The sequence below is a fragment of the Tachyglossus aculeatus genome, chromosome 2 (assembly GCF_015852505.1).
Source record: "Tachyglossus aculeatus isolate mTacAcu1 chromosome 2, mTacAcu1.pri, whole genome shotgun sequence".
NCBI classification, from domain to species: domain Eukaryota; kingdom Metazoa; phylum Chordata; class Mammalia; order Monotremata; family Tachyglossidae; genus Tachyglossus; species Tachyglossus aculeatus.
Window position 1 is genome coordinate 133250855 of NC_052067.1, and position 121674 is coordinate 133372528.

General features: G+C 48.0%; 2 protein-coding genes, 1 long non-coding RNA gene and 1 other non-coding gene across 5 annotated transcripts; all 4 read left to right on the top strand.

The window, feature by feature from the left end:
• Nucleotides 1-37364: 37364 nt before the first annotated feature.
• LOC119940735 lies at nt 37365-45868 on the top strand. Its single transcript, XR_005455036.1, has 3 exons — nt 37365-37425; nt 44706-44809; nt 45811-45868. It is a non-coding gene; the product is annotated as an uncharacterized LOC119940735 (long non-coding RNA).
• Nucleotides 45869-45911: 43 nt separating this feature from the next.
• LOC119920462 (interferon-induced very large GTPase 1-like) lies at nt 45912-74869 on the top strand. The gene is made up of 10 exons (XM_038740865.1): nt 45912-46054; nt 50021-50270; nt 57082-57119; nt 60708-60839; nt 62122-62238; nt 62716-62748; nt 63431-63451; nt 64879-64899; nt 65942-66007; nt 68848-74869. The coding sequence occupies exons 1-10, from the start codon at nt 46039-46041 to the stop codon at nt 74781-74783; spliced, it is 6630 nt and encodes a 2209-aa protein (XP_038596793.1). The 5' UTR covers nt 45912-46038; the 3' UTR covers nt 74784-74869.
• Nucleotides 74870-91770: 16901 nt separating this feature from the next.
• On the top strand, nt 91771-99361 carry MRPL17 (mitochondrial ribosomal protein L17). 2 transcript variants are annotated; one of them, XM_038769863.1, is made up of 3 exons: nt 91771-91980; nt 95865-95933; nt 98840-99361. In XM_038769863.1, the coding sequence occupies exons 1-3, from the start codon at nt 91807-91809 to the stop codon at nt 99107-99109; spliced, it is 513 nt and encodes a 170-aa protein (XP_038625791.1). In that variant the 5' UTR covers nt 91771-91806; the 3' UTR covers nt 99110-99361. The 2 variants fall into 2 exon arrangements, with proteins under 2 accessions (XP_038625791.1, XP_038625799.1); XM_038769871.1 differs by having other exon boundaries at nt 91780-91914.
• Nucleotides 94605-94737, top strand: LOC119924696. Its single transcript, XR_005449392.1, has one exon. It is a non-coding gene; the product is annotated as a small nucleolar RNA SNORA13 (small nucleolar RNA).
• Nucleotides 99362-121674: the final 22313 nt, after the last annotated feature.

Here is a 121674-nt window from a genome sequence, read left to right on the forward strand (position 1 = left end):
TATTATTATTATTATTCTCTGGGCCTCCATTCCCTCATCTGTAAAATGGGGATTTATTTATTGAGCGCTTACTGTGTGCAAAGCACTGTACTAAGCTCTTGGGAAGTACAATTTGGCAACATATAGAGACGATCCCTACCCAACAGCGGGCTCACAGTGTAGAAGGGGGAGACAGACAACAAAACAACAAATTAATAAAATAAAATAAATAGAATAGTAAATATGTACAAGTAAAATAAATAGAGTTATAAATAGGTACAAACATATATACAGGTGCTGTGGGGAGGGATCCTGTCTTGCCTTCCACTACCCATGCAGAACAGACTGTGACTTTCTAGACTGTGAGCCCGTTGTTGGGTAGGGACCATCTCTCTATGTTGCCAACTTGTTCTTCCTGAGCACTTAGTACAGTGCTCTGCACACAGTAAGCACTCAATAAATATGATTGAATGAATGAACTATTACAGAAAAGATACAACCCGGTGTCAGTTTGGGCAGGTATGACAGAAGGAGGGAGTTGAAGAGGAAGTCATAGGGTTTAGTGAGACTAGTGGATTTGATCAGTTGAGGAAAACCAAGTATGGAGGAAGGGAAGAAACTAAAGCTGATTACTTAGGTTCTCCCTCCTGCATCTCTGAAGATACTGGCAACTGCTCCTTGTAAGACAAAGTTGGGGGTGAGGTTCTGAACTGCAGCTACTATATCTTGGGGTAAACCCATAATAATAATACTAATAATAAAAATAACGGCATTTGTTAAGTGCTTACTATGTGCAAAGCACTGTTCTAAGCGCTGAGGGGATAGAAGGTGATCAGGTTGTCCCACATGGGACTCATGGTCTTAACCCATGATCAGAGCACCGGGACAGACCAGAAGCAAGATTTGAGAGGCTGCTGTAAACCCCATGATGATGACAGACCAGAGGTTCCTGATGTTCTGTTGGGCTTTAAAGGGAGAATCAAGGCTGTGAAAGACCCCCGATGGGTCAGAGGTGGATGTTCTCAGACTTCAGCAGCAAGTGTCCAGTCTTCCAAGTAGCAGCACCAAGGGCAGAAGTCCAGGACCAGCAGGAATTGCTCCTCAGACCTAGAATCCCAATAAGCTGTCCCTCAGGAAAGGAGAGCTAGTAGAAATGAGGGTCCTTTTTGCCTTCCCTGACACCCCAGCCCTGTATTTACCTAAGTCTCCTCTAGCTTCTGAGGTGGCTTTTAATCAAGCAATCAATTGAATTTATTTAGCACTTACTGGGTGCCGAGCACTGTACTAAGCACTTGGAAGAGTACAATGAAACGATAGATCAGAGTTTTTAGACACGTTCCCTGCTCACAATGAGCTTATGGTCTACAGGGAGAGACAGACATAAATAAATAAATTACAAATATGTACATAACTGCTGTGGTGCTGAGGGTGGAATTAATAAAGGGAGCAAATCCACATACATGGTTGATGCAGAAGGGAGTGGGAGAAGAGGAAATGGGGGCTTAGTCAGGGAAGAACTCTTGGAGGAGATGTGTTTTTAATAAGGCTTTGAAGGTGGAGAGACTAATTGTCTGTCAGATATGAGGAGGGACGGCATTCCAGGCCAGATGCAGGACACGGGCAAGAGGTGGGCGGTGAGATTGATGAGATTGAGTTACGGTGAGTAGCTTGGCATTAGAGGAGAAACGGACTCAGGCTAGGTTGTAGTAGTAAAGCAGTGAGGTAAGGAAAGAGGAGACAAGATGATTGAGTTCATTAAGGAGTTGGTAAGGAGCTGCTGTTTGATGAGGAGGTGGATGGGCAGCTACTGGAGAGGTTATTCAGGAGTGGTGAAACATGGACCAAACATCTTGCAGAAAAATGATCCGGGCAATATTCATTCATTCATTCAATCAATCCTATTTATTGAGTGCTTACTGTGTGCAGAGCACTGTACTAAGCGCTTGGGAAGTACAAGTTGGCAACATATAGAGACGGTCCCTACCCAACAGCAGTCTCACAGTCTAGAAGGGGGAGACAGACAACAAAACAAGACATATTAACAAAATAAAATAAATAGAATAAATATGTACAAGTAAAATAAATAAATAGAGTAATAAATACGTACAAACATATATACGTATATGCAGGTGCTGTGGGGAGGGGAAGGAGGTAAGGCGGGGGGATGGAGAAGGGGAGGACGGGGAGAGGAAGGAGGGGGCTCAGTCTGGGAAAGCCTCCTGGAGGAGGTGAGCTCTCAGTAGGGCTTTGAAGGGAATATGGTGAAGTACAAACTGGACTGAGGAAGGAAGAGATGAGGTCAGAAAAAACAGATCTTAGATGGGGGTACTAATTCTCCCTGCCCAACTCTGGGCATATCTATGCATATGCTTGTTCTACTCCCTTCCTAAACCTGCAGCTCACCCTGACTACCAGGGTCACCCTCTGTTTCCTTCATTAAAAGTAAAAACATCTGCCATCTTCCAGGCTCAGCCCTCTACTATCTTCCGTGGACTTACAGAAATCAAGTCCAGTGCCCCTGCAGGAAACCCAGCCGATTCCTTCTGTAACCCCAAATGCAGATAATCCCACCCTGCTGTGTTAAAATGTAATAGACCTGATATATTCTCGTACCTGCTACCCTATATAGTTCCAATATTTTAAAATTGTTTCCCTTTTCTAGTCTGAATTTTCCATCTTCTTTTCTCAGGGTGTCACTTACCCTCATTTACTGATTCCAGCTGGGTTAACTGAAACCAGTTTGGGGACAGTAAGCGCTCAATAAATATGATTGAATGAATGAACAAGGACAAGGTTTCATACAGCAGTGGCAGTACGGATCCTTAATACCGCATTAGTGTACAGTGCTCTGATCTCTGGGGCTCTTTGCCCAATATCAGGCATATGTTGGGTGGTTCCTTTATCTATTTTACTACCATACTTTCCTCTTTCTCTTCTCTCTCTCTCTCTCTCTTTCTCTCTGTTTCTATCTCTCTCGCTCTCTCTCACACACACACATACAAACACATCAGACAAGGTGTCAGGTCATTTTTTTCCTTAAGATTATCTGTGAACAATTTTGCTCTTCTGTGACTACTCCAAAAGCAGCGTGAGAAACAGTATGGCCTAGTGGAAAGAGCTCCAACCAGGAAAAGAGAGGGCCTGGATCGTAAACCTGCTTCTACCACTTGCCCGCTGTGTGATCTTGTGAAGGCCATTTAACTTCTCTGGGGATTCAACTCTTGTTCTCCTTCCCCTTTAGAGCGTGAGTCCCATTATGGGAAAGGAACTTTGCCCACCATGATTATCTTGAATCTACCCCAGTGCACAATACAGTGCTTGACACATAATAAGCACTTGAGAATTGCCTCAGCCACTATTATTATCTGCTCTATGGTGAGCTGAAATGGGGAAACTGTAAACAGGAGGTGTCAAAGAACTGTTTTCAAACTCAGCAAGGTGAAACCTCAGAGGATGTGGCTGAGGCCCAGAGAGCTGGGGTTGGAGTTTACAGACAGGGCAGCTTAGTGCACCACAATCAGAAATGGGGAGTTTCTAGACCAAAGCTTTACCTGAAGACTGTGATCCTAAGAGGCAGAAATGAAAATAGCATCAGGCACCGTGTTTGCACACACAAGATGAGGAAGGGGGATCTCCATCCTACATCAATCGTATTGCACAAACACATACACTCTGAGAGAAAATGTCCCCAACTGTCACCTCATTTCTGTCCTAGAAGATGGCTTCCCACAATTTTCAGTCAGAAGAGTAATAATACCCAAAGTGAATCAAAAGCTATTTCCTTGAAATTTTCCGAATTCTGATCAGGTAACTATCCAGGCTAGAAATAGCTCATCCAATCAGTCAAAGGTAAAATGACCTGGAGGAAGAAGACATCCTCTAAGATAAAAAGGAGACTTGGTGACTAAGAAAATGGAGAGCTCAAACACCAAGGCTGTCAGGGGAAAACCTTCACAATTACCCTGGTAGAGTAAAGGAGCCTGCTTGCTGGTTTTTCTAGAGAGATGAAAATTTATTTCCTCCTCTAAATATTAAAGTTGCAAATCAGGCAACGATTGGTGGGAACCATCTAGCTGCTCCTGATCCCCTTGGTTGGTGACTTTGGTAAACAAAGTCTGAACTTTGGCTGAACCCACCCATTGACATCTATCTGGAGTTTGGAGTTCTGAATTCCCCTTTACAGATGAGGTCTGGAAACTTCTTGACATATCCTGACATAACAAACACAACCCGGAGGGAGATACGAGTACCCTTGTCCCTATACACAGTAGGCAATGTGGCCAAATGGTTAGAGCACACAAGGCTTAGTGGAAAGAGCACGGGCTTGGGATTCAGAGGACGTGGGTTCTAATACCGGCTCTGCCATTTCTTTTGCCGTATGATCTTGGGCAAGTCACTTAACTTCTCTGTGGTTCAGTTACCTCATTTGTAAAATGGGGATTAAGACTATAAGCCCCATGTGGGACAACCTGATTACCTTCTATCTACCCTAGAGTTTAGAACAGTGCTTGGCACATAGTAAGCGTTTAAGAAACACCATAATTATTATTATTCTAATCCCAGTTAAGATGCTGACCTTCTGTGAGGCCTTGTGCAAATCACTTAATCCTATTGGACTTCAGTTTCTTCATGGTTAAAATGGAGATGACATTCATTCATTCAATCATATTTATTGAGTGCTTACTGTGTGCAGAGCACTGTACTAAGCACTTGGGAAGTACAAATCAGCAACATATAGAGACTGCCCCTACCCAACAAAGGGACATATCTTCTGTACTGTAAGCTCACTGTGGGTAGAGACTGTATCTGTTTATTGTTGTATTTTACTCTCCTAAGTGCTTAGAACAGTGCACTGAACACAATAAGCACTCAATAAATACAGTTCACAGTCTGATACCTTCTCTTCCTACCTTTTAGAATATATCTCATGTGGCACGATATCTGTATTCATTCATTCATTCATTCAGTCGTATTTATTGAGCTCTTACTGTGTGCAGAGCACTGTATTAAGCGCTTGGGAAGTACAAGTCGGCAACATATAGAGACGGTCCCTACCCAACAACGGGCTCACAGTCTAGAAGGGGGAGACAGACAGCAAAACAAAACATGTGGACCAGGTGTCAAAATCGTCAGAATAAATAGAATTAAAGCTATATGCACATCATTAACAAAATAAATAGTAAATATGTACAAGTAATAAATAGAGTAATAAATCTGTACAAATATATATATGCAGGTGCTGTGGGGAGGGGAAGGAGGTAGGGCTCGGGGGATGGGGAGGGGAAATGTATTATTCCAGTATTATATGCAGTAGTTTCACTCTCCAAGTCTAGAATAACTGAAAAGACCGATGCACACCAAATTAAACTGGGTGGGGCGAGAGGATTGCAACTTCAAAGACAGACCAATCATCATCATCATCAATCGTATTTATTGAGAGCTTACTGTGTGCAAAGCACTGTACTAAGCGCTTGAGAAGTACAAGTTGGCAACATATAGAGACAGTCCCTACCCAATACCTATATTTCTCAACAGAGATTTACTGAAATCATTTTATAGTATCTTCTCCTGCCTTTGGGATCTTTCCAACCAGATGACTCTTTAAGCTTAATATGGACAAACCTGAAAGTCCCCTGTCCCGTATGGGGTTCACAGTCTAAGTGGTGGAGAGAACAGGTATTGGAACCCCATTCTGCAGCTGAGGAAACTGAGGCACACGGAAGTGAAGCGACTCGCCCAAAGTCACATGGGAGGCAAATGGCAGAGCCAGGAGTAGAACCCAGGTCCTAGGACTCCCAGGCCCAAACTTGGTCCATTTGTTAAGCGCTTACTATATGCAAAGCTCTGTTCTGATACAAGGTGATCAGGTTGTCCCACGTGGGGCTCACAGTCTTCATCCCCATTTTACAGATGAGGGAACTGAGGCTCCGAGAAGTTAAGTGACTTGCCCAAGGTCACACAGCAGATGTGTGGTGGAGCCGCGATTCGAACCCCATGGGTTTGGAGTCTTTTTTAGACTGTGAGCCCAATGTTTTTATCATCATCATCATCAATCGTATTTATTGAGCGCTTACTATGTGCAGAGCACTGTACTAAGCACTTGGGAACTACAAATTGGCAACATATAGAGACAGTCCCTACCCAACAGTGGGCTCACAGTCTAAAAGGGGGGAGACAGAGAACAAACCAAACATACTAACAAAATAAAATAAATAGAATAGATATGTACAAATAAAATAAATAAATAAATAGAGTAATAAATATGTACAAACATATATACAGGTGCTGTGGGGAAGGGAAGGAGGTAGGATGGGGGGATGGAGAGAGGGACCAGGGGGAGAGGAAGGAAGGGACTCAGTCTGGGAAGGCCTCCTGGAGGAGGTGAGCTCTCAGCAGGGCCTTGAGCCCTCAGCAGGGCCTTGACTGTGAGCCCAATGTTGGGCAGGGACTGTCCGTATATGTTGCCAATTTGTACTTCCCAAGCGCTTAGTACAGTGCTCTGCACATAGTAAGCGCTCAATAAATATGATTGATTGATTGATTTCCACCGAGCCACGCTGCTTCAGTATGAAATCATCTTTCTGTTAGCCCTAGGTTGGCATCTTCTGTGGCAAGAGGGGCCCTTTCTGTAATCCCTGAGCTGACACCCTCTCTAGCAGGAGGGGCCCATTTCTGGAAGCCCTGGGCTAGCACTATTTCTGGCAAAAAGGGCCCTGATCTGTAGTCCCTGGGCTGGCACCTTCTCTGGTAGGGGTGGCCCGCTCTACTCCCTTAAAGGATTCTTCTCCACACCTGACTTGAGCTCTGAGAACTGATTAGTGCCCGTGTCCACCCTGGATAAAGATAGAAGCAGCGTGGCTCAGCGGAAAGAGCCAGGGCTTTGGAAGTCAGAGGTCATGGGTTCAAATCCCGGCTCCGCCAACTGTCGGCTGTGTGACTTTGGGCAAGTCACTTCATCATCATCATCATCAATCGTATTTATTGAGCGCTTACTGTGTGCAGAGCACTGTCCTAATTGGCAACATATAGAGACAGTCCCTGCCCAACAGTGGGCTCACTTCACTTCTCTGGGCCTCAGTTACCTCCTCTGGAAAATGGGGTTTAAAGACTGTGAGTCCCCCGTAGGACAACCTGATCACCTTGTAACCTCCCCAGCGCTTAGAACAGTGCTTTGTACATAGTAAGCGCTTAAAAATGCCATCATAATTATTATTATAAACCCATGAGACTGGGAGAGTATATTAAATGGTAATGGGACATTTTAGGACACATACCACAAATTTCCAGACAACAGCACAGCACAAGCAGCATGACAGGCTTGGGAGCCAGGGGACCTGAATTCTAATGCCCACTCTGCCACTTTTTTCTGGCATTTATTAAGAGCTTACTATGTGCCAGGCACTGTAGTAAGCGCTAGGGCAGATACAAGTTAATCAGGTCAGACAAAGTCCTTGTCCTACAGTCTCAAGCCCCACGTTACAGATGAAGAAACTGAAGCACAAAGAGGTTAAGTGACTTGCCCAAGATGACACGACAGACAAGTGGCAGAGCTAAACTAGAACTCAAGTACTTCGACTCCCAGGCCCGTGATCTATCTACTTGCCTGCTGTGGGATCTGGGGGAAGTCACTTTACTCTGGGCCTCAGTTTCCCCATCTGTAAAATGGAGATTAAATATCTATTCTCCCTCCCCCTTAAACTGTGTCTAACATGAGTATCTACCTCAGTGGTTGGTACAGTGCTTGGCACATGGCAATTTAGCAAGTATCATCATTATTATTGTACTTTCCAAGCATTTAATACAGTGCTCTGCACACAATAAGCGCTCAATAAATACAATTGAATGAATGAGTGGTTATCATCATCATCATCATCATCACACTTCTGTGTACATTTGTACATATTTATTATTCTATTTATTGGAAAGAGCACAGGCTTGGGAGTCAGGGGTCATGGCTTCAAATCCCTGCTCCACCAATTATCAGCTCTGTGACTTTGGGCAAGTCACTTCACTTCTCTGGGCCTCAGTTACCTCAACTGTAAAATGGGGATGAAGACTGTGAGCCCCCCATAGGACAACCTGATCACCTTGTAACCTCCCCAGCTCTTAGAACAGTGCTTTGTGCATAGTAAGCACTTAAAAATGCCATCATTATTATTATTATTATTATCATCACAATCAAGCAGTGCAGTTACAGGCTCAGAAGAGCCAGTACCATCTCCCAGTCACCTTCCCCTTTAGCTCTGTCCAGGCCCAACTTGTACTTCCCAAGCGCTTAGTACAGTGCTCTGCACACAGTAAGCGCTCAATAAATACGATTGAATGAAGGAATGGATGAATAAAGGTCAGCTGGGGACTTCTGACCCTTCTGGTTGTGCCAGTTTCTGGCTTTGGTGGTGGCAAGTGCCCTCCTGGGGCCGGAGCTGGTCCTGTGCCAGTCTTGACTCTGCAGTGGCACCAGTTGTTCCCCAAGTTTCTAGGGATCAATCAGACTTACAGTTGGGCCAGGATTTCACTGGATTGGGCTACTGTCCCTTTTCCAGGGGTCTCACAGAGCCATAGGCCAGCCTGGTCCAACCTGGTTCCACCTCAGTATAGGGCCCTTCTTTTTTATGGTGTTTGTTAAGCACTTACTATGTTCCAGGTGCTGTACTAAGCGCTGCGGTCGATAATAATAATAACGATAGCATTTGTTAAGCGCTTACTATGTGGAAAGTAGGGCTCTGAAGGGAGCTAGCTAGGGAGCTAGAGCTAGCTTGGCAGACGTGTGGAATTCATTTATCATTTCAAATATATCAAGATGACCTCTGTATTTTTTTAATGGTATTAATTAAGCACTTACTATGTGCAAAGCACTGTTCTAAGCGCTGGGGAGGTTACAAGGTGATCAGGTTGTCCCACAGGGGGCTCACAGTCTTAATCCCCATTTTACAGATGAGATAACTGAGGCCCAGAGAAGTGAAGTGACTTGCCCAAAGTCACACAGCTGACAAGTAGCGGAGCTGGGATTTGAACCCATGACCTCTAACTCCAAAGCCCGGGCTCTTTTCACTGATTTGTTTTTACCTTTTATTAATTTAGCGAAATTTAAGGTAGTAGCATTTCAGAAATAACAATTAAATCACCACCCCTCCAGTTGTTCCTAGGCTGGGAGAACAATTGCATTTTGTTTACAGACTCCATTTTGTAATTTAATAATAATCATGGCATTTATTAAGCACTTACTATGTGCAAAGTACTGTTCTAAGCGCTGGGGAGGATACAAGGTGATCAGGTTGTCCCACGGGGGACTCACAGTCTTCATCCCCATTTTACAGATGAGGGAACTGAGGCACAGAGAAGTTAAGCGACTTGCCCAAAGTCACACAGCTGACAAGTGGTGGAGCCAGGATTAGAACCCATGACCTCTGACTCCCAAGCCCGAGCTTGTTTCACTGAGCCACACTGCTTCTTGTTAGACACAGTCCATGTCCCAACTGGGGCTAACAGTCTTAATTCCCATTTTACAAATGAGGTAACTGAGGCATAGAGAAGTTAAGCGACTTGCCCAAGGTCCCACAGCAGACTAGTAGTAGAACCAGGATTAGAACCTAGGTCCTTCTGACTTCCAGGCTTGTGTTCTATCCATTAGACCACACTGCTCCTCCCCCAGAGTATCACATGCGTGGCTCAGTGGAAAGAGCCCGGGCTTTGGAGTCAGAGGTCATGGGTTCAAATCCCAGCTCCGCCAACTGTCAGCTGTGTGACTTTGGGCAAGTCACTTCACTTCTCTGGGCCTCAGTTCCCTCATCTGTAAAATGGGGATTAAAACTGTGAGCCCCTGGTGGGACAACCCGATCACCTTGTAACCTCCCCAGTGCTTAGAACAGTGCTTTGCACATAGTAAGTGCTTAACAAATACCATCATTATTATTATTATTATTATTAACCTAAGTCCTCCTAAAATCACTTCCCCTTCAAAACTCCTTCCCCAACTAACCCCTCATTTCCTCTACTCCTTCCCACTTCTGCATCACCTAGGCACTTGGTTTTATAGCCTTTAACCACCATCAATATTATTATTATTAACCTAAGTCCTCCTAAAATCACTTCTCTTCCAAGAGTCCTTCCTCAACTAACCCCTCATTTCCTCTACTCCTTCCCACTTCTGCATCACCTAGGCACTTGGCTTTATACCCTTTAACCACCATCATCATTATTATTATTAACCCAAGTCCTAAAATCACTTCTCCTCCAAGAGTCCTTCCCCAACTAACCTCTCATTTCCTTTACTCCTTCCCACTTCTGCATCACCTAGACACTTGGTTTTATATTCTTTAACCACTTGATATTGTCCCCAACTTCACCCTCACAGCACTTATGTACTTATCTGTAATGTATTTTAATGCCTTCTTCCCCCTCTGGACCATAAGCTTTTTGTGGGCAGGGGGCATGTCCAGCAATTTTGTTGTACTGTTCTCTCTTAATCAATCAATCGTATTTATTGAGTGCTTACCATGTGCAGAGCACTGTACTAAGCGCTTGGGAAGTACAAATTGGCAACATATAGAGACAGTCCCTACCCAACAGTGGGCTCACAGTCTAAAAGATTCTCCTAAGTGCCTATTACAGTTATCTGCCTACAATAAGTGTTCAGTAAATACTCGGGCTTTCTTTGAACCAGAGCTCAGGAAGTTTGTAGTTCCCACCCTGTGCTTCTGGGGCCAACCTGGGTGAAGGGGTACAGGAATGTTCTGCCACATCCATCTTACTGATTGAAACGTCTGGCCGGGCTGAGCCGGGGTGGCCCGTTGGGCTAGGCATTGACTCTCATTCATTCAGTTGTATTTATTGAGCGCTTACTGTGTGCAGAGCACTGTACTTGGAAAGTACAATTCTGCAATAAAGAGAGACAATCCCTGCCTACATGGGGCTCACGGTCTAGGGCGAGGAGATGGACATCAATACAAGAAAACAGACATCAATATTAATAAATAGAATTATAGATATATACATAAGTTCTGTGGGGCAGGGAGGAAGGGAAGAGTAAAGGGAGTGAGTCAGAGTGACATGGAGGGGAGGGGGCACTGAGGAAAAGGGGGCTTAGTCTGGGAAGGTCTCTTGGAAGAGGTGTGCCTTCAGTAGGGCTTTGAAGGAGTGAAGATTGTTTGGCGGATTTGAGGGGGGGAGGACATTCCAGGCCAGAGGTAGGACGTGGGCCAGAGGTCAGCGGCGAGACAGGTGAGATCGAGGCACAGTGAGAAAGTTGGCACTAGAGAAGCAGATTGTGCGGGCTGGGATGTAGGAGAGAAGGGAAGTGAGGTAAGAAGGGGCAAGGTGATGGGGAGCTTAGAAGCCAACAGTGTGGCATTTTAGTTTGCTATGGGGGTTGATAGGCAACCATTGGATATTTGTGAGGAGTGGGGGGTGAGTGTTTCTGAAGAAAGGTAATTCGGGCAGCAGAGTAAAGTATGGACTGAAATGGGGAGAGGCTGGAGGTTAGGAGGTCAGAAAGGAGGCTGATGCAATCAATCAATCAATCAATCGTATTTATTAAGCGCTTACTGTGTGCAGAGCACTGTACTAAGTGCTTGGGAAGTACAAGTTGGCAACATATAGAGACAGTCCCTACCCAACAGTGGGCTCACAGTCTAGAAGCAGTAATACAGTCGGGATAGGATGAGTGATTGTACTAACATGCGATTGTACTATCATGCGAGCGGTTTGGATGGAGAGGAAAGGGCTGATCTTGACGATAATAATAATAATAATAATGGCATTTGTTAAGCGCTTACTATGTGCAAAGCACTGTTCTAAGCACTGGGGAGGTTACAAGGTGATCAGGTTGTCCCATGGGGGGCTCCCAGTCTTAATCCCCATTTTACAGATGAGGTAACTGAGGCACAGAGAAGTTAAGTGACTTGCCCAAAGTCACACAACTGACAATTGGCAGAGCCAGGATTTGAACCCATGACCTCTGACTCCAAAGCCCGGGCTCTTTCCACTGAGCAACACTGCTTCTCTACATTGTTCTCTATGTTGTGAAGGTGAGCAGAAAGGGATGGTTCACAGTGTCAAAAGCAGCTGAGAGGTCGAGGAGGATTAGGATGGAGTAGGAGCCGTTGGATTTGGCAAGAAGGTGGTCGTTGTTGAATTTTGAGAGGGCGGTTTCAGCGGAGTGACGGGGGCAGAAGCCAGATTGGAGGGGGTCCAGGAGAGAGTTGGAGGAGAGAAAGTCAAGGCAGCGAGTGTAGATGACTCGCTCAAGGAGTTTGGAGAGGAAGGGTAGGAGGAAGATGGGGTGATAGCTGGAGGGGACTATGGGGTCAAGGGAGGGTTTTTATAGAATGGAGGAGATAAAAATAATAATAATAATGGCATTTGTTAAGCGCTTACTATGTGCAAAGCACTGTTCTAAGCGCTGGGGAGATACAATGGGATCAAGTTGTCCCACGTGGGGCTCACAGTCTTAATCCTCATTTCACAGATGAGGTAACTGAGGCTCAGAGAAGTTAAGTGACTTGCCCAAGGTCACACAGCAGACATGTGGCGGAGCTGGGATTCGATCCCATGACCTCCGACTCCAAAGCCCGTGCTCTTTCCACTGAGCCATGTGGGCATGTTTGAAGGCAGTGGGGAAGACGTCTTTGGAGAGTGAGCGGTTGAAGTTGGTAGTTAAGGAGGGAAGGAGGGAAGGGGCGAGAGTTGGCAGAGCTGAATTAGAACCCCTGCCCTCTGACTCCCAAGCCCGTGCTCTTTCCCATAGGCCAAGTTGTGTTCCCTGCCTACGAGGAGCTTACAGTCAAGAGGAGAAGACAGGCGTTAAGGGTGGGCTTTGATCCCATCAACCCAATGGCCTCTCCCTACCATCACCATCCCACCCCTACCATTCATTCAGTTGTATTTATTGAACACTTACCGTATGCAGAGCACTGTACTAAGCGCTTGGGAAGTACAAGTTGGCAACATATAGAGACAGTCCCTACCCAACAGTGGGCTCACAGTCTCCTGAACATTGGCACGGCTGAGAGAAGGGTGATGATTGTGTGAGAAGCAGCATGGCTTAGTAGATACAGCAAAGCCCCAGGAGGCAGAGGACTTGGGTTCTAGTCCTGCCTCCCCAGCTTCTCTGCTGTGTAACCTTGGGCAAATCACTACACTTCTCTGTGCCTCAGCTACCTCATCTTTAAAATGGAGATTAAGACAAATGAGCCCTATTTTGGCCCTGGACTGTGTCTAATCTGTTCTGCTTGTATCTATCCCAGGGCATAGGACAGTTCTTAGTATTTTAAAAAAAGGAAAAAACCTCGTGAACTATTTATTGTTCCATAATGTTGATGCGGAGGATGCGTACATGTGTTCGGCCACAAGAGGGCAGCCCGGCTCCACACATTCTGCTCCTCGGCTGCTATTTCTACTATTCATTCAATCGTATTTAATCAATCAATCAATCAATCAATAAATCAATCAATCGTATTTATTGAGCGCTTACTATGTGCAGAGCACTGTACTAAGCGCTTGGGAAGTACAAATTGGCATCACATAGAGACAGTCCCTACCCAACAGTGGGCTCACAGTCTAAAAGGGGGAGACAGAGAACAGAACCAAACATGCCAACAAAATAAAATAAGTAGGATAGAAATGTACAAGTAAAATAAATAAATGAATAAATAAATAGAGTAATAAATATGTACAACCATGTACAACCCAACAGTGGGCTCACAGTCTAGAAGGGGGAGACAGACAACAAAACAAAACATGTGGACAGAGTGGTATTTGTTCATTTATTCATTCATTAAATTTAAGTATTAAATTTAATACTGTCCTTGGGAGAGGACAGTACAACAATAAACAGACACATTCTAGACTGTGAGCCCATTGTTGGGTAGGGACCGTCTCTATATGTTGCCAACTTATACTTCCCAAGCGCTTAGTACAGTGCTCTGCACACAGTAAGCGCTCAATAAATACGATTGAATGAACCACATGTTTTGTTTGGTTGTCTGTCTCCCCCTTCTAGACTGTGAGCCCGTTGTTGGGTAGCGACCGTCTCTATATGTTGCCAATTTATACTTCCCAAGCGCTTAGTACAGTGCTCTGCACACAGTAAGTGCTCAATAAATACGATTGAATGAACCACATGTTTTGGTTTGTTGTCTGTCTCCCCCTTCTAGACTGTGAGCCCGTTGTTGTGTAGGTACTGTCTCTATATTTTACTGACTTGTACTTCCCAAGCGCTTAGTACAGTGCTCTGCACACAGTAAGTGCTCAATAAATACGACTGAATGAATTAAGCCCACTGTTGGGTAGGGACTGTCTCTATGTGTTGCCAATTTGTACTTCCCAAGCGCTTAGTACAGTGCTCTGCACATAGTAAGCGCTCAATAAATACGATTGATTGATTGATTGATTGATTAATGAATGAATTCCCTGCCCTGAAAGAGCTTACAGTCTAGATTTGTTAATAGTCTACTACGTGCCAAGCACTGTTCTAAACACTAGGGTAGATGAAAGGTAATCATTCATTCATTCATTCAATGAATGAATGAATTCCCTGCCCTGAAAGAGCTTACAGTCTAGATCTGTTAATAGTTTACTATGTGCCAAGCACTGTTCTAAACACTAGGGTAGATGAAAGGTAATCATCCATTCATCCATTCAATCGTATTTATTGAGCACTTACTGTGTGCAGAGCACTGTACTAAGGGCTTGGGAAGTACAAGTTGGCAACATACAGAGACGGTCCCTACCCAACAGCGGGCTAACAGTCTAGAAGGGGGAGACAGACAAAACAAAACATATTAACAAAATAAAATAAATAGAATAAATATGTACAAGTAAAATAAATAAATAAATAAATAAATAGAGTAATTAATATGTACAAATTGGATTTTGTACCATATGGGGCTCCCAGTCTTATCCCCATTTTATAGCTGAGGTAACTGAGGTACAGAGAAGTAAAGTGTATTGTCTAAATTCTCACAAGAGATAAGTGACAGAGCTGGGATTAGAACCCACTGCCTCTGACTCCCAAGCTAATATTCTTGCCCCTAGGCCACAGTGCTTCTCCAGGTAAGCTACTAGTTCCCGAAAGAGGCCCCCGTGGGACAACCTGTTCACCTTGTAACCTCCCCAGCGCTTCTAACAGTGCTTTGCATATAGTAAGCACTTAATAAGTGCCATTATTATTATTATTATTACCCTTGTACTACTGCCCTTACTTACCCCTTCACACTGCCCACAGGGGTAACTCCCTTCTTCCCCAGAGCTCACACTGTGACTGGGAGAGGAGTCATCTGATAGGCAACGTAATGATAATCATTTTTGATAAGCACTGACTACATGTAGAGCTCTGTATTAAGCGCTGGGGTAGATACAGGTTTAAGGATGTTAGATATCATGAAGCTCAATTATAAAGATTTTTGGACTACAGTATTCAAAAACAAATTGATCATCTGAGGACAAATCACCAGGTATTTAGATAATTAAGCCCTACACTCCCAAGCCCATTTTGGATGAAACATTGACATTCACCTGTCTACATGTTTTGTCACCTGTCTACATGTTTTGTTTTATTGTCTGTCTCCCCCTTCTTGACTGTGAGCCTGTCGTTGGGTAGGGACTGTTTCTCTATGTTACCGACTTGTACTTCCCAAGTGCTTAGTACAGTGCTCTGCACACAGTAAGCGCTCAATAAATATGATTGAATGAATAAATGAATACAGTGTATTCAGATCAGACACAGTTCCTAACCCATATAAGACTCACAGCTTAGTACAGTGCTCTGCACACAGTAAGCGCTCAATAAATCTGATTGAATGAATGAATGAATACAGTGTATTCAGATCAGACACAGTTCCTAACCCATATAAGACTCACAGCTTAGTACAGTGCTCTGCACACAGTAAGCGCTCAATAAATATGATTGAATAAATGAATGAATACAGTGTATTCAGATCAGACACAGTTCCTAACCCATATAAGACTCACAGCTTAGTACAGTGCTCTGCACACAGTAAGCGCTCAATAAATATGATTGAATGAATGAATGAATACAGTGTATTCAGATCAGACACAGGTCCTAACCCATATAAGACTACAGTGCTCTGCACACAGTAAGCGCTCAATAAATATGATTGAATGAATGAATGAATACAGTGTATTTATATCAGACACAGTTCCTAACCCACATAAGACTCACAGTCTAATAATAATAATGGTATTTGGTAAGTATTTACTATGTGCTAAGCACTTACTATGTGCTAAGCACTGTTCCAAGTGCTGGGGCAGATACAAGGTAATCAGGTTGTCCCACGTGGGGCTCACAGTCTTAATCCCCATTTTACAGATGAGGTATCTGAGGTACCGGGACATTGAAGTGATTTGCCCCAAGTCACACAGCTGATAAGTGGCAGAGGGGATTAGAACCCACAATCTCTGACTCCCAAGCCTGTGCCATTTCCACAAAGCCACACGGCTTCTCAACCACGCTTCTAAGTAGAAAGGAGAACAGATGAGAAACTAAAGCACAGAGAAGTTAAGCGGTTTACCAAAGTTCACACAGCAGGCACGTGGTAGAACCAGGATTAGAACCCAGATCCTCTAACTCCCAGGCCCATGGTCTTTCCACTAGGTCACGCTGCTTCTCAAGAGAGGGGTGGGCTCAAGTTGGAGTGAGCACAATGGCTGTGACCTGCACCTGACCTCTGACACTATGAGGAGTGATCTCCCTAAAAATCTCCCCTGCCCCTCTTCAACTCCCCCATCTTTCCCAGCAGTATCTCTAGAGGACCTCCTGCCTCCTCTCAAAATCCCCCCTCTCTCCTCCTGTGCATCCTACCCTATTCCTTCACACTTTATTAAAACACTTGTCCTCTCTCTTCTTCCCTCCCTAACTGCTATCTTCAATTTTTTCACTCTCCATTGGCTTCTTCCCCACTGGTTGCAAACATGTCTGTGTCTCCCTTAACCTTAAAAAAAGAAACACTCCCTTGACCTCATGGCTCCCTATAATTACCACCCCATATCCCCTCCTGCCATTCCTCTCCAAACTCCTTAAGCAAGTTACAGTGCTCTGCACACAGTAAGCACTAAATAGAACAGTGCTTGGCCCATAGTAAGCGTTTAACAAATACCATCATTATCATTATAAATATGATTGAATGAATGAATACACCCATTGTCTCGGATTCCTGTCTTCCAATTCTCTCCCTGACCTTCTCTAATCTGGTTTCCATCCCCTTCATTCCACAGAAACTGCCCTCTCAAAGGTCACCAGTGATCTCCTTCTTACCAAATCTAATGGCTTCTACTTCATCCTAATCCTCCTTGACCTCTCAGCTGCCTTTGACAATGTTCCCCCTTCTCCTGGAAACATTATCCAACCTTGGCTTCACTGACACTGTCCTCTCCTGGTTCTCCTCATCTCTCTGGCCACTCATTTTCAGTCTCCTTGGTGGGCTCCTCCCAACTGTGGGGTCTCTAAAGGTTCAGTTCTGGGTCTCCTTCTATTCTCCACCTGCACCCACTCCCTTGGAGAACACATCCGTTCCCACGGCTTCTTCTATGTGGATGATACCCAAATCTACGTTTCCAGCCCTGAACTCTCTCCCTGTCTGTGGTCTTACATTTCCTCCTGCCTTTAAGACATCTCTACGTCGATGTTCTTCCATCACCTCAAACTTAAAATGTCCAAAACAGAACTTCTTAACTTCCCACTCAAACCCAGTCCTCCCCCTGCCTTTCCCATCCCTGTAGATGGCACCACCATCCTTCCTATCTCACAAGCCTGTAACCTAAGTGTTATCCTTGACTCCACTCTCTCATTCAACCCACCTATTCAATCCACCACTAAATCCTATCGGTTCCACCTTCACAACATCAATAAAACCTTTCCTTTCCTCTCTATCTAAACTGCTACCATTTTAATACAATCACTCACCCTATCCCACCTAGAATCCTGCATCAGCCTCCTTGCTGACCTCCCAGCCTCCTGTCTCTTCCCGCTCCAGTCCATATTTCTCTCTTCTGCCCAGATCATTTTTCTACAAAAACATTCGGGCCACGCTTCCCCACTCCTGAAGAACCTCCAGTGGTTGCCCATCCACATTTGCATCAAGCAAAAACTCCTCACCATTGACTTTAAAACACTGAATCACCCTGCCCCTCCAAACTCACCTCACTACTCTTCTACTACAACCCAGCCCTCATACTTTGCTCCTCTAACGGTAACCTTCTCATAATAATGCTAATAATTTTGGCATCTGTTAAGTACTTACTATGTGCCAGGCATTGTTCTAAGCACTGGGGTAGATACAAGATAATTGGGTTGCCCGCAGTCCCTGTCCCACACGGGGCTCACAGTCTTGATCCCTATTTTACAGATGAGGGAATTGAACCACAGAGAAGTGAAGTGTGTTGCCCAAGTGGCAGACAAGTGGCGGAGTCAGGATTAGAACCCATGACCTTCTGGCTCCCAGGCCTGTGCTCTATTCCCTAGTCCATGCTGCTTCTCACAGTGCCTTGATCTTACCTCTTTCACCACCTACCCCTAGCCCACATCCTGCTTCTGAGCTGAAACATCTTCCCTCCTCAAATCCGACAGACAATGACTCTCCCCCACTTCAAAGCCTTATTGAAGGCCCATCTCCTCCTAGAGGCCTTCCCTGAATAAGCCCCCCTTTCCTCTTCTCCCTCTCCCTTCTGTGTCACCCTGATTTGCTCCCTTTATTCATCTCCCTTCCCAGCCCCATAGCACTTTTGTACATATCTGTAATTTCTTTATTAATATTAATGTCTGTCTTCCCTTCTAGATTGCAAGCTCTCCCCCTTCTAGACTGTGAGCCGGCTGTTGGTTAGGGACCGTCTCTATATGTTGCCAACTTGTACTTCCCAAGTGCTTAGTACAGTGCTCTGCACACAGTAAGCACTAAATAAATACAATTGAATGAATGAATGAAAGCTCAGTGTGGGCAGGGAATATTCATTCATTCATTCATTCATATTTTTTGAGTGCTTACTGTGTGCAGAGCACTGTACTACGTGCTTGGGAAGTACAAATGGGCGTCATATAGAGATGGTCCCTACCCAACAACGAGCTCACAGTCTAGAAGGGGGAGTCAGACAAGTAGACAGGTGTCAATACCAACAGAATAAATAGAATTATAGCTATATACACATCATTAATAAAATAGAGTAATAAATATGTACAAATATTTATTACAAATATATATATATATTACAAATATAAATATGTACAAATAAGGGAGAAGGGCAGAGGGAGGGGGCGATGGGGAGGGGAGGAGGAGGAGGAGGAGAGGGGAAAGGGGGGCTCAGTCTGGGAAGGCCTCCTGGAGGAGGTGAGGTCTCAGTAGGGCTTTGAAGGGAGATAGAGAGCTAGTTTGGTGGATGAGTGGAGGGAGGGCATTCCAGGCCAGGGGGAGGATGTGAGCCTGGTGTCAATGGTGGGACAGGCAAGAATGAAACCCAGTAAGGAGGTCAGCGGTGGCAGAGGAGCAGAGGGTGCGGGCTGGGCTGGAGAAGGAGAGAAGGGAGGGGAGGTAGAAGGGGGTGAGGTGATGGAGAGCTTTGAAGCCGAGAGTGAGGAGTTTTTGCTTGATTCAAAAGTTGAGAGGCAACCACTGGAGATTTTTGAGGAGGCGAGTGACATGCCCATATGTCTGTTTATTGTTGTATTATACTCTCCCAAGTCCTTAGTACAGTGCTTTGCACACAGTAGTGCTCAATAAATGCACTGAATGAATGAATGAAGAATTGGAGGAGAGGAACTTGAAACAGCGAGTGTAGACAACTCGCTCAGAGAGCTTGAAGAGGAAAGGTAGGAGGGAGATGGGGCAATAACTGGAGGGAGCTATGGAGTCAAAGGAGGGTTTTTCATGATAGGGGAGATATAGGCATGTTTGAAAGCAGTGGAGAAGAAGCTATTGGAGAGCAAGCAGTTAGGGAGAGAAGAGAGGGGCTGAGCGTTTTGATAAGGTGTGAAGGAATGGGGTCAGATGCACAGGTGGAGGGAGTGGATTTTGGGAGAATGCAGATCTCCTCTAGAGATACTGCTGGGAAAGATGGGAGAGTTGAAGAAGGAGAAGGAAGGGGGAGGTACTGGGGAGAGGCAGGGGAGATTTTAGGGAGATCATGCCTGATAGTGTCAATTTTCTCAATAAAGTAGGTGGCCAGGTCACTAGGGGCAAGGGATGAGGGAGACAGGGGAATAGGGAGTTAAACGTCAGGAACAACTGGAGAGGGCAGTGGGCATGGGTGTCAATAAGGAGGGAGAAATAATTTTGCCAGGCAGAGGAGGGGGCAGAGTTATCGAACACAAGGATAAACTTGAAGCGGACAAAGTTGGCCTGACATCTAGACCTTGAAAAACGTCTAGCATTGATTGCGGCTAAATTAGCATTCCTGACCCTCTTTAGACATCATTCTGGTTGCAGTGGGTGGACCCAAATCAGGCCCTTTCAGAAATAACTCCCCCAGTTGTCGAAGGCTTCTCTCCACCCTGTCTTGGTGAGACTGGATTTTCTTTTCACAGTGATTAGGTCTGGGCCCAGGTTTTAGATATTATAATAATAATAATAATGATGGCATTTATTAAGTGCTTACTATGTGCAAAGCACTGTTCTAAGCGCCGGGGAGGTTACAAGGTGATCAGGTTGTCCCACAGGGGGCTCACAGTCTTAATCCCCATTTTACAGATGAGGGAACTGAGGCACAGAGAAGTTAAGTGACCTGCCCAAAGTCACACAGCTGACAAGTGGCAGAGCAGGATTTGAACCCATGACCTCTGACTCCAAAACCTAGGCTCTTTCTACTGAGCCACGCTGCTTTTCTGACACAGTCTTCTCAGTCACAGTCTTCACAGTCTGACACATACAGACACAGTCTTCGGCTTCCCTGGACAATTTTTCTGTGGAGTCAAACTAAACAGGCTCCTCTTCTTCTCCCGCTGATCTGGGGCTGTGCTTGAGGGGAAATGTAGAGGATTTTTGCTCCTTCTTCATCCATCAGAGGCCAATTGAAGGATTTTCTCCATGTTCACTTGTTCCCATTTCGGAGAGAACAATTGTTTTATTGCCATATTGTACCCTCCCAAACACTCAGTGCAGTTTTCTTTTAAGGTTTCTGTTAATCAATCAATCAATCAATGGAATTTATTGAGCACTTACTTTGTACAGAGCACTGTTCTAAGCACTTGGGAGAATATAATACAAGAGAAGTAGCAGACACCTTCCCTGCCCCTGTTGAGCTTACAATCAATCAGTCAATCAGCTGTATTTATTGAGCGCTTACTGAGCACTGTACTAAGCACTTGGGAAGTACAAGTTGGCAACATATAGAGACGGTTCCTACCCAACAGTGGGCTCACAGTCTAGAAGTCGGGGGGCGGTGGGAAGACTGACATTAATATGAATGAATAAGTAATTTGTAACAAATAATTTAAAGATACATAATAACAATAATGATAATGGCATTTAAGTGCTTACTATGTGCAAAGCACTGTCTACACAAGCTGTCTCAAGTTCCTCTCCTCCAATTCCGCATTCATTCATTCAATTGCATTTATTGAGCACTTACTCTGTGCAAATCATTGTACTAAGCACTTGGGAGAGTAAAATACAACAATAAACAGACATATGGGCCTGTCACTGGGGAGGATACAAGGTGATCAGGTTGTCCCACGTGGGGCTCACAGTCTTAATCCCCATTTTACAGATGAGATACATGCATAAATGCTGTGGGGTTGGGAGTGGGGCAAATAGCAAATGTCCAAAGGTAACAAATCCAAGTGCATAGTTGACCCAAAAGCGAGAGCGAGCTGGGGAAAAGAGGACTTAATCAGGGAAGGCCCCATGAAGAGGATGAGACAATTCAGTCAATCGTATTTATTGAGTGCTTACTTTGTGCAGAGCAATATACCAATTTTTGAGAGAGTATAATGTAGCAATATAACAGATACGTTCCCTGCCCACAACATGCTTTGAAGATGGAAAGAGTGGTGATCTGGCATATGTGGAGGAGGAGGGATTTCCAGGCTAGAGGGAGACCGCGGGAAAGGGGTCAGCGGTAAGATAGATGAGATGTGTAGGCTAGCCTGTCTGAAGGAGCTTACTAGTAAGAGCTGTACTATGTGCCAGGCACTGTTCTAAGCGCTGGGATAGATACAAGGTCATCAGGTTGGACACAGTCCACATCCCACATGGGGCTCACGGTCTTAATCCCCATCTACAGATGAGGTAACTAAAGCACAGAGAAGAGAAGTGACTTGCTCAAAGTCACACAGCAGACAAGTGGATGGAGGAGCCGGGATTAGAAACCAGGTCCTCCTGATTCCCAGGCCCCTGCTCTATCCATGAGGCCACCCCGCTCTCAGAGTACGGTGCTCTGTACACAGTAAGCGCTCAGTAAATATGACTGACTGATTGGAGACAGGGCCCACCCCTAGGTCTCCTCTACTGGGGTGAAACCTGGCATTCATTCATTCAATCATATTTATTGAGCGCTTACTGTGTGCAGAGCACTGTACTAAGCGCTTGGGAAGTACAAGTTGGCAACATATAGAGACGGTCCCTACCAACAGTGGGCTCACAGTCTAGAAGAAATGGCATGAAAGAAAACCCTCCCGCTTTGAGGCCCACTTCGTGCCCACAAGTGGGTCTCTCGGAGAATGCGGCCCGACCACCGGGAGAACATCCCCCCGACTCCCTGGCTGCATTCTAGCCAAAGCGCACGTGGAAAACCAGGGCTCTGGCAGGGCTGAGTGTCCTGGGGTGGATCCACAGAGACATGTGGCCAGTTGAGCTTGGAAAGCTGTTTTCAAATATTTTCCATTTCAGCTCACTCAAATTCCTTCACACATTTTGAAAGCTCCCACCCAGCACGGAAACCCCCTCCCCACCTCCCCCTCATCCCCACCCCCACCACGGCATTCAGCCTGCCAAAGCAGCTCCCCCGGCCCCTCCTTGAAGCAGCCAGGGTAGGGAAGATTCACAGCCATGTAAGGGCTTCCAAGGCCAGGATTGCCCTGCATTGGGGAAGAGGCTGGGGTCAGTGGATCAGAGGCAGCAGAGGGGAAGACGCGGAAGTGTGGAACAGGAGAGGAGGCCCAAAGGCCGTCAGGGAGCCCCTCCCCTGTCCTCTAGGAGAGAACCCAGGAGTCCTATTGCTTCTGGGTACGTTTCCCCTCAAACGGGTCCCCACGGTCAAGTGGGCTGAAGTCGTCAGAGCAGCCTGCCAGGACTCTGGCTTGGTTCAGATTACTCAGATCGCTTCGATCTGAGCCCTGGGGCGGAAGAGGCAGGGAGCACTAAGGGGGAAAAGAGGAAGAAGGGGAGGAAAAAGAGGAGGAAGAGAAGGGGGAAGGGGAGAGGCTTTCCAACTGCAAGATCAGCAAAGGGAATCCATAACTAGAGAGGGGGGCGCGGGGCGGGGGGGGGGGGGAGGATGGCCAGCTGTTCCTCATCTCCACTGATGATGAACACGAGGAAATGGACTAAAACAACTGCAACAGGAGGGATTTAGGTTAGACATGGAAAGAATGTCTGGGCAGGCCCTGACAGCAAAAATTACAAAGATTTGGAATGAGTGACCAGGGGTGGCTTTGGAATCCTAGCAGGCTTTTCAAGTATGTTTCGCTGTTTCCACTTTCAGCTTAAAAGCCCATTTCTGAAGTCCTGTGTATTCCCTCCTAGCTTCCTCCCTCGCCACTCTTCATACTTGCCTGTAATAGCATCTGTAATAGCATCTCCGGTTCCTTGTGTTTACGCATGTGCCATTTGGGTTCTTATGCGTTCATAGGGTTCTGTGTTTATTTGGTCAGTTGTGTGCCTGTGTCCGCCTCATCCCTCCTGCATGGGGATCGGAAATGCAACACAGATCTCAAATCAAAAAAATGGAGAGGAGTTGCCCTGCCCAGAGTGTGGGCCTGAGTCTGTTCCCAGTCGATCATCCACTGGACAGCAGGCAGCGTGAAGCAGCGTGGCTCAGAGGAAAGAGCACAGGCTTTGGAGTCAGAGGTCATGGGTTCAAATCATGGATCCACCAACTGTCAACTGTGTGACTTTGGGCAAGTCACTTCACTTCTCTGCTACCTCATCTGTAAAATGGGGATTAAAACTGTGAGCCCCCGTGGGTCAACCTGATCACCTTGTAACCTGGGGACAGTGCTTAGAACAGTGCTTTGCACATAGTAAGCTCATAACAAATACCATTAGTGGTGGTAGTAGTAGTAGTAGTAGTAGTGGTAGTAGTAGTGGTAGTAGTGAAGGACCATTTCCTGTTAAGCAAGGCACAGGGGGAGCTGGAGAACTCCAAGGACTCGATTTGGGTTTCTATTTTTATTTGAATGAAAACTCAAAACAGACCAAAAAACCCAAAAAACTCTTCTTCACCCAGGGGCTCGTTAGAGCTTCCCAGAGGAAGTCAAGTAGCTGGAAAGGTTCTGGAAAGGTTTGGATAGAACTGTGGACAGGTGTTCTGTCCCCTCAGTGGGCCGGACTGCCCCGTAGAAGAGGAAAACCAACACTTGGTCTTCAATAGAGAAGCAGTGTGGCCTAGTGGAAAGAGATGTCCCTGGGAGTCGGAGGACCTGGGTTCTAATTCCAGCTCCTCCACTTTCCCACCGTGTCCCTTCATCATTATCATCAATCGCATTTATTGAGCACTTACTGTGTGCAGAGCACTGTACTAAGCGCTTGGGAAGTACAAGTTGGCAACACACAGAGACAGTCCCTACGCAACAGTGGGCTCACAGTCTAAAAGGGGGAGACAGAGAACTAAACCAAACATACTAACAAAATAAAACAAATAGAATACATATGTACAAGTAAAATAGAGTGATAAATATGTACAAACATATATACATATATACAGGTGGTGTGGGGAAGGGAAGAAGGTAAGATGGGGGGATGGAGGGGGGACGAGGGGGAGAGGAAGGAAGGGGCTCAGGCTGGGAAGGCCTCCTGGAGGAGGTGAGCTCTCAGTAGGGCCTTGGCTCTCAGTAGGCCCTTAACTTCTCTGTGCCTAACAGCTACCTCATCTGTAAAATGGGGATATAAGATTGTGAGCCCTATATGGGACAGGGTCTGTGTCCAATCTGATTTTCTTATATTTACCCTAGCCCTTAATATAGTGCCTGGCACAATAAGCCCTTAACAAATACCATTTTTTAAAAAAACAGAGCTCAGGAATGAGTGTCAGGATGCCTGGGTTCGAATCCTACCTCTGACACCTGCTTGCTCTGTGGTTTTGGGCAAGTTACTTCACTTTTTGTGCCCCAGTTTCTTCATCTTTAAAATGGGGCTGAAATTCCTGTTTTCCCTCCTTCTTATTCATTCAGTCATATTTATTGAGCACTTACTGTGTGGAGAGCACTGTACTAAGTGCTTGATTGTGAGCCCCGGGGGGGCAGTGTCCAATCTGCTTATGTAGTATCTATCCTAGATCTTAGCACAGTGCTTGGCACGTAGTGAGTGCTTGGCACTTAAGAAGAAGCATGGCATAGTGAATAGAGCATGAGCCTGGGAATCAGAAGGCCCGCCTCATGTCTGCTGTGTGACCTTGGGCAAATCACTTCACTTCTCTGTGCCTCAGTAACCTCATCTGTAAAATGGGGATTGAGACTGTGAGCCCAAAGTGGGACAGTGACTCTGTCCAACCCAACTTGCTTGTATCATCCACCCCAGAGCCTAGTAAAGTGCTTGGAACATAGTAAGCACTTAACAAATGCTATTATTATTATTAGCAAATACCACAAATATTATTATTGTTATTATTATCATCATTACTATTATTGTTACTGTTATTGCTATTCTAGACCATAGGCCTCTCTCCGGACTGTAAGCTTGTTGTGGGCAGGGAATGTGTTGTACTATAATCTTCCAGTAAGAGCCCGGGCTTGGGAGTCAGAGGTCACGGGTTCTAATCCCAGCTCCGCCATTTGTCAGCTGGGTGACTTTGGGCAAGTCACTTAACTTCTCTGGGCCTCAGTTGCCTCATCTGGAAAATGGGGATTAAGACTGTGAGACCCATGTGGGACAACGTCATAACCTTGTATCTATCCCAGTGCTTAGAACAGCGCATGGCACATAGTAAGCGCTTAACAAATACCATCGTTATCATCACGATGCGGGGATTAGAATCTGGGTCCTCTGACTGAGACATGTGCTCTTCCCGATCTCCGTTGTAATGAAAGCAGTGGAATTCCATTCTATTCTATTTATTTTATTTTGTTAATATGTTTGGTTTTGTTCTCTGTCTCCCCCTTCTAGACTGTGAGCCCACTGTTGGGTAGGGACTGTCTCTATATGTTGCCAACTTGGACTTCCCAAGCGCTTAGTACAGTGCTCTGCACACAGTAAGCACTCAATAAATACGATTGATTGATTGATTGATCATTGTTATTATTACTCCAAGAGCATATCAGTACAGTGCTCTGCTCAGAGAAAGCACTTATCACTGATTGATTATTGTTGTTATCACATTTTCTGGTACCCTGCTGAGACAAAGTCATTTATCATTTATTTCTTTGTTTACTCATTTGGATTGGAGTGTGTTTAAAGAAAGGCTTTGATGCCCTGAACTTAGGGTTTGTTCTTTTTGCCACTTTCCCCCACCTCGGAACCCAGGACCAAAGCTGCAGTCATGGCTTTTAGACTGTGAGCCCACTGTTGGGTAGGGACTGTCTCTATATGTTGCAAACTTGTACCAAGCGCTTAGTACAGTGCTCTGCACACAGTAAGCACTCAATAAATACGATTGATGATGATGATGGCAATCTGACCACCCAGCCTCCTGGCTGACTGAAACCCACCAGAGTGTGGGACATCAGTGGCATGACATAGTAGATAGAGCATGGGCCTGGGAATCAGAAGGTCATGAGTTCTAATCCCAGCTCCACCATTTGTTGGCTGTGTGGCCTTGGGCAAGTCACTTCACTTCTCGGAGGCCTCAGTTACCCCATCTATAAAATGGGGATTGAGACTGTAAGCCCCATGTGGGATAGGGATTGTATCCAACTTGATTTGCTGGTATTCATTCATTCATTCATTCAGTCGTATATATTGAGCACTTACAGTATGCAGAGCACTGTACTAAGCGCTGGGAAGTACAAGTTTAGAGCAGTGCTTTGCACATAGCAAGCACTTAACAAATGTCATTATTATTATTATTATTACAAGTTGGCGACATATAGAGACAGTCCCTACCCGACAACGGGCTCACAGTCAAGAAGGGGGAGGCAGACAACAAAACAAAACACGTGGACAGGGGTCAAGTCGTCAGAATAAATACAATTAAAGCTAAATGCACATCATTAACAAAATAAATGGAATAGTCAATATGTACAAGTAAAATAAATAGAGTGATAAATCTGTACAAACATATACACACAGGTGCTGTGGGGAGGGGAAGGAGGTAGGGTGGGGGGATGGGAGGAGGAGAGGAAAAAGGGGGCTCAGCCTGGGAAGGCCTCTTGGAGGAGGTGAGCTCTCAGTAGGGCTTTGAAGGGAGGAATAGATGGATGTGGATGTGTGGAATTCATTTATCATTTCAAATATATCAAGATGACCTCTGTACTTGATTTGCTTTTACCTTTTACTAATTTAGCGAAATTGAAGGTAGTAGCATTTCAGAAATAATGATTAAATCATCACCCCTCCAGTTGTTCCTAGGTTGGAAGAACAATAGCAAGTTCACTCCCAATTCATTCCTAATTACCACCATTGTAGTTTCTAGGGGGAGGTGCCTTAGATTGAGGAAGGCAGTCATTCACTGAGAGGGAGGCAACCCTTTGGGGTGGCGCTTAGTACAGTGCTTGGCACAGAGTAAAGTGTTTAACAAATGTCATCCTCATCATCAAGGGTTTTGAAGCAGGGAAGCAGCATGGCTCAGTGGAAAGAGCCCGGGCTTTGGAGTCAGAGGTCATGGGTTCCAATCCCTACTCCGCCACTTGTCAGCTGTGTGACTTTGGGCAAGTCACTTAACTTCTCTGGGACTCAGTGACCTCATCTGTAAAATGGGGATTGAGACTGTGAGCCCCCCGAGGGACAACCTGATCACCTTGTAAACACCCCAGTGCTTAGAACAGTGCTTTGCACATAGTAAGTGCTTAATAAATGCCATTATTATTATTATTATTATTATTATTATTATTATTATTATTATTTTGAGACCTTCTGCTCACTGAACTCCCAGCTTCACTGTCCCAGCAGGCTCCATTAGGGCCCAGTAGGGATGGTGACCCTCAGGGGATGGGGATGGGAAGCCAGACATGCCCTCCTCCTGCATGCAAGCAACCACCTGCCACCCCGGCAAGATCTCCTCTGTGAAGGAACGGGGAGAGTAGATCAACTGACTGGCAACTGTGTGTAGAACATCGGAGTAGAACACCATTCATTCATTCAATCGTATTTATTGAGCGCTTACTGTGTGCAGAGCACTGTACTAAGCGCTTGGGAAGTACAAGTCGGCAACATCTAGAGACGGTCCCTACCCAACAAGGGGCTCACAGTTTAGAAGGGGGAGACAGACAACTAAACAAAACATGGAGACAGGTGTCAAAATCGTCAGAGCAAATAGAATTAAAGCTATATGCACATTATTAACAAAATAAATAGTAAATATGGACAAGTAAAATAAATAGAGCAATAAATCTGTACAAATACATATACAAGTGCTGTGGGGAGGGGAAGGAGGTAGGGCGGGGGGATGGGGAGGAGGAGAGGACAAGGCGGGTCAGTCTGGGAAGGCCTCCTGGAGGAGGTGAGCTCTCAATAGGGCTTAGAAGGGAGGAAGAGAGCTAGCTTGGCCGATGTGTGGAGGGAGAGTTTTCCAGGCCAGGGGAAGGACGTGGGCCGGGGGTTGACGGCGGGACAGGCGAGAACGAGGTACAGTGGCAGCATGGCCTATGGAAAGAGCCTGAGAGTCAGAGGACCTGAGCTCTATTCCCGTCTCCACCACCTGTCTGCTGTGCGACCTTGGGCAAGTCACTTAACTTCTTTGGGCCTCAGTTACCTTATCTGTAAAATGGGGATTCTTTAAGCTGTGAGCCGAATGTGGGACAGGGACCTTATCTAACCTGATTAGCTTGGATCTATCCCGGTGCTTAGGACAGTGCCTGGCACATAGTAAATGCATAACCAATCCTACCAAGCTACAAGGAAAGAGAGGAGAAAAAAGACTATATCTGGAATATATTTATTCATATTAACGTCGTTCTCCCACTTTAGTTCGTAAGTTCTTTGTGGGCAGGATATGTATCTGTTATATTGTTATAATGTATTCTCCCAAGAGCTTAGTACACGCTTTGCACACAGTAAGCACTCAATAAATACGACTGACTGATCGACAGATAGACTTTCAAGGGTACAGAAAAAGAGGTTAAGAGTCAGTCAGGGAGACGGACAGTATTCTGCCCACAGTAAACGCTCTGTAAATGCCACTGATGGATTAGCTTGCAAATAGGCAGAGCTGGTGCTAAGTGATGCGAGGGCACCCTGGTTGTTTAGTGCCCCAGGTTGAAGGTTGCTTGTATCTGATCAATCAATCAATCAATCAATCAATCGTATTTATTAAGCGCTTACTATGTGCAGAGCACTATACTAAGCGCTTGGGAAGTACAAATTGGCAACACATAGAGACAGTCCCTACCCAACAGTGGGCTCACAGTCTAAAAGGCGGAGACAGAGAACAGAACCAAACATACCAACAAAATAAAATAAATAGGATAGAAATGTACAAGTAAAATAAATAAATAAATAAGTAAATAAATAGAGTAATAAATATGTACAACCATATATACATATATACAGGTGCTGTGGGGAAGGGAAGGAGGTAAGATGGGGGGATGGAGAGGGGGACGAGGGGGAGAGGAAGGAAGGGGCTCAGTCTGGGAAGGCCTCCTGGAGGAGGTGAGCTCTCAGCAGGGCCTTGAAGGGAGGAAGAGAGCTAGCTTGGCGGATGGGCAGAGGGAGGGCATTCCAGGCCCGGGGGATGACGTGGGCCGGGGGTCGATGGCGGGATAGGCGAGAGCGAGGTACGGTGAGGAGATTAGCGGCAGAGGAGCGGAGGGGAGGCCACCGACCCCCGGCCCACGTCCTCCCACTGGCCTGGAATGCCCTCCCTCCACACATCCACCAAGCTAGCTCTCTTCCTCCCTTCAAAGCCCTACTGAGAGCTCACCTCCTCCAAGAGGCCTTTCCAGACTGAACCCTCTTTTTCCTCTCCTCCTCCCCCTCTCCCCCACCCTACCACCTTCCCCTCCCCACAGCACCTGTATATTCATTAGTTCAATTCAATCGCATTTATTGAGCACTTACTGTGTGCAGAGCACTGTACTAAGCATTTGGGAAGTACAAGTTGGCAACATATAGAGACGGTCCCTACCCAACAGTGGGCTCACAGTCTATGTGTTTGTACAGATTTATTATTCTATTTATTTTACTTGTACATATTTACTATTCTATTTATTTTGTCAATGATGTGCACTTAGCTTTAATTCTATTTGTTCTGACGACTTGACACCTGTCCACATGTTTTGTTTTGTTGTCTGTCTCCCCCTTCTAGACTGTGAGTCCATTGTTCAGTAGGGACCGTCTCTATATGTTGCCGACTTGTACTTCCCAAGCGCTTAGTACAGTGTTCTGCACACAGTAAGTGCTCAATAAATATGATTGAATGAACGAATGAGTCCACACTCAGGCGTGAGGAGGGAAAGGGGTTGGCGGCAAGGCCTGTGATGACATCAGCTCTGCAGCCACGGGGAGAGTTGTGGGAATGCCTTTCACCTCAGGGGAGACAGGTCACAGTGATTATAGGGAGGAGAAAGGGTCATGAGCTTTTTTTGTGTATGCCCAGGAAATTAAGTGTTCCCCTGTCCCCCCTTCCCTTCCTCCCACACCAGTGACCCAGCCAGTCACTGAAAAAAAGGCCCTTCAGCTCTCTGCCCCTCTCCTTCCCCCTCTGGTAACGATAATATTTGTGGCATTTGTTTAAGACTTACCCTGTGCCAAGCACTGAATTAAGCACCGGGCTAGATACAAGATAATCAGGCTGGACACAGTCCCTGTCCCACATGGGGCTAAAGTTGAAGAAGAAGGGAGAACAGGTATTGAATCCTCATTTTACAGATGAAGAAACTGAAGTACAGAGAACTGAAGTGTCTAGCCCAGGAGCACCCAGCAGACATGTGACAGCAGTGTGTGCAGTGTGGCTCAGTGGAAAGAGCACAGGCTTTGGAGTCAGAGGTCGTGGGTTCAAATCCCGGCTCCGTCAACTGTCAGCTGTGTGACCTTGGTTAAGTCACTTCACTTCTCTGTGCCTCAGTTCCTTCATCTGGAAAATGGGGATTAAGACTGTGAGCCCCCTGTGGGACAACCTGATCACCTTGTATCCTCCCCAGTGCTTTGCACATAGTAAGTGCTTAACAAATGCCATTATTATTATTATTATTATTATTATGTGGCAGTGCTGGGGTTCGAACCCAGGTCCTCTAACCCCCAGATCTGTGTTCTTTCCACTAGGCCACGCTGCTTCTCTGGTTATTTGCGCTTCCTGCATTAGGGTCTCAGAGCTGGGCCCAGAGGCTCTTGACACCCCGCTGACTAGTTAGGTGTATATTCCCAGTGAGTCACCTCTGCATCATGTCTGAAACAGCCCAGGATGCTTCCTGTACCCAGGCGGGTTTCTGTTTCACCTCAGCTCCAGGAATTGCCTCTTGTCTTTCTCCACCCTTGTCTGCACTTCACCCTGCTTCCTGGACCATTTTTCTAAAAAATACTACTACGCACATCTTTCCGTGCCTCAGAAGCCTCCGATGGCTGTCCATCCACCTCCGTGTCAGACAGAAACTCCTCACCATCAGGTTTAAGGGACTCAATCAGCTCTCTCCATTCCACCTGTTCTCGTTCCTCTCCCTCTAAAACCCAGCTCCCACATTTGCTCCTCTAATGCCAAACTACTCACTGGGCCTTGATCTCACATCTCTCGACATCAATCCCTTGCCCCCACACTCCCTTCTGCCGGGATTTCCCTCTCCCTTCACATCTGCCAGATCAATCAATCAATCAATCATATTAATTAGGTGCTTACTATGTGCTGTACTAAGTACTTGGAAGAGTACAATGTAACAGAGTTGGTAGACCTGTTCCCTGCCCACAGTGAGCTTAAAGTCTAGAGGGGGAGACAGACATTAATATAAATATAATAATAGTTATTATTTGGTATCTTTTAACCGCGTACTACGTGCCCGGTGCTGCACTAAGCACTGGAGTGGATAATAATAGACTGTGAGCCCATTGTTGGGTAGGGACTGAATACGTTGCCAACTTTTACTTCCCAAGTGCTTAGTGCAGTGCTCTGCACACAGTAAACACTCAATAAATACGATTGAATGAATGAATGAAGAATAATAATAATGGCATTTGTTAAGCGCTTACTATGTGCAAAGCACTATTCTAAGCACTGGGATACAAGATGATCAGGTTGTCCCACGTGGGGCTCACAGTCTTCATCCCCATTTTACAGATGAGGTAACTGAAGCTCCGAGAAGTTAAGTGACTTGCCCAAGGTCACACAGGAGACGGGTGGCGGAGCCGGCATTCGAACCCATAACCTCTTACTCCAATGCCCCATGCTCTTTCCACTGAGCCACGTTGCTTAGATACAAGCAAATCGGGTTGGACACAATCCCGGTCCCATCCAGGGCTCACAGTCTCAATCCCCATTTCACAGATGAGGTAATAATAATAATAATAATAATAATAATGGCATTTATTAAGTGCTTACTATGTGCAAAGCACTGTTCTAAGCACTGGGGAGGTTACAAGGTGATCAGATTGTCCCATGGGGGGCTCACAGTCTTAACCCCTATTTTCCAGATGAGGTAACTGAGGCACAGAGAAGTTAAGTGACTTACCCAAAGTCACACAGCTGACAACTGCCGGCGCCGGGATTTGAACCCATGACCTCTGACTCCAAAGCCCGTGCTCTTTCCACTGAGCCACGCTGCTTCTCTTGAGTCACGCTGCTTCTCTAACTGAGGTAACAAGTGGCGGAGCTGGAATCAGAACCCAAGACCTGACTCCTAGGCCTCTCTCTGCTCTATCCGCTACGTGATACTGCTTCTCAATAAATTATGGATCTATACGTAAGTGCAGTGGGGCTGAGGGACCACTGCTCTCCCCACTTTCAAAGCCTTGCTAAAATCACATCTCCTCCAGAAACTCTTTACTGACTTAACAACTCAGCTCCTCCAACCAACCCCATTCTTCCTCATCCCTGTGTCTCCCAGTGGAAAGAGCAGAGGCCTGGGAATTAGGGAACCTGGGTTCTAAATCCTGGCTCTGCCATCTGCCAGGTGTGATATCTTAGACTAGTCATCTAACTTCTCAGTGCCTCAGTTTTCTCACCTGAAAAATCAGGATTAAATACCTGTTTTCTCTCCCACTAGACTGTCAGCCAATGAGGGACGGGGACTCTGACCAACCTGATTATCTTGTATCTAACCCACTGCTTAGTAATAATGATGGCATTTATTAAGCACTCACTATGTGCAAAACACTATTCTAAGCGCTGGGAAGGTTACAAGGTGATCAGGTTGTCCCAAAGTGGGCTCACAGTCTTAATCCCCATTTGACAGATGAGGGAACTGAGGCACAGAGAAGTTAAGTAACTTGCCCATAGTCACACAGCTGACAATTGGCGGAGCCGGAATTTGAACCCATGACCTCTGACTCCAAAACCCATGCTCTTTCCACTGAGCCATGCTGCTTCTCTAATAATAATGGCATTTATTAAGCACTTGCTATGTGTGAAGCACTGTTCTAAGCGCTGGGGAGGTTACAAAGTGATCAGGTTGTCCCAAAGTGGGCTCTCAGTCTTAATCCCCATTTTACAGATGAGGGAACTGAGGCACAGAGAAGTTCAGTAACTTGCCCAAAGTCACACAGCTGACAATTGGCGGAGCTGGGATTTGAACCCATGACCTCTGACTCCAAAGCCCAGGCTCTTTCCACTGAGCCATGCTGCTTCTCTAATAATAATGGCATTTATTAAGCACTTGCTACGTGCGAAGCACTGTTCTAAGCGCTGGGGAGGTTACAAGGTGATCAGGTTGTCCCACGGGGGGCTCACAGTCTTAATCCTCATTTGACAGATGAGGTCACCGAGGCACAGAGAAGTTAAGTGACTTGCCCAAAGTCACACAGCTGGGATTTGAACCCTGGACCTCTGACCCCCAAGCCTGTGCTCTTTCCACAGAGCCACGCTACCTGGCACATAGTACGCACTTAACGAATACTATTTTTTTAAAAGTTCATACCCCCTAAGCACCCCACCTCACCACAGCATTTGTGCACATATCATCACACTCTTTGCTTCTGTTTCCTGAAATTCATTTTAAGTTCTGTGTCCCCTGCTAGATTGTGAGCTCCTTGTGGGCAGAAATCCTAACTACCAACTCTATTGTAGAGAAACACCGTTGCCCAGTGGAAAGAGCACTAGAAGTCAGAGGATCTGGATTCTAATACCAGCTCTGCCACATTTTTTTTATGGCATTTATTAAGCGCTTACTATGTGCAAAGCACTGTTCTAAGCGCTGGGGAGGTTACAAGGTGATCAGGTTGTCCCACGGGGGGCTCACAGTCTTCATCCCCATTTTACAGATGAGGTAACTGAGGCCTAGAGAAGTGAAGAGACTTGCCCAGAGTGCCACATGTCTGCCGTGTGATCTTAGGCAAGTCACTTAAATTTTCTGTGCCTCAGTTATCTCGTGTGTAAAATGGGGATGAAATCCTCCTCCCTCCAACTTAGATTGTGAGCCTCATGTGGGACAGGGGTTGGGCCCAACCTGATTTACCTGTATCTACCCCACACTTAGTATAGTGCTTGACACATAGTAAATGCTTAACAGTACTATATCATAATTATTACTTTTCCAAGACTTTGTAAACATTCGATATTGATTGTGCCATCTCTAGGGAGTACGATACTCTTCCTCAAACCTCCCTTCCCGCCATCCAAGGATATGAGTCATTGATTCCAGAAGGCAATATTGACAAATGTCTACCGAAAACTGAACGTGACCCCGACTTTACAGAACCACAGGCCCTGGAAAACCAACTCAGAGGCAGGACACAGGGGAAGCCACAGAAACCGAGAAGCGGTCATCATGTTTGTGCAAGAGAGGTAAGGCCCAAAGACTCTCTGAGGCCAGGAAGCATCTCCAGGGCTGCCAGGATCTCAGACGTTTTCGGTGATCCCTGGCAATCGGAGCGCTGTGCTTCCCCCACCTCCCACCATCGCGGTTGGGGAGGTTTCATCAAATGGGGGAAGTTGTAAAAGTGGCAGTGATTGGCAGACTTTTCTGTCTCTGCAAGCCTGGGTTATTCTTCCCAGAGAGATCTACCAGATCCCAGAAGACACTCCCCTTCAAACATGAGGAGACTCTACAATTTTGGGCACTGAAAATTTGCTCACCCTGCTCCAGGGAATCACACTTACCTGCATTAAGAAGCCTTCTGCTGCTGTCCACCACTCTCCCTTCCCCCTCCAAGCCACTGCTAGGAGAAGGCTTCGGGAAGACAGGGGCTGAGGCCCAAATCGTCCTCATTCTAGGGGGCCAGGAGAGTCACCCACTCTTAAACTGTGAACGCTTTAAGGGCCGGGGACCTTGTCTCATTCTCATCCACATATTCTTTCCCAGAATTTAGCACAGTGCTGTGCACACAGTCAGTACTTAATAAATATTTTTGCTACTGCTACGACTACTACTATCCACCTCTGAACCCAGCCTGACTTCTGACCCAACCCTGCCAGCTCCACTTTTTGATTGGTTTCCGTGCCAGGAGCTGGGCCTGGGAGCTAAACTCAGCAAGCCACATACAGCCCGACAGACCACAGTTGCTACTTGCTCCTTCACAGCTCAGCCAAAGGTCACTTCCTCCAGAAAGTTTTCTTTGATTCATCACACTCGCTATCCAATCTGACAGAACAAGAAGGAGCACGGCCTAGTGAATATAGCAAGGGCCTGGGAATCAGAAGGATCTGGATTCTAACCCTGGCTCTGCCACTTGTCTGCTGTGTGACCTTAGGAGAGTCACTTCACTTCTCTGAGCCTCATCTGTAAAGTGGAGATCAAGACTGTGAGCCCTGTGTGGGATATGGACTGTGTCCAACCTCTTCATTATGGGCAAGGAGCGTGTCTGCTAATTCTGTTGTACTAATAATAATAATAATAATGGTACTTGTTAAGCATTTACTATGTGCAAAACACTGTTCTAAGAGCTGGGGAGGTTACAAGGTGATCAGATTGTCCCACGGGGGGCTCACAGTTTTAATCCCCATTTTACAGATGAGGTAACTGAGACACAGAGAAGTTAAGTAATTTGCCCAAAGTCACACAGCTGACAGTTGGCGGAGCCAGGATTCTCCCAAGTGCTTAGTAAAGTGCTCAGCAAAAATCAGTGCTCAATAAATACAACTGATTGATTGACTGATCTACCCCAGCACATAGTACAGTGCCGGATATAGTACCTGTCCACATGTTTTGTCTTGTTGTCTGTCTCCCCTTTCTAGACTGTGAGCCCATTGTTGGGAAGGGACGGTCTCTTTATTTTGCCGACTTGTACTTCCCAAGCGCCTAGTACAGTGCTCTGCACACAGTAAGCGCTCAATAAATGCGATTGAATGAATGAATGAATAGTAAGTGCTTAATAAATACCTTTAAAAAAAAACTATCCACTAACACCCTTTCCCCTACAACTCCCTCCTGTTTTTACTGCACCAGCGTGAACACATTTATGATGATCCCAGCGGAAAGAGGTTTAAAGTGCAGCTCGAGAGATTTCAGTGGAACAGGAAGAGGCAGGTGAAAAAACCCTTATGTTGTGGAGGGCAGGTGGGGTCCCTCCCGGAAGAGCCTTAAGAAAGGAACAGGTGCCCATCTGACTCGAGTGGTTACGTCTTCACCTTTGTGGAAGCAGAGGGCTGGATTAGGTGACCTCTTGACTCCGGGATTCTTTGACGGTCCACAGGATTGACAGACTGTGAGCTCCCTGGAGTCTTCTCTACCCTAGCTCCCCGCTCCTCTTCCTCCTCTCCAACCCCTGACCACCGCCTCGCTGGCTCCCTAGCTCAGTGCAGGCCCAGCACTGGCCCACTGTTTTCTCCCTCCCTTTGCCATTTCCTTCCCCTTTGTCGGTTTCGATTTCAACTGCAGACACAAAGGGCTCAGTGTCCATCTGCAACAGCTTTGGGGCTGGGGAGGGAGGTCTGCGATGATAGGGCCCTGAATTGTGCCTACGGACCTGGAATAAAATCCCAAGTCCACTACCTTCTCCTTGAAGCCACTCGGTGGCCCCGATCTCTCCGGCGTGGCCTGGGAAGGGATTCCCAGCTCTGGACCCCGAGTTGTCCCTGGAGAAAGAGAGGGACAACATGGCGAACCCCAGGAGGGTGAGTGCCCCTCCCTGACTCGCTCTCCAGTTCAGTGGAGGGAGGATCGACTAGGGGCTGGCCAACTTCCATCCCAGGGTGGGGTAGGGGTGGGAGGGGAAATGAAAGAGGGGTGAGGAGGGGGTCTCCAGATTGATTGATTGATTGATTTCAATGCCAGGCACCACCCAGGGTGAGAAGGAAGGAAGCAATGTAGCTCAGTGGAAAGAGCACTGGCTTTGGAGTCAGTGGTCATGGGTTCAAATCCCAGCTCCACCAATTGTCAGCTGTGTGACTTTGACAAGTGACTTAACATCTCTGGGCCTCAGTTACCTCATCTGGAAAATGGGGATTGACAGTGAGCCCCCCTTGGGACAACCTGATCACCTTGTAGCCTCCCCGGCGCTTAGAACGGTGCTCTGCACATAGTAAGCGCTTAACAAATGCCATCATTATTATTATTATTATTCTGGGGGTCAATGAATTTGTAAGAGCAGGGCAGCCACAACCCTGGCTCCCGGCCCCAGCCCTTACTCTCTCATCAGTCTTCACTGCAATGTCTCCTGCGGCAAAAAGTTTCCAGATCTCTCCATGGTTGGCATGGCAGGGAGCTCAGGGCTGATGTCCTAGAGGTTTCTGATCCCCAGAAAACGGATCTTGATGCCCCAGAATCAACTTCCCATCCCAGACCCAAGACTGATTGGAGAAGAAATCTCATCGGGGGTGAGGGGGCTCCCCTTCAAGACTCTCTTTCTAGTCCACGTGCAGTTGGGGGTGTGCAACGCTGAGAAGGAGTCAATCAATTGCACTTATCGAGTGCTTACTGTGTGCATTGTACTAAGCACTTGGGAGAATACAACACGACAATATAACAGGCACAATTCCTACCTACAGTGAAAGAACTCATCTCCCGGAGGCTGGAGGGTCCCCGGAGCCATGAGTGGGGTGGGGCAGTGGGTCCGGGGTGATCCAGGCCTGGGAGTGTCCCTTGCCCAAATGTACCCCACAACTGAGCTGCCCCTTGTTGGCAGCTTCCCCAAGCCCCCCCCAATGGAGAGGTCCCAGGCCTAGAGCCCATCTGTGTCCTAATGTCCCAGGGGTCAGCCGGGACCCTAAAGCACGGACCCTCCCTGAGTGATACCTGGGGGACTGACAGGCTGGAAGCAACAGACAGAGCTGGCGGCGGGCCGGGGTAAATGCTGAATTTACTAAATTCACTGGGCTGGTCGGGGAGGGGAGGAGTGCGACCGGAGGAAGGAAGCGGCCTGCCTGCGTCTTACATTACTGGCACATAGGACATAGGGCAGGAAGGGAGAGAGGGGTCAGGGAGGGGGCAGGGGCACAGGAGGGGAGACAGGAAGGTCAGGGGAGAAGATAATAATAATTCGGTATTTGTTAAGCACTTACTACGTGCCAAGCACCGTTCTAAGCGCTGGGGTAATCAGGTTGTCCCACGTGGGGCTCACAGTCTTAATCCCTTCAAGGCCCTACTGAGAGCTCACTTCCTCCAGGAGGCCTTCCCAGACTGAACCCCCTCCTTCCTCTCCCCCTCGTCCCCCTCTCCATCCTCCCTGCCTTACTTCCTTCCCTTCCCCGCAGCACCTGTATATATGTATATATGTTTGTACGTATTTATTACCCTATTTATTCATTTTACTTGCACATATTCTACTTATTTTATTTTGTTAATAAGTTTTGTTTTGTTCTCTGTCTCCGCCTTCTAGATTGTGAGCCCACTGTTGGGTAGGGACCGTCTCTATATGTTGCCAACTTGTACTTCCCAAGTGCTCAGTACAGTGCTCCGCACACAGTAAGCGCTCAATAAATACGATTGAATGAATGAATGAAAATCCCCATCTTACAGATGAGGTAACTGAGGCCCAGAGAAGTGAAGCGACCTGCCCAAGGTCAGACAGCACAAGTGGCAGAGCCGGGATTAGAACCCACATCCTCTGACTCTCAAACCCGGGCTCTTTCCACTAAGCCACACGTGGAATGTAGGCTGAGACTTTCTAGACTGTGAGCCCACTGTTGGGTAGGGACCGTCTCTATATGTTGCCAACTTGTGCTTCCCAAGCGCTTAGTACAGTGCTCTGCATACAGTAAGCGCTCAATAAATATGATTGATTGATATGTAGATAAGGGTTACGGAGCTGAGGGAAGGGTGAATATCAAGTACTTAAGGGATGCAATAAATATGATTGAATGAATGAATGAATGAATGTGAATTCAACTGCATAGGCAACACAGAAGGGAGGGCAAAGAAGGTAAATGAAGGTTTAGTCAGGGAAGGCCTCTTGGAGGAGATATGATTGTAGGGGGACTTTGAAGATGGGGAGAGCCCGTGTATCCCCCATCTATCCTAAAATCACCCTCCCTTGACCCCATGGAGCCTTCCGGTTATCGACCCATCCCCGACTCACCAGTCCTTTCCAAACTCAAGCAAGCTGTTGAAACCCACTGCCTCCGCTGCCTCTCCTCCATTTCTCTACCTGACCTACCTCAATCTGGTTTCCGCCCCTCCGCTCCAGTGAAACGGCCCTCTCTAAGTTCACCAGTCATCTCCTTCTTGCCAAATCCAGTGGCTTCTATGCCATCCTAAACCTCCTCAACCTCTCAGCCGCCTTCGGCACTGCGGACCATTCCCTCCTCCTGGAAACACTAACTAACCTTGGCTTTGCAGACACTCCTGGTTTTCCTCCTATCTCTCTGGTCATTCCTTCTCAGAGTCTTTCACCAACTCTTCTTCTACTTCCCACCCCCCAACTTTGGAGGTTCTTCTAGACTCAATTTTGGGACCCCTCCTCTTCTCCATCTATACCCACTACCTTGGAGAATTAATTTGCTCCCATGGCTTCAACTACTATCTATATGGATGATTCCCAAATCTACCTGTCCAGCCCCTAACCTCTCTCTTTCTGTGCAATCTCAGATTTCCTCCTACCTTCAGGACATCTCTACTTGGATGTCCTGCCAATGCCTCAAACTCAACATGTCCAAAACAGAACCCTCATCTTCTCAACCAAACCCCGTCCTTCCCGAGACTTTCCCATCATTGTAGACAATGCCCCCATTTTCTCCGTCTCACGAACCTATAACGCCGCCCTTATCGTTTCATTCATTTCTCTCATTCGACCGACACGTTCAGTCCGTCACCAGATCCAGGCAGTTTTCCCTTCACCACATCTCTAGACTCTTCCCCTTCCTCTCTATCCAAGCTGCTGCCATGATGGTCAAAGCAGTTATCATATCCCACTTTGGCTACTGCATCAGCCTCCTCGCTAGCCTCCAGGCCTCCAGCCTCTCCCTGTTTCAGTCCATCGTGCTTCACTCTGCTATCCAGGTCATATTTCTAAAAATCTGTTTTGTGTATGTCTCCACACTCCTCAGAAGCCTCCAGGGGTTGCCCACCCATTTCCAACATCAAACAGAATCTCCTTACCTCAGCTTTAAGGTACTCAATCAGGTCTCCCGCTCCCACCTTCCCTCGCAGATTTTCTACTATAAGCCAGCCCATACACTTCGATCCTCTGACGCCAACCTACTCACTGTACTTTGATCTCACATGTCTTGCCTCCGACTCCTTGCTCACACTCTCCCTCCTGCCTGGAATAACTCCCCCTCGCTCCAGAGCTTAGAACAGTGCTTGGCACATAGTAAAGCGCTTAACAAACACCATCATTATTATATCCGACAGACCACCACTCTCCTGTCTTTGAGACCCTACTAAAATCATATCTCTTTCAAGAGGCCTCATCTGCCTAACCACTCATCTCCACACCCTCTCCTCCTCCGCATCACCTACACATGTCCCCTATCTGTAAGCGCTCAGTACAGTGCTCTGCACACAGTAAGCGCTCAATAAATACAATTGAATGAATTGAATGAATCTGTAATTTATTCTAATGTCTGTCTCCCCAACTAGATTGAAAGCTCACTGAGAGCAAGGATCATGTTTACCAACTCTACTGCATCGTATTCTCCCGAGTGCTTAATGCAGTGCTCAATAAGTGCTCAATAAATACCACTGACTGACAGATGGGGATGGGAATGGGGCTGTGCAGAGAAAGAGAAGGAGCAAGTGCAGGACAGTAGAGGGGGAATAAGGAAGGAGTGGGGAAAGGGGCCTCTAGAGACAGGGGAAAGGACCCGTGTAGGATCAGGACATGAGCTGGGACAAGAACCAGAGGAGAGGGGGAAGAGGGAGAAGAGGAGGGAGAGGGAGAAGATGGGGGAAGGGGAGAGAGAGGGAGAAGATAGGGACCAGTGGGGGAAGAAGAGAGAGGGGGAGAAGATAAGGAGTAGGGAGGAGGGGAAAGAGAGGAGGGGGAGAAGAGGGGAGAAATGGGGAGGAGTGGGGAAAGAGAGGGAAGAGAGGAGGGTGAGGAGGGTGAGAAGAGGGGAAATGGGGAGGGGAGATAATAATAATAACAATAATAATAATAATAATGACAGCAATTGTTAAGTGCAAAGCACTGTTCTAAGCACTGGGGAGGATACAAGTCCTAGGTTCTAACTGCTAGCAACATGGCTCAGTGGAAAGAGCATGGGCTTTGAAGTCAGTGGTCACAGGTTCAAATTCCGGCTCCGTCACTTGTCAACTGTGTGACCTTGGGGAAGTCACTTCACTTCTTTGGCCCTCAGCTACCTCATCTGTAAAATGGGGATTGACTGTGAGCCCCATGTGGGACAACCTCATCACCTTGTAACGTCCCCAGAGCTTAGAACAGTGCTTTGTACATAGTAAGTACTTAATAAATGCCATCATTATTATTTCTAGACTGTGAGCCCGTTGTTGGGTAGGGACTGTCTCTATATGTTGCCGTTTTGTACTTCCCAAGCTCTGCACACAGTAAGTGCTCAATAAATACGATCGAATGAGTGAATACAAGGTGATGAGGTGGTCCCATGTGGGGCTGCCAGTCTTCATCCCCATTTTGCAGATGAGGGAACTGAGGCCCAGAGAAGTGAAGGGCCTTGCCCAAAGTCAGACAGCTGACAAGGGGCGGAGCCAGGATTTGACACCCTGACCTTCGAGTCCCAAGCCCGGGCTCTTTCCACCGAGACACGCTGCTTCTCTCGGGGCTTCTCTCTCTTCTCCCTCTGCCCATCAGCCAAGCTAGCTCTCTTCCTCCCTTCAAGGCCCTGCTGAGAGCTCACCTCCTCCAGGAGGCCTTCCCAGACTGAGCCCCTTCCTTCCTCTCCCCCTCGTCCCCCTCTCCATCCCTCCCGCCTCACCTCCTTCCCTTCCCCACAGCACCTGTATATATGTATATATGTTTGGACATATTTATTACTCTATTTATTTATTTATCTTACTTGTACATATCTATTCTCTTTATTTTATTTTGTTGGTATGTTTGGTTTTGTTCTCTGTCTCCCCCTTTCAGACTGTGAGCCCACTGTTGGGTAGGGACTGTCTCTCGATGTTGCCAATTTGTACTTCCCAAGCGCTTAGTACAGTGCTCTGCACGCAGTAAGCGCTCAATAAATATGATTGATTGATTGATTGATGAGTGGGGAGAGGGAAGAGGGGATTGGGAGGAGGGAGAGGGGGCGCCGGGCGGAGAGAGGACGAGGGCAGGGGCAGAGGGGGCAGCGATGGCATCACGAGGAGGGGAGGGGCGGGGCCGGCCGAGGAGGAGGAGGAAGAGGAGGAGGAGGAGGAGGAGGAAGAGCAGGAGGAAGAGCAGGAGGAGGAGGAGGAGGAGGAGGAGGAGGAGCCCGCTTTCCCGGCCCGGGGCCCACGGCCACCGGACCGGTAAGGCCCGCACCGCCAGGGGGCGCCAGCCGCGGGGGGCCGGACACCTCCCTCCCTCTCTCTCTGTCTCTCTCTCTCTGTGTGGGTCTGTCAGGGTCTTTGTGTGTGTCCAGCTGTGTGAGTTTTGTGTGTCTGTGGCAGTGTGTCCGTCTGTGTGTGTCTGTGCCTGGGTGTGTCTGTGTCTGGGTGTGTGTGTATGCCTATCTGTGTGTGTCTCTGTGTGTCTGTGTCTGTGTGTGTGTGTCTGTGTCTGTCTGTGGCTGTGTGTGTGTATCTGTGTCTGTCTGTGTCTATGTGTCTGTGTCTGTGGGGGTCTGTGTCTGGGGTCTGTGTCTGTGGGGGTCTGTCTGTGTGTCTGTGGGGGTCTGTCTGTGTGTCTGTGTCTGTGGGGCTCTGTCTGCGTCTGTGTGTCTGTGTCTGTGGGGGTCTGTCTGTGTGTCTGTGGGGGTCTGTGTCTCTGTGTGTGTGTGTGTGTGTGTCTATCTGTGTCTGCGTCTATGTGCCTGTGTCTGTGGGGGTCTGTCTGTGTCTGGGGGGGTCTGTGTCTGTGGGGTCTGTGTCTGTGTCTGTGGGGGTCTGTCTGGTGTGTCTGTGGCTGTGGGGGTCTGTCTGGTGTGTCTGTGGCTGTGGGGGTCTGTCTGTGTGTCTGCCTGTGTCTGTGTGGCTGTGGCTGTGGGGGTCTGTCTGTGTGTCTGTCTGTGGCTGTGGGGGTCTGTCTGTGTGTCTGTCTGTGCCTGTGGGGGTCTGTCTGTGTGTCTGTCTGTGTCTGTGTCTCTCTCGCGGGCAGGAGAGGTGGGAGGAGACAACGGCACTCCATTGTGTGTGTGTCTGGGGCGAGGAAGGAGAGGTGGGAGGACCCCCATTGTGTGTCTGTGTGTGTGTCTGTGTGTGTGTGTACGTAAGTAAGTGTCTCTCCCTCTCTCTGGGGGGGGAGGAGAGGCGGGAGGAAACGACTGTAAGTGTCTCTCCCTCTCTCTGGGGGGACAGGCAGGAGGACACGACGGTAGTCCAGTGTGGGGTGGGTGGTGGGAGGAGGAGAGGTGGGGCATGACGACCCTCCATTGTGTGTCTGTGTGTATGTATGTATGTGACTCGTTCTCTCTGGGGGGAGGAGAGGTGGGAGGACACGACAGCACTCCAGTGTGTGTGTGTTTCTCAGCGGGGAGGAGAGGTGGGAGGACCCGGAGACACTTCAGCCTGGACCTTCCTGGAAAGGGCTGAGAGGGAGATGAAACATCCCGCATTGTGCCACTTCCTGTTAAATCCTTGCTTCCTCCCACCCCTTTTACTTACAAATTCACTCATTCATTCCATCGCATTTACTGAGCGCTTACTGTGGGCAGAGCACTGTTCTAAGAGCCTAGGAGAGGACACTAGAACAATATCACAGACACATTCCCTGCCCACACCAGGCTTACAGTCTAGATCCTTTTTGTCTGCCCATCCCCATTAGGCCGGAAGCTCTTGGAGGGCAGCGACCGTGTGTCTGGTTTCTGTGACACTCTCCCAAGCCCTCATTTCAGTGCTTCGCACTCCATAGGTGGTGTCCAGTAAATGCCACCGATGATGATGCTGATGATGATGAAGGCAAGGGACGGTGTAGAAAGGACAGGGGAGCTCCATGCTGCACTGATGTTTCCACTGGTAAATATTCATCCGCCCAGGCCGCCCTCCTCAAAAACTGATCCCACAGGCAATCGCCCCAAATCAAATGTTACGGAACCATAAAGCCCCCTCCCCACCCTTGACCCTGATCTGGGCTCGCCTCATTCCCCGGGAATCGGGGCCACAGCGGGGGCTTTCCTGTGGTCTCTCAGCTCCCCTCCGCACCCTCCCTTTCAGGGTTATTCGAACCCTCAGACTTCTGTTCCGAATAACAACCCCATTCACCTTAGTTCCTCCCTCCCCACAAATTCCCCCTGCAATAATAATAATGATGGCATTTGTTAAGCGCTTACTATGTGCAAAGCACTGTTCTAAGCGCTGGGAGGGATACAAGGTGAGGTCCCACGTGGGGCTCACAGTCCTCATCCCCTTTTTACAGAAGAGGGAACTGAGGCACAGAGAAGTGAAGTGACTTGCCCAAAGTCACACAGCTGACAAGTGGCGGAGGCGGGATTCGAACCCATGACCTCTGACTCCAAAGCCCGTGCTCTTTCCACTGAGCCACACTGCTTTGACAACCCTCAGACTCTTCGCGCTCAGCTCAGCCCACCTACCCGCTGAGCCCCTCACCACCATCACTTGACCAGTACCGGGACTGGGGAAGAGACGAAGAGAAGCAGTGTGGCCTAGCGGACAAAGCACGGGCCTGAGAATCAAAAGGACCTGAGTTCTAGTCCTGGCTCTGCCGCTTGTCTGCTGTATGATCTTGGGCAAGTCACTTCACTTCTCTGTGCCTCAGTCACCTCATCTGTAAAATGGGGATTAAGACTGTGAGCCTCGAGTGGGACAGGAACTAAGTCCGTCCTGATTAGTTTGTATCTACCCCAGCTGCACATAGTAAGCGCTTAACAAATACCACAAAAAAAAATCGATAGGCTGCACGGGGCACTTCTTCGTGCCGAGCATCCTACTAACCACAATCCACCCTCTCTTTTTCCGCTTTATCGTGTAACAAGTCCCATCTCTGTTTCCATTTCCAGGACCCGGGCTCCTTTACCCGCCATCATCAGGAACACACAGAGCTTCTTCTTCAATGAGTCCAAAGTGGCAGCTCGGTCTGGTCCCCGAGAGGTCAGAGTCCCGACCACCGGCCTCTCGGGGAAGCACCGAACCGGCCGCGTTGAGCCGATGAGGTCCAGGGATGAATTTCACGGTGCTGCGGCCCACAGACCGGCTCGGTTCTGCAGCTGACGGTTTATCTTGGTCCAATGGCCGCCCAGCGGGGTAAGTCCCAGGGACCGTGACATAAGCCTCCCGTGGCAGACCATAGGAAAGATGAGAGGAAATCGCAAAAGATGAGACTTGTCTTGGAGTCAAGGGGACGGTGAAGAGGCTTAAAAGCCCTCTTGACCAAGGGATGTTGAATTCACGCGTGTTCTTTTCAAAAGTTTGACTCTACCCCAAGGAATCCCCACCCCGAATTATTTACTCCTAAACAGGCTGAGAATTTTATTAGGTGACTCGGCTCCAAAATGCATCTCGTGTTTCCAGTCTCACCTTTGTCCCCTGAAAAAGGAACATATTTACTGTTTTCTAAGTAGTAAATGGTGCAATTGTGTCTTGGAGCACCTTGCAGGACAGGGTGGGTGGGGAGGAATTCAGGAGGGTGGGGATCAGCTCTTTGCGGGCAGGGACCGTGCCTTCCAACTCTGTTGTACTGTCCTCTCCCAACTGCTTAGTTGAGTGCCTTGCTCAGAGTAAACGCTCAATAAATGCAATTGATTGATTGAAATCCCATGTAGCATGGTACTGGCCAGCCTTCCAGGCCGTAAAATGTCTTCCCGAAAATTGGAGTCTGCTTGAACTAAGTGGGAGATGCCCCCGTCCTGAAATAACTCCCCTCTGGCCAGGCTCTGGGGTCTATAGTGATCTCTGCTTCCCCCCTTCTCCAGAGCAGCCCAGCCTTCTGGTTCCACACCACTGCCAACTATTTTTTTTCATGGTATGTGTTAAGTGCTTACTATGTTCCAGACACTGTGCTAAGCACTGGGTAGATATCAGCCTATCAAGTTGGAGCCCGTCCATGTCCCACATGGGGCTCACATTCTCAATCCCCATGTTACAGATGAGGTTACGGAGGCACAGAGAAGTGCCCGAGGTCACACAGCAGACAAGTGGCAGAACCGGGATTAGAAGCCTGGTCCTTCCGAATCCCGAGGCCAGGCTCTATCCACTAATCCAAGCCAAGAACCAGGTTCTCATCCGTGACCCTCCGCCCTCCCAGAGCTCTGGGGCCCAGCAAGGAAGGCAACAACGACACGAAATCCAGGCTGAAATTGGAACTGGCTCAGGAGGTGGAGGCTGGAGTGGAACACGACAATAGTAATAATGATGGCATTTAGGAAGGACTTATTTTAGGACTTAGGAAGCACTGGAGTAGTCACAAAATAATCAGATCAGACAGTGTCCATGTCCCACATGGGGCTTGCAGTCTGCGAGAGGAAGAATGAGTATTTTATCCTCATTTTATAAATCAATGAATCAATCAGTGATATTTATTGAGTGCATACTGTGTGCAGAGAACTGTACTAAGATTGGGTGAGTATAGTACAACAGAGCTGGTTGACACGTTCCCTGCCCACAACAAGCTTACAGTCTAGAGGGAGAGGCAGACGTTTATATACGTGAATAATTTATATTATAGAACTTACAGATATGTACAGAAGTGCTGCGGGGAGGGTATAAAATGTCCAAAGTCCACACAGATCGAAGTACATTTCAAGATGCAAGTTTCCAGGAGAAGGGGATGGTCAGTAGTGTGGAAGCCAGCTGAGGGGTTAAAGGAGGATTAGGCTGGATTAGAGGCAGTCAAATGTCAGCTGTGTGACCTTGGGCAAGCCACTTAACTTCTCTGTGCCTCAGTTCCTTCATCTGTAAAATGGGGATTAAGACTGTGAGCCCCAAGTGGGACAACCTGATCACCTTGTAGCCCCCCCACACCCCAGCGCTTAGAAAAGTGCTTTGCACATAGTAAGCGCTTAACAAATACCACCATTATTATTATTATTATTATTATTATTATTATTATTATTATCATTAGGCAAACGATCCTTGGTGACTTTAGACAGAGCAGTTTCCATGGAGAGGAGGGGGGCAGAAACCAGATTGGAGACGGTCAAGGAGGGAATTGGAAGAGAGTAAAGGAAGGCAGCGAGTGGAGGCAACTCTTTCAAGGAGGAAGATGGAGCGATAACTGGAGAGAGCGGTGGAGTAAAGAGAGGGTTTTTTTTTTAGGATTGGGATGAGGAAACCGAGACCCCCGAGAGATTAATCATCATAATTTTTATTAGGAAACTGAGGCCCAGATGAAGTGAGTTGCCCAAAGTCAAACAGTGGGCCGAGTGGCAGAACTGGGGCTAGAAGCCAGGTCTCATGATCTTTCCTTTAATCTACACTGCTTCAAGCAGCAGACAGCCCTGTCTTGGGAAAAAGAGTTGGTTTATAGAGAAGCAGGGTGGCGTAGTGGAAAGAGCCTGGGCTCGGGAGTCAGAGGTCATGGGTTCAAATCCCGGCTCCGCCACTTGTCAGCTGTGTGACTTTGGGCGAGTCACTTAACTTCTCTGGGCCTCAGTTACCTCATCTGTAAAATGGGGATGTAGACCGTGAGCCCCATGTGGGACAACCTGATCACCTTGCATCCCCCCAGCGCTTAGAACAGTGCTTGGCACATAGTAAGCACTTAACAAATACCAACATTTAGAAGCAGCGTGGCTCAGTGAAAAGAGCCCGGGCTTGGGAGTCAGAGGTCATGGGTTCTAATCCCGCCTCCACCACTCGTCAGCTGTGTGACTTTGGGCGAGTCACTTAACTTCTCTGGGCCTCAGTTCCCTCATCTGTAAAATGGGGGTGAAGACCGTGAGCCCCATGTGGGACAACCTGATCACCTTGTAGCCCCCCAGCGCTTAGAACAGTGCTTGGCACATAGTAAGCGCTTAACAAATGCCATCATGATTATTATTTATACAGACCAAATATTAATTTTTGATTGGAAAAAGAGAGGTTAACTTGCCCACTACGATATTTTTTAGAAAACATTTTCAAAGTACACCATGACCTCGATGTCCTTCATTTTCCAGGTTCTGTCCCCTCTAACAGGGTTCTGGGCTGCTGAGGTCCAGCACATCTGATCAAACACATGTCAACCACGGGAATAATAAATAATAATATTTATTATTCTATTTATTTTATTAATGATGTGTATCTATCTATAATTCTATTTATTTATAATTGAGGCTATTGAGGCCTGTCTACTACTTTTGTTTGGTTTTGTTGTCTGTCTCCTCCCTTTTAGACTGTGAGCCCGTTAATGGGTAGGGACTGTCTCTGTTGCCGAATTGTATCTTCCAAGTGCTTAGTACAGTGCTCTGCACACAGTAAGCGCTCAATAAATACGATTGAATGGATGAATGAAGGTTAAAGCGAACCAAGACGAGGAGCTCAAGGAATCAGATCTGGGGTAGGCGGGGATTGGGAAGGGGAGAGGAGAGGGGAGAGAAATTAAGGACTTGGAGTTTGAATTTTTTTATGGTAATCGTTAAGCACTTGTTATGTGTCAAACACTGATCTAAGCACTGGGGTAGATACAAGTTAATTAGGTCAGACACCGTCCCCGTCCCACATGGGGCTCACAGTCTCAGTAGGTGGGAGAGCAGGTATTTAATCCCCATTTTACAGTTGAGAAAAGTGAGGCACAGAGAAGTTAAGTGATTTGCCCTAGGTCACTCAGCAAACAGTTAAGGACTTAACTGTCTCCCCCTTCTAGACTGTGAGCCCGTTGTTGGGTAGGGACCGTCTCTATATGTTGCCAACTTGTACTTCCCAAGCGCTTAGTACAGTGCTCTGCTCACAATAAACACTCAATAAATACGACGGAATGAAAGAATGAATGAAAGTAGGTGAATGGCCGCTGTAACCAGTAGCAAGGGAAGAGAAGAATGTCCTGGAGGAGGAAGGAGATGTGGGACCAAGGAGAGGAGTAGACAAGCCCCCTGCAGAGGACTGAAGGTCGGGGTAGAGGGGGAACACATCTTCCCTTAATGTCTCTGCCATTTTCCTGGGCCTTGAGAGAGTAGATGCGGGCGCAGTGACCTTCTGCTTTCCCTGCCAGGGCACCGGCATCACCAGGCTGAGGCTTATCTGAAGGAAGCTGTGTTTCAACCCCATCTCCCTCTCCCCTTTACCTTCCCTCAGAAGTGCACTTTGTGGACCGGCACCGGAACAGTCTGATTGACCGGGTGACAGGGGTGGACAGCTTGCTGGACAGCTTGCACGACCAAGTGCTGAACGAGGAGCAGTATCAGCACGTGAGGGCAGGGAACACCAACCCTGAGAAGATGAGGAGGCTGTTCAGCTTCAGCCCGTCCTGGGACCAAGACTGCAGAGACCAGCTGCACCGGGCCCTGAGGAAGACGCATCCCCACCTGGTGAAAGAACTGGAGAGGTACTGGGGCAGGGTGAAGCGGGATGAAAGGACACTGGGTTGGTGGGGTGTCCCCCAAGAAACAGCCGAGGCTCTTCTCTCACCTTCTGCCTGTCCTGGGGTTCTGGGATAACATATCCCAAGAAGTGGCAGGAATTTCCTGGACCAATACCGTCCTCTGGCTCCCATAACTCTCCTCACAGGACTGAGCCTAGTTTATTGGCTTTCTGATCAACCTGCAGAGATCTGTGCTCAGTGCTTTAGGCAGGGGCAGAGGAAGGAGAAGGCCCTGCCCTCAAGGGGCTGTCTGTCTGAGAGAGGGAACAGGGAAACAGGACCCACACGGACACACAGACACACTACCCTCCACGCCCCCATCTCCCACCCCGTACTGGGTACTGGGAAGCAGGTCAGAGGGAGGAGAAGACACAGTCCCTGTCCCCCCAAAATCTGCTAATCAGGTGGGGGAGCCATCACGGAGGGTCTTACAGACGTATCCCGCCTCCGCCAATTGTCAGCTGTGTGACTTGGGGCAAGTCGCTTCACTTCTCTGTACCTCAGTGACCTCGTCTGTAAAATGGGGATTAAGACTGTGAGCCCCCCCGTGGGACAACCTGATCACCTTGTGCTTAAAACAGTACTTTGCACATAGTAAGTGCTTAATAAATGCCATTATTGTTATTACTGTATCTGGAGGCAGAAAGCATCAGTGATGGAGGCAGAACCGGATTATCTGAGGGAAAGCCAGTGAAGATGGCAGGGTGGCAGACTCAGGTTGGGGGAACCAGGAAAGAGGAGGAAAAAGAGGAGGAGGAGGAGGAGAAAGAGGAGAAGGAGGAGGAGGAGCGGGAGGAGGAGGAAGAGTTCCTGCCTGAGACAACTTAGACCACAAGTCACATGGAGCAGAGTGGAAAACAGCTCTGAGGCCTCGGCAGCTGCACACCACAGTAGTGTTCTATGAGAGAAGGGCTACAACTCCTACATCGGCCTTTCTGGCTGTCCCTGTGGTATCTACTGAGTGCCTACTGAATATGAGCCCTGGTCTTGGGCAGCTCACTTCATTTCTATGGGCCTCAGTTACCTCATCTGCAAAATGGGAATTAGTGGAAAGACCATGGCCTTGAGAGTCAGAGGTCGAGGGTTCTAATCCGGCTCCGCCACTTATCACCTGTGTGACCTTGGACAAGCCACTTAACTTCTCTGTGCCTCAGTTTCCTCATCTGTAAAATGGGGATTAAGATTGGGAGCCCCACTTGGGGCAACCTGATTACCTTGTATCTACCCCAGTGCTTAGAATAGTGCTTGGCACACAGAAAGAGCTTAACAAATACCATCATTATTCATTCAATCATATTTATTGAGCGCTTACTGTTTGCAGAGCACTGTACTAAGCACTTGGGAAGTACAAGTCGGCAACATATAGAGACGGTCCCTACCCAACAGTGGGCTCACAGTCTAGAAGAGGGAGACAGACAACAAAACAAAACATGTAGGCAGGTGTCAAAGTCATCAGAACAAATAGAATTAAAGCTATATGCACATCATTAACAAAATAAATAGAATAGTAAAAATGTTCAAGTAAAATAGAGTAATAAATCTGTACAAATATATATACAAGTGCTGTGGGGAGGAGAAGGAGGTAGGGCGGGGGGATGGGGAGGAGGAGAGGAAAAAGGGAGCTCAGTCTGGGAAGGCCTCTTGGAGGAGGTGAGCTCTCAGTAGGGCTTTGAAGGGAGGAAGAGAGCTAGCTTGGCAAATGTGTGAAGGGAGGGCATTCCAGGCCAGGGGGAGGATGTGGGCCGGGGGTAGACGGCGGGACAGGCGAGAACAAGACACAGTGAGGAGGTTAGTGGCAGAAGTGTAGAGGGTGCAGGTTGGGCTGGAGAAGGAAAGAAGGGAGGTGAGGTGGGAGGGGGCGAGGTGATGGACAGCCTTGAAGCCAAGAGTGAGGACTTTTTGCTTGATGCGTAGGCTGACAGGCAGCCACTGGAGATTTTTGAGGAGGGGAGTAACATGCCCAGAGCGTTTCTGCACAAAGATAATAATAATAATGGCGTTTATTAATTATTGCATTAATAATGCAATAATTGCTTTGTATGTGCAAAGCACTGTTCTAAGTGCTGGAGAGGTTACAAGGTGATCAGGTTGTCCCACCTGGAGCTCATAGTCTTAATCCCCATTTTTCAGATGAGGTAACTGAGGCACAGAGAAGTTAAGTGACTTGCCCAAAGTCACACAGCTAACAAGTGGTGGATCCGGGATTTGAACCCATGATCTCTGACTCCAAAGCCCATGCTCTTTCCACTGAGCCATGCTGCTTATCTGGGCAGCAGAGTGAAGTATAGACTGAAGTGGGGAGAGACAGGAGGATGGGAGATCAGAGAGGAGGCTGATGCAGTAATCCAGTTGTTATAGGATGAGAGATTGAACCAGCAAGGTAGTGGTTTGGATGGAGAGGAAAGGGTGGATCTTGGCTATGTTGTGGAGGTTTTGGTGACAGATTGGATGTGTGGGCTGAATGAGAGAGCGGAGTCAAGGATGACACCAAGATTGCGGGCTTGTGAGATGGGAAGGATGGTAGTGTTGTATCATTATTATTATTATTATTATACGACAGAAGCCATCCACACATTCCCTGCCTTCAAGGAGTTCACAATCTAATTCATTCATTTATTCAATTGTATTTATTTGGTGCTTACTGTGTGCAGAGCACTGTACTAAGCACTTGGGAGAGTACAATACAACAATAAACAGATTGTTTATTCCCCATCCACAACAAGCTTACAGTCTAGAAGGAGGGAGACAGACACCAATACAAGTAAATAAATTACAGATATGTACATAAGTGCTGTGGGGCTAGGAGGGGAGAAGAACAAAGGGAGCAAGTCAGGGCAATGCAGAAGGGAGTAGGAGAAGAGGAAAAGTGGGGCTTAGTCTAGTAAGACCTCTTGGAGGAGTTGTGCCCTCAATAAGGCTTTGAAGGGGAGAGAGTAATTGTCTGTCGGATTTGAGGAGGGAGGGCATTCCAGGCCAGAGCAGGAGGTGTGAAAGGGGTCGGTGGCGAGATAGGCGAGATCGAGACACAGTGAAGTTAGCATTAGAGGAGTGAAGAGTGCGGGCTGGTGTGTAGTACAAGAGTAGCGAGATGAGTTTGGAGGGGGCAAGATGGTAGAGTGCTCTCAAGCCAAGGTTGAGGAGTTTTTGTCTGATGCAGAAATGGATGGGTAACCACTGGAGTTTTTTGAGGAGTGGGGTGACATGTCCTGAATATTTTTAAAGAAAAATGATCCGGGCAGCAGAGTGAAGTATGGACTGGAAAGGGGAGAGACAGGAGGCTGGGGGGTCAGCAAGGAGGTTGATGTAGTAATCCAGGCAGGATAGGATGAGTGATTGTATTAACGTAGCAGTTTGGAGAGGAAAGGGCAGATTTTAGCGATGCTGTGAAGGTGGGACCGGCAGGATCTAGCGATGGATTGGATATGTGGATTGAATGAGAGAGAGGAGTCAAGGATCATCATCATCATCATCAATCGTATTTATTGAGCGCTTACTGTGTGCAGAGCACTGTACTAAGCGCTTGGGAAGTACAAGTTGGCAACATATAGAGACAGTCCCTACCCAATAGTGAGCTCACAGTCTAAAAGATCATGCCAAGGTTAGGGACTTGTGAGACAGGAAGGATGGTGGTGCCATCTACAGTGATGGGAAAGGCAGGGGTTTGGGTGGGAGGGATAGGGTTGGAGTGGGAATTGGGCAGATGGGCAGACAAAAATATGTATCAGTCGTGGAAACAGGAGGGAGATAGGGGATATGACAGTAAGTAGTACAGTTATATCAGGATGAAATAGCTGAATTAATAATTGAATAGAAAAATGAAAATACAAAGAGGAATAGAGTTCTGTATAGAAGTGCTGAGGATAGTCAGTCAATCAACGGCATTTATTGAGTGCTTACTATGTGCAGAGCTCTGTACTAAATGCTTGGGGGTGTACAATACAATCGAGTTGGTAGACACGTTTCCCTCCCTCAATGAGCTTACAGTGCTGAGAGTGAGTGTTGCCCGGACCAATCCATCAATCAATCATATTTATTGAATGCTTACTGGGTACAGAGCACTGCACTAAGCAGTTTGGGAGAATACAATAATAGAGTTGGTAGACATATTCCCTCCTCACAATGAGTTTACGGTCTATAGCGGGAGATAGACATTAATATAAATAAATAAATTGCAGATAGTTACATAAGCGCTGTGGGGCTGAAGGAAAAGTGAATAAAGGGAGTAAATCCAAGTGCAAGGGTGATGCAGAAGGGAATGAGAGAAGAAATGAGGACACAGTCAGGGAAGGCCTCTTGGAGGAGATGTGTCTTCAATAACGCTTTGAAAGTGGAGAGAATAATGGTCTGTTGGTCATGAAGAGGGAGGGCATTCCAGGAGAGGGGCAGGAGGTCAGCAGTGAGATAGACAAGATCGCGGTTCAGTGAGCAGATTGGGCAAAGTGTGTGGGCTTGGTTGTAGTAAGATAGCACTGAGGGTAACGTAAGGTAGGCTGGATGGGACTAGATTATTGTGAACTAATCTGAGAAAGCTTCCTTGAGAAGATGGGATTTTAGGAGCACTCTGAAGATGGAGAGGGCTGAGGTAGTGCTGATTTGTTTGGGTGAGGGAGTTCCACGCCAGGGAAACAGTGCCTGTGCAGGAATGGAGTTGAGAGAAAGATACAGTTAGACAGTGAGCTTCGTAGAAGTGAAGAGAACAGGCTAGGGAGGAACAGGTGATGACAGCCCATTTGTAAAATGGGGAGACCTGGTCGGGAGTCTTGAAGCTAATGATCTGGAGTTTTTGCTTGATGCCGAGGGAGACGGGGCAGGATTGAAAATTTTCAGGGAGTGGAGAGATGTGTGCTGGGGAACACTCCAGGAAGATGGTCGGGGCAGCTGCTAGTAACACAGACTACAAGGAACAGAGGCCGGAGGCAGGGAGACCAGTGAGGAGGCTACTGTCGTAGGTCTAGGACAAAGTGACAACTGGGAACTGGTAATCTGGGAAATGTTGCCCTTGGCAGTGGGAGAAATCTGGGATGGGAAGCGAGCTGACGCCTCAAGATTGGTACATGTCAAAATGGGGGCTGGGAGAGGATGGGTTGAAGGGAGAGGGAGAGGATGGGTTGAAGGGAGGGGAAGAGGGAGGAAGGGAAAGAGGGAAAATGGCCAGCAGGGATGTGATACCTCCAGGAAAAGCCATCTCTTGCCTGGCCTCTGTCCAGTGACCAGAACTGACCCCTTTCCTCATCTCTGATTGAGTAATTGACCCCTTCTGTCAGCCACACCCTCACCCCAAACAGATCATTCCCAGCAGCGTCTTCAAATGAGGGAGAGAGATCAGCGCTTAGAACAATGCTTGGCTCATAGTAAGCGCTTAACAAATACCATCATTATTATTATTATTATCAGTCAATGGTATTATCAGTCAATAATGGTATTATCAGTCAATTATTATCAGTCATTTATCAGTCAATGGTATTTATTGAGTGTGTACTGTGTGCAGAGCTCTAAGCGCTTGGGAGAGTATGGTACTGCAGAGGTGAATAAGTGATAGGCACACAATTAGTTTACAGTCTAGAGAGGGAGACAGATGTTAATAAAAATAAATAATTTAGAGATCTGTACACACAGGCTGTAGAGCTGAGGGCGGGGTGAATACCAAGTGCCCAAAGGGCACAGATCTAAGTACATAGAAGGGAGAGGGAGCAGGGGGAGAAAAGACTTAGTTGGAGAAGGCCTCTCAGAAGAGCTGCTGCGACCTTAATAAGGCTTTGAAAATGTGTGGCTCAGGGGAAAGAGCCTGGGCTTGGGAGTCAGAGGTCATGGGTTCAAATCCCGGCTCCACCACTTGTCAGCTGAGTGACTTTGGGCAAGTCACTTAACTTCTCTGTGCCTGTTACCTCATCTGTAAAATGGGGATTAAGATTGTGAGCCCCACATGGGACAACCTGATCACCTTGTATCCTCCCCAGCGCTTAGAACAGTGCTTTGCACGTAGTAATCGCTTAACAAATAACAAAAACAAAGCAAAACAAAAAATCCAAATGTGATACTGGTGACTCTAACTTTTACCTGTGGGGGGATGTGAGCAAAGAGACCAAGGTGGGACACACCATTTACACGCTAAAATGGCCCATTCCTGTGCCCCCATCTCCTTTCTAGCCCACTGTCCTCTTTCCCCAGGGCTCAGCCCTGGGTGACAAGTCCACCTCCATCCACCCCATACTTGGTGGCCGATGTCATCTTCCTCTTCATCTGCCTCTGAGGGCTCCCAGCTGGATTCCCTTCCCATCACCCTGCCACACTCCCACCTCTACCTCAACCACCAGCTGTTCCCAAACCTCCCAGCTGTCTGTCCCTTCCTACTCCCGGCCAGGCCGCCCCCACAACGATATGACCCCACAAGCCTCTCCCAGGCATGGCCAGGCAAACAATTGTCTCTCAAATTCCAAACAGTTTCCTTCTCTCTCTCTTTTTTTTTAACGACATATATACTTACATTTCGGAGGAGGATGCTCTATTCGTCTCCTTCCCCTTTCCCAGGGCTATTCTAAGCTGCCGGCACCGAGCTGCTGCCAATTGGACATCAAGCTTGAGGGTGGCTTTCCAGCGCTGAGGTGAAATAGGAAGTGACTTTGGAGCCAAAGTGACATCCTGAGGATGTTGTAAACCACAAATACTCCCTTTACTGCCCCAGGCTCTCCTTCAGCCTCAAAGCCTCAATTAAGGCCCCTCTTTGTCTGGCAAATGAATGTTTTTCACCAACACCTTGGTGTGTTCCATCCCACAGCCTGAAAAACACAAGTGAGAGAGAGACCCCAGTGAGGGGTAAGTAGAGGGAGCAGGTCTCTCAGTCTGGACCCCCTTACCTTTCTGCTCTCACCCTCCTTCCCCCTTCCTGTCCTTCCTCCTCCTCCCACCCTTTCTGCCTCTTCCTCCTTTTCCTTATCCAAGGCAATTCAGGCCTGCCTCCCACCCTCCCATTCCCCATCCTCCCAGCAAATTCCTGCCATCACTTTGTCTGTTTGTCTTAAGGGAAGGATTTGTCTGTTTGTCTGTCCTGTCTCCCCTAACGGACTGTGAGTGCACTGAGGCTACAGACCACCTGGCCGCTAGACTATAAGCTGCTTGAGGACAGGAATTATGTCTACCACTCTAATGTAGTCTCCCAAGTAGAAAGTCCTCAATAAATACCAAGGGTCTACTCCTGGATGGTTGATTGACAGACTCCTCTCATCCCTAGCTGATTCCCCACATCCCTGATTGACTCCCCCGGCTTTTCTTTGGCAACCTGAGAAGGGAAGAAGGTGTGGCATCTCCCCACAAGAGTGCGGGCTTGGGAGCCAGAGGTCGTGGGTTCTAATCCCGGGTCCTCCGCTTGTCAGCTGTGTGACTTTGGGCAAGTCACTTCACTTTTCTGTGCCTCAGTTACCTCATCTGTAAAATGGGGATTAAGACTGTGAGCCCCACGTGGGACAACCTGATTACCTTGTATCTACCCCAGAGCTTAGAACAGTGCTTGGCACACAGAAAGAGCTTAACAAATACCGTAATTATTATTATTATTATTCTGCTCCCCATGCAGTCTGGGATAGAACATTTTTTGTTTTGAGGTCTGCCTCCCCCCTGCTAGACTGTGAGCCCGCTGTGGGCAGGGATTGTCTCTCTTTGTTGCTGAACTGTACTTTCCAAAAGCTTAGTACAGTGCTCTGGACACGTTAAGCGCTCGATGGATACAATTGAATGAATGAATGAGCATAAACAAGGTCTCTCTCACTTCCCTGGTCAGTTGAGAGCAGGGGGCAAGGTGGAAATTTCTGGGAAGTCTGGTTGGGACCCAGAGCCAGTTACCTAAGGACCCTCTGGCCACAAACTATCACCTTACTTTTATGGTATTATGGTATTTGTTAAGTGCTTACTGTGTGTTAAGCTCTGTTCTAAGTGTAAGGGGAGATACAAGTTAATCAGATCCTTGTTCTATGTGGGGCTCACAGTCTAAATAGGAGAGAGAATAGGTATTTCATCCCCATTTTACAGATAAATTAAGTGACTTGCCCAAGGTCACGCTACAAAGCCAATGTTAGAGGAAGGATCAGAACCCAGGTCCTCTGACTCTCAGGCCAATGCTCTTTCCACTAGGCCATGCCGCTTCTCTTACCTGGGGAGATTTTCCTAGTGAAAATCCATGTCATCTCTGGCTATGTGTTCCCTGAAGTTACAATCCAAGAGGGATCCACCTCGCTGACCACTCCTTCTCAGTCTCCTTTGATGGCTGTCATCCTCCCCTCATATTTTAACTGTGGATGCTTCAAAAGTTCAATTCTAGGTCCTAGTCTTTTTCTACACTGCCTCTTTTGGGGGATTCATTCACTAACAAACTTTCAGCTTTCACTTCTTTGACAGTGATTCCCAAGTATACCTCTCCCATCTTGTCCTCCTTCCTGCATTACAGTCTCATATCTTTTCCTGCCTTCGGGACATCTCCACACGGGTGACTTGCTGGCACCTTAAACTCAGTATCACAAAAAATGAACTCTGCTTCCTTCCTTAGCCAATTCCTCCTCCTGACTTTCCCATCCCAGTCAACACCACCATGGTACTGCCTGTCCCAATAAATAATAAAAAGCTCACAACAGTAATGATCTATTTGATCCCACTCTGATTTTCACCCTCCTTATTCAGTCCTTGGTGAAATCCTGGTTTCTCCTCCACAATATGTCCCAGATCCTCCCCTTTTCTCTACACCCTCATAATCCCCACCCTGATTCAAGCTCTCATCGCCTCCCAGCTGGTTTATTGCAGCAGCCCCCTTATCGACCCTTGCCCCCAGCCTCTTTCCACTTCCTGTCTAGCCGTCACCCAGCTGCTTGAATAATCTTCCTAAAACACAGTTCAGAACACATCACTCCGCTTTCCAGAAACCTCAGACACCAACCCATTTCCCACCCCTTCAAACCAAAACTCTGTATCACTGGATTTAAGGATCTCCCCCAACTCACTTTCTTCGGTTTCCATTCTCTTTCCAACCTTCACTTTTCTCAAGCCAAATCCTAACTAGATCTCCCTCGAGACTCTCCCATCTCCGACCCATTGCATATCCCTTCTCCTGAAGAGAACCCACTCCCCCTTCAACTCGCCAAACCACATCCCTCCCCATCTTCAAAGACTAAAAACCTGCCTGACCAGGAGAGATTCCTTGACTTACCTTCCCCTTTCCTGGTCATCCATTCCATCAAATACTCTCAGGGCTTTTGTATAATTGTTGGTTTGTTCCATTTGTTTCTTTCCTTATTTATTCCTGGCCTACTTTGTGTATTACCAGTTGTGTTAATGCTTTTACTCTCATTGCTATTGTACGTTTGCAATTTGTATCTGCTCGTCTTCCCCACTAGATTCATTCAATCATATTTATTGAGCACTTACTGTGTGCAACGTACATTAAGTTGTAACCTCCTTGAGGCAGGGACCTTGACTTTATACTTTGGTTCCATCTTTCCTAAGTGTCTTTTGCCAGCCCCTTCCCTGCTTTATTCTTAGGTTTGGAGCCCCCTTGATAGCCAGGGACCATATCTATATCTCATCCACGTACTTCTTTCCCACTATTTAGTACAGTGCTTTGCACAAAGCACACATTTAGTAAAAGCTATTACTACTGCTACCACTATTGTGTTTTTTTACTTCTATTTTATGTTCCTGAGTATGTAGTACAATACTTTGCCCATATAAGAGGCTCAACACAGCAATCAGTCATATTTATTGAGCACTTATTGTGTTCAGAGTACCGTGAGAGTACAATACAAGAGAGTTCGTAGAGACACTCCCTACCCATAACACGCTTACAGTCCAGAGGGGGAGAAAGACACTAATATAAATAAACTACAAATATGTCCATAAGTGCAAATCCAAGTGCAACACATCTGATGATGAAATTAGTTCCTCATAATGACAAGGAAAATTGGTCCAGGATATGGAAGGATGAGGGACCAGCAGAGCCGAGAGACTCACAGATGGCAGAAAATCCCCCACCTGCGGCCCAAGAGCAAATGCTGCCTGGTCACAACCAGAGACAGCAGCTCTGCTGCAGACAGGAGAGAGACAGTAAATTGGCTGGCAAGAGAATAAACAAACAGCCAGTGAGCCGGCAAGTCAATGAGCCAGTGAGGCAGTACGCCACTGCCTAAGCTTCACAGGGTAGAAACTGCTCAGGCCTAAACTGACCCTCCGTGGGTCTGTCCAACTGTGGTGTGCCTGTGCGTCAACCCAACTGTCTGACAGTATGTCCCTGTCTTCTGATTCCCCCACCCCACCCCGCCCATCCACCTAGGCTGGAAAAATTCCCCAAACAACAGGAAAGAGGCAGTAGCTCCCAATCCTCGGCTAACCCGGCTCCCTAACCCTCCCTGCTCCTGCTCCCAGGTCTCAGGAAGGCAGTCTGGATCCCCCAAGACCTCAGCTCAAGATGGAATCTCCCCCTGCTCAGCTGCGTCCTCGCCCTCCCCCTCCCCTTCCTCCTGCTCCCCCGCCTCCAGTTGCTCTCCAGGGGCTCAGGTAAGTAGTTGGACAGTAGAGGTGGGGGGATTGGACAGTTTTCGGGACACGCTACAAGAACCATCTCTCAGCTGTAGATACACACAAATGTATGCAAGACACGCCAATGTACATTTATACATATAAACATACATATATGTACACCCATTTTGTACCTACGCAGACTTCCACTGCCAATCACAACTTTCCCAACCACAGGTTGAATATCGATGTCGAATTTTCTTTATACCATTTTGGCTACCACGGAACTCAGTTGTGAGTAGCTGTAGTTTTCTTTGGTTGAGGCTGTGGATGATATTGCGCACGCTTCAGGTCAGCTGTATTGCATATCTCATTATGTTTCTTCAGCATTGTATCAGTAGCCATTAGCATCTACAGGGAACTTAACTATATATATCTGTTTAAGGTTCACTATTACCATAAGTTATTATTGGCAACATTGAACTGTAAGCAGTTACAGTTGGTTCCCTGTGTAATGCTCATACCCTTTTGATAGAGTGAGAGAAGCACAAAACAGATCCTGGGGATGGAGGTCATGATATTTATTCATATATCTATTTCCCTTTTGATTCAATAGTCTGGGTGTTTGTTTGATCTTTTCTGTCCACCTGGTTCCATCTAATAGTTCCTAGAGGCGATGCCAACTCCTGTACCCCAGGTCAGCGCCCTGTTATGACCACCAGCAGATCAGGGGAAAAAATCAGGAGATACAAGCTGGTGATGGAAAGGGAGAAAAGTTTTGGGTCCTCTGCAGCCCCAATGCTTATTCCAGGGATTTGGGTGTGGGCCGGAACTCAGCATAGAGCAGGCTGGTTCTACAATCGGGGCCAAAAACAGTGATTCAGTGGAAACAGAGCTCCCAACATGAGTCCAGATCCTGGATCAGGATCCAGGAGAACTCAGCAATAAAGGCAGACGCAAGCAAGTAGCCCTGGAGTCCCCCGGATATAATAATAATAACAACGATGGCATTTATTAAGTGCTTACTATGTGCAAAGCACTGTTCTAGGTTACAAGGTAATCAGGTTGTCCCACGGAGGGCTCGCAGTCTTAATCCCCATTTTACAGATGAGGTAACTGAGGCCCAGAGAAGTTAAGTGACTTGCCCAAAGTCACACAGCTGACAATTAGGGGAGCCAGGATTTGAACCCATGACCTCTGACTCCAAAGCCCGGGCTCTTTCCACTGAGCCACGCTGCAGCTGTAGGGTTCGGGGCTGGAGGCACGGGCTGGCCGAGGGTGGGGCATCCCTGGTTCCTGACTCGCAGGGTTGATGTTTCAGATGCATTTCCCCAGAGACTGTCTCCCCGGTTGGCAGTTCCTCCCATGATCCTGTCTCTCCTGGGGATGCTTCTGGCTAAGGGGATCTATTTCATGTGGGAGCAGCACCTAGCAAAAGGTAACGCCCACCCAGTGGGACCTGGGGCTGGGAGAGGGAGGGCTGCTAGTGCACAGAGGGACTTGGGAAGGGTGGACAGAGAGTAGCCGTGAGTCAAGGAGGTGGAAGAGGAAGGGAAAGTGAGACAGAGACACGGGACAGACCTAAATGAGGAGAGCTGATATTGGAAGAGTCATGCAGGGGCCAGTCCCTCGGCCTAGGGGATGAGGGAAAAGGAAAAACATTGATGTGTGGTTTCTCCCTGGCATCCCTCCGTAACTTTCCCCAGTCCCACAGACCGGAGCCAGTCCAGCCCCGGTTAACTCATCCCGGGGTGATTGTGGTCCGGAGGGGAAGGAGGGAGGGTGGCCCCGGGCCGAATGTGGCTGAGATGGGGACCGCTGCTTGTGACCTGTAAGAGACTTCACTGGGTTCCCTGGAGGAGCGGCCAGCTGGTCAGTCAGAGTCTTTAGGTGGATGTTTGTCCTTTTCTTCCAGAGAGCCTTGCTCTGCAGCTTCATGAAGAGAAAGGTAAATTTCTGGTTCCGATGGAGCCAAGGAAAAGCACCCACTTTGAGCCCCTCGAGGGACAGAGCTCCCAGTCTAATTTCCATCAGTTTACTCTTTCCCAGTGCTTAGTGCAGTCCTCTGCACACAGTAAGCACTTAATAAATACTATTTCAACTACCTCAACTACTACTACATCTGCTATCTCGCCCCTCAGGCCCTTCAGTGTCCCTGGGCAACCTCCCATCCCCAAACCCCCTGCCTCAGGCAGAGTTCACTTATACACCCTCTCTTCCTCCTCCACTCCTCTTCTGCCCCACAGTGTCGATCTCCAGCACAAACCCTCAGGAAGGGTGCATCAGTAAGGCCAGGCTACGGAGAAGGGAGGAATGGGGGTGGAGATGGCCAAGGTCTCCCTTCAGGGTCCTGATCCCTTCAGGAAGCCCCAGTCTCCCAGCCCCCGACCCCCGCCATCCCCCAGGACAAGGCCTAAACTGGAGATAGAGCAGAGACTGAGCTGGGATACCACGGAGCAGAGAAGCATGGTAGGGGTGGCTGGGCTAGACTGGATACCGGGCGGGGAGGAGATAGGGAGCTCCAGCTGGGGAAGAGGTCACGCTAGAGGAAACATTTCCCACCCTCCATCCCACACTCCTTCCCTTCCTCTCTCCCTCCCTCATATCTGTCTCATTTCTATTGTGTTTAGATGGACTCCAGAGAGAGCTCGGTAAGTCCATTCACCTCTCACTGCCCCAGCGGACCTGAAACAAATCATGCCTTTGATCCCCCCATCTCGAAAAGGAGCCAAGAAGCAGATGGGGGGAACCCAGGCTTGCCCTGCCCCTAAAAATACCCCACCTCAACTCTGTCCCCAGGGGAGGCCCTGCAGGCCCAGAGCAGCAGCGAATCCTTTGGGGAGAAGACATGCTCCCCTGTATTGCTCCCTCTCCCACAAACCAGTTTCCGAGCCCGGAAGCGAAGGATTTGGAATCCCAGACCCAAGGAGGTGGAGGGGATTTGGGTCTGCAGTCCCATCCTTCAGTGCTTGGGGGTGAGGAGAGGGGGCAGCGATCATCAGGAGGGTAAATGGGGTCCATCTGGCTGATAGCACGAGGTGGGGTGCAGGACAGAAGAGTTCCCCACTCAGTTTTCCCTCCCTCACCTCACTCATTCATTCAGTCATATTTATTGAATGCTTACCATGTGCAGAGCACTGTACTAAGCGCTTGGGAAGTACAAGTCGGCAATATATAGGGATGGTCCCTACACAACAACGGGCTCACAGTCACTCCTTATCTCTGTTTCAGGGAAACTCCAGGCGGAGCACAGTGAGTGTTTCCTCAGCAGTTCCCAGCTCCCTGGGGTCTGGGGAAGGCTACCTGGGATCCTTTTCCAACCAGGGGACAAAGAGGACCACATAGGGGAGGGGGAGCAGCTTCTTCCTGCTCACATCCTTCCCAGCTTCCCACTCTCACCCCTTCCCAGACCAGAGAAAGTGACTCCACTCCCCCAGTCCCTCTGAGGCCAAGCCAAGCTGTGCAGCCAACAGGCAACCCCTCACCTTTTTCCTTTTCTCCCTCTAGAGACTCTGATGAACCAGCTCGCAAGGGAGAAAGGTACAGAGGCAACTGGCTCTAACCCTTCCCTGGGTTGGCTATGGGAGAAGGGAGGGGCCGCGGAAAAGATGGGGCCGGAGACAGGAACCCCGAGCGGGGTTTGAGGGAAGGGGGAAAGAGGGGTGACTGGGACAGGGGTCAGTCTGATCTGCTGCCTCCATTCTCTGCCTCCTCTGCAGAGATTGTTCATTGGGCCTTTGCTGTCGCTGGCCTCCAGGAGAGCAGAGAGGACTCTGAGCCTGGTGCTTAGGAAGCTCCTATTGGGACCCCTGGCTGGGGGTGGAAAGTGGGGAAGTGTTCTTGGAGGCTGCCTGAAGGGTAGTCCCTGCTCGGCCCAAGGGGCCAAATCTGCCCTGGCCCTTGGTACCATCCAGAACCAGGGCCTGGTGGAGAACTGACCCCAGAGAGTGGTGGCCCCTCCTGCTAATGATGGTGGTGTGTCATCCTTCCCACCCCCACCCATGCCCCAGCGAAATCCCCCTGCCCCACAGTCTGGAACCCTCCCTCACACAAGATTCTGGCTCTGTTTCCCTTGCAGAAGAACTCCAGGGAGAGATTGGTGAGTGACAGCTCTGGTTACTGGGGATGGGGAGGCACAGGAAGGTCTGGAGGAAGGGAGTGGAAGAGTAGAACAGGGGAGAAGGGGAGACCAAGGAGGATCTGGAGATGGTGTAGAGGTTGGGGCCGGGGACAGGGAGAAAGAAGGGTCTGGAGGAGGTGTTAGTGATGGAAGCAAGGGAGAGGAAAGCAGCGTGGCCTAGTTTAGAGAGCACAGGCCTGGGAATCAGAAGACCGGGGTTCTAGTCCTGGCTCTGCCACTTGCCTGCTATGTGACCTTGGAAAGTCATTTCTCTGTGCCTCTTTTCCCTCATCTACAAAATGGGGATTCAATACCTGTGTTCCCTCCTCCTTAGAATGTGAGCCCCATGGGGGACCTGATTATCTTGTATCTACCTTAGCACTTACTACAGTGCTTGGCACACAGTAAGTGCTTAACAAATAGCACACATTATTATTAACATTATTATTATTAGGAAAACAGGAGGGTCAGAGGGGTGTAGGCTGTTAGAGCAGAGTAGAGAGAGACAGACAAGAGAGGCCTTTGCCCTCACAGGGCAGTTCCTGCTCCCTTCCCTCCATCTCCCACCTCCTCACATCAGGACTCAACTTCAAGGAGCTGAATGGTGGTGGGCAAGGCTAGTTTTGGGGGGCGGGTTTTGTTGTTGGTTTTTTTAATGGTATTTGTTAAGCACTCAGTATTAAATGCTGGGTTGCTAATTGGGTTGGACACAGCCCACTTCCAACGTGGGACTCAGTCTTAATCCCCATTTTACAGATGAGGTAACTGAGGCTCAGAGAATTTAAATGACTTGCCCAAGATCATAGAGCAGACATAGTTCCCAGGAACCAGTCAGGATGGATCCAGGCCTGAACTTCCCACAATCTGCTCCCCATGGCCACAGTCTCCTGGGGTACCCCCTCACCGAATCTTGGGGAGATGACTTAGTGTAGCTGGGGATTAGGGTCCCTGTCACTTATTGGGGACAGAGGAGGGAGCAACAGGTCTTGTCTTTCCTCATTTGCTTCTCCCTGTCTTGCAGGAAGACTCCAGAGAGACATTGGTACGTCGCCCCTCTGTCCCTCGGCGCGTATGGAGGTGGAGGAAAGCAGGCGTCATTGTGCCCATGAAGGGGGCAATGTGGGGTTCCAGGTCTCTGACCCCCCCGCCCCCACACCTAGGAAGGGGGCTATTGGAATGACCAGGACTGGGTGATCAACCATATATGTGGTTGTATATGTTGCCAACTTGTACTTCCTAAGTGCTTAGTACAGTGTTCTGCACACAGTAAGCGCTCAATAAATATGATTGAATGAATATAGAGGAGGCAGCCCCTCAGGGACTCAGTCCCTCTGTCATCCAAAATCACTTTACTTGTAGTGGCGGGGTGAGGTGGCAGAGGGGGAAGGAAAGGGGATCATTTTGCCACGTGATGGAGAGAGTGGGAAGGAAAACTGAGACTGGAGATTGGTGTGGCTGGAGGGGGCAGGGGTGAGTGGGAGAGAACACATCCTTCAATCCTTTCCCTCTTCCCTTGCTTCTCCGTTTCTGCAAAGGAAATTCCCAGAAAAGTCAGGGCCACGTTAATCCCCTCATGGGCCCAGGGTTAATTACTTTGCAGGGACCCCCACACGATGTCATTATGTCACACCACGTGTGATGACATTGGAGCTGTTCCCCAGCTTCCTAGATTGGCACAGATTGAGGACCCTGTCCCATTCCAACGCTGGCTCCCCCACACCACTCTCCCGACTCTGATGGGACTGATGAGCATGCTGTTTGTGTCCTTCACCCAACCTTTGCTTCCACCGTTAACATTCACAAATTCCCTGGGTTCTAACTGATGAACGTTAATGACCAGGCCAGAGAGCCGATGCAATCTGCTGATGGGGCTGTCTTGGGGCTGTAACTGATGTGGCGCTGCCCAGATCCGCTCCCTCAGTGCCAAGGGTTTTCGGGGCATGGGAAAGGGGAAGAGCAGGCAGGTGAGAGGTGAATTTAAGCCTCTAAGTCTAGAACTTTCTCCTCTTGCCGACTTGGCCAAGCTGAGCCCGGTTGGCCGGGCCTGCAGATCGAGAGTTCCCCTGCACACTGTCCCAGAAACAGCCAAGAGTTGGAGGCCAGGGAATTCTGCTGCTGGCGGGGGGCGGGGGAGGGAGTGATTGGTGGGGTATAATAATATTCATTCATTCATTCAATCAATCGTATTTACTGAGCGCTTACTGTGTGCAGAGCACTGTACTAAGCACTTGGGAAGTACAAGTTGGCAACATATAGAGACGGTCCCTACCCAACAGTGGGCTCACAGCCTAGAAGGTGGGCTCACAGTCTAGAAGATAATGATGATCATTACCATAATGATGATGGTATTTATTAAGCACTTACTATGTGCCAAGCACTGTTCTAAGAGCTGGGGAAGATACAAGGCAATCAAGTTGTCCCCTGTGGGGTTCACAGTCTTAATCTCCATTTAACAGATGAGGTAACCGAGGCACAGAGGAGTTAAGTGATTGCCCAAAGTCACACAGCTGACAAGTGGCAGAGCTGGGATTAGAACCCACGACCTCTGATTCATTCATTCAGTCGTATTTATTGAGCGCTTACTGTGTGCAGAGCACTGTATTAAGCGCTTGGGAAGTACAAGTTGGCAACATATAGAGACAGTTCGTATCCAACAACGGGCTCACAGTCTAGAAAATAATAATGGCATTTATTAAGCGCTTACTACTTGCAAAGCACTGTTCTAAGCGCTGGGGAGGTTACAAGGTGATCAGGTTGTCCCACAGGGGGCTCACAGTCTTAATCCCCATTTTCCAGATGAGGTAACTGAGACCCAGAAAAATAAAGTGACTTGCCCAAAGTTACATAGCTGACAATTGGCAGAGCCGGGATTTTAACCAACGACCTCTGACTCCAAAGCCCGGGCTCGATCCACTGAGCCACGCTGCTTCTCAACTCCCAACGCCATGCTCTTTCCACTTAGCCAGAGTGAAGAGAGCTCCATTCAGCCTATTGGCAGGGTCAGGGATGGCAGTGACACTCTATTCGGGGCCACATTATGGGGCGTTCAGCGGCCCCTTTAGCCCAGAACTACTGGCTTCCCACCCCAAGTACCCCTATGTTATTCCCACCATGGGCAAATTGGGAGAAGTTCTGTTTCCCATATGGAGTAGATTGTTGGGGAAGGAGCTACGGGGATAACCATGGGGAGGAGTAGGGGGAGTAACTAGAAACTGAAACATGCAACACAAGTACCAAAATGCCTCCGTCAGTTTGGTCTCACTGTGGCCCAGGGCACCCACACAGTAAAAGAACAATTCAGTATTTCCCATGTCCCCACTCTGTGGCAAAGTAAAACGCACTAGCGGAAGCAGGACTTATTAACAATAATAGTTATGGTATTTGTTAAGCACTTACTCTGTGCCAGGCACTGTACTAAGTGCTGGGGGGGATACAAGCAAATTGGGTTGGACACAGTCCCTGTCCCACATGGGGCTCACAGTCTCAATCCCCATTTTATAGATGAGGGAACTCAGGCCCAGAGAAGTGAAGTGACTTGCCCAAGGTCACCCAGCTGAAAAGTGGCAGACCGGGGATTAGAACCCATGACCCTCCAACTCCAATGCCCGGGCTCTTTCCACTGAGCCACGCTGCTTCTATTGTCTTCTCCCAAGGGCCTAGTAGAGTGCTTTGCACATGGTAGGTGTTATGTTATAATACCTTAATAAATGCCATTATCATCAAACCAAAGACAGGGTTCCTGCTCTTCATGATCTTACAGTCTAATGGGAGTGACGATCCATCACAAGTCCAGAAAGAACAGGTCATCTCGATCCCCAGACCCTCCACGGCCCCCTTCCCCAGACAAACAAGCCCCGCTGTCTTCTAGCTGAGCCTTCCACCTGCCCCCTAACACAGCCTAATGGGTCTTTCCTTCCTCTCTCAAAGCCACGGCTGCCTCAGCGGAACTCCGTGGCGATACCCGTGACGGAGGCCGCACCAAGAGAGATCTGGCAAGGAGGCTGAGTGCTGGAGAACTGGATGCAGAACCCCGGCAGCAGGTGCCAGGAGAGTCACGGGAGGCGACCAGCCTCCAGGCCCCCCAGCCCCTGGGATGGGACTCCACCCTGAGCACGGAGGGGGACCTCACAGCTTTCTTGGAGGATGTGAAATCCTGGGTGGTCACCAATCCTGAGAAGCAGCTGAAGAAGTTGGTGGATTTCATGCAAAAACTGAATGAGCGAAGGAACGATGACAACGCCTGGAGTCGCATCTGCCTCTCAGATCGGGCTGTGCAGGATTTCCTGGTGAGCATAGCCACCGTTTGCAAGGACCTCCCTCCCCAGGAAGCCAGACTCACTCGGTCCCACCTGCGCCTCCTCCTCAACCCTCACGTCCGCTCCGTGCTAAACTTCCCCCAGGCTCCCTGGCTCCTACAGTGGGTCTGCAGCCCAGAGGAGATGCAGCGGCCCCGGACCGACAGCTCTGAGTTTGCTGACTTTATCCGGATCCTAAAGGAAATCCAGAACGGTGTCCTCAGGGTGGATCCTGACTCTGCATCCCCTGCACCGACGGAGGAGGCTCAGAGACGGGCCACAGCTGCGGTGGGATCTGCACTCAGCTCTCTGCTACAGACACTCAGAGCCACAGACCAGTCAGACACGGAGCTGCTGCTCCTGTCCATTGCAGCCGCAGCAGGCTACGTGGCAGAAAGCCGAACCTTTGGGGGCCTCCTGGGGCGGGAAGAGATCAACTTCTTGTTACAGGAAATGTCAAAAGCCCACGAGACTCACCTGGCCCTCAGAAGGCAGTGTGGGCCCAAGGCGCAGGCCTTCCTGCTGCTCACGGGCCTGACCGTGACTTCTGGGCCCACAGCCCTGACCCTCCAGCAGAAAGAGAAACGTCTGACTGTTATGAGGGAGCACTTGGGAAAGTCCTTGTCCATGGAAGTCGCAGCTGTCCTTTCCAGAGCAGGTGCCGATTGGGAATCTCTGGAGGCAGACCTGAAGTCCCTCATCATGGGAGACAGTGAAACCACAGTCCGTTCTCTGCCAAATGACTTGGAGAGAAAAGAAAGGGAAAGCGTCTCTCAGGACAAGAAACAGATGAATGGCCCGACCCCCAGACCCAGAGACGAGCAGAGGGGAAGTGTTAGAGAGCGGGCAGGGAGAGACAAGCAAGACTTTCTGAGCCTGATCCGAAGGCTGGGCCTGGACCGGTACTACCCCCGGAAGATGGGCAGAGCGGATTTCCACCAGATTTACAAAGCCTCCGTGCATGACAGTCAGCCCCGCACTGACCAGGAATTACCATTTTATTTCCTGCAAAAGCTGCTGATGCTGGACTATCGGCTGAGGTATCTGGTCCGCAAGGATGATGGGAAGACAAGGCTGACCGTGACTGAGTCCCTGAGTCCTGCAGGGAATGGGCGGAACTCCTCAGACCTCCTTAAGGACTTTTTTAACATCCCTGAGACACAGCTGGCTCCCCCTGGCATCACTCAGACGCACATCCATCCAATGGATGTCCAGATGGCGATTTTCCACTGTGCAGACGACTTCACGCGACAGTATATTTCAACCAAACTTTCCATCTGTCAACTGGCTCTTCCGTTTGTGGTGCCCAATCCCTGTACATCCCAAATCGAATTCCCTCTGTGGTCTCTGCGCCAAGTCAAGAAGAGCTGGCGACAGGTGAAGAAATTTGAAGGAGAGAAGAAGATGAAAAGTTATGACTACCAACTAATCAGTCAGGTAGCTACCCACATCGTGTCCTTCCTGAGAGTGGGAAATTCCTTCTCTTCATCCAAGTCCCAGATCCTAAACTCGCTGCTGACTAAACAGAAACACGACATATTTTTCCACCGTCACTGCAGGGGGAGCAGCAAAGACGTTCTCCTGATGGGGGGCGTGGTGGAGGTCTGCTGGTACTGTCCCGGGGGGAAGGACGATGACAATTTTGACAACTGCATCGCCTTTGCCAATCTCCATGGAGACGCCGTAGAACACAAGGCCCAGCTCAGGTTCCTGCAGGAAATCTCTTCCGTCACCGTCGTTCTCTTGTCGGCTTCTGAGCCCAGGGAAAGGAACAGGCAAGTCGTCCGTGAGCTCCTTCAATCGCCAAAACCTTTCATCTGCCTGTTTGATGACAGAGAGAAGATCGTGGGTGGTAACTGCGGCCTCCAAGTGAGAATTGGGATCAAGAACCGAAACGAAGCGGAGTTGATGGAGGAGCTGAGAGCCACGATCACGCACCTCCTGGAGGTTCAGGGAACAGCCCTCAGTGCCGTTGGCTGTGCCAAGATTGCCCGCCGGCACGGGTTCCTCATAGATGAGGACCGCAAGGAATGCAAGGAGGCTGAAACGCTGGCCCGGGCATTGGTGTCTCTCTTGAGAAAACACAAGTTGTCAGCGATAAAGGAAAAGTTCCTGCCCCTCCAAGGAGAATTATGGCACCGGTGGTGTAAGAAGGACAGGGAACTCAGCCATCTGCGTGGGAAAGGGAACCAAAGCATCGAGCAGCACAGGAGTGAGATTGAGGCACAGAAGCAGGAAATTCGGATTGCTCAGTGGCAGAAAGCTTTCCCCCTCAATGCTCCGATGAGATCTATGGTTGATGTTCTCCAGTCCCGATCAGAGGCAAGCGCCAAACTCTACTTTCTGCAGTGGCTAAGTGTCTTTCTGGACAACATGACTGCAGGTCAGCTGGAAGTCCTTCAACAGAAGTATGATATTTTGTGCTCACACGTGCTGACCTTAAAGGTAAAGATGAAGAATGACACAGAGAAACACACACAGACTGTCCTGGAAGCTGTTTCTAAGGAGATAAGTGACTCTACCATTGGGATTGACCATTTACTGAGAGAAGTGGGGCAGATCTACGAAGGTCTTGATGGAGGTTCACCCCAGAAAAACGCAATGCTTCTCTCTCTTCCCCAGATGGCCGCAGACCTGATGGTTGCGGGGTATCCCATGGAACTCGTGGATGGGGATGCTTCCTACGTGCCCCTGAAATGGGTGGGGGCTGTTTTGGACAGGTTAACTGAGATCCTGGGAGACCAGAGGCTGTTTGTGCTTTCCGTCCTGGGTCTCCAGAGCAGCGGGAAGTCCACGCTGCTGAACGCCATGTTCGGTCTGCAGTTCTCTGTCAGTGCGGGGAGATGCAGCCGGGGAGCCTATATGTATCTCCTCAAGGTGGAGGAGAAGGTAAGGGAAGACCTGGGCTTCGACTTTGTGCTCGTCGTGGACAACCAGGGCCTCCAGGCCCCAGAACTCGCCAATACATCACTGAATCGGGACAACGAGCTGGCGACCTTCGTCATCGGCCTCGCTAACCTGACCGTGATCAACATTTTTGGCGAGAGTCCTTCTGAAATGCAGGACATCCTGCAGATCGCGGTCCAGGCCTTCCTGAGGATGAAGAAAGTGAGACTTTCCCCCAGCTGTTTGTTTGTGCATCAGAACATGGGGGAGATCACGGCTAAAGAGCAGAATAAGGAAGGACGCAGGAGGCTCCAGCGGAGACTGGATGAAATGGTGGCGGCGGCCGCAGAGCAAGAACAGATCTCTGACATCACCCGGTTCAGTGACGTGATCCGGTTTGACGTGAACACCCACGTCCATTACTTTGCTCACCAGTGGGAAGGGAATCCCCCCATGGCCCCTCCCAATCCCAGTTACAGCCACAACGTTCAGGACCTGAAGAGTCGGATTCTTACGGTAGCCAAAGAAGAATCTCAAGGCTCCATCTTGAGGGTGTCGGAATTAAAAGTCCGCATCCAGGATTTGTGGAGAGCGGTGATTAATGAGACCTTCGGTTTTAGTTTCAGAAACACCAGGGAGATAGTGGCAATGAACAAACTGGAGACGGTGTATAGCGGCTGGACCTGGCAACTGAGAAGTCACGCGCTGGGTTTGCAGAACCAACTGAACAACCAGATTCAGAATGGAGACCTCCAAGACATCCCCGGAGGACATTTTGAGGCTCCGGTCTTGGAAAAATACACGACCCTCCAGCAAGAACTCGAGAGGCATTTCAGTACGAGTCAAGACGGGGAAATACTGATTCGGTGGAAAGCCGGTTTTGAAGATAAACTAAAAGCCCTTAAAGAAACCCTCGTTTCCGAAATTAGAAGACAGATGAAAGATTTAACAGATTTGAAGAAGAGACAGCATCTACTGAACCAGAAAAAATCAGGGTACGAGAACAAGTTGCTGGTGGAGAGTAGAGAGCTGGCTCTGTCACTAAGAGGAAAGAAATTCAGCGAGAAAGAGCTAAGAGAGAAGTTTAATCAACTCTGGTCCAAGTGGGTTGTCCGAGTGTCCTCGGTTCTCCAGCCAACTAACGAGCCTAATATCCCTGTGGATTTGGAAAGAATCCTCCTGGCACATTTTCCACAGGAACCCAACAGCACCAACCGAATCAGGGATCATTCTCGAAGAAAAATGAGTATTGACTATTCCAAACACATCCAGAAGAAAATAGGTCTCGTATCCACATTGGAGGAGAGTGATAAAATGAACATCGAACAAGCGACGCGTCACATCATGGGTCTGGTCAAGAGAACGATTGACACCCAGGAGAGGCAGAGAGAAGGATACAATTCTAATTATTTCCATGAAATTCTGAGAGTCATAGATACCGAGACAGAATCAGCAGCTAATGGTGCAAGATACGCATTTACAAACCAGTACAAACTGGACCTGGCTCTGTGCTTATTCCAAGAAGCGTCAGAGAGGTTCCAGGATATGCACGCAGCATTCAAAAGAGCAAATGATCCCGTCACCTACTTAGAAAGTAAGAGAGAAGAGTTATTCATCAGCTTTAAAATTGCCTGCCAAGGAGCAGCGGCTTCCACCACAGAGTTTGTTGATTTTTTGTGGGACAAGGTATCTTCTGCTCTGCTCACTGCTGTGTGGGACAAGACAGCCATCGATCTCGCCAGTGACATGAAGGCGAACTTCCCAGCCTTTCAGGGCAACAGATCTGACCTGGAGAGACACATTCTGATTTCCCTCGCGGAAGAAGAAAACTTTGAGAACTACTGGCAGTACATCGATTCTCCCAGGGAGTTTTTCAGGAGTTACGTCGAAAAACAGATAGAAGCTTATTGCTCCACCCAAAACTGGGAAAAACTGAACAGCGCCCTGTTGCTCAATATAGAGATTTTCAAGGAACTTGTTCTTGCAGCCATTCGCAATTCGACCGACGCTGCTCAAACCAAGAACGGCTCAGTGTCCCTGTGGTTGGACGAATTTTGTAAACACCTGGGGAATCGCTTACCTCTTCCCCGAGGAGAACTGAAGATTGTTGAACACCAGGAGGCCCTGGACGTGGAGCTGGTCAGAGGGGCCATGAGCGAGGCCTTGGCTGCAGCCGGGCAGAGACTGGTCCAGACCTGTAGCCAGCTGGCTCCGGGCAAGGTGGGACCCAAAATTCAGGCCATGCTTTCTGCCCAGTTCTGCGGCTGCTGGGAGCAATGTCCCTTCTGCAAAGCGGTCTGCACCAACACGCTTCCCGATCACGACGGAGACCACAGCGTCCTCTTCCATCGCCCTGAGGCCATGAGCGCTTACAAGTGGGATAAAACAGAGAACTTTTCAGTGGACTTCTGCACCAGTTTGGTAGCAAGTGACTGCACCATAGTGCTGTCTAGTGGCAAAAGAATCCCATGGAAGTTGTATCGCCAGGCCGGAGGGGAGCACGCCACGTGGAGCATCACCCCAGACGCATCCGCCCGGCCCTACTGGAAGTGGTTCCTGTGCCGCTTCCGGGCCCAGCTGGAAGAGACCTGCAGGAAGAAATTCAAGGGCCGAGGCCAGATCCCTGATGCCTGGACCGCTATTACCAAGGAAGCCGTCCTCGCTGACCTAAAAAAGACCTGACGGCCGATAGCCCCAACAGATGTTGGTCTGCATCATTCCAGACTGATGTTGGATACTGTGAATGTCTGAAAATTACCTCCGGTATGCCTCAGTGTAAAAAGTTAAGCAAATCCTTGGCCTCCTCTGTGCCTCTGAATCTTTCCTGGTGAAAGCCAGGAGATATAAGACATCCTCAGGTTATCCCAGGATGGGGATCGATCAATCGATCGGTTGTATTTATTGAACAATTTATTGTGTGCAAAGCACTGTTTTAAGCACTTGGGAGAGTACCATATAACAGACTGAGCTTACTGACTGAGCTCACAGTCTAGAGGGGGAAGGCGAGAACACTCGGGAAGCTTCATTCTGGGACAGAATGATTGATTGATTGATTGATTGACAGAAATTTTCAGAGAGGATATCCAGAGGTCTCTGTCCTGAGGCTGTTGCAGGAAGGTAGAGGCAGAGCAGCACAGACACACACACACACACACACACACACACACACCACACCACCACCCATCATCATCATCAATCGTATTTATTGAGCGCTTACTATGTGCAGAGCACTGTACTAAGCGCTTGGGAAGTACAAATTGGCAACATATAGAGACAGTCCCTACCCAACAGTGGGCTCACACCCTGGCCAACCTTCCTGCCAGCTCTCCCTCCGGCCTGTCTGCTTAGACAAGGGGAGTGAGATGAAACGACAGGGTGGGAGGGTAAGAGAGAGTAGTCTCCGTGGGAGATATGTAAGGTCCTTGCATGGAAATGTCCAGTACTCCCAGTTCTGGGGAAAACGGGCCCACCCCAAGACCAGTGAACTCAGTTGATCCCTCTCTGACCCATCTCTTCTCCCACAGTTGTCATTCATTCATTCAATCTTATTTATTGAGCACTTACAGTGTGCAGAGCACTGTTCTAAGCACTGGACTGGCAACCCTGAACTGTGTCTGTCTCCCCCTCTAGACTGTACACTCGTTGTGAGCAGGGAGTGTGTCTATCACCCCTGTTGTACTCTCCCAAGCCCTTAGGACAGTGCTCTGCACAGAGTAAGCACTCAATAAATACCACTGATGGTGATGATCCCACCTACTTCCCTACCTGCTGGCCAACTGGAATTGAGGAGTGCCCAACAGTGCCGCTGACCTTCCTGGGAGTCCATCTCCCAGGGACTTCCAGCCGTGCTTCCCCCAAACAAGCCACAGTCCTTCCAGCCCACTGGAGGAGATAATTCCCCAAGCCTAGCAAACAGGCACCAGTCATGCATGTGAGGTGGAAAAGTAGCCTAGAGGATGCTAGGCAAGACTTGGCATAGTCTGAGTGCCAAGATGCAAACCCAAGGAGGCTGGGGAACAGAGCGGCTGGGTAGGTTCTACCAACGTCTATCTGCACACCCGACTCCTACAGACGGAGCAGGTTTTGGGTGGGGGGTGGTTGTCTCCCTTGTTCCACCACAGTGGGAAGGACCCAAAAGCAGTGGCAGGGGCAGCACAAAATAGAGAAGCTGCGTGCCCTGGTGAAAAGACCACGGGATTGGAAGTCAGACGGTGCCTCAGTTCCCTCATCTGTAAAATGGGGATTAGGACTGTGAGCCCCATGTGGGACACTGACTGAGTCCAACCTGATTAGCTGGGCCACCCCAGGTTCCCACTTCAGCGGGGATAATAATAATGATGATGATGGTATTTGTTAAGCACTTAGCATGTGCCAAGCCCTGTTTTAAGCGCCGGAGTAGATACAAGGTAAGTGGGTTGTCCCCCGTGGGGCTCACAGACTTAATCCCCATTTTGTAGATGAGGTCACTGAGGCCCAGAGAGGTGAAGTGACTTGCCCGAAGTCACCCAGCTGACAAACGGCGGAGCCGGGATTAGACTCCCAAGCCCGGGCTCTTTCCACTGAGCCACGCGGCTTCTCCGCTTGGGATCTGTGAACCATTGCACCATTGGTAGCAGCAGGGAGGGGAGAGGATGGAGAGAAGGAGGAAGAGGAGGGAGGAAGGAAGAAAGGGTGGTTGCTACAAAGTAACTGCTGCCACCACCATGGCTGCAGTCAGTCAGCCAATCATATTTATTGAGTGCTTACTGTGTGCAGAGTGCTGTATTAACTACCCGGGAGAGTTCAATATAGCAGACACATTCCCTGCCCACAACGAGCTTACAGTCTAGGGGGGATAATAATAATTGTGGCATTTGTTATACGCTTACTAAGTGCCAGGCATTGTACTAAGCTCTGGGGTGGATATAAGCGAACCAGGATTAGAACCCAGGTCCTTTTGACTCCCAAGCCCGTGTTCTATCCACTAGGCATAGTGGAGAAGCAGCGTGGCTCAGTGGAAAGAGCCTGGGCTTTGGAGTCAGAGGTCATGGGTTCAAATCCCAGCTCTGCCACTTGTCAGCTGTGCGACTTTGGGCAAGTCACTTAACTTCTCTGGGCCTCAGTTCCCTCATCTGTAAAATGGGGATGAAGACTGTGAGTCCCACGTGGGACAACCTGATTACCTTGTATCTACCCTAGCACTTAGAACAGTGCCTTGCACATAGTAAGTGCTTAACAAATACCAACATTATTATTATTAGGCCACGAGAACCACACTGCTTCAGTTGGCCCATTTGGGGCTCGGCACAAATGAAGGTTTCCAGCCCAGCGGATATGGCAGATCTTTTTTTTTCTTTATAATGGTTTTTGTTAAGCACTTACAATGTGCCAGGCACTGTACTAAGCATCGGGGTGGATACAGGCTAATCAGGTTGGACACAGTCCCTGGAGCTCACAATCTCAATCCCAATTTTACAAATGAGGTAACTGAAGCACCTAGAAGTTAAGTGATTTACCCAAGGTCACCCAGCAGATAAGTGGCAGAGCTGGGATTAGAACTCAGGCCACTGCTCTACTGGCTAGGCCATATTGCTTCTCTTTTACTTAATCAGTTTTTGGGGGGGATTTTTTTTTTTAATGGTATTTGTTAAGTGCTTACTCTGTGCCAGGCACTGTTCTAAGCCCCGGGGGTAGATATAAGATAATCAGGTTGGGCAGAGTCCATGTCCCATAGAATAATAATAATAATAATAATAATGTTGGTATTTGTTAAGTGCTTACTATGTGCCAAGCACTGTTCTGAGCACTGGGGAGATACAAGGTAATCAAGGTTGTCCCATGTGGGGCTCACAGTCTTAATCCCCATTTGACAGATGAGGTAACTGAGGCCCTATATGTTTGGTTTTGTCTCCCCCTTTTAGACTGTGAGCCCACTGTTGGGTAGGGCCTGTCTCTATATGTTGCCAATTTGTACTTCCCAAGCGCTTAGTACAGTGCTCTGCACACAGTAAGCGCTCAATAAATATGATTGATTGATTGATTAAAGTGACTTGCCCAAAGTCACACAGCTGACAAGCGGCAGAGCTGGGATTAGAACCCACGACCTCTTTCCACTTAGCTACGCTGCCTCTCTGCAAGCGGCTTGAAGTCTTCATCCCCATTTTACAGATGAGGTAACTGAGGCCCAGAGAAGTGAAGTGATTTGCCCAAAGTCAAACAGTAGAAAAGTGGCAGAGGCAGGATTAGAACCCAGGTCATTCTGACTCTGAGGCCTGTGCTCTATCCACTAGGCCACGCTGCTACTCTAGTATATTAAACCTACTTTATTAGGTGTGGAAAGCAAACCAAACACATTTAATAATTGTGATATTTGTTAAGCGCTTACTCTGTGCCAGGCACCGTATTAAACACTGGGTTGGATGCAAGCAAATCGGGTTGGACACAATCCCGGTCCCATCCAGGCCCGGGAAGCAGTGTGGCTCAGTGGAAAGAGCACGGGCTTGGAAGTCAGAGGTCACGGGTTCAAATCCCGGCTCTGCCAGTTGTCAGCTGTGTGACTTTGGGCAAGTCACTAAACTTCTCTGTGCCTCAGTTACCTCATCTGTAAAATGGGGATGAAGACCGTGAGCCCCCCATGGGACAACCTGATCACCTTGTATCCTCCCCAGCGCTTAGAACAGTGCTTTGCATATAGTAAGTGCTTAACAAATGCCATCATTATTATTATTCATTCATTCATTCCACTGTATTTATTGAGCGCTTACTGTGTGCAGAGCACTGTACTAAGCGCTTGGGAAGTACAAGTTGGAAACATATAGAGACGGTCCCTACCCAACAGTGGGCTCACAGTCTAGGAGGGGGAGGCCTGATGGATACAGCACGGGACCTGGATTCTAACCCTGACTCTGCCACTTGGCTGCTGTGTGACCCAAGGCTCACAGTCTCAACTCCCATTTTACAGATGAGGTAACTGAGACACAGAGAAGTGAATTGATTTGCTCAAGGTCACCCAGCAGACAAGTGGGGGGGCTGGGATTAGAACCCATGACCTTCTGACTCATAGGCCCGGGTTCTATCCACGGCACCGTGCTGTTTCAGAGTCAGGTCACCCCACCAGGGCGACACAGGAGCCCGTGAAGACCCCAGAGACCTGCCAGCAATGAGTCGGGAAGCGACCAGGCCCCAGGGGGAGCCTGGGGAGGGGAAAAAAAGCTGCCACCAGGGAGAAGCGGCTAAATCCCCAGTTCAATCAATCAATCAATCGTATTTATTGAGCGCTTACTGTGTGCAGAGCACTGTACTAAGCGCTTGGGAAGTACAATTTGGCAACATATAGAGACGGTCCCTACCCAACAGTGGGCTCACAGTCTAGAAGACAGTCTAGTTGTTTCATCGCTCAGAGGAGGGGAGCTCTCCTTGACAACAAAAGGCAGCAGGAGAAACTGGGGGAGGACAGGAGGAAAAACAGGGAGCTGAGGGAGGGGCTGCTCCTCCTGACAGCTGGATCTCGCCCCTTGTGCAAGGGCTGTGGGAGCTGCAACCGACAGCTCTCCGCCTCCATGCTGTCCCCCGTCTGCAAATTCCCGCAGCCGTCACCCAGAGCGCCGGTCCAGGGGTGCCCTGAAGCCTGCCAGGGCCGCGGTATTTATGGCTATTGAAATAGTTCGACGGGCTTCAGGACACAAGGGATGGGGGGCTCATTTCTGAGGACGTCCAGGAGGTGACAGCCCTCTGGCCGCTGCGTTGGGCGTGTTGGCGTGAATTGCTCCCCTCTCTCTTTCCCGCTGGGCCACACGGGCTGGGGCCTGCCCGGGTCAGATGGCCAGTTGCAGTCCGAGGGTGACCCTCCCTTTTTCGATAGTCCAGCCAAGGCTGGGCACCGCAATAGTGCTCACACTCACAGAGATGGGTTCAGTCCCCCTGCCTCCCTGGCAGGGGCAGGGACGGGGGTCAGGACGAAGGGGCAGGGGCGGACAGCCCTCCAGCAGGAACTCCCACAGCCTCCGCTTCTGCTGCCACGCCGAGAGGAGAGGTCGGATCCGTCTAGACTCTAGACTCGTGGTAAGATTGTAGTAATAATAACAATGATAGCATTGATTAAGTGCTTACTATGTGCAAAGCATTCATTCATTCATTCATTCAATTGTATTTATTGAGCGCTTACTGTGTGCAGAGCACTGTACTAAGCGCTTGGGAAGTACAGGTTGGCAACATATAGAGACGGTCCCTACCCAAAAGCAGGCTCACAGTCTAGAAGGGGGAGACAGATAAAGCACTGTTCTAAGTACTGGGGAGGTTACGAGGTGATCAGGTTGTCCCATGGGGGGCTCACAGTCTTCATCCCCATTTTACAGATGAGGTAACTGAGGCGCAGAGAATAATAATAATAATAATGGCATTTATTAAGCACTTACTATGTGCAAAGCACTGTTCTGAGCGCTGGGGAGGTTACCAGGTGATCAGGTTGTCCCACGGGGGGCTCACAGTCTTAGTCCCCATTTTCCAGATGAGGTCACTGAGGCCCAGAGAAGCGGAAAGTCACATAGCTGGCAGTTGGCAGAGTCGGACTCTGAACCCATGATCTCCAAAACCCGTGCTCTTTCCACTGAGCCACACGGCTTCTGTAGTAGGAGAGTAGAGAGGTGAGCTAGGAAGGGGCAAGGTGATTGAAGTGCTCTAAAGTCAATGGTGAGGACCCCCACAGTTAAGGTGTCGGAAGCAGAGGACCTCTCCATCACTTGTCTATTGGGTGACCTTGCGTAGTCGCTTAATTTCTCTGGGCCTCAGTCACCTCATCTGCAAAACGGGGATTAGGAGGGAGTGTGAGCCCTCTGTGAGACAGGGACCGTGTCCAACCCGATTAGCTTGTATCCACCCCAGTGCTTCACCTTTACCGTCGCACCTGGAGAGTTTCCAGGACACTACCAGTCACGACTACAGGAGGGAGAGTCAAGCAGAGGAATACCCATTCCATTATGGAAGTGGGGCATTCTGAGAGAGATGTTTCTATCGTGTCGCTCTGGGTCGGACACGACGGCGTAAGACAACGACAACAACCCCAGTGCTTAGTACGGTGTCTGGCACAGAGTAAACACTTAACAAATAATGTTTAAAAAAAAAAGGACAAAAGGACTTTGGAGATGGAGGAAGCCGTGGATTGAAAGATTTAGATGGGAGGGTGTTCCAGGAGGAGAATATGGGCTGGAACAAGAAGTCAAGAGTTGCAACAAGAATGAGGCCCAGTGAGTAGGATACCTTGAGAGAAGTAAAGAGTGAGAACTGGATTGTAGTGGGAGAAGAGGTGGAGAGAGGAAGAAAGCTGCTGGAATGATTTGAACGCAATGGCCAGGAATTTCTGCTCAGCATCGAGAGGGAAAGGTAACTACTGAAGGTTTTTGAGAAGGTGTAGTGGAACATCAGTTCGCCGCTCAGAAGAGGTAAATGATTCCCAAGATATTTACAAAAATCATCCAGCTACAGGAGATACTGAGTCATTACCATTCTGAGCAATATCAAGTGATCTACAAATAACTGAGAAAACTTAAAACATTTCCTTTAAAAAAAAATCTAGACAGAGAGTTACAAAATCCTTCTGTTTTTCTAATCTTTGAACTGAACGATAAACCCCAACCCAGTTCCCAATGCCATTTCTAAAATAGTCTCTGGGAAAATGAATTTATTTCCAAGTTTTCTTCTTTCCCCAAGGAAATCTGAATCATTTCTCCAGGTCAGAAATGTTGCCACTGATGGCCAGGAAACTAAATCTCCTGTTACCAGCAAGGTCATGGGTTGTCTCCTGCCAGATCGTCCCAGACAACGCGGCAGTAACCTGTTCCCCAAGAATCAACAATCGATTAATAATATTTATTGACTGCTCACTCTGTGCAGAGCACTGTACTAAGTGCTTGGGTGAACAGACGTGATTCCTGCCCTCAAGAAGCTTGCGGTAAACTTCGGGTAGACAGGGAATGTGTCTGTTACATCGATATCTTGTACTCTCCCAAGCGCTTAGTACAGTGCTCTGCACACAGTAGCACTCGATAAACACGGTTGATTGATTGACTGCAGTCCAGGGAGAGAGACAGACACTAAAATAAATGACAGGTAGACGGAAGCAAATCAACGAATACTGCAATGGACCCTCAGAAATCTTAAAGGCTGGGGAAAGGTCTGCCTCTTGCTTTTTAAGTTTGTGTTGAGATCATTTGTCCTCTTGACTGTTGAGTGTGAAACCCAAGATCTTTCTGCTGCCTTTTGGCAGTCATGTGTTGTTAGTAATAGTAGTAATAATATTTATTAAGTGCTTAGTGTGTGCAAAGCTCTGTATTAAGTGCTGGGAAAGAAGGAAGGGGTGAGAATTAGACACGGCCCCTGGCCTTGAGGGGTTCATAATGTAAGACCTAGTGCTAAGAGCACAGGTTTCGCAGTCAGAGGTTGCGGGTTCTAATCCCGACTCCACTACTTGTCTGCTGTGTGACCTTGGGCAAGTCACTGTACCTCGTTCTCGCCCGTCCCGCCGTGGACTCCCGGCCCATGTCCTCCCCCGGCCTGGAATGCCCTCCCTCCGCAAATCCGCCAAGCTAGCTCTCTTCCTCCCTTCAAAGCCCTACTGAGAGCTCACCTCCTCCAGGAGGCCTTCCCAGATTGAGCCCCCTTTCTCCTCTCCTCCTCTCCATACCCCCCGCCCTACCTCCTTCCCCTCCCCACATTTGTATATACTTGTACAGATTTATTACTCCATTTATTTTACTTGTACATATTTACTATTCTATTCATTTTATTAATGATGTGCATATAGCTTTAATTCTATTTGTTCTGACCATCTTGACACCTGTCTGTCTACATGTTTTGCTTTGTTGTCTGTCTCCCCCTTCTAGACTGTGAGCTCGTTGTTGGGTAAGGACCGTCTCTATATGTTGCCGACTTGTACTTCCCAAGCGCTTAGTACAGTGCTCTGCACACAGTAAGCGCTCAATAAATACGATTGAATGAATGAACTTCTCTGTGCCTCAGATACCTCATCTATAAAATGGGGATTAAGAGTATGAGCCTCACGTGGGACAGGGACTGCATCCAACTTCATTACCTTGTACCTATCCCAGCGCTTAGAACACTGCTTGGCACATAGTAAGAGTTTAACAAATACCACAATTATTATTATTATTAAGAATAAATGGGGAAGAGGGGACAGGCAACGGTCATATAAGGAGAAGAGAAACAATAAGAACACTGAACCAGCATAATCGATGAGGACAAATACAGAAAATAAAAAAACAAACAGTAGGGCACAGTGGCTAGTGGGAACAGAGGTTCAGATTCCTCTCTGTTCAGAATCCAATAGTCACAACCACAGACACAGCAGTCGCTTCGGCAGTAGCCACCACTATCTACCCAGTATCCGGTATTTTTTAATGGCATTTGTTAAGAGCTTACTATGTGCCAGGCACTATACTAAGCACTGGGGTAAATACAAGCTAATCAGGTTGGCCATAGGTCCCACACTGTGCTCACAATCTTAATCCCCAATAATGCAGAGGCGGTAACTGAGTCACAGAAAAGTGACTTACCCAAAGTCCCACAGCAGACAAGTGGCAGAGTCAGGATTAGAACTCAGGTCCTTCTGATTCCCAGGCCTGTGCTCTTTCCACTAGGTCACACTAGGTCTTCTGCCCACTGCTTTTGGGACCTTCCCACCGAGGGAGAACAAAGGAGACAAATATTCAGTGTGGAATATTAAGCCATGGGGGCAAATGAGTTCTCCAGGGGAGTGGATGGAGATGGAGAAGGGAAGGGGGCCCAGAACTTATCCTTGAGGGACCCCCGCATTTAGCGGGTGGGAACAGAGGATGAGCCCACAAAAGAGATTGAGAACGTGTGACCTGTGTGCGGAACACTGTACTAAATGCTTTGGAGAGTGCAATGGGGTTGGTAGGTACAATCCTTGCTTTAGTTTCATCTTCCGCTCAGCAGTTGATAAAGCCAGCCAGCTAGTGAGTGATATTTAATGAGCATCTATTGGGTGTGAAGCACCCCACTAAATGTAATGGATAGGATCCCTGCCCTCAAGGATTTTATAATCTAACAGGAAGATAGAGACCTAACTTTCCCATCACAACTGACATCACCATTACAGTGCCCTGCCCACAAGCAGGGCACTGACTGATTATCCACATCCCAAGTTCACAACCTTAGTAGTCCCTTCAACTTGTCCCTCAGCACGGAGCCGTCAACGCAGCTCCCTCCAGTTACACCCCGTCGCCCTCCTACCATTCCTCTCCAAACTCCTTGAGTGAGTTAATTACACCTGCTGTCTCAAGTTCCTCTCCTCCAATTTTCTCCCTGAACCCCTCCAATCTGGCTTCCGTCCCCTTCGCTCCATAGAAACCGCCTCTCCAAGGTCACAAATGATCTCCTTCTAGCCAAATCCACTGGTCTCTATGCCATCCTAATCCTCCTCTTCCTTCTCCTCGACCTCTCAGCTGCCTTCGGCCGCCCCCTTCTCCTGGGAATATTACCCAAACTCGGCTTCACTGACACTGTCCGCTCCCTGGTTCTCCTCCTATCTCTCTGGCCACTCCTTCTCAGTCCCTTTCGTGGGCTCCTTCTTTGTTCCCACCCCCTAAATGTGGGGGTCCTTCAAGGATCAGTTCTGGGTCCCCTTCCATTCTCCATCTACGTCCACTCCCTTGGAGAACTCATTTGCTCCCGTGGCTTTAAATAGCACCTCTATGCAGATGATCCTCAAATCAACATCTCCAGCCCTGATCTTTCTCCCTCTCTGCACTCTCTCATTTCCTCCTGCTTCAAAACAACTCCACTTGGATGCCCTCCCATCACCTCAAACTTAATATGTCTAAAACAGAACACTTTCTCTTCCCACTCAAACCCTGCCCTCTCCATGACTTTCCCATCACCCTTCCTGTCTCACAAGCCTTGGCGTTATGCTTGACTCCTCTCTCTCATTCGACCCGCCTAGTCAATCCACCACAAAATCCTGTTGATTCCACCTTCCCAGCGTCGCTAAAATTTGTCCTTTCCTCTCCATCCAAACTGCTAACACATTAATCTAATTACTTATCCTATCCTTGATTATTGTATCAGTCTCTTTGCTGCCCATCCAGCCTCCTGTCTCTCCCCACTCCGGTCCACACTTCACTCTGCTGCCCAGATCCTTTTTGTCCGTGTCTACCAACTCTGTTATACTGTACTTCCAAGCGCTTAGAACAGTGCTCTGCAGGCGGTAAGCGCTCAATAAATTAGACTGATTGACAATAGCAACTTATTTCCCTCCTTATCAAATATAAATTCCTTAACCCGACTCCAGATCTCTTCATGCCCAAACCCCCAACTAACCTTCTCAATCAATAAATCAATCCTGCTCACATCCTTCCCAGTGTCTGAAACTCCCTTTTCCTTTCATCATCATCATCAATCATATTTATTGAGCGCTTACTATGTGCAGAGCACTGTACTAAGCGCTTGGGAAGTACAAATTGGCAACATATAGAGACAGTCCCTACCCAACAGTGGGCTCACACAGCCCTCCCCTTTTTCAAAGCCTCCCTGAAAAATCCAGCTCCTTCAGATCTTCCCCGACTAATTTTTACCACGTTATGTCATGCCTTCCTTATAGCCAGCCTTAGAATCCATTATTAATAATAACAATAATAGTAGTGCTAATTAAGTGGCTTCCGAGTGCTCAACCCTGGGGGAGATAAAGGATAATCCAGTGGAAAATCTAAGGCATTCAAAGCATTTAAAGCCCTCTAGACTGAGAGCTCCTTGTGGGAGGGAACATATCTACCACTCTTTTTATTGTACTTTCCCAAGCACTTAGTTCACCGCTCTGTTCTAGAAATACGATTGACTGCTACAGTCCCTGTCCTACTCAGGGAGCCCCATTTTATAGAAGGGCAGATAATAATTGCAATCATTATGGTATTTGTTAAGCGCTTACTATGTGCCAAGCACTGTTCTAAGCGCTGGAGTAGATAGAGGGCACGTGGGCCTCACACTTTTAATCCCCATTTTACAGATGAGGTAACTGAGGTACAGAGAAGTTAAGTGACTTGCCCAAGGTCACACGCAGGTGAGTGTCGCAGCCGGAATTAGAACCCAGGCCTTTAGACTCCCTGTCTTGTGCTCTTTACACTAGGCCACGTGGCTTAATATTCATAGCGTGGCTCAGTGGAAAGAGCCCGGGCTTTGGAGTCAGAGGTCATGGGTTCGAATCTGGACTGTGAGCCCACTGTTGGGTAGGGACCGTCTCTATATGTTGCCAACTTGGACTTCCCAAGCACTTAGTACAGTGCTCTGCACACAGTAAGCGCTCAATAAATACGATTGAGTGAATGAATGAATGAATGAATGAATCCCGGATCCTCCACATGTCTGCTGTGTGACCTTGGGCAAGTCACTTCACTTCTCTGGGCCTCAGTGACCTCATCTGTAAAATGGGGATTCAGACTGTGAGCCCTACGTGGGACAACCTGATCGCCTTGTATCCCCCCGGCGCTTAGAACAGTGCTTTGCACATAGTAAGCGTTTAACATATGCTATTATTATTATTATTCATTCATTCAATCGTATTTATTGAGTGCTGACTGTGTGCAGAGCACTGTACTAAGTCCAATTCGGCAACAGATAGAGACAATCCCTAAGCAACAACGGGCTTACAGTCTATAAAGGGGTGACAGACAACAAAACAAAACAAGTAGACAGGTGTTAATACCATCAAAATAAATAGAATTACATGATGATGATGATGATGGTATTTGTTACGCACTTACTACATGCGAAGCACTGTTCTAAGCACTGGGGGGGATTCAAGGTGATCAGGTTGTCCCACGTGAGGCTCACAGTCTTAATCCCCATTTTTTACAGATGAAGTAACTGAGGCACAGAGGAGTGAAGTGACACGCCCAAAGTCAGACAGCTGACAAGTGGCGGAGCTGGGACTAGAGAAGCAGTGTGGCTCAGTAGAAAGAGCCCGGGCTTGGGAGTCAGAGGTCGTGGGTTCTAATCTAATCTTGGCCCTGCCACTTGTCAGCTGTGTGACTTGGGGCAAGTCACTGAGAGGAGCAGCGTGGCTCAGTGGAAAGAGTCCGGGCTTGGGAGTCAGCGGTTATGGGTTCTAATCCCCACTCCGCTGCAAGACAACAAGCAGCATGGCTCAGGGGAAAGAGCCCGGGCTTTGGAGTCAGAGGTCATGGGTTCAAATCCCATCTCCGCCACTTGTCAGCTGTGTGAATTTGGGCAAGTCACTTCACTTCTCTGGGCCTCATCTGTAAAATGGGGATTAAGACAGTGAGCCTCATGTGGGACAACCTGATCAATTTGTAACCTCCCCAGCGCTTAGAACAGTGCTTTGCACATAGTAAGTGCTTAATAAATGCTATTATTATTATTATTATTTTGTATCCCCCCAGTACTTGGAACAGTGCTTGGCACATAGTAAGCGCTTAACAAATACCATTATCATTATTATTCTCCATGCTTCAGTGACATTATCTGTAAAATGAGGATTAAGACTGTGAGCCCACTGTTGGGTAGGAACCGTCTCTATATGTTGCCAACTTGTACTTCCCAAGCGCTTAGTACAGTGCTCTGCACACAGTAAGCGCTCAATAAATACGATTTGAAGAAGAAGACTGTGAGCCCCACGTGGGACAACCTGATTACCTTGTATCCCAGTGCTTAGAACAGTGCTTGGCACATAGCACTTAACAAATGCCATTATTATTATTATTATTATTATTATTAATCCCCATTCTACAGATGAGGGAACTGAGGCCCAGAGAAGTGAAGTGTCTTGCCCAAAGTCACACAGGGGACAAGGGGTGGAGCGGGATTAGAACCCAGGGCCTCTGACTCCCAAGCCTGGGCTTTTGGCACTGAGCCAGGCTGCTTCTCTAAAATGAGGATGAAGACTGTGAGCCCCCCGTGGGACAACCTGATCACCTTATAACCTCCCCAGTGCTTAGAACAGTGCTTTGCACATAGTAAGTGCTTAATAAATGTCATCATTATTATTATTATTGTCATTATTATTATTCCCAGTGCTTAGAACAGTGCTTTGCACATAGTAAGCGCGTAATAAATGCCATCATTATTATTATCATTATTATTATTCCCAGCGCTTGGAACAGTGCTTTGCACATAGTAAGCACTTAATAAACGCCATCATTATTATTATTATCATTATTATTATTCAAAGCACTTAGAACAGTGCTTTGCACATAGTGAGCACTTAGTAAATGCCATCATTATTATTATTATCATTATTATTCCCAGCGCTTAGAACAGTGCTTTGCACATAGTAAGCGCTTAATAAATGCCATCGCAGCATGGCTCAGTGGAAAGAGGCCGGGCTTTGGAGTCTGAGGTCATGGGTTCAAATCCCCGCTCCGCCACTTGTCAGCTGGGTGACTCTGGGCAAGTCACTTCACTTCTCTGGGCCTCATCTGTAAAATGGGGATGAAGGCTGTGAGCCATCTTGTAACCTCCCCAGCGCTTAGAACAGTGCTTAGCACATAGTAAGCGCTTAATAAATGCCATCATTATTATTACTATCATTATTATTATCATCCCCAGCGCTTAGAACAGTGCTTTGCACTTAGTAAGTGCTTAATAAATGCCATCATTATTATTTCACCCCCTCCATGCCGGGCCAAGCTAGCTCTCTTCCTCCCTTCAAAGCCCTACTGAGAGCTCACCTCCTCCAGGAGGCCTTCCCACACTGAGCCCCCTCCTTCCTCTCCCCCTCCTCCCCCTCCCCATCCCCCCGCCTTACCTCCTTCCCCTCCCCACAGCACCTGTATATATGAATATATGTTTGTACAGATCTAATACTCTATTTATTTATTTATTTTACTTGTACATATTTATTCTATTTATTTTATTTTGTTAGTATGCTTTGTTTTGTTGTTTGTCTCCCCCTTCTAGACTGTGAGCCCGCTGTTGGGTAGGGACCGTCTCTAGATGTTGCCGACTTGTCCTTCCCAAGCGCTTAGTCCAGTGCTCTGCACACAGTAAGTGCTCAATAAATACGATTGAATGAATGAATGATCTGTCCTTCCCAAGCGCTTAGTCCAGTGCTCTGCACACAGTAAACGCTCAATACGAATGAATGAATGAATGAATGATCTGTCCTTCCCAAGCGCTTAGTCCAGTGCTCTGCACACAGTAAGCGCTCAATAAATACGATTGAATGAATGAATGAATGATCTGTCCTTCCCAAGCGCTTAGTCCAGTGCTCTGCACACAGTAAACGCTCAATACGAATGAATGAATGAATGATCTGTCCTTCCCAAGCGCTTAGTCCAGTGCTCTGCACACAGTAAGCGCTCAATAAATACGATTGAATGAATGAATGAATGATCTGTCCTTCCCAAGCGCTTAGTCCAGTGCTCTGCACACCGTAAGCGCTCAATAAATATGATTGAATGAATGAATGATTTGTCCTTCCCAAGCGCTTAGTCCAGTGCTGTGCACACAGTAAGCGCTCAATAAATACGATTGAATGAATGAATGAATGATCTGTACTTCCCAAGTGCTTAGTCCAGTGCTCTGCACACAGTAAGCGCTCAATAAATACGATTGAATGAATGATCTGTACGCCCAAGCGCTTAGTCCAGTGCTCTGCACACAGTAAGCGCTCGCTTGTACAAACTTATTACTTTATTTATTTTACTTGTAAATATTTACTATTCTATTTATTTTGTTAATGATGTGCATCTAGCTTTACTTCTATTTATTCTGATGACTCGACTCTTGTCCACCTGTTTTGTTTTGTTGTCTATCTCCCCCTCCTAGACTGTGAGCCCGCTGTTGGGTAGGGACCGTCTCTATATGTTGCCAACTTGTACTTCCCAAGCGCTTAGTACAGTGCTCTGCACACAGTAAGCGCTCAATAAATACGATTGAATGAATGAATACAATTGAGCCCACTGTTGGGTAGGGACCGTCACTAGATGTTGCCGACTTGTACTTCCCAAGCGCTTAGTACAGTGCTCTGCACACAGTAAGTGCTCAATAAATACGATTGAATGAATGATCTGTACTACCCAAGGGCTTAGTCCAGTGCTCTGCACACAGTAAGCGCTCATGTTTGTACAGATTTATTACTCTATTTTACTTGTACATATCTACTATTCTATTTATTTTGTCAATGATGTGCATCTCCATCCCCCCCATCTTACCTCCTTCCCTTCCCCACAGCACCTGTATATATGTATATATGTTTGTACATATTTATTACTCTATTTATTTATTTATTTCTTTTGCTTGTACATATCTATTCTGTTTATTTTATTTTGTTAGTATGTTTGGTTTTGTCTCCCCCTTTTAGACTGTGAGCCCACTGTTGGGTAGGGACTCTCTATATGTTGCCAATTTGTACTTCCCAAGCGCTTAGTACAGTGCTCTGCACATAGTAAGCGCTCAATAAATACGATTGATGATGATGATGATGATCTAGCTTTACTTCTACTTATTCTGATGACTTGACTCCTGTCCACCTGTTTTGTTTTGTTGTCTATCTCCCCCTCCTAGACTGTGAGCCCGTTGTTGGGTGGGGACCGTCTCTATATGTTGCTGACTTCTACTTCCCAAGCGCTTAGTCCAGTGCTCTGCACACAGTAAGCGCTCAATAAATACAATTGAATGAATGAATACAATTGAGCCCACTGTTGGGTAGGGACCGTCTCTAGATGTTGCCAACTTGTACTTCCCAAGCACTTAGTACAGTGCTCTGCACACAGTAAGCGCTCAATAAATACAATTGAATGAATGAATACAATTGAGCCCACTGTTGGGTAGGGACCATCTGTAGATGTTGCCAACTTGTACTTCCCAAGCGCTTAGTCCAGTGCTCTGCACACAGTCAGCGCTCAATAAATACGATTGAATGAATGAATGAATCCCCCATCTTACCTCCTTCCCTTCCCCACAGCCCCTGTATATATGTATATATGTTTGTACATATTTATTACTCTATTTATTCATTTATTTTACTTGTACATATCTATCCTATTTATTTTATTTTGTTAGTCTGTTTGGTTTTGTCTCCCCCTTTCAGACTGTGAGCCCGCTGTTGGGTAGGGACCGTCTCTAGATGTTGCCAATTTGTGCTTCCCAAGCGCTTAGTCCAGTGCTCTGCACACAGTCAGCGCTCAATAAATACGATTGAATGAATGAATGAATCCCCCATCTTACCTCCTTCCCTTCCCCACAGCCCCTGTATATATGTATATATGTTTGTACATATTTATTACTCTATTCATTTATTTTACTTGTACATATCTATCCTATTTATTTTGTTAGTCTGTTTGGTTTTGTCTCCCCCTTTCAGACTGTGAGCCCGCTGTTGGGTAGGGACTGTCTCTAGATGTTGCCAATTTGTGCTTCCCAAGCGCTTAGCACAGTGCTCTGCACACAGTAAGCGCTCAATAAATACGATGGATGGTGATGATGAATGAATGAATGAATGAATGAATGAATGAATGAATGAATGAAAAGGGCCGCACTTCCCCGCCAGGGGGCGCAAAGGCCCCGCACCGCCCTGTGCTCGCTCTCGCGAGAGAAGCGCCGCGGTTCCCGTCCCCACGCATGCGCAGACGCGTCTCCGCGACGCTTCCGGACACGCAGGCGAGCGCGCGGCACGCCCTCCTCTCCCCCCCCGCCTCCTCGCTTCCGGTTCCGGGTCGCGGGGTCAGCCTGGGAGGAGATGCGGCTGTCGGGGTCGCTGGGCATTTCCCACGGGCGGGTGTTCCGCCGCCTGGGCCTGGGGCCCGAGTCCCGCATCAACCTGCTGCGGAACCTGCTCACCGGCCTGGTGCGGCACGAGCGCATCGAGACCACGTGGGCGCGCGCCGACGAGCTACGGGGCTACGCCGAGCGGGTGAGGGTGGGGGGCCGCCGCTAGGGGGCGCGGTCTCGGGGAGGGGGCGTGGTCACGTGGAGGGGCGTGGCCTCCTCGGGGGGTGTGGTCTCGGCGATGTGCGTGGCCTCTGCGAGGGGGCGTGGTCACCTGGAGGGGCGTGGTCTCGGGAAGGGCGTGGTCTCCGCGAGGGGGCGCGGTCACGTGGAGGGGCGTGGTCTCATTCATTCACTCAATCGTATTTAGCGAGCGCTTACTGTGTGCAGAGCCCTGTACTAAGCGCTCGGGAAGAACAAGTTGGCAACGTATAGAGACAGTCCCTACCCAACAGCGGGCGCACAGTCTAGAAGGGGGAGACAGACAACAAAACAAAACATATTAAAATAAAATAAATAGAATAAGTATGTACAAATAAAATAAAGTAATAAATATGTACCAACATATTTCCATGCATTCATTCGTTCAGTTGTATTGAGCGCTTACTGTGTGCAGAGCACTGGACTAAGCGCTTGGGAAGTCCAAGTTGGCAACATATAGAGACGGTCCCTACGCAATAGTGGGCTCACAGTCTAAAAGAGGGAGACAGAGAACAAAACAAAACATATTAATAAAATAAATAGAATAAATATGTGCAAATAAAATAGAGTAATAAATGTGTACAAACATATATACAGTCATTGATTGGGGGGCGTTGTCTCGGTGATAATAATAATAATGGTATTTGCTAAGCGCTTACTGTGTGCAAAGCGCTGTTCTAAGCGCTGAAAAATGTAGTACAGAAGGCCTTAGGGAGATTTGAACTCACGACCTCTGGCTTACAAGAGCAGTGGTCTAAACCTTGCGTGATGGGCGTGGCCTCCGCAAGGGGGCGGGGTCTCGGGAAGACGACGGGGCTCCACGTGGTGGGCGTGGTCACGTGGTGGGCGTGGCCTCCGGGAGGGGGCGTGGTCTCGGGAGGAGGCGGGGCCGCCACAAGGGGGCGTGGTCTCGGTGATAATGACAATGGTGTTTGTTCAGCGCTTACTATGTGCAAAGCACTGTTCTAAGCGCTGAAAAATGTAGTGCAGAAGGCCCTAGTGAGATTTGAACTCACGACCTCTGGCTTACAAGCCCAGTGCTCTAAACCTTGCGTGATGTGCCGCCATCGACCCCCGGGCCTGGAATGCCCTCCCTCTGCCCTTCTGCCAAGCTAGCTCTCTTCCTCCCTTCAAGGCCCTACTGAGAGCTCACCTCCTCCAGGAGGCCTTCCCAGACTGAGCCCCTTCCTTCCTCTCCCCCTCGTCCCCCTCTCCATCCCCCCCATCTTACCTCCTTCCCTTCCCCACAGCACCTGTATATATGTATATATGTTTCTACATATTTATTACTCTATTTATTTATTTTACTTGTACATATCTATTCTATTTATTTTATTTTGTTAGTATGTTTGGTTTTGTTCACTGTCTCCCCCTTTTAGACTGTGAGCCCACTGTTGGGTAGGGACCGTCTCTATATGTTGCCAGTTTGTACTTCCCAAGCGCTTAGTACAGTGCTCTGCACACAGTAAGCGCTCAATAAATACGATTGATGATGATGATGATGTGCGTGGTCTCGGGAAGAGGACGGGGGCTCCATGAGGGGGCGTGGTCACGGAGAGGGGCGTGGCCTCCACACGGGGGCGTGGACTCAGTGATGTGCATGGCCTCCGCAAGGGGGCGTGGTCTCCACAAGGGGGCGTTTTGTCTCGGCGATGTGCGTGGCCACCACAAGGGGGCGTGGTCTCGGGAAGGGGCGGGGCCTCCGCAAGCGGGCGTGGTCCCCACAAGGGGTTTGTTGTCTCGGTGATAATAATAATGGTATTTGTTCAGCGCTTACTATGTGCAAAGCACTGTTCTAGGCGCTGAAAAATGTAGTACCGAAGGCCATAGTGAGATTTGAACTCACGACCTCTGGCCTACAAGACCAGTGCTCCAAACCTTGCATGGTGTGCGTGGCCTCCACCGGGGGGCGTGGCCTCCTCAAGGGGGCGTGGTCACGGGAAAGACGTGGTCTCCGCAAGGGGGCGTTTTGTCTCGGGGGAGGGGCGTGGCCTCGGGAAGCGGGCGGGGGCCACCACGAGGGGCGTGGTCACGGGAAGGGGCGGGGCCTTGGGCAGTGGGCGGGGCCTCGGGAAGTGGGTGGGGCCCGCCCAAGGGGGCGTGGTCTCGGTGATGTGCGTGGCCTCCGCTAGGGGGCGTGGCCTGTGGAAGGGATTATTATAATGATAATTTTGGTATTTGTTAAGCGCTTACTCTGTGCTAAGCGCTGTTCTAAGCGCTGGGGGAGATGCAAGGCTATAATAATAATAATAATAATAATATAATGGTATTTGTTAAGCGCTTACTCTGTGCCAAGCACTGTTTATTTTGTTAGTATGTTTGGTTTTGTTGTCTGTCTCCCCCTTCTAGACTGTGAGCCCACTGTCGGGTAGGGACCATCTCTAGATGTTGCCAACTTGGACTTCCCAAGCGCTTAGTCCAGTGCTCTGCACACAGTAAGCGCTCAGTAAATACGATTGAATGAATCATTATTATTATTATTCTGAATACCCCTATTAGTAATCCCGAACACTTTTGCCAGGGAGTGCGGGCCAGTTCATTTTTTTTTTGTTTTTATGGTATTCAGCTTGCCTTTGTGTTGCCCATTCATGTGTTCCGGTGATGACTTGGGTGTCAAAAGAGGCATAAATGATGTGCTCTAGCAGCATGTTGGATTTGAGGAGCCCCTTCCTCTCTTCTTCTGCTGCTTTGAGGGACACTGTGAGCCCTTTATCGCCGCAGGAGAGTTCGCTTACCCCGACGAAACTTAGGAGCCATGCCACTGAGAGCCATTCTCTCCCTAGGGTTCCCCATAATGGAAAGGTCTAAGCCGAAGCGTTCCAGTCGATTCGCCTGCCTTGATACAAGGCTATAATAATAATAATAATAATGGTATTTGTTAAGCACCTACCCTGTGCCAAGCACTGTTCTAAGCACTGGGGGGAGATACAAGGCTATAATAATAATAATAATGGTATTTGTTAAGTGCTTACTCTGTGCCAGGCACTGTTCTAAGCGCTGGGGGGAGATACAAGGCTATAATAATAATAATAATAATGGTATTTGTTAAGCGCTTACTCTGTGCCAAGCACTGATGATGGTGGTATTTGTTAAACGCTTACTCTGTGCCAAGCACTGTTCTAAGCGCTGGGGGAGATTCAAGGCAATAATAATATTGGTATTTGTTAAGGGCTCACTATGTGCCAAGCACTGTTCTAAGTACTGGGGTAGATACAAGGCTATAATAATAGTAATAATATTGGTATTTGTCAAGCACTGTTCTAAGCGTTGCGGGGGGATCCGAGGTGATCAGGTTGTCCCACGGGGGACTCTCAGTCTTCATCCCCATCTGCCAGATGAGGCCACTTTTTTTATGGCATTTATTAAGCGCTTACCATGCGCAAAGCACTGTTCTAAGCGCTGGGGAGGTTAGAAGGCGATCGGGTTGTCCCACGGGGGGTTCATGCAGGATGTGGGCGGTGACACAGGCGAGATGGAGGCCCACTGAGAAGGTGAGCACCAATCAATCAATCAATCAATCAATCGTATTTATTGAGTGCTTACTATGTGCAGAGCACTGTACTAAGCGCTTGGGAAGTACAAATTGGAGGAGGATTAGGACAGAGTAGGAGCCGTTGGATTTGGCAAGCAGGAGGTCATTGGTGACCCTTGAGAGGGCAGTTTCCGTGGAATGAAGGGGACGGAAGCCAGACTGGAGGGGGTCGAGGAGAGAGTTGTCGTTGAGGAATTCTGGGCAGCGCGTGTAGACAACTCGTTCAGTGACCACTAATTGCCAAAGAATTGACCCGTTTATCATGACCCCTTTTCCATCCGCTCCCTTCCCCACAGATCATCGACTACGGGAAGCTTGGAGACACCAACGAGAAGGCCATGCGCATGGCCGACTTCTGGCTGACGGTGAGGACCGCCCCTTTTTCTCTCAGCCATTCGGTCATATTTTGTGGAGCGCTTACTGTGTGCGGAGCACCGTACCGAGCGCTTGGGAAGTCCAAGTCGGCAGCGTCTAGAGACGGGCCCTACCCAACAGCGGGCTCACAGGCTAGAAGGGGGAGACAGACAACAAAAGAAAACATATTAATAAAATAAATAGAATAAATGCATCCAAATAAAATAGAGTAATAAATACATACAAACATATATGCATATATGCAGGTGCTGTGGGGAGGGGAAGGAGGTAAGGCGAGGGGATGGGGGCCTCTTCCTCCCCACACCTGCTCTGCCCCATTCCCCCAGCCCTCGAACGGAGCAAACCTTTCTCCTCTCCCCACCTCCAAGAGCACGGGACGTAGTCAATCGTATTTATTTATTGAGCGCTTCATTCATTCATTCAGCCGTATTTACTGAGCGCTTACCGTGTGCAGAGCACCGGACTCAGCCCTTGGGAAGTCCAAGTTGGCAACATATAGAGATGGTCCCTACCCAACTCAGCCCTTGGGAAGTACAAATTGGCAACGTATAGAGACGGTCCCTACCCGACAACGGGCTCACAGTCTAGAAGGGAGAGACAGACAACAGGACAAAACATGGGGACAGGTTATCAGAATAAATAGAAATAAAGCCAGTTGCACATCATTAACACAATAAATAGAATAGTGAATATAAATAGAGTAATCAGTCTGTACAAACATATATACAGGTGCTGTGGGGAGGGGAAGGAGGTAGGGCGGGGGGAGATGGGGAGGAGGAGAGGATAAAGGGGGTTTATTGAGCAGCCACTCAATTTAATGTGTGCAGGGCCCTGTACTAAGCGCTTAGGAGAGTACAGTAGAACAACAGAACAGACGCATTCCCTGCCCTTGATGATCCTGCAGTCTAGAAGAGGTCTGGATTTTAAACCCGGGTCTGCCGCTTGCCTCCCGGGGGACCTTGAACAAGTCACTTAAATTCTGCGCCGCGGTTTCCTCCTCTGTATAAATTTTAATAAGATAACTGTTCTCCCACTCCCTTAAACTGTGAGTCCTATGAGGGACCTAATAATAATAGTTGTGGGATTCATTCAGCGCTTCTTATGTGCCAGGGACTTTACTAAGTGCTGAAGTAGATACAAGATCATCGGATTGGATACAGTCCCTGTCCCCCATGGGGCTCCCAGTCCTAATCTCCATTTTACAGATGAGGTAACTGAGGCACAGAGAAGTTAAGTGACGTGCCCAAGATTACACAGCAGACAGGTGGTAGAGTCGGGATCAGAACCCAGGTCCGTGCTCTATCCATTAGGCCGCACTGCTTGGACTTTGACCTATCTTGTATAGCGTGGCTCAGTGGAAAGAGCACGGGCTCGGGAGTCAGGTCATAGGCTCAAATTCCGGCTCCGCCAATTGTCAGCTGTGTGACCTTGGGCAAGTCACTTCACTTCTCTGGGCCTCAGTTCCCTCATCTGGAAAATGGGGGTGAAGACTGTGAGCCCCCCGTGGGACAACCTAATCACCTTGTGTCCTCCCCAGCGCTTAGAACAGTGCTTTACACATAGTAAGTGCTCAGCAAATGCCATCATTATTATTATTATTACTTGGCACTTAGTATGCCTTTAATACCACAGCTATTATTATTACCCCAGTATAATTTATATCAGTCAGTCTTATTTGTTCATTCATTCAGTCGCGTTTATTGAGCGCTTACTGTGTGCAGAGCACTGTACTAAGCGCTTGGGAAGTACAAGTCGGCAACATCTAGAGACGGTCCCTACCCAACAACGGGCTCACAGTCTAGAAGGGGGAGACAGACAACAAAACAAAACACGGAGACGGGTGTCACAATCGTCAGAATTTGTTCATTCATTCAGTGGTATTTATTGAGCGCTTACTGTGTGCAGAGCACTGTACTAAGCGCTTGGGAAGTACAAGTCGGCAGCATATAGAGACGGTCCCTACCCAACAACGGGCTCACAGTCTAGAAGGGGGAGACAGACAACAAAACAAAACACGGAGACGGGTGTCACAATCGTCAGAATTTGTTCATTCATTCAGTGGTATTTATTGAGCGCTTACTGTGTGCAGAGCACTGTACTAAGCGCTTGGGAAGTACAAGTCGGCAGCATATAGAGACGGTCCCTACCCAACAACGGGCTCACAGTCTAGAAGGGGGAGACAGACAACAAAACAAAACACGGAGACGGGTGTCACAATCGTCAGAATTTGTTCATTCATTCAGTGGTATTTATTGAGCGCTTACTGTGTGCAGAGCACTGTACTAAGCGCTTGGGAAGTACAAGTCGGCAGCATATAGAGACGGTCCCTACCCAACAACGGGCTCACAGTCTAGAAGGGGGAGACAGACAACAAAACAAAACACGGAGACGGGTGTCACAATCGTCCGAATTTGTTCATTCATTCAGTGGTACTTATTGAGCGCTTACTGTGTGCAGAGCACTGTACTAAGCGCTTGGGAAGTACAGGTTGGCAACATATAGAGACGGTCCCTACCCATCAAGGGGCTCACAGTCTAGAAGGGGGAGACAGACAACAAAACAAAACACGGAGACGGGTGTCAAAATCGTCAGAATTTGTTCATTCATTCAGTGGTATTTATTGAGCGCTTACTGTGTGCAGAGCACTGTACTAAGCGCTTGGGAAGTACAGGTTGGCAACATATAGAGACGGTCCCTACCCAACAGCGGGCTCACAGTCTGAGCACTGTCCTAAGTGCTTGGAAAGAGTACAGTATAACAGAGTAGGTAGACACGTTTCCCACCCACGTTGAATTTACAATGTAGAGGGATCCATTCACCATCACCCCCTGTGCTGCTGCTGCTTTGTACATAGCTTCACCTAAGCTTCATCTCCCTTCTCACTCCCGCTCCCCAGGAGAAGGACCTGATCCCGAAGCTGTTCCAGACCCTAGCACCCCGCTTCCGGGACCGGCAGGGAAGCTACACGCTCCTCCAGCGCATCCCGAACCGCAGCAACCTGGACCGCGCCAAGATGGCCGTGATCGAGTACCGCGGAAACCCTCTGCCCCCGCTGCCGCTGCCCCGCAAGGATGGGAACGGCACCCTCCTGAACCAGCTGCTCTGGGGATACCGCCGGGATCTGGCCGGTGCGGGATCCAGCCCCGTGGGACCCCCGGGACCCTAGATACCGGGCCCCGATCCCGACTCCTACTCCAGCACCACGGGCAGATTGGGGGTCCTGGACCACCACCGCCTAGCGATTGTGCCCGGCCCGGCCCCGGGACTTCTAGTCGTCTGCCCCGATAGCCGCACGAGATGCTTTAAAGCACAGAGCCCGCCCGTATGGCCTGCTTCTGTAGCGTGGTGGGAAGCAACAGGGACGGGATGTGAAAGACCCGTGACCCCCCTCCCCAATAAAAACTCGTTGATGGTGAAATTGCTCCTCATGACCCCATTTTCTAGGAGTCTCCCAAGCCTGGGCTGTTTCCACCCCCGGCTTTCAACCCCAGGAGCTTCTCTGCCTCGGAGCCCTCTGGGCCCAATTCCCTAGCTGGGGAAGAGGATGGTCCGTGCCTCCTTAGATCCCAAAGTTCCCGGCAGTGAGTGGGGCAATCACTTGGCAAAGCATTTGGTTGCCATTGAGGGGTTCCGGCTGACTCAGAGTCAGATGTCAAGCAGAAATGTAGCTGGAAGGCCCCTGGGATACGCCATCCTTCCAAGGAGGGAGTAGGGGAGAGGGGAAGAAGTTGGACTAGGGCTTGCCAAGGGGGCCCCTGAAAGAGAAAATCGGAATTAGGGGGAGGGACTTCATCTTGCCCTTCTCCTTGTCCTCCTTCCTCCCTCTCTGTTGCTGCTGCAGAAGTCAGCCAGACCCCGGCCTGTAGGACTCCGGTGTTTGTGTAGTCTGCTTCAATCGCCAGCAGCCCTCTTGGGGAGGCTGGGAAGGAGGAGAGAGGCGGCCGCTCAGAGGCACGAAGGGAGCAGATTGGTCTGACAGAGGGTGGAGCCTCAAAGCGAGCAGGCCGGAGTTTGGATTTGACGCGGGGGGACAACAAGGAGCCCTAGTAAGGGTGTGAGTTGGGACTGATGGACTCAGACGGTTGCCGGCAGGGAGGCTATAGTTGCCCCTGGGGTTGGGCACCGGGGCGCAGGCTTCAAGCGGACCCAGTTGGACTTGCACTTTCCTTCCAATCATAATAATAATAGCATTTGTAAAGGGCTTACTATGTGCCAAGCACTGTTCTAAGCACTGGGGTGGGGGGATACAAGGTGATCAGCTTGCCCCCACGTGGGGCTCACAGTCTTAATCCCTATTTTACAGATAAGGTAACTGAGGGCCAGTGAAGTGACTTGCCCAAAGTCACACAGCCGGCGAGTGGCGGAGCCGGGATTAGAACCCGTGACCTCTCGCTCCCAAGCCCGGGCTCTTTCCACTGAGCCACGCTGCTTCTCTTCTCAGGCTTGTCGGGGGGATTCTGCCAGGCCACATTTGGGCATTTAGTTTTTCCTGGGGGGCTGCTGGAGGGTGTACATTTTCTAATATGGTACTAACATGCAGCAGCCGTACTCTCCCCTGGGCACCCAAATTTCAAAACTCCCAGATTGGGGGCAGACCCCTATCCCAGACCTGGAAGACTGGGGGTCCTAAGGGAAGGCAGCCCAGAGGCTTGGATGCCCCCAGGCCAGAAGTAGTCCAGGCAACTCTCTGGGGGACCCCAGGGTGGAACAGGGACCGTGTCCCAGCATTTGCCACAGTGCTAGGCACATAGTGGGGTTTAATAAATACCATCATTATAATAATAATAGCATTTTTTAAGCGCTTACTATAATAATAATGGCATTTGTTAAGCGCTTACTATGTGCAAAGCACTGTTGTAAGCGCTGGGGGGATACAAGGTGATCAGGGTGTCCCGTGCGGGGCTCACAGTCACCATCCCCATTTTACAGTGGAGGTAACGGAGGCTCTGAGAAGTGAAGTGGGGTTTAATAAATACCATCATTATAATAATAATAGCATTTGTTAAGCACTTACTATAATAATAATAATGGCATTTGTTAAGCACTTACTATGTGCAAAGCACTGTTCTAAGCGCTGGGGGGATACAAGGTGATCGGGTTGTCCCGCGTGGGGCTCACAGTCACCATCCCCATTTTACAGTTGAGGTAACGGAGGCTCTGAGAAGTGAAGTGGGGTTTAATAAATACCATCATTATAATAATAATAGCATTTGTTAAGCGCTTACTATTATAATAATGGCATTTGTTAAGCGCTTACTGTGTGCAAAGCACTGTTGTAAGCGCTGGGAGGATGCAAGGTGATCAGGTTGTCCCGCGCGGGGCTCACAGTCACCATCCCCATCTTACAGTTGAGGTAACGGAGGCTCTGAGAAGTGATGTGGGGTTTAATAAATACCATCATTATAATAATAATAGCATTTGTTAAGCGCTTACTATAATAATAATGGCATTTGTTAAGCACTTACTATGTGCAAAGCACTGTTCTAAGCGCTGGGGGGATACAAGGTGATCAGGGTGTCCCACGCGGGGCTCACAGTCACCATCCCCATTTTACAGTTGAGGTAACGGAGGCTCTGAGAAGTGAAGTGGGGTTTAATAAATACCATCATTATAATAATAATAGCATTTGTTAAGCACTTACTATAATAGTAATGGCATTTGTTAAGCGCTTACTATGTGCAAAGCACTGTTCTAAGCGCTGGGGGGATACAAGGTGATCAGGTTGTCCCGCGCGGGGCTCACAGTCACCATCCCCATCTTACAGTTGAGGTAACGGAGGCTCTAAGAAGTGAAGTGGGGTTTAATAAATACCATCATTATAATAATAATAGCATTTGTTAAGCACTTACTATAATAATAATAATGGCATTTGTTAAGTGCTTACTATGTGCAAAGCACTGTTCTAAGCGCTGGGGGGATACAAGGTGATCAGGTTGTCCCGCGCGGGGCTCACAGTCACCATCCCCATTTTACAGTTGAGGTAACGGAGGCTCTGAGAAGTGAAGTGGGGTTTAATAAATACCATCATTATAATAATAATAGCATTTGTTAAGCGCTTACTATTATAATAATGGCATTTAAGCGCTTACTATGTGCAAAGCACTGTTCTAAGCGCTGGGAGGATGCAAGGTGATCAGGTTGTCCCGCGCGGGGCTCACAGTCACCATCCCCATCTTACAGTTGAGGTAACGGAGGCTCTGTGAAGTTAAGTGACTTGCCCAAGGTCGCGCAGCAGACATGTAGTGGAGCCAGGATTCGAACCCACGACCTCTGACTCCAAAGCCCGTGCTCTTTCCACTGAGCCACGCTGCTTCTCAGGCTGGGGGTGGGGGGATACTGCCAGGCGGGTGGGCCACATTTGGGCATTTAGTTTTTCCTGGGGGGCTGCTGAGACCTTAAGGGTGGCTGTACATTTTCTAATATGGTACTTACATGCAGCAGCAGTACCCTCCCCTGGGCACCCAAATTAATTTCTTAATAATAATAAATTTCTTAAACATAATTTCCAAACTATGCTTGCTATGTGCGAAGCACTGTTCTAAGCGCTGGGGGGGAGGATACAAGGTGATCAGGTTGTCCCACTTGGGGCTCCCAGTCTTAATCCCCATTTTACAGATGAGGGAACTGAGGCTCAGAGAAGTTAAGTGACTTGCCCAAGGTCACCCAGCAGACATGTGGCAGAGCCGGGATTAGAACCCATGACCTCTGACTCCCAAGCCCGGGCTCTTTCAACTGAGCCACGCTGCTTCTCCTATTATGTGCAGTTGTTCTGTACCCTGGTAGCTCCCAGCAGTTTCACTCAATCAATGGCATTTACTGAGCGCTTACTATGTGCAGAGAACTGTACTAAGCGCTTGGGAGAGTACAATACAACAGAGCTCCAGAGGAAAACTGTGGCTTGGCAGCGCCCACCAGAATCAATCAATCATAAGTCGTGTGTTTTGAGAGCTTACTGTGTGCACAGCACTGTACTAAGCGCTTGGGAGAGTATAGAGAGTACCCCCTTCTAGACTGTAATATAATAATGGTGGCATTTGTTAAACGCTTACTATGGGCAAAGCACTGTTCTAAGCACTGGGGAGGCTACAGGGTGATCAGGTTGTCCCCCATGGGGCTCACAGTCTTAATCCCCATTTTACAGATGAGGAAACTGAAGCCCAGAGAAGGGAAGTGACTTGCTCAAAGTCACACAGCTGACAAGTGGCGGAGCTGGGATTTGAACCCATGACCTCTGACTCCCAAGCCCGGGCTCTTTCCACTGAGCCACGCTGCTTCTCAAGCCCACTGTGGGCAGGGATTGTCTCTGTTGCTGAATTTTACTTTCCAAGCGCTTAGTACAGCGCTCTGCACGCAGTAAGAGCTCAGTAAATGTGATTGAATGAATGACGACAGAGGGAGGGGACAAGGGCTCCCACCAACAGGTAGTCCAGTTGGGAATTATTGCTCAGGAACTCGGAGATCATCATCAATCGTATTTATTGAGCGCTTACTGTGTGCAGAGAGCACTGTACTAAGCGCTTAGGAAGTACAAATTGGCAACATATAGAGACAGTCCCTACCCAACAGTGGGCTCACAGTCTAAAAGTGGGCTGTTTGGAGTGGGAGGTACGTATTTATTACTCTATTTTATTGTACATATTTATTCTATTTATTTTATTTTGTTAATGTGTTTTGTTGTCTGTCTCCCCCTTCTAGACCGAGAGCCCGCTGTTGGGTAGGGACCATCTTTATATGTTGCCAATTTGGACTTCCCAAGTAAGCGCTCAATAAATACGATTGATTGATTGTACTTCCCAAGCGCTTAGTACAGTGCTCTGCCCACAGTAAGCGCTCAATAAATACGATGAATGAATGAGCGCTAAATACGATTGATTGACTGATTGTACTTCCCAAGCGCTTAGTACAGTGGTCTTCACACAGTGAGCGCTCAATAAATACAATTGAATGGATGAATGAAGGTGACCTGAGTGGTTTTTTGGGCCTGGGGAGACCAGTGGGTGGGCACGGGACCCTCTGAGGCTGGCTGTCTATGGGACCCTCCTGGGCTGTGGGGACACCTATCACAGGCAACCCTCTTCGGATCCCACCCCACCCCGCGAATGCCGACAGGGAAAAGCAGCCTCTCCTCGGGATCTTTTCCAGGGGCTGGAGGCGAGGAGGGGCGGCTGGCTCCAGCCCACCAGGAGAAGGGTCAGGGCTCCATTGACGCCATCAGGTTTGAACTCCCTAAAACCTCCCCCGCCCCTCCTCAGTCCCTCCCTCTTCAATTCTCCCATCATTCCAGCAGTTTCCCTAGAGATTCATTCATTCAATCGTATTTATTGAGCGCTTATTGTGTGCAGAGCACTGGGCTGAGCGCTTGGGAAGTCCAAGTTGGCAACATGTAGAGACGGTCCCTACCCATCAGCGGGCTCACAGTCTAGAAGATCTCCTGCCTCTCTCCAAAGCCACCCCCTCCACATGTGCGTCGGACCCCCTTTCCTTTGCACCTTATCAAAACTCTCGCCCCCTCCCATCTTGATGATGATGGCATTTGTTAAGCACTTACTATGTGCAAAGCACTGTTCTAAGCGCTGGGGGGGGGGGGATACAAGGTGCTTAAGCTGTCCCACGGGGGGCTCACAGTCTTAATCCCCATTTTACAGATGAGGTAACTGAGGTTCAGAGAAGTTAAGTGACTGGCCCAAGGTCACACAACAGACATGTGGCAGAGCTGGGATTCGAACCCATGACCTCTGACTCCAAAGCCCGCGCTCTTTCCACTGAGCCACGCTGCTTCTCTATCTTCCCTCCCTAAAGGCCATCTTCAACCTTGCGCTGTCCAATGGCTTCTTCCGCACTGCTTTCATACGTGCTCCTGTCTCCCCTATCTCAAAAAAATCCTCCCTTGACCCCACATCTCCCTCCAGCTATTGCCCTATTTCCCTCCTACCATTCCTCTCATTCATTCAGTCGTATTTATTGAGCACTTACTGGGTGCAGAGCACTGGACTATAAGCGCTTGGGAAGTCCAAGTTGGTAACATACTCTCCAAAATCCTTGAGCGAGTTGTGTACCCCCGCTGTCTCAATTCCCCTCTTCCAATTCTCTCCTTGACCCCCTCCAATCTGGCTTCCGTCCTCTTCACGCCACAGAAACCGCTCTCTCAGAGGTCACCAATAATCTCCTTCTTGCCTCCTAACCCTCCTCGACCTCTCAGCTGCCTTCGACACCGTGGACCATCCCCTTCTGGATGCGTTATCCAACCTTGGTTTCACTAACTCTGTCCTCTCCTGGTTCTCCTCCTTTCTCCCTGGCCTCCTTTGCGGGCTCCTCCTCTGCCTCCCACCCCCTACTTATGGGGGTCTCAAGGTTCAGTTCTGGGTCCCCTTCTATTCTCCATCTACACCCACTCCCTTGGAGAAATCATTCACTCCCATTGTTTCAACTCCCACCTCTATGCAGATGACACCCAAATCTCCATCTCCAGCCCTGATCTCTCTCCCCTTCTCCAGTCATATTTATTACTCTATTTATTTATTTATTTATTTATTTATTTATTTATTTATTTATTTATTTATTTATTTTACTTGTACATAGCTATTCTATTTTTTTTATTTTGTTAGTATGTTTGGTTTTGTCTCCCCCTTTTAGACTGAGAGCCCACTGTTGGGTAGGGACTGTCTCCATATGTTGCCAATTTGTACTTCCCAAGCGCTTAGTACAGTGCTCTGCACACAGTAAGCGCTCAATAAATACGATTGATGATGATAATGATGATGATGATCTCCTCCTGCCTTAGTACAGTGCTCTGCACTTAGTACAATGCTCAAGCGCTTAGTACAGTGCTCTGCACACAGTAAGCGCTCAATAAATATGATTGATTGATTGCCTTCAAGGCATCTCTACTTGGGCGCCCTGTCCCCTCAAACTTAACATGTCCAAAACGAGCTCTTTATCTTCCCATCCAAATCCTGTCCTCACCCTGACTTTCCCATCACTGTAGAAGGCACCACTATCCTTCCTGTCTCACAAGCCTGTAACCTTGGCATTGTCCTTGACTCCTTTCTCATACATTCAAGCGCTTAGTACAGTGCTCTGCACACAGTAAGCGCTCAATAAATGCAATTGAATAAGTGAATACAAACCACGTATTCTATCCGTCACCAAATCCTGTCAGTCCCACCATCACAACAGACTGTGAGCCCGCTGTTGGGTAGGGACCGTCTCTGTATGTTGCCAACTTGTACTTCCCAAGCGCTTAGTACGGTGCTCTGCATACAGTAAGCGCTCAATAAATACGATTGAATGAATGAATCGCTAAAATCTGCCCTTTCCTCTCCATCCATACTGCTACCACGTTAACACAGTCACTTGTCCTATCCCACCTGGATTACTGCTTCGGCCTCCTTGCTGACCTCCCAGCCTCCTGTCTCTCCCCACTCCAGTCCTTACTTCATCCGCCTTTTAGACTGTGAGCCCACTGTTGGGTAGGGACTGTCTCTATATGTTGCCAATTTGTACTTCCCAAGCGCTTAGTACAGTGCTCTGCACATAGTAAGCGCTCAATAAATACGATTGATGATGATGATGATGATGATGATCCGCCAAGCTAGCTCTCTTCCTCCCTTCAAGGCCCTACTGAGAGCTCACCTCCTCCAGGAGGCCTTCCCACACTGAGCCCCCTCCTTCCTCTCCCCCTCGTCCCCCTCTCCATCCCCCCGCCTTACCTCCTTCCCTTCCCCGCAGCACCTGTACATATGTATATATTTTTGTACGTATTTATTACTCTATTTTACTTGTACATATTCTATTTATTTTATTTTGTTAATATGTTTTGTTTTGTTCTCCGTCTCCCCCTTCTAGACTGTGAGCCCGCTGTTGGGTAGGGACCATCTCTACATGTTGCCAACTTGGACTTCCCAAGCATTTAGTACAGTGCTCTGCACACAGTAAGTGCTCAATAAATACAATTGAATAAGTGAATGAATGAATTCTGCTGCCTGGCTCATTTTTCCACAGAAATGTTTTGGACATGTCGCCCCGCTCCTCAAAAGACTCCAGTGGTTACCCATCCACCTCCATATTCTATTTATTTTATTTTGTTAGTATGTTTGGTTTTGTCTCCCCCTTTTAGACTGTGAGCCCACTATTGGGTAGGGACTGTCTCTATATGTTGCCAATTTGTACTTCCCAAGTGCTTAGTACAGTGCTCTGCACACAGTAAGCGCTCAATAAATACGATTGATGATGATGATGATGATGATATCAAACAAAAACTCCTCTCTGTTGGTTTTAAAGCACTCCATCATTTTGCCCCCTCCTATCTCACCTTGCTCCTCTCCTACCTCCCAGTCCGCACACTTCGCTCCTCTAGTGCTAACCTTCTTAACGTACCTCGATCAATCAATCAATCAATCAATCGATCGTATTTATTGAGCGCTTACTGTGTGCAGAGCACTGTACTAAGCGCTTGGGAAGTCCAAGTTGGCAACATCTAGAGACGGTCCCTACCCAACAGTGGGCTCACAGTCTAGAAGGGGGAGACAGACAACAAAACAAAACATATTAACAAAATAAAATAAATAGAATAGATGTGTACAAGTAAAATAAATAAACTGATCTCACTTCTCTCGCCACCAATCCCTTGCCCACGTCCTGTCTCTAGCCTGGAACGCCCTCCCTCCTCTAATCCGACGGACAACCGCTCTCCCTGGCCTTCAAAGCCTTATTGAAGGCCCATCTCCTCCAAGAGGCCTTCCCAGATTAAGCCCCACTTTTCCTCATCTCCCACCCGCTTCTGCATCGCCCTGACTTGCCCCCTTTATTCTTTCCTCCTCCCAGCCCCGAACTACTTATGTATATATCTGTAATTTCATTTACTTATATTGATGTCTGTCTCCCCCACGCTAGGCTGTGAGCTCGTTATGGGCAGGGAATGTCACTGCTTATTGTTGCGTTGTATTTTTTCAAGAGCTTAGTACAATGTCCTGCACACAGTAAACGCTCAATAAATACAATTGAATGAATAATAATAATGGTATTTATTGAGTGCTTACCATGTGCACAGCACTGTTCTAAGCGCTGGGGAGGTTGCAAGGTGATCAGGTTGTCCCACGAGGGGCTCACAGTCTTAATCCCCATTTTCCAGATGAGGGAACTGAGGCCCAGAGAAGTGAAGTGACACTTGCCCAAAGTCACACAGCTGACTATTGGCGGAGCCGGGATTTGAACCCATGATCTCTGACTCCAAAGCCCGGGCTCTTTCCACTGAGCCACGCTACTGAGTGAATGAATGACTCCAATATAACAGACGCATTTCCTGCCCACATTGAGCTTACAGTCTAGTGAGTTCAGGCCACTTCCAGTCCAACTTCAAGCCAGATCCAACTTCAAGCCAGACTAGCAACAGATACCATTAATAATAATAATAATAATGGCATTTATTAAGCGCTTACTATGTGCCAAGCACCATTAGCCTCCCTCAGATGGGGTAAGCCCAAACACGGTTCCCCCAAACTCAGCTTCAGCCAAGCTGGAACCCCACTCAGTTGTGCCGGGGTGTGGATGAAGTTGTAGCATCACAACAGCAATCATAATTGTATTTATTGAGGTGTGTCTGTGTACCAAGCGCTGTACTAAGCACTGGAGTAGATACAAGATAATCAAGTTGGACACAGTCCCTGTGCCATAAGTCCCCCCATTCTCTGCTTCTCCCCCCCCCATCACCCCCACTCCCTCCCTCTGCCCTACCCCCTTCTCTTCCCCACAGCACTTGTGTATATCTGTACATATTTATTACCCTATTAATGATGTGTATATATCTATAATTCTATTTATTGTGATGGTATCGACACTTGTCTACTTGTTTTGTTGTCTGTCTCCCCCTCCTAGACCATGAGCCCGTTGTTGTGTAGGGACTACCTCTATCTGTTGCCGAATTGTACTTTCCAATCAATCAATCAATCAATCAATCAATCAATCGTATTTATTGAGCGCTTACTGTGTGCAGAGCACTGTACTAAGCGCTTGGGAAGTACAAGATGGCAACATATAGAGACAGTCCCTACCCAACAGTGGGCTCACAGTCTAGAAGGGGGAGACAGAGAACAAAACCAAACGTACTAACAAAATAGAAAAAAGTGCTCTGCACACAGTAAGCACTCAATAAATGTGATTGAATGAATAAATAAGTGCTCATGGAACACAGAGCACTTGCTGAACACTCAAAAGAAGAAACAAGCACACTGTTAGGAACGCTTTTCGATAATTATCCCCCCCGCCAAGGGACAAAGCCAGTTTAATTTCCACTTGTATGGTCTTACCCAGAGCTTAGTACAGTGCTCTGCACACAGTAAGCACTCAATAAATGTGATTGAATGAATAAATAAGTGCTCATGGAACACAGAGCACTTGCTGAACACTCAAAAGAAGAAACAAGCACACTGTTAGGAACGTTTTTCGATGATTATCCCCCTCCGCCAAGGGACAAAGGCAGTTTAATTTCCACTTGTATATTCTTACCCAGAGCTTAGTACAGTGCTCTGCACACAGTAAGCACTCAATAAATGTGATTGAATGAATGAATAAGTGCTCATGGGACACAGAGCACTTGCTGAACACTCAAAAGAAGAAACAAGCACACTGTTAGGAACGCTTTTCGATGATTATCCCTCCCCTGCCAAGGGACAAAGCCAGTTTAATTTCCACTTGTATAGTCTTACCCAGAGCTTAGTACAGTGCTCTGCACATAATAAGCACTTAATAAAGTCTATTAATAACTGGTATTTAAGCGCTTTCTGTTTACTACTACTACTGAGTCCTGGGCCCACAAGGAGTTCCCAATCTGAAGTGGGGAGGAAGAGGAAAGACAGAGAGAAAGAAAAGTGGAAAATGCAGCAAAAAGTTAAGCTGCTGGGGAGCGACAGTGAGGCTGCCACAGTGAAAACCTGGAGCAGGACAGGGGCTGGAGAGGCAGTGGTCTAGTGGATTGAGCCTGGGCCTGGTAGAAGGAACTGAGTTCTAATCCTAGCTCTGCCCCTGGTCTGCTGTGTGACCTTGAGCAAGTCACTTCACCTCTCTGTGCCTCAGTTACCCCACCTGTAAAACTGGGGTTAAGATTGTGATCCCCATGTGGAACAGGGACTGTTCAATCTGATTATCTACCCCCAGTGCTTAGTTCAGTGCCTGGCACATAGTAAGCGCTTGACAAATACCATAAAAAAGCAATCAATAATATTATAGGGCACTTACTAAACATTTCTGGCTCAAGAGAAGCAGCGTGGCTCAATGGAAAGAGCCCGGGCTTCGGAGTCAGAGGTCATGGGTTCAAATGCCGGCTCCATTCAAATGCCAAGCTGTGTGACCTTGGGCAAGTCACTTAACTTCTCTGGCCCTCAGTTCCCTCAAGATTGACTGATCCCCATGTGGGACAACCTGATCACCTTGTATCCTCCCCAGCACTTAGAACAGCGCTTTGCACACAGAAAGCGCTTAACAAATGCCATCGTCATTTGCAGCGTGGTACAGTGAAGCAGGGCATGGGTTCAAATCCCGGCTCCGCCAGTTGTCAGCTGTGTGACTTTGGGCAAGTCACTTCACTTCTCTGTGCCTCAGTTACCTCATCTGTAAAATGGGGACTGAGACTGTGAGCCCCATAAGGGACAACCTGATAATCTTGTAGCCTCCCCAGTGCTTAGAACAGTGCTTTGCACATAGTAAGCGCTTAATAAATGCCATTATTATTATTATTACTATTATTATTATTTGGGAGAGTATATATGCGGTAGACAAGATCCCTGCTCACAAGGAGCTTACAATCTTGCGGGTTAAGACTGGGAATTTACAGTTATGAGAAATAAATGGCTAAACAATACGCTGTAAAGTAATATGTACAAAAGTGCAGGAGGAGGGGGGGGGGAGTGAAAAAGGGCTGAGATGATAGGGAGGATGTAACCAGGGGAGAAGCAATCAAGGAAAGCTTCCTGGAGAAGGCAGGTTTTGAAGGTGGAGAGAGCTGAGGTCCGGTGGATTTGAAGGGAGAGGCCAAAGGAAAAGCGTGAGCCAGGGGTTGGGGGTGGAAGCCTCGGAAACAAGGCCTCGGTGAGAACTTGGGTGGGGGAGAGTACTTGGACTTCCCAAGCGCTTAGTACAGTGCTCTGCACACAGTAAGTGCTCAATAAATACGACTGATTGATTGAGAGGGTGAGTGAAGGGAGTGGATAAGTTAAAGCACCTGAGCTGACTGGTCTAAGAGCCACCGCACAGGAGTTTTCTCTTCTTGGCCGAGAGAAATGAATAACCCCTGAAGCTTATTGAGGAGAGGAGGGAGGTGAGCGAGTGAAGAGAGGGAGAGGCTGGAAGCAGAGAGACCGGTGAGGAGGCTAATATTGTATCCTGGAAATGTTCCCTAGGAATGAGCAGCAGAACTTGGGGAGCGATGGGGTTACATTCGGTTGTATTGTACTAATCAATCAATCCTATTGAGTGCTTACTGTGCACAGAGCACTGTATTAAGCACTCAGGAGAGTACACTATAACAATAAGAGCTTTATTGAGTAAGCACTCAATAAATACAATTGAAAGAATGAACGAATGAATGACCATAATGTACATTTGGTAATCTGTGTCCATTTGTTTATTTATTTATTACTCTATTTATATTTATTACTCTATTTATATATTTATTACTGTATTTATTTATTTATTTATTTTGCTTGTACATATCTATTCTATTTATTTTATTTTGTTAGTATATTTGGTTTTGTTCTCTGTCTCCCCCTTTTAGACTGTGAGCCCACTGTTGGGTAGGGACTGTCTCTGTATGTTGCCAATTTGTACTTCCCAAGCGCTTAGTACAGTGCTCTGCACATAGTAAGCGCTCAATAAATACGATTAATGATGATGATGATGATGATGATTTCTCTACTCCAGTAGATGGTAAGCTCCTCGAAGCCTTGAGGAGGCTAATATTGTATCCTGGAAATGTTCCCTAGGAATGAGCAGCAGAACTTGGGGAGAGATGGGGTTACATTCGGTTGTATTGTACTAATCAATCAATCCTATTGAGTGCTTACTGTGCACAGAGCACTGTATTAAGCACTCAGGAGAGTACACTATAACAATAAGAGCTTTATTGAGTAAGCACTCAATAAGTACAATTGAAAGAATGAATGAATGAATGACCATAATGTGCATTTGGTAATCTGTGTCCATTTGTTTATTTATTTATTACTCTATTCATATTTATTACTTTATTTATATATTTATTACTCTATTTATTTATTTTACTTGTGCATAGCTATTCTATTTATTTTATTTTGTAGTATATTTGGTTTTGTCCTCTGTCTCCCCCTTTTAGACTGTGAGCCCACTGTTGGGTAGGGACTGTCTCTGTATGTTGCCAATTTGTACTTCCCAAGCTCTTAGTACAGTGCTCTGCACATAGTAAGTGCTCAATAAATACGATTGATGATGATGATGATGATTTGTCTACTCCAGTAAATGGTAAGCTCCTCAAAGCCTTGAGGAGGCTAATATTGTATCCTGGAAATGTTTCCTAGGAATGAGCAGCAGGATTTGGGGAGAGATGGGGTTACATTCGGTTGTATTGTACTAATCAATCAATCCTATTTATTGAGTGCTTACTGTGTACAGAGCACTGTATTAAGCACTCAGGAGAGTACACTATAACAATAAGAGCTCAGTACAGTGCTCTGCACATAATAAGCATTCAATAAATACCGTTCTGTCAACTTGACACCTGGCCACATGTTTTGTTTCGTTGTCTGTCTCCCCCTTGTAGACTGTGAGCCTGCTGTTGGGTAGGGACCGTTTCTATATGTTGCCAACTTGCACTTCCCAAGCGCTTAGTACAGTGCTCTGCACACAGTAAGCACTCAATAAATACGATTGAATGAATGAATGAATGAACATAATGTGCGTTTGGTAATCTGTGTCAATCAATCAATCAATCAATTGTATTTATTGAGCACTTACTGTGTGCAGAGCACTGTACTAAGCACTTGGGAAGTACAAGTTGGCAACATATAGAGATGGTCCCTACCCAACAGTGGGCTCACAGTCTAGAAGGGGGAGACAGAGAACAAAACAAAACATATTAACAAAATAAAATAAATAGAATAGATATGTACAAGTAAAATAAATAAATAAATAGAGTAATAAATATGTACAAACATATATACAGGTGCTGTGGGGAAGGGAAGGAGATAAGGTGGGGGGATGGAGAGAGGGAGGAGGGGGAGAGGAAGGAGGGGGCTCAGTCTGGGTGCTTATTGAGTGCTTTCTGTGTACAGAGCACTGTATTAAGCACTCAGGAGAGTACACTATAACAATAAGAGCTTAGTACAGTGCTCTGCACATAATAAGCATTCAATAAATACCGCTGATTGATTGCTCTCTCAAGGGTTGATTATAGTGCTTTGCACACATTCATTCATTCAATTGTATTGAGTGACTACTGAGTGCAGAGCACTGTACTAAGCGCTTGAGAGAGTATGATGTAACAATAATGATAATAATAATGGCATTTATTAAGCGCTTACTATATGCAAAGCACTGTTCTAAGCGCTGAGGAGGTTATATGGTGATAATAATGATGGCATTTGTTAAGCGCTTACTATGTGCAAAGCACTGTTCTAGGCGCTGGGGAGGGTACAAGGTGATCAGGTTGTCCCACGGGAGGGCTCACAGTCTTAATCCCCATTTTACAGATGAGGTAACTGAGGCACAGAGAAGGGAAGTGACTTGCCCAAAGTCACACAGCTGACAATTGGTGGAGCTGGGATTTGAACCCACAACCTCTGACTCCAAAGCCCGTGATCTTACCACTGAGCCACGCTGCTTCTCTAATCAAGTTGTCCCATGGGGTGCTCACAGTCTTCATCCCCATTTTACAGGTGAGGTAACTGAGGCCCAGAGAAGTTAAGTGACTTGCCCAAAGTCACACAGCTAATTGGTGGAGCCAGGACCCATGACCTCTGACTCCAAAGCCCATGCTCTTTCCACTGAGCCACGCTGAAACAGACACATTCCCCGTCCACAACCACAGGGAAGACAGATATTAATATAAATTAATATAAGTGTTGTGGGGCTGGGAGAGGGGATGAATAAAGGTAGCAAGTCAGGGTGATGCAGAAGGAAGTGGTAGAAGAGGAAAGGGGGGCTTAGTCAGGGAAGCCCTCTTGGAGGAGATGGGCCTTCCTTCAATAAGGCTTTGAACAACTGGGAGAGTAATCGTCTGTCGGATTCATTCATTCATTCATTCATTTGTATTTACTGAGCGCTTACTGTGTGCAGAGCACTGTACTAAGCGCTTGGGAAGCACAAGTTGGCAACATATAGAGACGGTCCCTACCCAACAGTGGGCTCACAGTCTAGAAGGGGGAGACAGACAACAAAACAAAACATATTAACAAAATAAAATAAATAGAATAAATATGTACAAGTAAAATGAATAGAGTAATAAATATGTACAAACATATATCATCGTCATCATCATCATCATCAATTGTATTTACTGAGCGCTTACTATGTGCAGAGCACTGTACTAAGCGCTTGGGAAGTACAAATTGGCAACATATAGAGACAGTCCCTACCCAACAGTGGGCTCACAGTCTAAAAGGGGGAGACAGAGATCAAAACCAAACATACCAACAAAATAAAATAAACAGAATAGATATGTACAAGTAAAATAAATAAATAAATAAATAAATAGAGTAATAAATATGTACAACCATATATACATATATACAGGTGCTGTGGGGAAGGGAAGGAGGTAAGATGCGGGGGATGGAGAGGGGGACTAGGGGGAGAGGAAGGAAGGGGCTCAGTCTGGGAAGGCCTCCTGGAGGAGGTGAGCTCTCATCAGGGTCTTGAAGGGAGGAAGAGAGCTAGCTTGGCGGATGGGCAGTGGGATTGGGGGCATTCCAGGCCCGGGGGATGACGTGGGCCGGGGGTCGACGGCGGGACAGGCGAGAACAAGGTACGGTGAGGAGATTAGTGGCGGAGGAGCGGACGGTGCGGGCTGGGCTGGAGAAGGAGAGAAGGGAGGTGAGGTAGGAGGGGGCAAGGGAATGGACAGCCTTGAAGCCCAGGGTGAGGAGTTTCTGCCTGATGCGCAGATTGATTGGTAGCCACTGGAGATTTTTGAGGAGGGGAGTGATATGCCCAGAGCGTTTCTGGACAAAGATAATCCGGGCAGCAGCATGAAGTATGGATTGAAGTGGAGAGAGGCACGAGGATGGGAGATCAGAGAGAAGGCTGATGCAGTAGTCCAGACGGGATAGGATGAGAGCTTGAATGAGCAGGGTAGCGGTTTGGATGGAGAGGAAAGGGCGGATCTTGGCAATGTTGCGGAGCTGAGACCGGCAGGTTTTGGTGACGGCTTGGATGTGAGGGGTGAATGAGAGAGCAGAGTCGAGGATGACACCAAGGTTGCGGGCTTGGGAGACGGGAAGGATGGTAGTGCCGTCAACAGAGATGGGAAAGTCAGGGAGAGGACAAGGTTTGGGAGGGAAGACAAGGAGCTCAGTCTTCGACATGTTGAGCTTTAGGTGGCGGGCAGACATCCAGATGGAGATGTCCTGAAGGCAGGAGGAGATGCAAGCCTGGAGAGAGGGGGAGAGAGCAGGGGCAGAGATGTAGGTCTGGGTGTCATCAGCATAGGATGTGAGGAGGGAGGGCGTTCCAGGCCAGAGTCATCATCATCATCATCAATCATATTTGTTGAGCGCTTACTATGTGCAGAGCACTGTACTAAGCGCTTGGGAAGTACAAATTGGCAACATATAGAGACAGTCCCTACCCAACAGTGGGCTCACAGTCTAAAAGGGGGAGACAGAGAACAAAACCAAGCATACTAACAAAATAAAATAAATAGAATAGATATGTACAAGTAAAATAAATAAATAAATAAATAGAGTAATAAATATGTACAAACATGTGTACATATATACAGGTGCTGTGGGGAAGGGAAGGAGGTAAGATGGGTCAGGATGTCGACGAGGGGTCGGCAGTGAGATAGACGAGATGGACGAGTAGGTTAGGATTAAAGGAGTGAAGCATGAGGGCTGGGTTGGAGTAGGAGAGCAGCAAGTGGAGGTAGGAGGGGGCAAGGTGATTGAGGGCTTCGAAGCCAGTGGTGAGGAGATTTTGTCCGATGCGGAGGTGGCTGGCCAAACAATGGGGTTTCCTAAGGAGTGGGAGCCATGTCCTGAACATTTTTTGTGAATGGTCCAGGCCGCAGAGTGAAAAACGGACTGGAGTGGGGAGAGACAGGAGGCTGGGTGACCAGCAAGGAGGCTGATAGAATAGTCAAGGCAGGAGAGAATAAGTGATTGTATCTTCTAGACCGTGAGCCCGTTGTTGGGTCGGGACCATTAGTACAGTGCAGTACTAGTACAGTACAGTGCAGTATTAGTACAGTGCAGTACTAGTACAGTGCAGTATTAGTACTTAGTACAGTGCAATCAATCAATCAATTGATCATATTTATTGAGCGCTTACTGTGTGCAGAGCACTGGACTAAGCGCTTGGGAAGTACAAGTCGGCAACACATAGAGACAGTCCCTACCCAACAGCGGGCTCACAGTCTAGAAGGGGGAGACGGAGAACAAAACCAAACATACTAACAAAATAAAATAAATAATAATAATAATAATAATGGCATTTATTAAGCACTGTTCTAAGCACTGGGGAGGTTACAAGGTGATCAGGTTGTCCCTCGTGGGGCTCACAGATTTAATCCCCATTTTCCAGATGAGGGAACTGAGGCCCGGAGAAGTTAAGTGACTTGCCCAAAGTCACACAGCTGACAATTGGTGGAGCCGGGATTTGAACCCATGACCTCTGACTCCAAAGCCCGTGCTCTTTCCTACTGAGCCATGAATAGATATGTACAAGTAAGATAAATAGATAAATAAATAGAGTAATAAATATGTACAGAGAAAGCGCTCAATAAATATGATTGAATGAGTGATAACGTGATAGCAGTTTGGATGGAGAGGAACGGGTGGATTTTAGTGCTCAATAAATTCATAATAAATGTGTGTTCAACAAATACCACTGATTGATTACTCTTCCAAGTGCCTAGTACGGTTTTCTGCACGGAATAGGTGCTCAGTAATACCCCCAATTGATTAATGGATTGATTGGTACCCTCTCCCAGACCCCTCGGTGAGGAAGGTTTCACCCTGGATTTCCTGGCCAAAAGCCAAGGATTTCTCAGCTCCCCATATCCCACCCCGTGCTCCTAAACCGAACCCTGTAACCTCAGCATCACCTGACTCCTCACTTCCCATTTAGCCGCAGCAGCAGCATTTAATGGAATGAAAGAGCCTCATTTGGGTACGCGGGTATCAATCGGTCAATCCACGGCATTTATTGAGGTTTTACTGTGTGCAGAGCACTGGACTAAGCATTTGGGAGAGTACAATCAACAGAGTTCATAGACACGTTCCAACAATAGCAGCCCAATCCAATGGAAGTAGAGTTATAGGAGTCAAGGGCCCTGAGTTCTAGTTCTCCATCTGCTATTTGCCTGCAGGGTGACCTTGGGCAAGTCATTTCAATCAATCAATCGTATTTATCGAACACTTACAGAGCATTGTACTAAGCACTTGGGTAAGTACAATATAACAGAATTGATAGACACGTTCCCTGCCCACAACGCAATTACAGTCCAATCGCTCAATTTCTCTGTGCCCAGTTTTAGTTTGGCAGTAAGACTTCCGTTCTTCCTCCCTCAAACTGAGAGCCTCATTTGGGCAGTGTCTGAATCGGGTCTGACTATTTTGTTCCTACCCCAGCACTTAACGTAGTGGTTGATACACAATAAGGCACTTAATGCCGTTATTCTTATTATTTCAGCACTTTTGGGTGCTTGGTAACATACAACATGAATAAAAGATATGTTCCCTAACCTCAAGGCACTTAAAGTCTCAAGAAGAAAAATCGCCAAACCCATTACATAAGAATAAGAGCATAGATGCAATTGATAAAAACAAAAGAAAGCAATTAATAAATAAACGAGTGAATGTCGTTTACTTTGCTACTTGTCCACTCTCACGGCTTCATTAATAGTATTACTTAATATTACTACTGTATTGTTTCTGGTATTTGTTAAGTGCTTACTATGTGCCAGGCACTGTACTAAGCACTGGGGTAGATACAAGCTAATCAGGTCGGACACAGTCCATTCATTCAATCGTATTTATTCATTCATTCATTCAATCGTATTTATTGAGCGCTTACTGCGTGCAGAGCACTGTACTAGGCCCTACTGAGAGCTCACCTCCTCCAGGAGGTCTTCCCAGACTGAGCCCCCTCCTTCCTCTCCCCCTCCTTCCCCCTCCATCCCCCCGCCTTACCTCCTTCCCGTCCCCACAGCACCTGTATATACGTATATATGTTTGTACGTATTTATTACTCTATTTATTTTACTTGTACAACTCTATTCGATTTATTTTATTTTGTTAATATGTTTTGTTTTGTTCTCTGTCTCCCCCTTCTAGACTGTGAGCCCACTGTTGGGTAGGGACCGTCTCTATGTGTTGCCAACTTGTTCTTCCCAAGCGCTTATACAGTGCTCTGCACACAGTAAGTGCTCAATAAATATGATTGATTGATTGATTGATCGATTGATTGTACTAAGCACTTGGGAACTACAAGTTGGCAACATATAGAGGCGGTCCCTACCCAACAACGGGCTCACAGTCCCTGTCCCACCGGGGACTCCTAGTCTTAATCCTTATTTTACAGATGAGGTAATGGAGGCACAGAGAAGTTAAGTTATTTGCCCAAAGTCACAGAGCAGACGAGTGGTGGAGTCGGGATTAGAACCCGGGTCCTTCCGACTCCCAGCCCCGTGCTCTATCTGATAGACCACGTTGTTTCTCCTGGCTTCTGCTCTCACCTCTATGCAGATGAATCACAAATCTCTCCCTCTGGCTCTACCCTCCGTATGTCCTGGAGTCCTGCATCTCTTCTTTCCTCCAGGACATCTCCATTTTGATGCCCAGCTAATGATAATAATAATAATCATGGTACTTGTTGAGCACTTACTCTGGCACAAGTACTGTTCTAAGTGCTGAGGAAGATAGTCTTATGCCGTCGAGTCGTTTCCGACCCGTAGCGACACCATGGACACATCTCTTCCAGAACACCCCACTCTCCATCTGCAGTCATCCTGTAGTGTATCCAGTGAGTTTTCTTGGTAAAAATACATAATTGGTTTACCATTGCTGCCTTCCGCGCAGTAAACTCGAGTCTTCGCCATGCCGCCGCTGCCCAGCATAGGAGAGTTTGGCTTGTAGCGGATCGCCTTCCACTCGCTAGCCACTGCCCAAGCTAGGAATGGAATGGGTAGGCCTCCGCTTGACTCTCCCTCCCATAGCCGAGACTGGTAGAGGACTGGAAACTCTCCTGTAGTAGATACGAGTTAATCAGGTTGGACACAGTCCCTATCCCACATGGGGCTCACAGTCTGAGTAGGAAGCAGGAGGACATAATCCCATTTTACAAATGGGGTAACTGAGATCCAGAAAAGTGAAATGACTTGCCCAAGGTCACATAGCAGGCGTGTGTGTGGATTAGAACCCAGATTCTCGGGCTCCCAGGTCGATGCTCTTTCTACTAGGCCTCCAATGTTATATATGTTGCCAATTTGTACTTCCCTTGCGCTTAGTACAGTGCTCTGCACATAGTAAGCGCTCAATAAATATGATTGATGATGATGACCTCCAACTCAATTGTCTAAAACTGAGCTCATCATCTTTCCCCCAAAACTTCCTCCTCCCCCTAACTGTCTCATCTCAGTCAATCAATGGTATTTATTGAGTGCTTACTATATGCAGAGCTCTGTACTATGCATTTGGGGTAGTAATAATAATAATAATGGAATTTATTAAGCGCTTACTATGTGCAAAGCACTGTTCTAAGTGCTGGGGAATCATCATCATCAATCGTATTTATTGAGCGCTTACTATGTGCAGAGCACTGTACTAAGCGCTTGGGAAGTACAAATTGGCAACATATAGAGACAGTCCCTACCCAACAGTGGGCTTACAGTCTAAAAGGGAAGTTACAAGGTGATCAGGTTGTCCCACAGGGGGCTCACAGTCTTAATCCCCATTTTACAGATGAGGTAACTGAGGCACAGAGAAGTTAAGTGACTTACCCAAAGTCGCACAGCTGACAGCTGGTGGAGCTGGGATTTGAACCCCTGACCTCTGACTCCAAAGCCCGGGCTCTTTCCACTGAGCCACGCTGCTTAGTGCAATGCAACAGAGTTGATAAACATGGTCCCTATATGTTGCCAACTTGTACTTCCCAAGCGCTTAGTACAGTGCTCTGCCCACAGTAAGCGCTCAGTAAATACGATTGATGATGATGATCCCTACACACAAGGATCTTGCAGTCTCCATCACCTTCCCCGCTGCCCCAGAAGCCCACCACAGTGTCATCCTTGACACCTTCCTATCATTCAACTCTCACATTCTCCCCCTCTAGACTGGAAGCTCTTTGTGGGGCAGGAATGTGCCCGTTATATGGTTATATTGTCCTCTACCAAATACTTAGCCCAGTGCTCTGAACGCAGTGAGAGCTCAGTAAATGTGATTGACTGATATTCAGTCAATTAATGCTATTTATTGAGCATTTACTGTGCGTACTGACAAGCCCTGCCTGGTTTTCCTGCACAGCATCTAGCAGATCCACCCTTCCTCTCCCACTACCCTGCTGGTAGAAGCTCCGGTCTTGTTACGGCTAGCCTCCTTGCCGGGCTCCTAGCCTCCAGCCTCGCCCTGCCCCAAACTCTACCCCACATTACTGCACGGATCATCTTCCTGAAGCGTCCCTTGGCCCGCTTTTTTCTTCAAACCCTTTCCTGGCTTCCTGTGTTTCTTCCCTTGGCCCGCTTTTTTCTTCAAACCCTTTCCTGGCTTCCTGTGTGTCTACCGACTCTGGGTTATTGTACTCTCCCAAGCATCTAGAACAGTGCTCTGCACACAGTAAACACTCAATAAGTTCCATTGATTGATTGATCAAACAAAAATTCCTCAGAATTGGCTTCAAGCCTTTCCACCATCTGGCTCCACCTCACCTATCTGCTCTCTTCATTCTTCCCAAGCCAACCTTCCTGCTTTATCGCACGCTCAACTCTCCTGCTTCTGTCCCCTTGCTAACATTTTTACCTAAGCTTGGACCTCTCTCCTATATCAGACATATCAGAAGGCTCACAGCCCTTCTGACTTTCAAAGCTCTCGTAAAATCCTACCTCCCCAACAAGCTTATCCTGCTCCATTCCTCAGCATCCCAAATTGCACCCATCCCTAGAGACAACTCTAGCACTTATGAACTTAATTACTCCACTCCACTGCTGCTGCTACTAATATAATGACAATAATGATGACAACTGTGAGCCCCTTGTGAGATAGAGACTGTGTTTGATCTGATTATCCTGCATCTAGCCCATTCATTCAATCATTCAATCGAATTTATTGAGTGCTTACTGTGTGCAGAGCACTGTACTAAGCAGTTGGAAGAGTACAGTGAGAAGCAGCGTGGCTCATTGGAAGGAACCCGGGCTTGGGAGTCAGAGATCATGGGCTCTAATCCTGGCTCTGCCGCTTGTCAGCTGTGTGACTTTGGGCAAGTCACTTAACTTCTCTGTGCCTCAGTTACCTCATCTGTAAAATGAGGAGTAAGACTGTGTGCCCCACGTAGGACAACCTG

Bases quoted from the DNA above. Each gene is read 5' to 3' on its own strand.
- LOC119920462 (XM_038740865.1), top strand. The intron at 50,271-57,081 runs GTACTGGGGCAG...TCCATCCCACAG, and splicing joins CTGGTGAAAGAACTGGAGAG to CCTGAAAAACACAAGTGAGA. The intron at 66,008-68,847 runs GCAGGCGTCATT...CCTCTCTCAAAG, and splicing joins GCGTATGGAGGTGGAGGAAA to CCACGGCTGCCTCAGCGGAA.
- MRPL17 (XM_038769863.1), top strand. From the start codon at position 91,807: ATGCGGCTGTCGGGGTCGCTGGGCATTTCCCACGGGCGGGTGTTCCGC. The intron at 91,981-95,864 runs GTGAGGGTGGGG...CCTTCCCCACAG, and splicing joins TACGGGGCTACGCCGAGCGG to ATCATCGACTACGGGAAGCT. The intron at 95,934-98,839 runs GTGAGGACCGCC...CCCGCTCCCCAG, and splicing joins TGGCCGACTTCTGGCTGACG to GAGAAGGACCTGATCCCGAA.